The sequence below is a fragment of the Orcinus orca genome, chromosome 6 (assembly GCF_937001465.1).
Source record: "Orcinus orca chromosome 6, mOrcOrc1.1, whole genome shotgun sequence".
In the NCBI taxonomy this organism is placed as follows: Eukaryota; Metazoa; Chordata; class Mammalia; order Artiodactyla; family Delphinidae; genus Orcinus; species Orcinus orca.
In genome coordinates this window covers 7,907,654-8,051,832 of record NC_064564.1, presented here as the reverse complement: position 1 = coordinate 8,051,832, position 144,179 = coordinate 7,907,654, and the positions used below count along the sequence as shown (strand labels likewise).

Here is a 144,179-nt window from a genome sequence, read left to right as displayed (position 1 = left end):
CTTTGCCATAATGAAAGTGGCCAAGGGCTGTGGTTTGCTGCCGGTGACAGCGGGGCTCGTGGTGAGGCACCACTGGGTTCTGCATGTTTTGAAGGTGGCTCCCACAGTACCAGCTGTGGGTACAAACCACTGGGCATCACAGCCCGGTGCATATGTAATTGCACCCTATCCCCATCAAACTCTATTCCTCCCCAATCATAGCTCTTAATGCACCAGGGGAACTGTCACGTAGCATCGATGGAGTCCGCTCATGTTCAGCAAACTGGGGTAACTAATAACAACCACCTCCACGGATGTTCCCAACAGCAACATGCCAAAGGTCTCCTCACCCCCTTCTCCACCTTTCATTCACCCTCTGCGATCAATTACTTCCCACTTCACTTCTTTGGGATGACATTGGCCTCAGCGTTCTCCAAAGAGAACAGCCTCTGTTCCAGAAATTGCATGGCTAGCTGTCTTCCCAAGAAAGGTGGAACTTGCAAGTGACCCCTCATGGTTTGGGCAATAAAATTCCTGATCTATGCAACGCCTTTTTCCTATTTCTCAGAATGACATGTTAGCAAAAGGTCACAGGCTGGCTCTGTTCCCTATGTACTTTGCAAGGTAATACATTCTGAAAAGAAAAGCTTCACAGAAAGGCCAAGATACAGAATCTATGTTCCTGGCTGTAAAATACTGAACATTTGCTTAGATTCGTGGGCCCTGCTTCAGTCGCCGAGATGGCGTCACCCTCCCTTTAAACTAATGAGAATGTTTAAGTATCAAAAGTCGGAGAAAAAGAAACAAAGCAAAATACACAAAGGTCCTCGATCAGCTCAAACATCTGTGAAGTCACTTGCAGCCCTCACCCCGCCCTAGAACATACACGCAGACCACACGCATTTCACATGGCTTTGCTTAATAATGACACCGATTTAAGATTTTCAAGCAAAGTTGACTTTAAATTTGAATAAATTGAATTCTAGTATAAAAATGAATCCCATTTTAAAATCAAGAGTATGTTCCCTTAAGGAAAAACATCCCCAGGCACACCGAGATGAGCATTTTTAACAGGAGTGAGTTAGGATGACACGGCCGGCAGACACATTCTGGACACCAACTGGATCCCCGGCTCCCAGGGCAGCCCTCCAGGCTTCAGGCTACTCCCAGGGCTCTGCCACCCCGGAGGGAGCTCCCTCGGCCACTGACCTAAACTGGAAACCTCACTACTCCTGGAAATTCCCCAGCTTCTACCAGATTCTTCCCTTTTTCTCTTTTGTCAGGTGATTTCAGCAGCTCCTACAGTGGCCACAGCATCACATTTTTTCAACAAGTCATTGCTGTTTACCTCTCGGCAAATACCTTCCTTCCTTCATTAAGTATCTAAGTTAAAAATTAAGGATACGGTAAGTCCCCTACGTACGAACCTTCAAGTTGCAAACTTTCAAAGATGTGAACGTGTGTTCAGGTGGGAGTGAAACTGCAGCTTGCCCTCCGTCCCCTACTGCTGACGATCCTTCAGCTCTACCATCTCCCACCTCCTCTCCCCCCTCCAGTCAGTAACTCTTCTTGCCTGTTCCCTCGATGCCAGCCCCTGGATGCCAGCTGTTGTACTGGACTACTGTACTTTTCAAGGTAGTGTGACGTTAAAAACGTTTATTTTTTGTGTTTGTTTTGTATGTATTCTTTGTGTGAAGAGTATTATAAACCTATGACAGTACATACTATACAGCCGACTGTGTCAGTGGGGCACCTCGGCTAACTCTGTAGGACTTACGAACAAATTGCACTTACGAACGCACACTCAGAACGGAACTCATTTGCTGTAGGGCACTTACTGTGCTGCGTTTGCTTCCTGTGTTGATCTTTCAGAGACCTGTCAATAAGGCACCTTAGGGATGGAGGTTGAATCTTCTTTGTTAAGCTGTACCACTTGGGGGGAAATCATGACAAAGACGGCACCAGGAGCAATGTGCCTCATGGGAGCATAGCTGCTTTAGATGATGTGGCACCTTCTCTCTGGGGGAACAGAGCCCTCCCATATCTAAGTCCTCGCTTAGGAACGTAATTTCACAGGTTGGTTTTTTTGTTGTTGTTTGGCTTGTTTTGTTTTTACAAATATTGGGGATGCTGTAAGACTCCCCCGTCCTCAGTTCTCATAACCTTTCCAAAAAATGCTGGAAAAGCTAATAACATTTTTAAACTATCAATAGTTCCCCTTGCTTATTTTTACCTCTATATACTGAATGAAATGAATAATAAAACTTCTTTTTAAATTATATATTTTACATGTGAAGACACATCTCAGCTGTTTAAAAAATAACCATTTATCATAGAACCTAAATAAATAATTTTTCAAACTTTACTTTTCTACCATTCTAATTGAAATCGGTAAAATAAATAAAATATGTATTTTTTATTTTCTCTTAAAAAATAGTGCTTATCCAAGCCCTTAGAAAAGGAGTTCCTTGGCAATTTGATATCTTATATGTTAGAAAAATCAAATACATATTGAAACATGGCTTCAATCATGATACCAAATCTAGAACTCCTTTGTCACATCTATGGGGTGTCAACTGAAAAAATGCACAACCTAGAAGCTGAGAGTTATGTGTTATTTGGTGGACAAAACTGAGGACTTAAGCCCAGGACACAGCCTCTCAGACAGCTCTGAGGGACTGATCTGAAGAGGTAAGGGAGGAGTGAGGATATATAGGAGGTTTTGCAACAAAGACCAGGTGGTCGGAACATCAAAACATGACTGTTAGTTAAAGAAAACCAGACATCTCAAGTTAAGGAATTTAGCGCTTTTCTATGTATGGGAAGATGCAAGAGTCTGGGCTCACTGGAATCATTCCTTTGATCTGCACCTCAGCTCTCTGGGGCCAGTGTCCTATACTTTTCCATCCTGAGTCTCCTCGGGGTGCATCACTGGGGGGCTGCAGTGGCTGAGGGCTTGATGGCCGGCATCCTGTTTCCATCCTGAGTTCCCTCAGCGCTGTCAGGGCAGCTGCAATGTGATGGCTTGAAGGCTGCAACATCTTTTATTTACTGATATGGCCGGCAATATTTTTCATTCACAGGGGACAAGAATTTATTCACTTATTTATCCCCAGTAGAAAAAAAATGCCTAGCATTTATTAGGACCCAGTCAATATTGGTTTAATGAATACATCCATACTCTGAATTCACATTTCCCTTTACCAGGACTTGCCCAAAGCAGAGCCCAGGATGGTGGGTCCTTAACCACTCCTGCCACCAACTTGAACTTTGTAACCAAGTCCCGGCTCTGTCAATGCTTCTGATCCTTACCCAAATTGCAAGATGTTTTATACCCATTTGCTACAGTTTGGGTTTAAAAAGCAAACAACAGTGAAACAAGTCCTTTCTGGATTATTAATTATTTTAGGAATCTAGAATTTAAACTTGAACTTGGCCATGATAAAGGGATAACAGAAAATCAATAGAGCTAAATGAATTATTGGCAGAAATAAATGCTTCATTGATTATACAAACATAGACACACATTATTGCAGGAGAATTAAAAAAAAGAAAAAAAGTAACCAGTAACCTAGCTGGAAATGGAGACTGGAAGACCCCATTCACTTGGTGTGTATGTAAGTTTAAAAAAAAAAAAAAAACAGAAAAAAAACAAAACTAACCCAGAGGCTTTCATTTTGTGAGAAAGGAGGGAAGAAAGATTGAAAGGCAGGCAGGCAGGAAAACTGTTCATTATTTCTCTATTTTTCATCATTGCTACAACCAAAAATGGTACCCGGTGATAGCTTAGATACTACATGAGTCTAGTGGCCATTATAATAAATACTGTTTGTTTCGACAAACAGTTGATACATACAGTCATTAAGCTTCTAAGAACTCAAAGAAACCATGAAGCAGCAGTAGACTGAAACAGTGTTAACTTATGGAAGTACGAGGTGAAGAACTCACTGATAAACCAGTCCAGGTAATTCTCTGAGGCCAACATTAAACCACGTGGTTTTAAATTCTTCTTAATAATGAAATGCACATCTTTCTAAGAGGTAAATTTTTCCAGGAAGTATTTTTTTAATCAACAGATTTGAAAAATAAGAATTACTATTATTATAAAAAACAAGTTTAACTATGGAAGTTTTTATTCTAATATTTCACAAACATATGGTTACTTAAATTAACTTTCCAGAAAATAGTTGTCTTAGAAACTATTTCAGCAATAATCTGACAATGGTTATGTGTGTTCCATTACCTAGTTGAGATAGAGGGCTTCTATGCCCTTTGGAGATCTTTTAAGAGGAAGGTGGAATATTATAGCAACAAAAGAACTTAGAGACCAAAGTAAGAATTGCTTTCAAAAAGCTAACAGAAAAGTAATTGATTATGAAATGAAGAAAATACCATATCAGAAAGACTAGATGCTGTTTATTGCTTCTTTGAAAAACAGTCTAAAAAATGAGTGAGTCGGGGGATATGTCTTTAAAAATCAGTAAATCAACCACTCACTTTATTTTTACTGGGAAGATGTATACTTATAGTATCTGGAAGGCTTGACTGTTGATATAATAATATACATAATAATAGCAACATTGCAGTAAATAAAGAAAATAAAGAGGCTCTTTGGGCAAGGTGCATTGTTATGTTATAGAGCATAAATGAATTAAAGTTATATTAAACCATTGTTTTCAGCTGGGGAGGTGGTTTCAGGTTCTGTTTTAAGTGTTTTACACATGTTGTCTCTTGTGAGCACCACAATAGCATCATTCCATAGGTAATGTTACCTCTATGTTAAAAGAAGAATTGTTTGACGTTACACTTTTAAAAGAACTTGGCGAGTAGAACATTCCTAAAAGGTAATTTTCTAAGACTACAAAAAAAAAAAAAAATAGGCAAATCACAGAGGATTATTAATTTGTTCAATTTGTTAACTTGTACCCCTTCTCAAAAATAATTTGAAACAATATACAAAATATAGGTTTCAAAGGTTAACAAATTGCAGTCGTATTTCAGAACCATAAAAATAAAATGGAAGCAGATAACCCATGGTAAGTTCCCAGGATCAGAAAGAAGTTTAGCTGTGAGTACCTCAGGGGAGACAAGTTTTATTGTTTGTTTGTTTTCCTGGAACTAAATTCTAAAAGACTGTCTCATATGGGGATTTATATAGGGCACATTAAATAATGGAATAGGTGGTGTCGGAGTCAATGAAGAGGCAAATTTCATAAGCCTCTTGCTTGTTGCAACCTCCACAAAACCTGAGAACGGCCCACAACAGCGCAGCACATCTGGAAAGGACAAACTGACGGCCAAACACATTGCTTTTCAGCCACAGAGTCCGACTCAAGGACACAGCTTCAAGCCTGCTGAGGAGTCAGTGCCAATTATTGCCCTGGGATGGTCTTTTCTAATGATGCTTCTTTCAAATGGGGCATTTTTTAAAAGGTTGGAATAGGGCAATTTGGGTTTATAGTCTGGGATGAGAGCCTAGTAAACTCCTTGATTTGGGCTAAAGGTAAACTGCAGGCCATAGACACCACAGGAAGCTCAGCCAGTATCTTAACCCTGAAAGCACCCACCCCACCCCCGCATGTGACACGCAGTGGACCACTAGGAAGACAGGATTTTCTTCGGGTGGTCACTTCTGATCCACTCCTGGAGACATTACACGGTGCAAGGATAGAAACCAACGCTCATGAGAACTATGAAATGTTAGTTCAACAAAACGCTTCATTCTCAGCATTGCTTTGTATTCCAAAACACAATGCTTAATAAAGATGATTATAGTGACAGAAGTAAGAATCAATCTTTTCCTAGAGAGTATTCGGAAGATTGTGGTTTCCAAGGACAAAGCAGAGATTAGGATTATTTTAACATTATAGTCCAGTTTCTTTTCATTTATACTTTTATGTCTAAGATTTTTATTGATTTTGAATAAGCCATATCCTTTCCAACTCCATATTAAAGGATTCACCAGCATACAGAACTTTATAATAAATTCAAGCAAAAGGAGACTGGCATTTAAATAATTTAGATTGACGGCATTACCCTGTGATTTCATTTTCTACATTCTTGAGTAGAAAACAGACATTTCAACTCAACTGCATGAATTTTACAGGCTGGGGAAAGCAGAAGACAGCAAAACAGTAGACTCTTTGAAACCCCCAAAGCAGTAAAAGTATCGTGTCATGTGCTTAGCTACTGCCCTAGCCACGCCTCAAAGGAGGCTAAAGTCACTTTCTGAAAACTGCAGAGATGTGACTGAAGGTGTGGCAGGAGCCCCAGTGCATTGAGCAAGTTCTTCTTCTGCAACAAAACTCAATTTTGTCTTATACTTCTAAACTACACACAACTGCATTTACTTACTTCGGCAGAATCTTCCAAATACTAAGTCGTTTCTTCTCCTTGTCTTTAAAGTAAATAGAGTCAAGATAAGCTGGTTCTACAGCTCAGTATCAAGAAACAAACAACCCCATCAAAAAACAGACAGAAGACCTAAACAGACACTTAGGTCATCTTCCAAAGAAGATATACACATGGCCAATAAACCCATGAAAAGATGCTCAACATCACTAATTATCAGAGAAATGCAAATCAAAACAACAATGAGGTATCACCTCACACTGGTCAGAATGGCCATCAACAAAATATCTACAAACAATAAATGCTGGAGAGGGTGTGAAGAAAAGGGAACCCTCCTGCACTGGTGGTGGGAATGTAAATTGGTGCAGCCACTATGGAGAACAGTATGGAGGTTCCTTAAAAAACTAAAAATAGAACTACCATATGACCCAGCAATCCCATTCCTGGGCATATATCCAGAAAAGATGAAAACACTAATTTGAAAAGATACGTGCGCCCCTATGTTCATAGTAGAACTATTTACGATAGCCAAGACATGGAAGCAACCTAAATGTCCATTGACAGATGAGTGGATAAAGAAGATGTGGCCCATATATACAATGGAATATTACTCAGCCGTAAAAAGAATGAAATATTGCCATTTGCAACATGGATGGACCTAGAGATTATCGTACTAAGTGAAGTAAGCCAGACAGAGAAAGACAAATATCATGTGATATCACTTATATGTGGAATCTAAAAAAAAGATATAAATGAACTTATTTACAAAACAGAAATAGACTCACAGACAGAGAAAACAAACTTAGGGTTACCAAAGGGGAAAGGTGGGGGAGGGATAAATTAGGAGTTTGGGATTAACAGATACACACTACTGTATATAAACTAGGTAAACAACAAGGACCTACTGTGTAGCGCAGGGAACTATATTCAAAATCTTGTAATAACCTACAATGGAAAAGAATCTGAAAAAGAGTATGTACATATATAGAAAGATATAAAACTGAATCACTCTGCTGTACACCGGAAACTAACATAACATTGCAAATCAACCACACTTCAATAAAAAGTTGTTTATTTTGAAAAAAAACGAAATATATATTCATATAACCAAAAAAAAAAAAAAAGGATAAACTGCTTTTACCTACTTTGTGTGGCTTGATTTTTTTTTTTAACCAAGGCAGGTAACACCGCTAAGCTGAACATTCAAGACTCAGATGGCTAAATCAGGAAATAACCTCATTTTATGCAGTGCTGACCTTTAAACTCCCTCTGTGAGCCTAGGTCTTTACCTAACCCTGCCTGAAAGCTCTGAGAAGGTCCATAGTCTCTTCAAGCACCGTTAGATAGTAAGATGACCTCCATTCACTTTCAATCATAAGAATAGTCATAAATAGATCCAGCCTGGTGGGCTTTTCTAAAAGCCTGACTTCATTTAAAGTTAAAAGCTGCTGCCTCTCCTGGGTGAGACAAGCTTAGGAGGCTCTCATGGGGCTATATTCAACGTCTGTTCTATTTCCCCACCTCCCTGCCTCTCCGCCCACTGATTTTCTAACTCTGATTTGGGCAGGTTTGGAGCAGAGGCAGAAAGAAACGTCAAGAGCAGAACAAGTGTCATCGGGGCTGGTTTCTCCCGGCAGGTGGTGGCGCGGGGGGGGGGGGGGGGGGTGACCTTATCTCCCACGGGCGGGTGGCCACAGCTGGCTCCTGTCCTCGCACGGCATTCATGGGCTTCACTCCAGCCTGGGGACAACTGGTCCCCCTCACAGAGGCAGCAGCAGTAAATTCTCCGGCACGCACGGGGGTCCTTCTGTCCCTGTAGACCCCGGAGCTCACTCCCTGTTGTAGAGTCCTCTTGAACAGGATTTAAGGTGGCTCGAGAACAGCTCTCTCCCCTGGGAGACTCACTTCTGGTCGCTCATGCGTGCTTGCCTCACCACTGGCACCCGATCCACCTGGTCGGCTCTTCGGTCTCTTGCCTGTAGAGTCCTGGACACCACTGCTCGTTTCCCGCTCACACCTGTACTTCATAGACTGCTTGGTGTTCTTTCCCTGATCCTGCAGCGCCCTCTCCTGGACCCTCACTCTCCCAACACCTTAGCAATTGGGCAAGATGCCTGAATTCAGAGCATTCAGAGGGGCTCTGCTCTCCTGACTCAAAAGCAGCAGGGATGTGTCTGTTACGTCCTGTAATTTATCCCTGAAGTTAGATGCAAAGGAAGCAAGGTTTCCTACAGTATGTGCCCCTCACCCATCCAAAGACAGAGATGGATGGGCATCTAAGTTTTCTGCCATGACATCAAAATTAAAGGAAAATCCCAGCGACATCTCTCCCAGTATATTAGAAATATGGATCTAGAACACCAGGGGCTAGCTCCCTCCTCTCTTCTGTTCGAGGGAAAATATCCTCAATTTCTTTTTTAGAGTTCAGTAAACCTATCAGGTCAGCAGTCTTCCTGGGAAGCAGCAGCAGGTATACCTACAAAGACTCGGTGAACCGCTCCCTAAAGCAGTTGGTTCTCGCTGAAAGATCTCCTTCGAGGTGCATGACAGCTTGGTGCTTTCCGTTAACCCAAGGCATAAGCTTGTGCACGAGGGGTGAAGTTATTCATCATTACAAATGTATTTCCAAGATTCCATCTATGGGGTTCCAGTTATTTCTAGCAACTCCAGAGTTGTGTGCGTGTGTGCAGTCTCTAGCCTGGAAGCCGACCATTCCACCAGATTCGGGATCCACTAGATTCAGGAGGCCTGTGGCTCACAGATGGAATGGCATCTCCTGCTATTGGGCCGAGAGGAGCGTTACTATTCATCACCCACGGGAAGAAGATTCGCTGTTCTGTGCAGTGCACTGGGCGGGCCACCTGCTCCAGAACCATCTGCGGTGCCTGGTCAATATGCAGATTTCCAGGCTTAGCCCAAAGACACACACCAGAATTTTCTAGGGTCTGAATGCTAGAAACTGCAGCTTGAAGAACCACTGCAGGTAATTCTGTGCACACACAGCAAAGTGTGAGAGCCGTGAGACAAGACGCTCAAAGATGGAAATGCGAGAGAAAGGATGCTGCGTTTAGAAACCTGTGTGACCGCCTTACCTGAAGGCCTCCTCCTCCACTGCCCTTTTCCACCTGCCGTCAACCTGAGCAATCGAAAAGCAAAAGCACGGATGAAAAAGGCAGAAGAGGAAAAGAAGAGGCAAGAATCAGGATAACAACAGAAACACTCCCATTTATGAGACGGGTATTAAAGATGCCATTAGGGGTGTTGAAACAACAAATAAAAGCAAATGCCTTTTTTTTTTTTTTGGCGGTACGCGGGCCTCTCACTGCTGTGGCCTCTCCCGTTGCGGAGCACAGACTCCGGACGCGCAGGCTCAGCGGCCATGTCTCACGGGCCCAGCCGCTCCGCGGCATGTGGGATCCTCCCGGACCGGGGCACGAACCCGCGTCCCCTGCATCGGCAGGCGGACTCTCAACCACTGCGCCACCAGGGAAGCCCCAAATGCCTATTATTTAAAGAGACAAAGGTCATCGCAAAGATCTGAAAGCCGTGAGCAGAAGTGTGTGTTGTCAGGAATAGCAACAGGGTTAAGGAAGCTTAAGTCTACAGCATGAGTTTTTAATCACAGACATGGATTCTTTTAGAAGAGTGTTTAAATATGCTTTTTGAAGTAAATTTTACTGAGCACAAAGATATGCAATAAATTCTAACACTGAGTGTGGCTGCCGTGAAATCTTCCTCCCTCGGGGTCTACAGGGCTGGTTCCAGGCAGTCAGAAGCGCCCTCTGAACATTCTAGGTTCTTCTTTTCCTGCTAAGTCTGGAAGCTTTGACATGTCTGCTTTTGAGCTCTGATTATTAGCTACTTTATTGGTGAAATCAGCATGCTTGGCTGTCTAAAGGGAAGAGAGGAAGGAAATTTAACTTTTATTTCCGAAAGGAGATGAGAAGGAGCTCCCTGTTCCCACAGAGTGATGTCCCACCCACATCATGCCATTAAACACCCCTGCGGACAGTAGCCCAGAACTAACAGTTAAATCATCTCACGCCTGATACAGCAGGAGCTGTGTGTCCTGGAGCACTGATGGGGGGAAGGAAAGACCTGGCCACTGATGATGAACTTTTATTCCCACTCGATTCTTTGCAGTGTTGCCAACGATAGCTGCGTCATGGGAGCTCTGTCCCTGAAAGCCGTGTGCGAAGGATGGACAAGGGCCTTAATGTTGATGTAAAATGGGGAGAATGTAAGAGAGGAAACATGTACTGAATTCTGACAGAATGCTCAATATTTTAAATCACTTTATTTCATGTTCACCCTATGCAGTAGACATTATTAACTCCACTAATCTATTAGACAGGGGAGACTGGTATTCAGGGAAGTTAAGTATTTTGACTGACATGCATCTAGAAAGCAGTGAAGTCTTCAACCCTTGCATCTGTCGAAAAATCTGATTCGTTCAAGGATTAAGTATTAAGCAGTGAAGTCTTCAACCCTTGCATCTGTCGAAAAATCTGATTCGTTCAAGGATTAAGTATTACACAGTGAATCAGAATTCAGTAAATGTTAGTTCCCTTCTCCTTTAAAAATGAGGCCTCCAGAGTCTCATGGGGTGAAGTAGGATCAGATGGTCTAGTTACAGCTCCAGCTTCAACTCAGGCTCCTTACGGGCAGGAAACATATTCATCACGCTGTTCATACCCATGGTAGATGTTCACGATTTATCTGCCGAATATTAAGTGCTTCAACAAGATTTTAAAAGATAGCATTAAAGATTCAATTCCTCAGCCAAAAGACCCAAGAAATGACTGGAAAGTCAAAAAAGCAGCAAAAGGGACAAAGCTGAACATTTTAACATAACCAGGTCGAGGCACTCGTGTTGACACTGCCTAGTCAAAGAGCCACATCAAAATGAAATCACGGCTTTCTTCTTTTTTAACCAAGAAATCTCCCGCCTCTTTCTCTTCTTTTTGCTGGAGGCTGATCACAGATCCGTCACTTCCCGACCTCTGCCCTCCCCACCCTGTGCTCGGTGCTGGCCTCGTGTCTGAGACCCGCAGGGCAGCTCACGCTGTGCATCTGCACAGCCAGGGCACGTGTCCGTGACTATGAATTCCCAAATCCCTGTCACGACTGGAGCCACTATGAACAGCCATCAGTAGTGTGTGTGTGTGTGTGTGTGTGTGTGTGTGTGTGTGTGTGTGTGTGTGAAAGTCAAGGAATAGTCTGGGCTTTGAGTTCCGAATGATTCCTCGAGGACTCAGCCTGAGGCATACAGAGCTCTGGCCTGGCTCCGTGGCCTCCACCAAGAGCTCTGGCAGATAACTAACTGCAAAGCCCTCCCAGCCGACTAATACGGAGGTAGGTCCTTCGTATACCTAGGAGCACCGGTTAATCTGAAATTCATGTTCATGAATCCACGTCTTCTTTCCTTGAGCTCCAACACACAAGCGCACACACACAGCTACAAACGAGAGTGTCTGGTGAGTGAGGGAGGAGAGAAATACGAAAATCTATTAAATCTAAGATTACAGGTCCAAAATCAGTTATTTGAAATGGAATATTCCCTGGATGGTGAATATTCCTTCTGCCTTTCAGTCTTAAATCACATAAGACATTCTTCACCTTGGTTTTCTAAAAGTTTCAGTTAGCTATTTCTGATGCGTTTCTTATGCTAAAAATTAATCCGAAGTCTGTGCTACGACCAGCGACTTCCACTGTGACCAGCAGCATCTAACTGTGACGTAGTGCACCTTGGGGCCTTCCTAAAACCCCATCAGACTCACCTTGGGCCCACGTGGCTGAGTAATAGGATCGACTCCACTGCAGTCACAGCAGAATCCAGGGGCAATTTTACTTGTCATCTTGAAAAAGCTCAGACCTTGCTTCCAGATTCAACTTCCTCTTGAACTTGGATGTCTGTTTTGCCTGGTGTGCGCTTCAGCAAGTTGTCATTTCTCTTGCTTTCATGCAAACCCTGCAAAATGCCAACGTAGCTGGACTTTTTACGGACTACGTTTGAACAGTGGTCTGCTTTACTACCCTGTCGACTGGCTCAATTTGTCTTCACGACAGCGCATTAAATAAGAGCACTATTTTTATACGGAGAAGAGGGGGTTTTTTTAATGAAAAATGAGCAACGTTAAATCTACAAAGGGTTGTGGGAAACGAGTCCATTTTGTTTCTCTGAATTTTGGAGCCTGGGCACTGCGCTCTGTAAATCAGTGGGCACCCACATGGGTGTTTGGAGAGCACCCGGTGTACTCTCCGCGGCAGGCTGAACCACTAAAGTTGTAGAAGGTCTCCTGGACCACATGACCTAATCCCTGACTGCAGCAGATTTCTTTAAGTAACAGATGTTGCATTGGTTTGAGGCATCGGGACATTCATGCTAAAATAGATTCTATGATCTATGACTTCCCCTGAGGAAATGACAGTATAGGCACCTGACTATCATTTTCCCCTTAACTTCCACGTGACATATTAACAGATATCAACGCGCAAATGATCTGATCTAACCTCCTGCCTCACCTCCATACTCTGTCTCCCAGCTGACTTCTTTCTTACGACATGGAACATAATTTTCTCGTTATCGAAGAATAAACAAAGAATTACCTGCCTCCCTAAGGAAAGAAGCACTGTGATTAAGGAAGGAAAAGAAGGCAAATAAAGAGGAAGAGAACTCGGACGCCTTAACCACATCCACTCAAAGTTCCACCCTCAGGGCCACAGGACATCAGCGGACTGACCGACCCGTCTGTGCTCCATTTGTTTTGTGTATTTTAATGTCATTTATCTCCATACACAAGACAGTCCTTCCCCTAAAAATCAGAGTGAAAACGAGGAAGAGGACTAGCCACAATCTATAAAACCACTCACTGTTCTGCTTCTGCTCTGCTGGTCCGTAACCTGGGAAGAGAGTCCACGAACTTGGACTGGAAAGAAACGCCTCTTTATCATTTTAAATGCCTTTCGGTGAATTGAGTATCACATTCAATTGTCAATGTAGAAAAGAAGTGTTAGTGGTGTCCGTGTCATTTTGTCACAAATAGCACAGGCATGTTCACATCACGCTACAGTCGTCACACATATCTCAAATATTATTTATGCCCGTGCCTAATTTGAAATCTTGGTAGTTATTAAACCCACTTCCAGACTGCATCCAATTCTCCTGTTCGCCCGCTATTGGATCACCCCCATCCCATAGTTATGCAGTTAATAGTGAAATCACATACATGCAAATTGATGCTCAGAAAATGACTTTGTTCTCCAGTGTTCCACATCTACAATAGTTTGTTGACCAAAGTCAGAAGAGGATGAAAACTTAAAAGTTTCACACATCTGGACAGTTCAAATTTCCATTCTTAATCCTCTGTAGGACAGTACAACTTGTGAAACGTGAATAGTTCACAGTCCATAAGCAGTGAGCTTTCGCACTGATAAACATGGAAAAGATGACATTGAATTTTGACTTGTCTCTATTTTAAGTGGTTTGTCCTGTCAATTAACACATGAATACAGAGGCACGCACATCACTCTATCAAAAACCCATAAAGAGATTCATAGGTTTCACCAGATTGCTCAGAGGTGTCTGTGTTAGTTCCCTACTGCTGCTGTTAAAAGTACCACAAATTTAGAGGCTTACAACAACACAGGCTTATTATTTTACAGATCGGGAGATCAGAAGCCCAAAAAATGGGTATCATGAAGCTAAAATCAAGGTGTCAGCAGGGCGCCGCCCCTTCCTGCAGGGGAGAATCTGTTTCCAGCTCTGGAGATGACCACGTTTCTCGGCTCACGTCAGCGACCACATCACTCCAGTATCTGCTTCCATCATTCTATCTTCTCTCACCATCCAGCCCCCGTCTCTCACTTACAAGGAAACTAGCGATCCTACCGGGCTCACCCAGATAACCCAGGGTAATGTTAACTGAAGCTGCAGAGTCCCCTTTGCCACATAAGGTAACATTTTTCTCGGGTCCCAGGGATTAGGACATGGGTATCTGTGGGGGGCCACTGTTCTGCCTCTTACAGTGTCCATAAAACACACACACGCACGCACGCAAATTAAGAACCCCTCTTCTTTTTCCTACCACCATTTCTGATATTGCAGACATATCAGTAACACCCTCCACAACAAAAAATAATGCGCCATGCTCTTCAACTGTGTTAAAAATATAGTTTACCTAATCATTACTCTTGAGATTCACAGTCACCTGCTAGAGAATAGGGCAACACCGGAATCATAAGAACTCAATGGAACATGAGAATATACACAAGATCTAAGAAGTCAAAAAGGTCTAGAATTTATACAAAACTGGTACAATGTATTGAATAAAGCAAAATGATTTCAAAGAGCATATGCATCTTACATCCCGCTGAGATATCAACGTCAAAGCCCCAGTGCACAAATTCAGAAGTCTTTTTTTCCCTAGACAATTTGTCCTTAAATCGAGGTCAAAGCCGACTGGCAAGGGCAGCACTACGGAAAGCAGTCGCCAGAGTTAACTTCTATTTCTTTTTAATCTTATGAAATGTCTCTCAACTTGCCACGCGATGCTGGAAAATGTATGCAATGGTCATTTCCTGGCACTCACACCACACTCTCCCTCTCTCTCTTTGCCAGAGAAGTACTGATCAATTTATGCGACATTCTTAGATGTTTAAAAACCTAAAACAAAATGTGAAAGTACAGTATCAAGTGTTTGTAACTGATCAGTTCGAGCTACAGTTCAGTCCCTTCTGCTGCACTGCTCTCTTGTTCCCACCTACGAAAAGAGACTGGGGTCCGTGGGCTTCCCAGAGCCTGACGTGATGGCGGGGAAATAGCTCTTATTTCTTCAACCTGGAGCCCACGGCCTCTGTTGTATTCTTTCGTAAATACCTGACCTACAATGCGTTTACATCTGCAAGGTACCTCACATCCTCTTAGAGATTAGTGGTGACTACCTTCAAATAATAACCATTAACATGAAGTATTTTAACCATGTAATTTGTTTATATGATTTTAAAGCTCTAAAATTGCTTATTTACGTGAACTAGATCATAGTTTTCTCTTTTACAATAATAATATTTTTATTATCATATATGGACTTATATACACACACATCATATACATACACATCATGTCAAAAATTCAGGTGGTTTTTTTTTTTTTAAAAAAAGAACAGATTAGGGTATCCCTGGTGGTGCAGCGGTTGAGAGTCCGCCTGCCAATGCAGGGGACACGGGTTTGTGCCCCGGTCCGAGAAGATCCCACATGCCGCGGAGCGGCTGGGCCCGTGAGCTATGGCCGCTGAGCCTGCGCGTCCGGAGCCCGTGCTCCGCAACGGGAGAGGCCACAACAGTGAGAGGCCCGCGTACCGCAAAAAAAAAAAAAAAAAAAAGAACAGATTAGCAGAAATGTTTCTATTCCCGATATAAATGGTTGTAATGCTATAGCTCAGGCAGGCAAAGGTTTTGGCTACTTTTTACCTTGTTGCTTTTTTATTACAAACCTGCCGCAGAAAGCGTTTTACTCTAGAATAAAAATCACATTATAAGTCTCAAAATAAAATAATTTAATAGAAAAAAAATTCTCCAGATATTCTTAAACACTTTTGCAGAGTCGCGGTTTCCTAACCAAACTTGAAGCTTTCTTGAATCCAATGGACTTTAAGAGCCAATTTTTGTCCTTTCCCTCATTTACATACAAATTCTTTTCTCCTACTTAAATGCCATCAAGTTATCTTAAATTAGTGTTGAGGTGGGACAATGGGAAAAGTGGAATAGTCTAGGAGATAAAATAATTATTGTTTTTGCAGTCCAGTGCAGCTGACTGCCTTTGGGCCTGTGCTATTTAACAAAAGAAGCTTGGAAGGGACCCTTTGCCTGTCTGTCTGCATCCCTGGAGCACCACTGCCATCGCAAGCCGTTCCTTTCTGTGGTGAATCTCTCCTGAATAACCTTCTACACTTACAGTACTCTAGCACCGTATCGAGATTATTATTTTGTATAATTTTCTCCACCAGGTCAAATATGTGCAACTGAGAGATTGTTTATGTATTTGTTTACTTGCTTTTATTATTCATTACTAGGAGAAAAGTTAAAAGAAATTTGGGGAGGTGGTGTTGTACAATGGGGGTCAGGAAACCTGAGTCCTGGTCTCAGGTGAATGACAACCACTACTCACCTCTCATGGGACCTTAAGTGATGAATTACCTCTCGGGGCCTCAATCACCTCATCTTTTTGTTTTGGTTTTTTGGTTTTTTCAGAAACATTCTGGTTCCTCTGATATAATGATCTGAGAATCATGATTTTTACAGTTTATAAAACAGAGTGGGGCTTCCCTGGTGGCGCAGTGGTTGAGAGTCCGCCTGCCAGTGCAGGGGACACGGGTTCGTGCCCCGGTCCGGGAAGATCCCACATGCTGTGGAGCGGCTGGGCCCGTGAGCCATGGCCGCTGAGCCTGCGCGTCCGGAGCCTGTGCTCCGCAACGGGAGAGGCCATAGCAGTGAGAGGCCCACGTACTGCAAAAAACAAAACAAAAAAACCCACAAAAAACAGAGGGTAATCATTTAGTAAACATGAATGGACATTCATTATATGACCTTTCAGGCCAGGTTTGTGTACACTTTTCTTGGGTATCGGTGAAGATGTCTTTATTTCAACAATGGCAACGAATATTCATGAATTCTATCATTGCTATTATAAAGACACATCAGGATTTTAATGAACTGTCATCTTTTTATCCTTAAAAAGCCATTGGCACAACTACTTAAAATTTAGAATGATCCTGTGTCTTACTCTGATACAAAAATAGATGTCCCGGGCTTCCCCGGTGGCGCGGTGGTTAAGAATCCGCCTGCCGATGCAAGGGACACGGGTTCGAGCCCTGGTCCGGGAAGATCCCACATGCCGCGGAGCAACTAAGCCTGTGCGCCACAACTACTGAGCCTGCGCTCTAGAGCCCGCGAGCCACAACTACGGAGCCCGCACGCCCTAGAGCCCGTGCTCCGCAACAAGAGAAGCCACTGCAATGAGAAGCCCGTGCACCGCAACGGAGAATAGCCCGCGCCCAGCAATGAAGACCAAACACAGCCAAAAATAAATAAATAAAATAAATAAATTTATTAAAAAAAAAAATAGATGCCCCCATGTCCCACCCCATGCTGTGCTCCGTGGATCTCCGAAACCTTAATATACAGACTTCATTTGGGGCTCTAGTTATAGGATATACTGTTTTGCAAATATTTTAATAAACCTTAAAAATTAGAGTAAAGCAGCTGATATAGTACCAATGAAACACTGTTTTTTGCTTAAAGGTCATTTTAAAAATGTAGAGTAAAATGGGAAATGCAATTCTCTTAACAGCTAGAGCCACATCTCCTCATTGGGGTTGCCCTGAGTTTTGGGTGAAGCTGAGCTGTGGTAGATGAGGGAGATATCTGCTGGGTTCTGCAGACAGGGAGAGGGTCAGGTAGAGAGAGGAAGAGAAAAAACCGGGCTGTGTGAAAAGCAGGACTGCAGTGTGACCTCTGCACGAGTCATTTCAGTGATGGCTGCAATTATTCAAGCCTGGGCAGGAGGGAACTGAACACTGAGAGGCTGGTCTCTGCCTCTAGACCAGAGGCCAGCGAAAGTCCTTCCAAAAGGGCCAAAGAGCAAACCTTTCAGGCTCTGCGGGTCACGCGGTCTGTGGCGAAGCTACTCCACCCTGCCCTTGTGCATCAAGCCGCCCGGCATATGAATGAGGGGTGTGGCCCACGACTGTTCAAATAAAACTTTACTTTGGACACCAACGTTTCAATTTCGTATACTTTTCACGTTTCACAAAATATTGTTCTTCTTTTAACACTTTTCAACCACATAAAAGCGTAACACCATTCCCAGCACGAGGCCAGCCTGCGGGTCAGGGTCATGGTTTGCGAACTGTTGCTCTAGACTCAGGAAGGGGCAAAAGAAACAAAGGAGCATTTGCCTGGAGAGTCATGCAGTAGTTGTAAGGAGAGCCCTGGACTGTCACTGACTGGGAAGGACGCTTTGATTGATTTTTAACCAGATCGCTAAGAAGTAGCTGGGCCCCCAGGGACGTTGAGATTACAGGGAGAACAGATGGGAAGTGTTGGACAGGTGTATTAATTAGGAGCCTGCAAATAACTCAAAATAACTTGGACCAGTGTGAGGAAAAAAAAAAAAAAAGGGTCAGGTGGAATTAGTGTAAGGACACCATGTGTCTCAACGAACACAAGTATGAAGTAAATCTCTAAACTTGCAGAAGAGAAGTTCTTTGGAGTTAAGACGACAAAAGCCTTTAACGAAGAGTTGGATTTGAAAGTCCTAAGGGAAGGGACTCCCGGCAAGAGCAGCAGTTTGAGTGAAAGGTCAGAGGCAAGAATAAGTTAGCTGTGCTGTGAATTACCGCAGAGACGTCAGGCTACGGGAGCGAAAACGAAGCTTTGGTCCCAGCCGGTCTCCTGCCCATGGAGACCCAGTGTTCCCACCTGGCTTCCAGCAGGACCACATCTGAGGCCAGAATGGAGCAGGCAGGCCCAGGGGCACCTCAGCTGAAATGCATACCCTCCACCCCAGGAACCAAGAGCCTGGGGAGAGGCCTGAGGCCCCATCAGCTGAGGTCAGGGGACTGCAGTGAAAAAGGTGGCCAGGCTGTCAAGATGTGGAGCATGGACAGACACCCTCCTGACTGCATGACCAACTCCTGGGAGCGGGCGGGGCTTTTATTTGTCTTTCCCTATCCACCTCCTCCACCTGCAAGGAGGAAGAGAAACCCTAAACGGCAGTCAAGGTGGAAAGGGCTGCAAGGACCCCACTAGGGCACTGGGAGAGGAGGTGGACTAGCTTGGAATGCAGCGAAAATAAGGAGGAAGTTCTGGGTTGAGTCATCTTCCGGGCCCTGGCTCTTCTGCACCCTGTTGGCTGACTTCTGCTGGGAGCTGGTCCCTGCGTGGCAGGTGCCGGGGGCCCAGCGGAGATGCTCTAACACCTGCTGGACCACTTCTGGGTTCATCTGTCCCTGCCCTTTCCCATCTGCAGGGCGACAGGACAGCGCCACACCGGCTCTTAGGAGTGGAGGCTTAGATGAGGGTGCAGGAGGAACCCTGCCAGCTCTGGGCTCACAGGCTTACCAGGATGACCCCGAGGCTCTCCCTCCTTAGGGACCCACGGGGCGTGCGCTTCAGCTAGGTGACTGACGCATGACTCAGGGGTTCAGCACCTGAAAGGAATCTGTTTCCATCAGTCCGTGCTGGAGGGCACGCTGGCCTTGTGATGCCTGAGCTAGGCAGAGGGTGCAGGCGGGCCCAGTACACAGTGGGGCCAGGGAGGCAGCAGGGAAGCAAGTCCCAGAATAACGGGAAGGGGGGAAATGAGACAGGGAACAGAGTTCACCCTTTTCAAAAGAGGACATTTCCCTTTTAAGAGGTCCAGAGGTAATCTTGGTGCTGACCCTAAGGCCTGGAGAAGAAAGAAAAACTCCCCAGATGGGGCCTCAGAAAACAGTCTAAGTCTGAGGTCTGTTCCCATGGAGACACAGCTCTAGAACTGACCAGCGTGAAAGCAGCATCCGTGCTGGGACCAGGACATCAATCCTCCTTCTTAGATCACAAACTGACCATCAGCTGGAGGGAGGGAGGGCACGATTAGACACAGGCTGGAAGGTTTCCTGCTTTTCTCCGAGGTGGCCATGGGGTGAGGTGCTGAAGAATGAGAAAGACACGGGGACACAGCTCCCGGGCAACTGAAGCGTGTGGAATGCAGGACCCCGGGCCTCACTGGATACGCAGCCAGAGAGCAGAGATGCACCCCTTCTTCTTGGTCACATGGGGACATATTCTAAGGGGGTCAGAGCCCCAGAATGCGACAGCCGTCACCAGTATTCAAAAAAAAGCACTGAGTGAGGCTTATGGTCAACAAGGGAGACTGCCCCTGCTCCCTACTGCACATGAGATGATGGCTTGGAAAAGAAAAGAAGATGCAGAGAGAGAAGACAGTGTGAGTCTTCTGAACATTTGATTCACCCGCTAGAGACAAGAAGGAACCATCAGCTGGTGTTCTCTGCATCTCGTCTGCCCGTTTGGGTCCACCACTTTAGTCTCAGAATGAAAAGGTAGGATACGGGCTTTACCAACGGTGTCCTGTCCTTCTGAACAGGTTTGAAAGTCACTGGTTCAAGAGCTATATTAAGGAATAAAAAGATATCCTGACACCAGCTTAACGTAGTCCGTCTCTGAAAATATGCTGTATATAATCACTGTTCAATGACCACACATTTTCTCATCGCATTCGGTGTGTGTATTACCTACGTAATCCTCTGTTGGGCAAAAAACACTGTACCACATGCAGCCACATACACACACACATACAAAGACTCAGCTCTATTCTTCAAGGAATTTACAAGTGGTTGGTGATTACTGTCAATTACTATCATAATTTTTCAGTATCATATCAGATACCATTTCCAAAGGTTTTTTTTTTTTTCAGTCAAATCTCTTAAAAGCTAATTTTAGAGGTAAAAATTCCTTCTCGGAAAAAGAAAAGTCATTGGGGAATTTCTAAACACACAAAAAGGTAATATACGGATAACGAAAGGGAATCAAGAAGCAAGGGAAATTCTCAGAACTTCCCTACACCCTTCTCATCGCCTCCGCAAACCTTCAGAAGGTCAACGCGGGCTACGGAAGGATTTGACTAAATACCACGGTGGAGCCACACTTTTCCAACACATCATTTTAATTACGAAAAGAAAATTTTAAATCCAAAAATGTTTCTTTAACTATGCTACCAACAAAGAACTGCTTCTGTTTGTAACCTCACGTTTACTATCTTAACAATGTTCTCTATATCAGAAGGGCTACACGTTTTGTTGAAAAACACTCTTTTGCCTATATTTTGTAACTGAACACTTCTCTCTTTTCCGGTCTGTTGCTATGGCATTCAACAAAACAATAAAACCACTTTTAGTTGAAGGACCTGTGATAAGCTCTGAGCCTCTGCAGACCTGGTTAATCATAGTATGAAGAAAAACAAAGGCTAGCTTTAGAAACCCTGAAAACTGGAGATCTGGGATTCATTACCTTTGTGTTAGAAACGTGATCCAATCTCCCCTCCCTCCAGCATGCAAATTTATCTTCCAAATTAAGGAGGGAAGATACTAATGAAAAATTTAAAGTTTGTGTTTCTTTTCTTTGAAGTAATTGGTAGAGAACCAAGATGAAGAAATAAGGGCGGGGGGGGATGGTCAAATGACAGAACACTTCACTCAACACGTGTTCGACGCGATGCCCACGCCAATCACGATGCGGGGGCGGGGAGGGGGGAGGCCACGCCCATGAGCGAAGCGTGGACCCGCCTTCCGAGGAGAGAGCGTTTGCAACCGTTGGAGAAAACATTTCCTGGTGAGGAGATGACAGGCTCCTCTGCCTTTCATACCTGGCCACACCCTAAATCCTACAGGCTAAGTCGACATTAATTGACAGGAAAGTGACTCGCTAGTCCTTCCAGCTCAATGCATCCCGCCTCCACCACCCCGCTAACAAAGCCCATGCCCTCCAGCACCGCGCACCTCACCAAGCAGAGCCATCGCCCCTGGTCCCACAGACTAGGACACCCAGCTTCCTCCAGCTCCTCACGTTTTCTCTCTTAGCTCCATCACATGCCAAGCCCTGCCTGTTCTACCAGAAATAGCTCTTCAGTTCATCTTCTCTTCCATCTCACTGCCCTTTCCCTAATTTAAGTTCCCATGATCGTGGAGTCCAAATAATGGAAACGCTCAGAGCCTCTTCCCATCTCCTCCCTGTCCCTTAAGTCTTCTGCCTGACACAAGAGCTGTCTTCCTAAACCACGTGAAGATATGGTCCTGTCTCACTACCCTGCCAGAGAACCTTAACGGAGAAGTTTTGCCACGCTCCTTTGAGTGGCATCCAAGACCCTACAATCTGATGCAGCTTAACATGTAGACTCCACTGCACTGCGTGCATGCACACACGTCATGCATGCACACACGTCATGCTACGCTGGACTACATCCTGCTTTCCAAAATCCATCTAAATGCCAAGCATCCAAAGCTCCATCTCACCGGTCTGTGTACAGCGATGCTCTCGGGTTACCGCCACATCCCGCACTACACAGGTCTGAACTCTGGGAAGCCAGAGGAGCAGGGACTTGTGGGAAACTCATCCTTGAAGCAAAAGCAGGTGGGTGGTCATGATGTGGTCAGATGCTGGCACATTTTAAGACTGACAGATCTGAATGTGCAAGTGCCTTAACATCTGAAGGGGACAAATCCAAGTGCAGAGCTGGCAAAAGTTAATAAGCAAAAGGCATGCTTCCGATACCAGGTATTTAATCTATCTGTAACATGGTCCTGGACCATGAGAGATTCTTGGTTTGGTATTTCTTCGGAGGACCGAGGACTTCACTCTCACAGGTTTTCTTTTTTTTCTTTTGGAGGGGGGAGGGACGGGTAACTCACTGGTTTTCTCAGAAGTACAGACCTCTATAAGGCTAGAGTCCAACAGAAGGTAACATTACAGCCCATTCATAGTGGGAGAACATTAGGAAATGTCACTTGCTTAGAAAATAGGAAACTATTTCTCTTTGGTTGACTAACAGGTTGGTTTCAAATGTTTTGGGTAGCATTTGTTTCATAATGTTCTCTCTTTGGCACACTTCCTAACTCTAAGAGTTTTTTTAGTTAAAAAAAATATATGACTGCCACGCAAGGGAGGCTAAAAACACCGTCTGCAATATTATGTAACCAGGCTCATCCTGGCACACCTAATCCCCGGGAGAGGAAGCCCCGGGTGAGCTGCTGTGAAATCGCCATTCGTGACTGTCTCATTCCTCCAAGGTCCGAGGCATCTGTAGCCAAGAGCCGGTTACCACTATGGGCCATTCATCATCAGCACTGCTCAGCGCCCAGAACGAGAGGGAAGCTGCCTGCATCCTCTTACCTACGTTTCTCTACAAAAGGCACATCAGTGAATAGCTGGTCCTACAAGGGGAGGCCAGTCTTGCGTAGGCTCTGAATAAACTGCACATTTAGCCTCACAAAAGTTTCTCCCGGGCTTCCCTGGTGGCGCAGTGGTTGGGGGTCCGCCTGCCGATGCAGGGGACGCGGGTTCGTGCCCCGGTCCTGGAGGATCCCGCGTGCCGCGGGGCGGCTGGGCCCGTGGGCCATGGCCGCTGGGCCTGCGCGTCCGGAGCCTGTGCTCCGCGGCGGGAGAGGCCGCAAAAAGTTTCTCCCGACATAAATATGGTATTTCATATAGTTTATTTGTACCTTTGCTAAGTTTTAGCAGTAAAGCGTAAATTCAAATATCATATAAAACATTTTTATATTTCACAAAATACATCTTGGACTATTATAAACTATTCAAAGTTTTTACTATATCAAGAGATCAATTATGGAAGTGTTTTTAAAAAGTGGTGTGTATCAGAAACTTAGTAAGGTGGCCAAGAGCTTATATTGGAAGCCTAATCAATACACTTTTTCCAAAATAAATACAACTTCCCATGGAGGAATGTTTTTCTCTTTAAGAAAACTATGTTTCGTCAAGTACATCCACATCTGTGCACTTTCATAAAGCCCTAGATCTCGAGAGTGACCCTGGAAAAGGGATGCTATTTGTTCTAAGTGGAAATCACAGATTAGGAAAACTAATTTTATCCACAAATGGGTAAAATTGTATGAGATGGATTTTGACTCAAAATTGAAAGAAGGCACTGAAAATCCGATGTCCGAAAATAGAATGTGCCACCTTGGCAAAGAGAAAACAGCAGGACCAGGGAAATGGGGGGGAGGGGCTGGAGCTCGAGTAGATGAAACCACCCTAAGTTCCCAGTGCAGAAATGAATTACTTTTAAGAAAGCAGACACCTAAAATCTAAATTTAGGGGTTGCCCTGTAATTTCATTTTAGGTGTTGTCACCTGCTCCACTATTCCAAATCTGTAACAAAGACAGCTACACACAGGACCCTGGGGAGCAAAGGATGTGAACGGTGCCCCCCAGGGCAGTAGAATGCCAAGAAAGGACAGCACATGGGGAAAGCAGACGCGGAATGGAAGTGGAGAATTCAGAGGAAACAGCGATTCAGAGCCAGTGGAAACTAAAAAGAAATGTAAGTGTCCCAGAACTCAGCCGAGATGTTAGGAGCTAAACACAAAGTGGAAGGTTGAAGCCAATTTTTCTTTGGGTTTCAGAAGACAGTCTGAGCCCAGAACATATCTGGGTTACCATTTATTTATCCAAAATGTATTGAGCACCCCCTGTGTGCCAGTCCCTGTTCTAGGCTTTGGAGAGAAGGTGTAACAAGTGAACCAGGATGGCTGGAGTAGAGTGAGTTTGGGAAAGTAGTAGCAGGAGAGCTGCCAGGGCAGGTGACAGGGCGTGGTTGGAGGGATGGGGGTCTCAGTGAGACGAGAAGGCACTGAAGAGGACTTTTTAACTGAAGTATAGTTGCTGGGCAATATTATGTAAGTTACAAGTGTACAACATAGTGATTCACAATTTTAAAGGTTATACTCCATTTATAGTTATTATATAAAATATTGGCTATGCTTCCCATGTTGTACAATATATCCTACCATTAGAGTTGCTGGTTCTTAAAAAAAGAATATGTGTATATATATATATATATATATATATATATATATATATATATATATCTATCTGATTACCTAATCTATATATAATTATATATAAAATATATAAATGTCTGATGACCTAACATATATAATTATATATGAATTATATATATATCTTATTACTAAGTTACATATAATTATATATAAATTATATATATACACATATGTGTGTGTGTGTGTATATATATATATATAATTTCCTGACCTGTGTTCCATTTCTCACCAATTTTTTTTACAGAACTTGACAGAAGGCCTCTGTCTGCTGCGTTCAGGACAAAGGTAAAAGAAGATTCACATCCCCAGTCGACACCACAGGGTCTAATAAAATCCAGAAAGATTTTGGATTTCTAGGATCAGTAGGTTCAGAAATTTTATATTGCTCTCAGCTTTGTGGTCTGTCCGGTATACCCAGAACAAAGGAAAGGGACAGATCTCCAGTAGAGAAATGAAAATACCACAGAAATTAGGCTTCTCTGGTGGTGAATCCTAACTTCTGTAATTAAAGGGGGAACAAGAAATACCTTCCTTCCTGTGAATTGTGAAAATAAAACATCAGTTCTTTCCATGGGTGATCCAGGATGAATCTCTCCTCCTATGTCCATAATTATTAACCCTACCACTTAATGTATACATGAACCTAACCTAGAATTATCTAGAAATTTTGCTATTTTATAGTTCTTTTTCTAAAAAACTTTTAGAATTTTTTCTAAATTCTAAAACCCCAATCCTATCCCTTGAGATGGTTTTAATGTGCCCTCTAAAATTACAGGCAGGAAAATGATCTAAACTCTAGACCCAAAAGTAATTACTAAATTCCCTTCCAGTGTATGATTATATGGCTTCCTACTTTGTTTTTAAATAAAATATAACTGATTACCATCAGCTAAAATTTTATTATTAGACCTGCCCTGAAAGAAAAATTATTTTAAATTTTTTAAGGTTTCTCAATTTAAAAAAAAGAATGATAGAATTAAGAATTAGTTGGAATTAAGCTGGGAATTATTTTCTATTACTTTTCAATGAAAACAGTTTATTAAATATCAATTTACCCCCTTTCAAATTTTCTGATTAATACATATAAGTAACAGTCTGCTCCTTGAGTTGGATACTTTGCACTACAGTAATAGAAAATCTGACCCAGAGTGGCTCAAACACAGGCTACTCGCTGTTCATTCAGAGAGACTGGACGAGGCAGCCGTGGTTGGTCCACGATGACGGGCAGTGGAGGGGTCCCCTCCAGAGCTTGCATCCTCAGCCTTGGTTGTGCACCTCAGCTCTGCCCCAGACGGTCAGCACGTAACAAATTCCTACACCGGAGAGAACATTTCCTCTCCCCACTCTGTCCTTTCAGGGTGGACGGTCTCTCCCGGGAGCCCCAGAAGGCTGCCCATTACGTACCACTGGCCAACCCGGACTTCATGCTCCCAAATCAGTCAAGCAGGGTGATGGACAGTGAGGTTGCCACGATGGCACTGAAACCATCGGGCCTCGGCCCCTGGCCCGGCCACACCGGCACTCAGATGGCTGCCGGGTTCCTTTGTCAAGGAAAGGGTAAGGAAACCCTGCAGTGTCTGCCACGTAACGTGTGCTAGGTATTGTATCCATACTTTTTAAATCTTTGAAAGAAAACCCTAGGGCTTCCCTGGTGGCGCAGTGGTTGAGAGTCCGCCTGCCGATGTAGGGGACATGGGTTCGTGCGCGGGTCCGGGAGGATCCCACATGCCGCGGAGCGGCTGGGCCCGTGAGCCATGGCCGCTGAGCCTGCGCGTCCGGAGCCTGTGCTCCGCAACGGGAGAGGCCACAACAGTGAGAGGCCCGCGTACCGCAAAAAAAAAAAAAAGAAAACCCTAGTAGTTCTATCCTATCCTTATAGTTCATAAATGAAGAGACTGAGGCTTCAAGAAATCCAATGATCTGCCCAAGTCACCCTGCTCGTAGGGAGGCAACTCTGTATGGAGGCCCAGCTGGCCCCAAAGCCTCACTCCCAACCATGCCATCCTGATACAGCCACGCCACAAGGATAACAACGGCCGGTCCCTGTGGCCAGAGCACCAGTGAAGTGAGGCTCTGTTTGCCAAAATATGATTAGAGCTTCAGACTGCTTCTTGGGAAAAGATGCCAGTGTGTATCATGGGGAAAGATGCCTGTGTGTATCATCAGTACGTCCTCCAAACACTAATGTGTTTTTGCTCTTCCAAAGAAAAACTCTCTCTTAGTTGAGATGACAGGGACCTTCAGTTCCAGAGAAGAGAAAATATGACCCCTCTAGGCTCCCCGTCGATGGGCACCGGGCGTCTGGAGACCAGGACAGGTCATATGTCTCAGGTGGCATCTTTCTGATGATCTGAGAGCCTCATAATTGTTTATAGACTCATGCCCAGCTTCACTTCATTTCTGCTGTAGGAGAAACTGCTTTTCTGTAATTTAGTGGTAAATGATTTTTGAATAATGAGAACTTGGAGGGAGGAAAGAGGACGTTATATGAATCGAGACAAATGATTGAAGATGCTCATAATGCAAGTCATTTTTCTCCAGAAATAGCCCCTTGCCGAACTCCTTGTCTTTTTTTCTTGGGTGGTGGGGAAAAAACAACAAAAAACAAACTCTGTGTCATCATAAGATATGGATGCTTGGATATTAATTGGCACAGTGACTGCTATTCATAAAATTAGGCAGGAGTAGTATGTAGTGTTTTCAATAAGATGCTAATTATTTTTTTCTGTCACTCTATCCTTACTAAAATTTCCGATTATTGGTCTTATGTTCTGTCTGCAGTCTTCCATCAAGGAAAAGTATATAGCCATCTTTCTAAGTTTTTAAGGTAATGTTTTTAGGGTAAATGTTTAAGAAGACTTTTAATGCCAAATGCTAATGAAACTGTAATGATATTGATAAGTGAGTAGAAGCAGAAAAGAAATGGCACTGTGGGGCTGTATGCACAGCACTGCTTTGACTTTGCTCCTTGACACTGTTTCATGGTAGCTATCTCCAATTCCCTTTTTATAAATGAAACTTGTAAAAGCTGTTTTAAGAAAACAGTTCATTTTGGTATTGGGCCACAAGAGGTTAGCAGAGGAAATGAATTACATATATCTTATTTAAAATAATCATCATCAAAAGTCTACAAACAATAAATGCTGGAGAGGGTGTGGAGAAAAGGGAACCCTCCTGCCCTGTTGGTGGGAAAGTAAATTGGTGCAGCCACTATGGAGAACAGCAGGGAGGTTCCTCAAAAAACTAAAAATAGAGCTACCATATGATCCAGCAATCCCACTCCTGGGCAGGTATCCGGAGAAAACCATACTTTGAAAAGATACATGCACCCCAATGTTCATTGCAGCACTATTTACAATAGCCAGGATGTGGAAGCAACCTAAATGTCCATCAAGAGAGGAATGGATAAAGAAGATGTGGTCCATATATACAATGGAATACTACTCAGCCATTAAAAAGAATGAAATAATGCCATGTGCAGCAACATGGATGGACCTAGAGATTATCCTACTAAGTGAAGTAAGCCAGAGAAAGACAAATATCATATGATAGCACTTATATGTGGAATCTAAAAATATGATACAAATGACCTTATTTACAAAACAGAAATAGACCCACAGACATAGAAAACAAACTTATGGTTACCAAAGCGGAAAGGTGAGGAAGAGGGATAAACTGGGAGTTTGGGTTTAACACACACACACTACTATATGTAAAATAGACAACCAACAAGGACCTACTGTATAGTACAGGGAACTCTACTCAATATTTTGTAATAACCTATAAGGGAAAAGAGTCTAAAAAAGCATATATATATATATATGTATATGACTGAATCACTTGGCTGTACACCTGAAACTAACACAACATTGTAAGTCGATTCTACTTCAATAAAAAATAAAATATAGTAAAATAATCACACAGTCGGGCTGCCTCAGATGCCTTCAGGTCTGCTTTTGTGAACAAAACTACAAGGAGAGCCCCCAGAGGCAGAGTTAGGCATGTGGTGAACTTCAAGTGTGTGTGGGAGATGAAAGAAAAGAACTAACCAGTCTGCAGCCTGAAATCATGCAAACTGTGAGTGCAGTTTTTCTGTAATTTCTGTGCTCTATGCTTTTTCTAATATATGCCAAGGAAATCTTTCTCGAGTTTGATGTACTAAGGAAATTTGTCAGTTCTTCCCAATTTTATCTTTTTATTTGTGCCTATTAGCTTGGAAATGTGTTTGTAAGTGCTTTCCATAGCACTGGCCATCAATCACAGGTAGGTGTGCAAACAAAACTGTCTATCAGTACTCTGAGCATGTTAAGTATCCCTTAGACCATCTACCACGAGAACACGGTTCTACTGGCCTGTGTTAATGCCTTTCCCTTAGAGCTTGACAGCTCAGAGTACTGGGCCACCTACTCTCTCATCGTCCTTCCGGAAACCTGATCCTGGAAGTGGGTAGGGGGGTAATTACTCCTATTCTACAGGTGAAGGCGGGGCCCAAGATAGAGAGCGAGGTCCCAGGGATCGTGTGGACCCTGGAACAGGACAGGGGTCTTGGTATTCCTGCCATTACACATGGTGAAAGGTTAGGGGAAAAGGCTGGCAAAATGCCTTGCTAGAAATGCAAATGGGAAATCGAACAGCTTCATCTGGTTTGCTCACACCTAGGTCTACAAGGGCTGCTCCAGACCCATGCTGCCTACTGACTCAGCCATAAAAAGGAACACAGAGGTGCCTTCCTGATGCCAAGTCCTACCGAGCTGCTGCTCAGAGACCCTCAGTATGAAAACCAACACTGCCCTTCATTGGCGCCCTTCTTCTCTCTTGCTGATTCTCTTCTTTTCTTTTCTTTAATATCCTAACACCTTTATCAAAACCGTATTGCCATTGTCCATGTCTAGAAATGCCCCATGCAGGACCCCTCTGACAACATTAACTAGGCCACCTCTGTCTAACTGTGGATCGGAAGCCTCTTCTCTGTTAGCTGGTTTAAATGTAGCCCGTGCAAATTATTCGTGATGTGAAAAGAAAGGTTTTTGTCTTACACAGTCTAATTTTTAGCTATGAGAAATGTCTTGATTCCTTTCCACAATTTAACCGTGTATTAATATATACAGACTTGTGCATACGTAGTTATACATGTATTTTTAATTGACTAAAAGTTGCCCTGGATCATGGTAGTTGTTAACATAACATTTTGATGTTGTTATAAAAAACTAGTTGGGGGGAGGGATATATTAGGAGTTTAGGATCAACATATACACAGTACTGTATATAAAACAGATAACCAACAAGGACCTGCTGTATGGCACTGGGAACTGAACTCAGTATTTTCTAATAACCTATAAGGGAAAAAAATCTGAAAGAATAGATATATATGTATGTATAACTGAATCACTTTGCTGTACACCTGAAACTAACACAACGTTGTAAGTCAGCTAAACTTCAATTTTTAAAAACTCAGAAGAAAATAAATTAAAAACATAAAAACAAGCTAGTGGCAAACAGTTTGGCAGTTCCTCAGAAAATTAAACATAGAGTTACCAAACGACCCAACAATTCCACTGCTAGGTATATACCCATGAGAAATAAAAATACACATGCATGCAAAACTTGCCCACAATGTTCACAGTCACATCATTCAAAATACCCCAAAACTGGGAACCCCTAAATGCCATCAGCTAATGAACAGATAAACAAATGTGGGATGGCCAGACAATAGAATATTATTCTGCAATAAAAAATTATGAAGTACAGGCACCTGTTACAACATGGACCAACCTTGAACCATTATCCCACATGAAAGAAGTCGGTCACAAAGGACCACGTATTATAGTGATCCCACTTACCCAGGACAGGCACATTCATGAAGACAGAAAGTGGATTGGCTGTTGCTTAGGGGGACGGCTGGGGCCAGCTGGGGGGGATTGGGTAGCAACTGCTAATGGGGACAGATTTTCGTTCTGTAGTGCTAAAGTGTTCTAAAGTGTGGTGATGATCGCACTCTGAATATGTTAAAAAGCACATAACCGTACCCTTTAAATGGGTGTATTTTATGGTATATAAAATATATCTCAATAAAACCGTAAAAAAAAAAATACCTAGCGTCTTAGTCTGCTTGGGCTGCTATAACAATCTACCACAGATGGGGGCGCTTAAACAACAGACATTTACTCCTCACTGTTCTGGAGGCTGGAAGTCCAGGATCAAGGCACAGGCAGATTCAGTGTCTGGCGAGAACCTGCTTCCTGGTTTGTAGACGGCCATCTTCTCTCTGGGTGGAGGGGCGAGAGCTGGCTGGGGTCTCTATTACAAGGGTGACATCACCTTCCCAAGGCCCCACCTCCTAATTAGCAGCACACTGTGGGTTAAGTTTCAACATAGGAAAATCAGGGAAACACAAGCATTCAGTCTATAGCACCTGGAACACTCATGTCAAATATTCTGACTTAATATTCAAGATCGACTTAGTGCAAAGACCTGGGTTCAGATCTCAGCTTTGTCACTAAGCAGAGTGTGCCCTGGGCAATCACTTAATCTCTGTGTCTGCTGCTTCCTCCTTTTATAGAAAGGAAGATTGATTTCACTAGTGACTTGAGATCAAGTCCAACTCTACCACCTAGGATTCTGTGGGTATTGACTTTCACAAAAGCAGAATAAGAAAGATGTTGTGTGATACAGAGAAGATGGCAGCCAGGAATAAGACAGGAATAAAGACACAGACCTACTAGAGAATGGACTTGAGGACACGGGGAGGGGGAAGGGTAAGCTGGGACAAAGTGAGAGCGTGGCATGGACATATATACACTACCAAATGTAAAACAGATAGCTAATGGGAAGCAGCCGCATACCACAGGGAGATCAGCTAGGTGCTTTGTGACCACCTAGAGGGGTGGGATAGGGAGGGTGGGAGGGAGGGAGATGCAAGAGGGAAGAGATATGGGAACATATGTATATGTATAACTGATTCACTTTGTTATAAAGAAGAAACTAACACACCATTGTAAAGCAATTATACTCCAATAAAGATGTTAAAAAAAAAAAAAAGACAAAGCTGAAGGAGCTTTTTATTGTTTCCGAAAAAAGTTCCAAGCTGGGGACACCTACTTTCAGTTCCTGTGGGACGCAGCGGTTGTATGTTTACAGAACAAAATTGAGAAACCACCTTTGTATTGACGATGGCTGATAAAAAACAAAATCCAGGTGGACAGTTCAGGCAGGAGTAGGAAGTCAGTTGTCAAGGTTATCCTTGTGTCCAGCCTAAAAGTTCGTTAGTGGCAATGACATCTGGCTATTAAAATACTGTCCCAGGAGATTATTTCCTTCCTGTCTTTCCGGTCACACAGAATCTGCTGCTGGGTATAAATTATGGACAGAAGAACTCATTTGGAGAAATACTGACCCAGTCATACTTCACAGGTTTATTGCTACCCTGAGAGAAATGAACCTTGTGAAATTATAACCTCTGAACTACAACCAAGATCCTTCCAAAGGCAGACCTCTAGGGGACAGAGGAGAAGGTTAAGGGTAGGGGAGGCTAAGGAGATGCGGATTCAGTGAGCAGACCAGTGGCTCTGACATCAAGGGAATGACTGTCACGCTATTTCTCCAGCTCCATTCATCAAGCAGCTTTACTGTAGACAAGTCTTCAGGGTAAGTGATTCCACCAAAACTGCATATAAAATGAGGTGAGAGTACATTTTCTATAACCTTCATCGGATTCTCAGAAGACCCCAGAAACTAAAACAGCTAAGAACCACGGTGTGGAGGATTAAAGAAAGCTGCAAAGCCTTTGATCCTCTATCCATGGGGAAGTGGGTCCTAGCTCCCCTCCCCTTGAATCTAAACTGAACGAGGGCTGCTTTCACCACCGGGACACTAAGGACAATGGGCCTCTAGCTCCCAGCTCAGCCTAGACAAGCAGCTTCTGCACGGGGGTTCTGGAGCCCTGAGACCACTGTCCATGAGACGCTCAGGCCACATGCAGAAGGCCTGAGAGGATGAGATGCTGTAGAGAGAGAGAGGCCAGGAAGCCCCAAGACCCCAGAAATGCATGGAGAAACCATCTCTGAGTGTACCCTACAGCCCCAGCTGCTGCCATACTGATCAGAGATGAATCACCCAGCCTGGCCCTTCCAGGATTCCTGACCCACAAAATCAAGGACAAAATGAAATAGTGGTTCTTGGGACTTCCCTGGGGGCACGGTGGTTAAGAATCCGCCTGCCAATGCAGGGGACGCGGGTTCGAGCCCTGGTCTGGGAAGATCCCACATGCCGTGGCAACGAAGAGTGGCCCCTGCTCTCCACAACTAGAGAAAGCCTGCACGCAGCAAGGAAGACCCAACACAGCCATAAATAAATTTTAAAAAAATGAAATAGTGGTTCTAAATCATGGAATTCAGGGATAACTTGTTTTAGAGCAAGAGATAAACATAACACACGTTTAAAGAGACTTAAGAAGGTCGCACATCACTCAGAACTTCTGGACAGTCTATAAAATTATACACTGAAACGTAATTCTAAGATAAAACTTTTGTGCTCCTATACAGTTTCTGCCCTTTGTGTTGCTTACCAATGAAGCTCTTAACAATTCCTTATCGTTTAAAAAAAAAAAAAAACTTGCCAAACGAAAAACATTTTAAAAAATCAGAACTCAGGGGGCTTCCCTGGTGGCACAGTGGTTGAGAGTCTGCCTGCCGATGCAAGGGATGTGGGTTCGTGCTCCGGTCCGGGAAGATCCCACATGCCGCGGAGCGGCTGGGCCCGTGAGCCATGGCCGCTGAGCCTGCGCGTCCGGAGCCTGTGCTCCGCGACGGGAGAGGCCACAACAATGAGAGGCCCGCGCACCGCAAAAAAAAAATCAGAACTCAGCATTTTCAGTGCAAATGACCTTTGGTCTTACTTCATTTTCTTGACTTTCCATCCTGCCTGCTTTCTTTCCAGCTCTCCATGCAAATTCCTTGTATGTTCTGCTCAGCCTTGTTCTCTGCCCATCTTTCCCTTTGGTACCTCATTACCTTATTAGTTCATAGCCATGGTAAAATGGTTTTGTTCCCAAAGGACTTACAGATGAAGTTGTTTCCTGAATAACCTGTAGATGCTTCACTGCCTAATCGATTAGTTCTCATTTTATTTTTGCTAAAGATTGGTCCAGGTAACTTGCTCGACATAAAACGACAAAAATCCTGATAATTTTACCTGTTTAAGTTTAGATCCTATTACTTCTCTATAATTTCATATGATGCTTTCCCTTCCCATCCCTTGAGACAAAAGGAAATGTTAACTGTGTAAGTCTCAACCTGGTTAAAGTGAATTCATATAATTTCCTCTCCTCTCATTTACCTGGAATGAAAACTTAGGAATTCTCCTGACTTTGGGATCAACCTTAAGTACCATCCTACCAATTAAAACTCCAATCATGCTTCTATTTTAAACCGGATTTTCTAATTCTATGTAGCAATCAAAATGGGTTTCCCACCAATTTTTACCTTAGCCTACTGACTTTGGCATCGGCACCTTCCAGTTATTTTGAGGAGAGGAAGAGGAAGAGTCCTTACCTGACTGGTATTGTTGAATGTTTGCTTCATGCTCTCTGGATCTGGCAGGTTTTTACAGGTCATTCTTTCTTTTGCCAGGTTCTTCAGAAATTCCTCCATTTCTGCAATTCCCTTGGTGAAAGAAAATATTATTCCCTGTATGTTTAAGTCAAAAGGTGCTGATATTCAAAATCTTTATTCCAAACTCAGGAAAAAGTCCATTTATTTTCTTTCCAAGTTATTGTGGCAGTGGAAGTGTCCAAATATATTGAAATGGTTTGGTAAAATACCATACTTCAACATGAAGGAGTGTAAACATTGAAATCCTCTAGAGAATTCTGGAAAATGTTTATGTTGTGTTAAATTAAAAAACATAATGCAAAATATATATGCATAATTACTGAAACAGTTCAAATATAAAAAAAGAATTTCAAGGTAATATACAAAAATTAAAAAACAACCGTGTCAGTTGAATTTTGACAAGGGTGCTGAAACAGTTCAATGGGGAAAGAGCACCCTTTGCAGCAAATTGTAGTGAGACAACTGGACATGCGCATGTAAAGGATTGAAAATGGATTCCTACCTCTCATCAGACACAAAAATTAACTCAAAATGGACCCTAGGTAACAATGTAAGAGCCAGATCTATAAAACTCTTGGAAGAAAACATAGGAGCAAATCTTTGTGACCTGGACTTAGACAATGGTTTCTTGGTTTCTCGGGCAAAGCACAAGTGACAAGAGAAAAATAGATAAATCAGACTTCATCAAAATCAGAAACTTCTGTGCTGCAAACAGTACCATCGAGAAAGTGAAAAGACAGCCCACAGAATGGCAGAAAATATTTGCAACACAGGTATCTGATCAGGGATTTATGTTCAGAAAATATAAGGAATACTTACAAGTCACTAACAAAAAGACAAACAACCCGATTTAAAAATGGGTAAAGGACCTGAATAGATCCTCTTCCAAATGGTCAATAAGCAGGTGAAAAAAAGTGCTCAACCTCACCAATCATAAGGGAAACGCCAACGAAAACCACAGTGAGATGCTACCTCACATCCACTAGAATGGCTACACCAAAAGGACAAAAAATAACAAGCATACACAAGGATTAGGAGATATTGGAGCCTTCATACATTGCGGGCAGATTTGTAAAACGGCACGGCCACTTTGGAAAATAGTTGGACAGTTTCTCCGCCTGTTAAACATAGAGCTTCCGTAGATGCAGAATTCCACTCCTGCATAGAAACCCAAGAGAAATTAAAACATTCGTCCACACAAAAAAATTACTCCTAATGTTCACAACAGCACCGTTCGTAATAGCTAAAAAGTGAAAACTACCCACGTGTTCATCAACGGGTGAATGGATAAATAAAATAGGACGCATCCACTCCATGCAATATTATTCAGCAACAAAATAATATTAAATAACTGGTACACGCTACAACATGATAAGCCTTTAAATCATTCTGATAAATGAAGGAAGCCAGTGACAGACCACACATTGTATGCTTTCATTTTCATGTAATGTCCAGAATATGAAAATCTGTAGAGACAGAAAGTAGATCCGTGGTTGTCAAGGATGGGAGGGGGGGACAGGGGGAGAAATCAGGAGTGACTGCTAGTTTAAGAGTTAATAAAATGCTCCGAAATCAGACTGTGTGATAGTTGCCCAGTGTGAATATACTGTGATATATACTGTGAATACTAATATGCCATACTGTGAGCGCACTAAAAACCACTGGATTACACACTTTAAATGGGTGACGTTTATGGTACATGAAATAGATCTCAGTAAAGCTGTTTTTTACAAAGATGATGGATAGCTGCTTTTATAAAATGTTCTTTAAAATTTGTTTGTAAAATCGTACTTTTTTATTGAGGTAGAGGTGATTTACAATATTGTGTTAGTTTCAGGTGTAGAGCAAAGTGATCCAGTTATATACTTTTTTCAGATTATTTTCCATTATAGGTTATTACAAGATATTGAATATAGTTCCCTGGGCTATCTTTGCTGCTCGTCTATTTTATGTATAGTTGTTTGTATCTGTTAATCCCATGCTCCTAATTTATTCCTCTCCCCTTTTCCCCTTTGGTAACCATAAGTTTGTTTGCTATTTCTGTGAGTCTATTTCTGTTTTATAAACAAGTTCCTTTGTATTATTTTTTTCAGATTCTACATATGAGTAATATCCTACGATATTTATCTTTCTCTGACTTGCTTCACTTAGTATGATCACCTCTAGGTCCATCCATGTTGCTGCAAATGGCCTTATTTTATTCTTTTTTATGGCTGAGTAGTATTCCATCGTATATATGGACCACATCTGCTTCATCCATTCATCTGTTGATGGACATTTAGGTTGCTTCCATGTCTTGGCTATTGTAAATAGTGCTGCTATGAATACTGGGGTGCATGTATTTTTTGAATTAGAGTTTTCTCCAGATATGTGCCCAGGAGTGGGATTGTGGGATCATATGGTAATTCTATTTTTAGTTTTCTAAAGAACCTCCATACTGTTCTGCATAGTGGTTGTACCAATTTACATTCCCACCAACAGTGTAGGAGGGTTCCTTTTTCTCCACACCCTCTCCAGCACTTATTATTTCTAGACTTTTTGATGATGGCCATTCTGACTCATTTGTGGTGGTACCTCATTGTAGTTTTGATTTGATTTTCTCTAATAATTAGCAATGTTGAGCATCTTGTCATGTGCCTATTGGCCATCTGTATGTTGAGTGACAGTGTTGATGGTTTTGTGAGACCTCACATGCTATCACTCTTGAGCTCACAGGCATAACACTGCAGTTATTTAGAGAGAGGAGAGAGGCCCAGCATCTCATCACAGTAACCGTCACAGGTGGGCGGAGTGGCAGGATGGTCACGATGGGCAGCTGGGATGCACAGAATGATGGCATTTCTAAAGGAAATGGTCTACATGCAATTAAGGCCACCAGCAACTTTATCTATGACTTCGTTAGCTCTGAACCTCCTTTTGGATGATAGATCATAAACACACCTGTTTCAATATAATGAAATAATCCACTGGAAAAGTGTGGTCACGTGACAAGTCTGCGATTAGTACCAAGATAATAATTTTGCTTGGCCCCTTCAGCCAGCAGTAGACTTGCAGCCTATCACGGTTAACCTACTGGAGCTCTGCTCATTTTCTCTGTTTTTCCCTTTAGTTCTATGGTATCTGGTTTATATATCTCTGGTTCCTCCCTTATACCTTTTTCTTTGTTGCATCACAGCAGACAGCTCAGCACAGAAGGAAAATAAATAAAATCTCAGATTCTGAGGATTCTCAAAGCTTAACAACAGACTAAGGAAGGAAACCAGGGTCGGGGGCAGGAAGGGAGCTGCATGGTGTCCAGCCTGGTTGAACCACATACCCTGTCCTGACAGAAATGTCCAGGGACCAGAGGTACGTGACCAGAGGCCAAGGACCACCCACTCTCAGGCTAATAGAATAAGACCTTAGAGGTCAACTTTTCCAACTCCTACCCTTTATAGATGAGGAAACCAGGGTCCAGGAAGGTGTAGATGCTAGTTACATAGCTAATTAGTGACAGAGTTAGTACTAGAATCTGCTCTTTGCCTTACGTTGTGCTGTTACGGGGTGAAATTGTCTTTCCCTAAAAAGGGTCATGCTGAAGTTCCAAGCCCCCAGCACCTCAGAACATGACCTTGTTTGGAAACTGGGTGATCACAAGTGTACTTCGTTGAGGTCCTCCTGGACTAGGGTGGCCGCTAACTCAATGTAACTGGTCCTCCGGAAAAGACGAAGACACGGGGCGAGAACCACGTGAAGACGGGGGCGGGGACTGCAGTTAGGCAGGTGCAAGCCAGCGTCGGGGACTGCTGACAGGACTCTGGCAAGGTCCTCCAGAGCTGGGAAGAGGCAAGGAAGGGCTCTCGTGCAGCTTTCGGGGGAGCGTGGTCCTGCCAGCACTTTGATTTCAGACTTCCAGCCTCCAGAACCCGGAGACAATAAGTTTCTGGGGTTTGAAGCCCCCCTGTTTGTGGTGCTTTGTTACAGTAGCCCTGGGAAACTAACACACACGCCCTCAGGAAAATGTCTGTTCCCAGCACCTCGCTCACACGGAGCCCTGGCTGTGATGGGGAGCCTTACTCAGGGGCTGCTGCTGAGCAGCTAATCCTGTTTGATGGTCACAGAGATGGCAGGAATCCTACCCTACCTCCTCAGCCACCGTCCCCATAGCTGTACACTCACTTTCAGACACCGAGCGCAAAAGGCCACGTTTCCTCATTCCTTTGTGCCACGTTTCATGCTGCATCAGGACCAGAGGAAGAGGAGTCACCAGAGCGCCTGTTAAGGGATAAGAAAAATATTCTTGATGCCGAAACATCTCCCTTACCGTTCCCGACAGCATATCATCAGACAGCAAGCCCTGAAGGATCAGCACCAAGCTCCTCAGACTCTTCCCAACACAGATGGACCCGGGAAAGGCCATGTACACCGTCCCCAGCACCTCTGTGTGGAAGAGTCCAACTCAGATGGAAGAAATGCACACACAGGGCAGCTCAGAATGTGGGCAGCTGGGTGCGGCGGGAAGAGCCTAAGCCTTGGAGACACAGGAACTCCAGCTGGAATCGGGCTCTGCTGTGGCCCCTGGGAAAGACATCTTCCTTCTCTAAGTTTCATTATCTATACATAAAGGTACTAATACCCACCTTGCTGGGTTCATGTAATGCACATAGATAAAGTATTTAAAACAAGTAGGCTATTTAGATATACAATAAATGAATGTGGTTTTGTTGATATTTTCATTATTATTATTTTATTAAATCCCAGTCCTGGAGAAAGACCTTGATGGAAAATCTGTGTCTTCTTAACTCTTCTCCATCCTATACTGGAAGCAGGAGACAAAAAACAAGGGTCCCCATTTCACTCCGGCTTTATCTGTCCTAGTAGAGTGGACAGATTCACGGGGCCATTGGGACAGGGGCTCACACCCATCTGAATACCTGGCACTAAGCAGAGTGTTTGATGCAGAATAAACAGTCAAAAAATATTTGTTGCATGTTGAATGCATGTCACACGATCAATTTTCCTCGGGAACACAATCAAACAGTCATTTAAAATGCGCAAGTTAAAGATTCTTGTCCTAAAACACTGATTACTTTCGCTATTAACGAGCACCAAGTACAGACTTCATCTAAGTTCACCCGGACTCAATGCAAAAACTATGTGGTCTTTCACTAGAGCTTTCCATAACCAATGTTGCATTAACGACACTTGGCTTTAATCAAATTTTATAATAAGTCCAAGTTCTTTGGATGTGGGAGACGAGGTATGGAATACTCATGCTTTCTGAATTTTTCTCTTGCTCTAAATTTGCATTCACGGGCTTCCAGATGTTCATTCGCTCCCACAGAAGCTCAGCTGGCCTCAGTTTTTAAATCTGAGATCTTCAAAGAGGATGCTATGCACACACAAAAATGTGTGATAACTGGATCAAATGAGTCCAGGGGTCTTATTCCCCTTGAGTATCTTTCTTTCTTGTTTCAATGTGCAGCTTAAGACCATCTTTTGCTGTCTTCGTACTCTCATATGTCAGTCATGTCAACTTCCTGACTTTAACACGCTCATCACCGTTATTTGAGGACTGTGAGAAACAAAAAACCCTGCTGCGTTCTTCCTCTCGCTTTCCACAAGAGCGGCCTAAAAAACCCCGTGCCTTGACTGCCATCTAGAGAAGGCTGGAGATACTGAAATTAAACAAGCTAATCTAGTATCTTGATAGGTTTACTTTTCTCTAACCCTCTGACGAAAAACCATAAGGAAAAGTCTTTTAAACAAGACATGAAGAAAATATTTTAATGTTATATTGTGGCTTGGGATGGTGTCATTCACCTGTTTTTTACAAAAATATATGCAGCACCTGTATTGTTCCCAGGGAGAAATGATACTATTAGTGAGAGCCATCTGCTGGCCTTTGAATTTATTTTATGGAGTCCTTGTGGAAATATACATCAAGGTAATGCAATTATTGTATCTGCACATTTGTAATGCTGTAATTAAAACTGGGAGGTTGTTCTCATTAAGTTCTCCAGATTGTTGGTGGCTTCTTTCCTGCTGGCATATGAATTTTCATCTTAAAACAGACTCTAGACCTCTCTATGCTGTTCCTATCATATTAATACTGATATCACTAGACAAAAAAACTTATCCAGCTTTGTAAAATGTCTTTTGAGCAACTGTATCATGAAATGGCTTTAAGAAAACTTAAAGACATGGGGAATTTAAAAATGATTTTGCCAAAGTTTCCTCTGTTCATATACAACAAATCTGTTGATTTTCTGTGGGCTTCTATTACCTAGAAATCTAAAGGAATTGGTGGTGTTCCTTTTCTTTTACATTACCCTAGGAAACAGCTGTTATTCTAGTGCCAAGAAGTCAACACTTGAGCTCATCGAAATTCCCAACCATTTTCACAACAGGATTGTTATTTGTCACAGCCTGCAAATAATGGTGACGGGAGTGTTAACGTCAGGAAATTGGCAAACTGAAATGTAATATGATGAGTTACAGTGAATGACGCACACCTGAAGGCTACACAATGAAACAAGAAGGAAAGAAACACGAAGAGTCCACAGAGTATTAATTTAAAAACCACAGACTAAATTTTGATCCCATTCCACGTTGCCAGGTATCACCTTTTTGTGTGTACCGCATCCTCTTTGAAGATTTCAGATTTAAAAACTGAGACCAATTGAGTTTCTGTGAAAGAAAATGCAATTTGGAAGCCGATGGATGCAAATTCGGGGCAACAGAAAGTCCAGAGAGTATGACTACTCCATTCTTAGTCTTCTATATTCAAAGGACTTTGACTTATTTCAAAATATGACTAAAGTGTCATTAATGCAATATTGGTTTTGCAAAGCTCTAGTGCAATACAACGTATTTTAGGATTGCGTCCAGGTAAATATAGATGAAGGCTGGATGCTCCCAACCGGGGCCAGGAAACTTTTTCTTGAAGGTCAGGCAGTAAACATTTTTTTACTTTCCAGACCACAGAGTCACGATCTCCACTGTAGCATAAGAGCGGCCAGGGACAGTATGTCCACAAATGAGTGTGGCCGTGTCCCAGGAAAACTCTACTTATAAAAACAGGCCAGCCCCTGTGTCAGAACAGGATCTTGGGTTTGCCCGATGGAAACGACTCTCAGATGGCAGAGCCTGGAATCATCAGCCACTCAAGTGTCCAAGGGGTCAAAACTTCACGTAGGAGCCTAAGCCCAGCTGACACCAGCTCCAACCTCCTGGAACTAGTGCCTTGTTTTTTTTTTCCATATAACTGGTACATCTTCTACAATAGGGGTCCCCAACCCCTGGGCCACAGACCGGTACCGGTCCACAGCCTGTTAGGAACCGGGCTGCACAGCAAGAGGCGAGCGGCCAGCGAGTGAGCGAAGCTTCATCTGCCGCTCCCCATTGCTCCCTATCGCTCGCATTACCGCCTGAACTACCCACCCCGCACAAACCTCCCCCCGGTCCGCGGAGAGACTGTCTTCCACGAAACCAGTCCCTGGTGCCAGAAAGGTTGGGGACCACTGTTCTACAATATCAAACTTAAAATACTCTCAAGAATAATAACTTTTTCTCAGATAGCGAAGAATTCAACACACAAACTCAGGCAGACACACACACACGGTTTTCTCAGATTAATAATGGAAGCAGAAGGCGAAAGACAAGCAAACTGGGGGTAGATGAATTTTAATGTATTTTGTGTGTTTTGACGCCTGTTTTAGATTGCCACGTCACCCTAGGATGAGATTCCACAGGAGGTATCAGATGCATTTTCATTTTAAAATGTAGCTTCTGTTTCATGATTGGTATTCTCCTAAAAGTCATGCCTGTAAAAAGGACGGCGGGAAAGAATCTTCGCCGTAAAAATCTAAAACGTAGCTGTACTGCACGGGGAATTTCCATGTAATTCTGTGTCCTCGCATCTGAAGAGCTGTTGATATTAGATGGAGCACATTGGAAGAGGCGAGCTGTGGAGAACTAGAAATCCAGCAGAGTCTGAGATGTTCTAGTCAAGCATGAATGTTTTTCCACTTTTTTCAGTCTATTTCACCATCTCAAGGAGAATGTTTGATCTCCATTTTGATACATTATCATTTTCACCTTTAGTTTTCCGAGTACTCTTTTTGTAATGACTTCCTCGCCCACAAAGACACATGACCACGAACTCCCATAATCATTCACTGCCCTCGTGCTTTTTTTCCTTCTGCCTGTGAGTGGCCCATGCCGGGGACAGACAGAGCATGGGCTGGAAAGACGGACCTGAGTTGAAATCACTGCTTCTACTCACTCTGGCCCCGAGACCCTGGGGATGTTACTCAACCACTCTGAGACCCAGTCTCCTCCATATAAAATAGAGGTAACACCAGGTATATTGCAGTACTGTTGTCACGATTAAAAGAGGACATCTGTGCGGGGTCTTGCACGTCGCTCAGTAAATGTTAGTTCATCTCTTCTCTCTCTCCCCGCCCCTTCTCTAAGACGCAGACTGCGAAGTCGGGAACTGATTCATCCACATCCCTACAGTGCTTGCCGCTGGATTAGACACCGGGGCTGCATATGTGTTTCTGGAATGAGCAGTGGGTTCCCACGTTTTCCTTCGTTATTGACGATCTTACCTTTTTTTTTTTTTTTTTTTGCAATACACGGGTCTCACTGCTGCAGCCTCTCCCGCTGCGGAGCAGGACGCGCAGGCTCAGCGGCCATGGCTCACGGGCCCAGCCGCTCCGCGGCATAGTGAGATCTTCCCGGACCAGGGCACGAACCCGCGTCCCCTGCATCGGCAGGCGGACTCTCAACCACTGCGCCACCAGGGAAGCTCGAAGATCTTACCTTTTAAAATTGCTATGAGGATGAGCCAAACGTGTTCTCTGAGTCATGAAAAGAAAATGTTTCATAAATGAAAAAAACAGAAGAACCCACTCATGTTAACATATACACACTACTATGTACAGAATAGCTAACCAATAAGGAACTACTGCATAGCACAGGGAACTATAACTATTACCTTATAGGTTAATATCTTGTAATAACCTATAAGGGAAAAGAATCTGCAAAAGAATACATATATATATTCTTTTTGTGTGTATATATATATATACGTGTATATATGTATAGCTGAATCATTTTGCTGTATACCTGAAACTAACACAACACCGGAAATCAACTATACTTCAATAAAAAAATACAATTAAAAAAAGAAGGACCCACTCATGACATTGGAATGCTACACATCAAGAAAGCATTCAGGGCTTCCCTGGTGGCGCAGTGGTTGAGAGTCCGCCTGCCGATGCAGGGGACGCGGGTTCGCGCCCCGGTCCGGGAAGATCCCACATGCCGTGGAGCGGCTGGGCCCGTGAGCCATGGCCGCTGAGCCTGCGCGTCCGGAGCCTGTGCTCCGCAACGGCAGAGGCCACAACAGTGAGAGGACCGCGTACCACAAAAAAAAAAAAAAAAAGAAAGAAAGAAAGAAAGCACTCAAGTATCTGCTGGAAAATAAGGACCCACAAGTGTGTGAACCACATTCAAGAGATACGGTCACGATATTACACTCTGCTCTTGAGGGAGATGATTTGACTCACAATGATATTCAAATGGTGGAAAAACAAGGTGCTTTATCACAAGGTTTTATTACTATTGTTAAGTCCTGTGATTCTCATCACGATTCATCAGTCAGACTTAGACACTTCTTAGCACTGCCCAGGGAAGAATCTTGCTGTCAAAACAAGCTTCACATTTTAATGTTTTAAACCAAACAGAGCACTGCCTGCTGATAACCGCATGGAACTGTCATTCAGGGAATCATCAAGATTAGATGTGACTAATTCGGAGTCACCCAGGCAAAGGCGTTTTGATCAGAAGAGGAAATAAACTAACAAATCATCTGTAGGGGATAACAGTGGAAAGAGGACATGGCAGTTACTTAAGGGCTTTGAGGAAAAGAAACAGAGTTAGTGAGAATGCTAAAAAAAAAAAAAAAAAAAAAAAAATCACTAGCTATGGGGCACATAAACAGAGCAGATAAGTTGCCAGTAAAAACAAAATGGGATTCGTGAAATACCAAAAGGGTGCATAAAAAGAAGCCAGTTAGACAGGATGTCTCCTTTGTTGTTCTGTATCCGTTCTGGCTCTGAAGGGGTAGGCGCTACAGAGTCGTTTCCTCCCCTTTGTTCTATAAGACACAGGACAGGTAATTATGCTGAGATTTAAATTTTTATTAGTCACTTTCAAAACCAGAATTTTCCTCATGAAACATAACTACTGCCCATTCTGCCTATCATGGCACCTACGATGTCCTAGAATATATGAGCGTGACAAGAAGGCAAGCTGTCATATGTGTTCTGATTATATCACCAGACTTACAGAACTCGTATAATGCATGCTGTACAATGTCCCTGATAAGTTATCAGTCAGTCTGGCCGTAAAAGCCCGCAGATGTCTGCAAGAGTGATTTCACTTATCAACAAGTAAATATCATTGCATCGGTTTTAAAGATCAATATGTTTGTACGGATATTTATGTACACAGAAAGGAAGTCTCCACTCCAGCCAGGGAAAAATCCTAACTGTTCCTGCATCTCCTACCCAGCTATGAATCATTGTCGGTGAGAGCTGACCCACCCGGTAAAATCTCATCCTCTTCCATCATTTAAAAACTAACTAACACTGACAACTCTGCTTAGGAGTAGTGATTGTTCCAGAGAAGCAAAATTCCATTTATGCAGCCAAAGACAGTCATCCGACATTTGTTAATGGTACAAGATTCTTCTGAACAAACTTGATGCCTCTGCACAGTTCTCATCTAAGGTGATAAGAGCTAACACTTACAAGTGTGTACCATGTGTCAGGGCACTGTTGGCTTTTTGTTTTGGTTTTTGTTTTTTTGCGGTATGTGGGCCTCTCACTGTTGTGGCCCCTCCCGCTGCGGAGCACAGGCTCCGGACGCGCAGGCTCAGCGGCCATGGCTCACGGCCCAGCCGCTCCGCGGCATGTGGGATCTTCCCGGACCGGGGCACGAACCCGCGTCCCCTGCATCGGCATGCGGACCCTCAACCACTGCGCCACCAGGGAAGCCCAGGCACTGTTTTTAAACACTTTGCATATCATTAAATCATCCAGTCCTCGCAACAATGATGTTATAATGAAACAGGAGGGAAGGGGGCAGGGCACAACGTTTGAAAGAATGGACATAACCCGAGGACATGACATAAACTGATTAGAACCAAATGGGTCCAAGACGGAAGACAAGTCGACTTCCACTAGACCTTGAGCCTCGGTATAGGCTCATTGTAACACATCAGCTAAATGACACACCCACAGGTGCCATGACAGTTCCAAGGCTGACCCTAAAGGTCAAAAAGCAGGCGGTGGCTCAATTCCTGGAAATCCCCACCCCTCTCCCAGATAGCTGGAATACTCCTCCACTCATTAGCCTATGAAATTACCCACCCTATAAAAACTGACAACCCCATGCCCTGGTGCCGCTCTTGCCTTCTGAGATGGCCCACACTCTTATCTGTGGAGTGTGTTTCTCTCTAAATAAATCCACTTCTTACCTATCACTTTGTCTCTCACTGAATTCTTTCTGTGATAGGACGTCAAGAACCTGAGCTTCATTATTAGGTCCTGAAACCAGGTGTGTGATCTCAGTTGGAAGAGCATGGGTTTTGTCTGGGTCTGAGTCCCGGTCGCGTGGGATCAATTCCCAATCTGAGGTGCAACGGTTTCAGTATTACTATCCTCACTTTTGCACATGTGGAAATGGGGGCAAAATGGTTAAGCGGCTCATAGAAGGACACACAGCTGGTAACAGAGCCAGGTTCTAACCCTGGCCGCCTGGCTCCAAAGTTCACATTCTTAACACTATGGTCCCAGGCAGCCTGCTGGGGGGGATCTAAGACTTAGATTCTTAGAAAATGGTTTAGTATAACCTACTTATTATCTTAAAAAAAAAAAAAAAACAGCAAGTTAGCTAGATGGAACGTGTCTCTTACATGGTCCTATAGAGAAAGAGCTGTGAGTGGATGGAAGGGGCAAAGCCCTTATCACAAAGACCCTAAGAATACACACCCACACTTCCCCCAAAGCCTGTGCATATTTTCCTCCAAGGAAGCAAAGTCAAACGTCTGTGTTTCTTTAGGTTAATCCATGACTCAACATAATAGAAAACGGAACACAACTCAACGTCCTTAATAACAAAACATTAACCAAAAACACAGAAAGAGAAACTCTACATATGGCTTAAGCAATACAAGCAACGTTTGAACTGAGAGGGTTACAATTAACCAAAGGCCTTAACTCATGTCAGTTAATCAGCAACTGTAAAGCTTTTTTAAGTAAAGAATCATTAGTACAAAAGAGTAAATCACGGGGAATGATATATCTGCCATTCTCGGTCAGGCATGAAACCAGTGTTACATAAATTTTTTTCAACCAGTTCACCAAGAATTTAAAGAAAGAACTCAGGCAGGACAACAGAATTTATTTCCCAATTTCATCATTTTGAAGAGCTACACCTCACTCATAGGTTTTGTTTTTCATTTACGCCCTCTTCTTGTAACAGGTGATATCTTTTTAGGAAACGACTGCATGCAATGTTCCAACAATAATGATCTTGGATTACCTTGAAACCCTAAATCATATTTTTGGTCTTGTTCACTACCGTCTTCCAAGTGAATCGTATTCTGGGTGGTCACACAACGAGAAGGCAGGGCAGTTGACCCCATGGAAGCCACACAACCCCCGCGATGCCCTGACCCGGGGCTTGCTGTCAGATTGAACTCAGTACTAACTCAAGAAAACAATCCTTTGAGCAAAAAAACTTGCTGGATTTCCCCTTCCTGCAGAATGAAGTCAAACTCCTCCTCTTGGTCTTCATGGGATACCAGGATCCCTCATTCAAGTTCAATTTCCATCAATCCCTTCCTCGCTCCCTTCACGCCAATCAAAGGAAACAATAATTTTCTACACGCACCCTGTTTTTTTCACATTTCCATCCTTATTTTCACGCTGTGCCTTCCATTTCAAATATTCATACTCATCTCTTCCTTCAAAGCTCATCTCAAATACAATTTCTTACACACATACACACGTTTCTCTCAACTATTTTTATGTGTGACGGTTAATTTTCTATGTAAGCTTGTCTAGGCCATGGTATTCAGTGTTGTTAGGTCAAAGAGCAGTCAAGATATTGCTGCAAAAGTATTTTTAGATGAGATTAACATTTAGATCAACAGACTTCAAGTAAAGCAGATTACCTTCCATAATGTATGTGGGTCTCATCTAATCAGTTGAAGGAAGGCCTTAAGAGAAAAGACTGAGGTCTCCCGACTCAAGATGCAAAATCAGGTTTTCCTGAGTCTCCAAGCTATTGGCCTGTCCTGCAGACTTCAGACTTGCCAGCCCCCAGAATCATGTGAGCCAATTCCTTAAATTAAATCAGTAGATAGATAGATAGATATAGATTCTCCGGAGAACCCTAACTAGTACAGTATGATGTCTGATTTCCCTACTGGACTGTAAGCCCCTCAAAAGCAATCCTTGTCTTTCTAATCCTCAAAGAACAATGCTTTAAAAATGGAGTGTGTTTAATAAATATTAAATGAATGACTGAATTTTGGGTCCATGAATGAATAAATCTTTCATCAGATCCACCTGGGAAATAACTCAACTTATATTTTTATTCTCTCTTTCCTTTGTCAGTACTGTAGTTCACACACTTACCCCCTCTGTCTGCACTATTTCAGATTGCTAATGGGTGTCTCATGCTTCCAGACCCTTCCAATCCCTGCCCAAGTGCATCTTTCACATTGCCACGTGGATTTCTCCACAAACCGCACACACACACACACACACACACACACCCACTTCAGAGAACTGCACCGAAACCTGTAATGACTCCCGTTGCCCAGAGCCCCTTTACAGCCATCATCTGTATCCACTTTGCCCTTCGTGGCAAGTATTACCACACTAATCTCTCTTACAAAAATGCTCCTAAGAGGTTACTTGGTTAGAAACAAGTTTTCTGTGTGTATTACTTATCTTTTAACTATCAAAGGTAACTGAAGAAAAAAATGATTTTAAAGTTTCAAGCTATTTCTACTTTCCAGAAGATGGCCTTTATTATATAGGGTCAAGAGGCTGGGCATTTGGGCTGCGTGCCCTGGCATCTTGGGACCTCTATCTGCCTGACGACTGCTCACTTATCTTTGAGGCTCAGAGGTCACCTCCTCTGTACAAGCTTCCTCTCCCTCCCCAATCAGGCAGTCGTTCCTCCACCTCCCATACATATCTCCACGTATTTTGGGTGTGTTTGTCTGTATCATTAGAACTTGAGTTCCTCCCCGGCTGTGTTCTTATCTCATTCATCTCGTGCTCCCAGACACCTAACCGTTGCCTGAGATCCCCAGCCTCTCTCTAAAGTACACTTTTATGTTTTATAGGTAGGCATGCAGGACACTGTTGAAGTCAGCAGCAAAGCATAAATTATTGGCTTTTCTTTGGAAATTCTTTCCTAAAACCAGGGGGAAAAGAAAACAAAAAAAACAGGCACCATGAAGCAGAAACTGACGCTGTACTCTAACAGACACTGCTTTTCCTTTTTCATCTGGGCATTTCGGCATGGCACAGAGCCAGCTGGTCATTCTGAAATTACAACCTCTGGGCTGCCCAGGGTTACCCCTGCAAGAAGCCAAGTACTGCCTGGTTTGAACCTAAGACGAAGGGCTATTAGTCCTACACAAAGTTTCAGGAGTTGTCTGTGGTACCATCCAGGCAGTAGCCATGAGTCTGCCAAGTGACTAGTTTACATCACCATTCATTAGAAGCTCTGCATTGACTCTGTTGACGGCTGCCTAACTTGGAAGACAGCTGAGCACAAACAACGCTGGGGGGGGCTTCCCTGGTGGCGCAGTGGTTGAGAGTCCGCCTGCCGATGCAAGGGACGCAGGTTCGTGCCCCGGTCCGGGAGGATCCCACATGCTGCGTTGCGGCGAGAGGCCACAGCAGTGAGAGGCCCGTGTACCGCAAAAAAAAAAACAAAGCTGGGGCAAAGCTGAAACCTTTTGCTAAACGTTGAGCTGCCGTTAGAATGCTGTTCATAGACTGTAGGGTACAGACGTCATTGTTCTCACCAAAGAAGCAATTGCTTCCTCTGAACACACTGACAGGCCTGCATGCGTCCATAGACTATCACCGCCCTAGAACACTTTACCATGTTTTAAATCTGTTGAAGAATGAAAAAAAAAAATCAAATGTGCTTCACAAAACTGGATCATAAAAATGAACTTGGCTAGAGCTGGCTTTGATGGAAGATTTCAAATCATGCCCTAGACAAATCTAAGAAATAAAAAAAAAAAGATTGGGAAGTTAGCTGAGACATCATTTTTATTCTCTCTGATGTCTGATGAGACATCATCAGAAATGCTAAATACAGCAGGGTGTTAAGGGCAGGAAGACTTGACTTCCTGCCCTTAACAGGAAACTAATGCAAAATTAAACTTAAGGGAAGAAGAAGCTAATGCAAAATTAAACTTAACCTTTGGAAAAAAATTGCTGTACAACAATATCTGTGTAAATTAATACATATTTGAATATTATATACACTAAAGACAAATGATTGGGGCTTCCCTGGTGGTGCAGTGGTTGAGAGTCTGCCTGCCGATGCAGGGGACACGGGTTCGTGCACCAGTCCGGGAAGATCCCACATGCCGCGGAGTGGCTGGGCCCATGAGCCATGGCTGCTGAGCCTGTGCGTCCGGAGCCTGTGCTCCGCAACGGGAGAGGCCACAAAAGTGAGAGGCCCGCGTACAGCAAAAAAACAAACAAAAAAAAGACAAATGATTAATTACTTATTTTCGTTCCATATGCAAAAAGAGATCTCTTAACTGCCTGCTGCTTTACCTGCTCACTCAAATACCTGAGCTGTATTTTCTTCTTAGAGCAGGCTGACTGCCCGTGACACATGGGTGTTTCCCAACTGTATCCCCTAGACTTTTCCTTTCATCCACCACTGCTTACCCATTTCATTGGTTCACAAAATTATATGTGTCACTAGACCTTGTTATAACTAACATTTTATTAAACATTATGTGAACCAATAACATGAAAATGTAAAAGGAAAGGGTTTCTTCTCTCATTGAAAGCCAAGCTGAGCATAAGAAAAATCAGTAGAATTGAAGCCCTAAACATGCTATTATTTGATACCTGGCGGAGGCCACTGACAGGGGCTCCACTCCACTTCGCTGTACGGTAGAACGTAACACAACACTGTAAAACAACTCTACCCCAACAAAAATCAATTAATTAACTAATTTTTTAAAAAGCCAAACCAAACAAGCAGGCTGCCAAGGTGCAAAAAGGGCAGGACTGCAGCCCTGCCCAGTCGCAGTGCTGTGTTCAGGGTGTTAACTCTGCCCCCATCCTCCACCAGCTGAGCTGTTCATGACTAATCTTTCAACTGCTCCCTCAAAACTATGCAAAACCTGCTCTGAGGGCCTCCTCACCTAATTTCCCATCAAAGAAATAGAACTCCAGCCACTTGACTAACTTCTCAATCTATTGAATCTTGAGACATCAGAGTTGCTTCATGTATCTGCAATACTCAGGGAAATAAAACAGCTCACACTCGGTCATATTTGATGTTTCTATTAACAGCCCTTCTATTTTTAACATAATGCATGTCTTTGGTTGCTATTTGATTTCCTCTGGTCTTAATTCGGAGACCAGGATTTCTCTTTTTTTAACCTAAAAAATTAACCCACTATGACAATTCCAAGTATATCAAAGTGTAAAATTAATGCCAGCCTCATTTACTGGGGGGTGGGGGGAGGTGTATGTTTGTATATGTGTATTATGTTTCTGGTTCAAATTTGAATTTTGCTGGGTGTTGTTTTGACAGTTTTGGAATTTGTGGGGTTTCCCAGCGATTTCTGTATAATTATGCTTATGAAAAAAACCTTAAAACACTGCAGATTCACAATCATAGATCCTGTTATTTCTGAAATGGAAGAAACCTACTATCCTTACACTTGGGGAAAAGGAACCAAATGGGACTTGGTGAGTACACGTCACTTGATGACATGGCTGTGGGAAAGAGGAACCAGGGCAGGAAGGGAATCATGGTCGACGGGGTCCGCATCACACATCCACAGTATTGAAAGAAGAGAGTGTGGCTTCCTTAACTTGGGTCTACGAAGCAATAATGCATTTCTGATAACAGACTGGGCACATCTTATATAAATTGAAAGAGGTATTTGCCTAGAGACTCAATAATCTACTCAAGGAACTCAAGGTAGATTTTAAGATGAAAAAGGAGAAACAGAGACTGGGTCACAAAAGAGCTGGGATTTGTACTCAGACAACTCAGCTCCAGGGTCTGTGCCTGTAACCACGAAACTAAGCTGCACAGAAATATAGGGCCTGGTAAGTAACAAAGTAAGACCATAAGCGCCATTTCAGAAACCCCATAGTTCAAAGAGAAGAGGTATCAAGAATAACACCAGGAATCCAGACAGTCTTCCTTCCCCAGAGAAATTACAGGCAGACCTTGTCTTATTGTGCTTTTGCTTTACTGCACTTGGCAGATACCGTGTTTTTACAAACTGGAGGTTTGTGGCAACCCTGCATTGAGCAAGTCTATCTGCACCATTTTTCCAACAGCACTTGTTCACTTTCTGTCTCCAGGTCACACTTTGGTAATCCTTACAATATCTCCTACTTTACCATTATTATTATAAGTGTTATGGTATCTGTGATCAGTGATCTTTGATGTTACTACTACGACTCGCTGAAGGCTCAGATGATGGTTCGCATTTCTTAGCAAGAAAGTATAATTAAGGTCTATGTATTGTTTTTTGAGACATAATGCTGTTGCACACTTAGACTACGGTATAGTGTAAACGTGACTTTTATATGCATTGGGAAACCAACAACTGCATGTGACGCGCTTTATTGCGCTATTTGTTTTACTGCGGTGTCTGGCACTGAACCTGCAGTGTCTCTGAGGTCGGCCTGTACTAAGCCCACACCCACACCTGGCCCATCACAGAGCACTTACCTGGGCTCAGGAACATAAAGTAGCTGAACCCATGATGACTGCCATGGCTTGAGAAGAACGTTCAAAACCATAAATCCTGACGCCAGAATCTGGAGAGTTTTCAGGTAACAGTCCCCAGAAAGGTTGTACAGAACTTCTCTGACGTCACAGAGACCACACAGCAAGGCAGTTCCCAGCCGGAACCTGCAGTCCCGAGTGATCCCGGCACACAGCACACCGAGAAAAGGCTAAGGGTAGAAGTGGGAAAGCTCAGGCGCCCATTTCTTTGTTTCTCCAAACTCACGGAGAGAAGTGAGCATCACAGCCTGCCTGCAAGTCATAGCTGCACAGGTACGTTATTTACTCCCAGCCTGCTTACCTTTGTGGATTTTCTTTTATCACCCTTTGCAAATTCTCTACGGCCTGCAACGCTCACCTTAACTGAGACCCTTACCTCTGGGAATCTGCTCTGGACACCCTCACCTAAACTTCCTACTTATATTCGTCTGTCCAATTCCCACCCAGCCTTCAAGGAGAGTTTCAAATTCTCTCCCATCTCAAAGTCGTTTATGATAATTCTGGAAGTGAGTCTATGGACTTAGAATCAAATGGACTTAATCAAATTAGCGGTGGACCACATCTGACTCTATACGTGACTTATGATGTTTAATCACATACCTCATAGGGTAGTTGTAAAAATTAAATGTGTTGATTAAAATAATTCATGTAAACTGTTTAGCACAGTTTGTGGCATATAGCAAGTGTTCAGTGTTAGCTATTATTATGATTATTTCTGATTTTTTATCATTATTACATTATTTTATGCTATTATGAAACCATATTTTATTTAATTTCATTAAACGTATCCTTGGCCTTTCCAACAAGGATAAAGGCAATGTTATATCTAGTTCACCCCAAATTCCAGAAACTCCTAACCCTGTACTAAACATAGAATGTATTGCCAATAAATACTTAGATGATTAAAAACGGGGCCCTAAAATTGTTAACAAATACTGCCTTTTTACACTCTGCAGTTTCTGAATCACGTTCAGGTAGTAAAACAGGTGGGACCATTCTTACCAAAGATTTACAGGACAAATAGTTGTTAAAAATCTCTGTCAAGGCAATCTGTCACTCTAAGAAAAAAACGAGGTGGTCTTGACCCCAGGATCTCAGGTGAGCTGTAAATTCTCGGGAGAAGGTGGCTTATAGCCGACCATCAATGTGCAGACACGTTTCCACATACATTTCAGAAGCTCATGTCAGCTCACAGATCTCCTCGTCAGGTGCAGCCCAGAAGATTCCAAAACCCTAAGTCAGCAGATCCATTCGACAATGTATGTATTTGTGTTTTAGAAACATCACCCTGGAAGCAGCTGAAAAGGAACGAGTTGCATGTGACGGGTGAAACAAGGGTCGAATTAGAGGCTGCAACCAGGGCCAGAGGAGGAAACTGCAGACCTGATGGAAGCCACGCAGGGGAGGACCCAGAGGTCCGGTACAGCCGCCCGCCACGACTTCCCCAGGGCTAGCTTCTCTGTGCTCAGCCCCCTCCTGCATGAAGCCCTCCAGTCTCTGGATTCTTCAAATGCAGTGAATTCTACCACCATGGAGGTTGCATGCCTCCTATCACAGATCTCACAATTTTTCTCACAGCTTACAAATTAATTTCTCAAACCTAGAGTTCGTCGTTATTACTCAAAGCACAATTCAGCAGCCTGAGAATTTCCATTTGATCTCTTCTGTCTTTACATTTTCAGCCTAGATTTCTCTTTTATTTTCATTTATTCTTTCTCAGAAGACAAGATGAAATTAATTTATAAATAAACGTACGAGGAAAATATTCCATGCTGCTAGTAATCGAACAATTTGAGGTATCATTTAGGTGTGGAGCAAAAAGACAATTCTCTTCCAAATGACAACCAGTACTTCCAAAGGTGAAGTAAAGCTGCTAAGTTCACAGCGGCTGAAGGCACTGCAAGTTGATATAAACATTTTGGAAAACAGGTTAGAAAAAGCTATTAGGAGCTCGCCGCCCCCCCCCCAAAAAAAGAACTAAGCAGCATGTCCTTTGACCTTGTAACCCCACCTGTAGAAAATTATCCTTAAGAAATAATCAAAATGGAGGGAAAACATTCACAGAATATGTTCACTGCAACATCATTTAAAATAGGCAAATATTGGGAGAAATTTTAATGATTAGTTGAATTACCTGTTTCATGATAAAATAGCACCTGTGTTTTCCCTGACATCTCTAACTAAATATCTATATAAAATTTTCAAAGTAAAAATGATCAAGACAATGAAAAAATAAGTAAAAACAGATGTGTAGTGAACAAGACGCACGTGAACCCAAGTGTAATTGCTGTTGCTGAAGATGACATTGCACAATCAAAGATAAATTAATGGTACGTGTAGAACCCAGAGCTATGCCGCAGCTTGTCTGCTCCAGAGGCCGGGTGTTCAACCACTTCTTTCTACTGCCCACCCATTATATGCCCTTCAAATTGTTCCCTATTTTAAAACACGACAGCTCAGTGTGATTCTAGATGCCAGACAGAAATCCCCATATACTGAGGTGGAAGTACAAAGTTTAAAACGTTTCTAGAAAGTAATATTTATCAAGATCCATATTGTTCAAGCAGTGAACATTCGCCTCTAAAAATCTACTTTCTAAAAGAAGTATCACATACTGAGGAACTATGGCTAATTTTTTTAGGTGTGATATGATACAGTTGCCACAATTTTTAAAGAGTCCTTACTTTTCAGCAGCACCTCCTGGCGCGTTAATGATGTCTGGGATTTGTTTCAAAACAACCCAGGGACGAGAGTGTGCAGATAAAACAGGATGGGCCGTGAGTTTTTAATTGCTGAAGCTGGTGATGGGAGAAGAAGATTCCTGTAGTAAAATATTCTCCCCTCTGTTGTATCTATTTGACACTTTGCATAATAAAATGTTAAAAACTCATCAGAGATGCACTGATGGTGCAAGGATGAGAACTGCTGGGCTACGTGAAATAGTCACTGCTGCCAGTAACTAAAATACCCAGCCATAGGGAAATCATCATATGAATTATAGCATATCTATAGGTTCAAATATTATGCATCCGTTAAGAATTCCTGTTTCCAAGGGCAAATTCATGATATTACAAAAATGTTCATGATATACTAAGTGGGAAAATCTTGTATGAACACTAAAAACCAAGTACAATATGGTTTTTGTAGGGAGGACCCCTCAAAATCTGGGGGGAAGACCTTTTCCCAGAGAAGAAAGTTGGAAAGAAATTGTTATTAGAATATTAACAATGGTTATCCCTTTGTAGTCTTGGGTGGTTTTTATTTTCTTTAAAAATTTTTTTTCCTTTTCCAGTATTTCTACCATGACAATGAATTATTTTTATATTCAGCAAAAAGTCAGCGTTTTCAGGAATTTAAAAAGCAAAATGAAACCTGAGTTTGCGCAGAGAGTAAAAGACTCTTGACCGGTGACACCCCATCTTGGGTCACTGGTCAACCACTAGAGCCCTTGCGGTGGAGGCCCATGACCTCCCTGGCTGACGGGGCTGGTAGCCACTCACCCATGGGCATTCTGGAAGCCGGGGCTCAGAGGCACAAATTGGACCCTCATCTATATCCCTCCCACATGTGGGAAGACATGCACAGTGGAGTAATTATAAGAAGAAGAACTATAAAGAGAAATGAACAACTGAGCAAAGTCATGAAACACAGAGGGGTATTACATGTTGTGTACAGAGGTAACAGCAGAGGTAAGTCGTGCTGATTCCAGGTGTCCCCAGGTAAAATAGAAAAACAATTTGAAATGCACCCAAAACCCCCACAACTTAGGTAGAAGATTTAGTAATTGTCCAAGGGTCATTATGAATTTTCCATTAGTGTAAAAATTCTTAAAACAAACAAAATTAAAGAAGTCTCAAATAAATGGGAAGATATCTTGTGTTCATGGATCAGGAGAATTAATATTGTTAAAATATCCTTACTATCCGAAGCCACGTACAGAGACAATGCAATCCCTATCAAAATTCCATGGCATTTCTCATAGAAATGGAAAAAAAGCAATCCTAAAATTCACATGGAACCACAAAAGACCCTGAATAGACAAAGCAATCTTGAGAACAAAGCTGGAGGTACCACATGTCCTAATTACAAACTATGCTGCAGACTAATCCCTGTATTTACAGTCAACTAATATTTGATGCAGAAGCCAAGAATACTCAATGGGGAAAGAGTAGTCTCTTCAATAAATGGTCTTGGGAAAGCTGGATAATCGCATGCAAAAGAATGAAGCTGGACCCCCAAAAAATAACTTGAAATGGATTAAAGACTTTAAATGAAGAACCTGAAACTGTAAAACTCCTAGAAGAAAGCATAGGAAAACAAATCTTTCTTGACTTTTTTTGGATAGAACACCAAAAGCACAGGCAACAAAATCAAACATCAACAAGTAGAACTACATCAACAAAAAAGCTTCTTCACAGAAAAAGAAACAACCGACAAATGAAAAGGAAACCTGTGGAATGGGAGAAAATATTTGCAAACCATATATCTGATCAGGGATTAATATCTAAAATGTATAAGGAACTCGTTTAACTCAAGAGCAAAAGGACAAGCTAATTTAAAAATGGGCCGAGGACTTGAATAGATGTTTTCCTAAAAGAGACATTCAGATGGCCAACAGGTACATGAAAGCATGCTCAACCTCACTCATCACTAAGAAAATGCAAATCGAAACCACAATGAGACATCACCTCCCACCTGTCAGAATGGCTGTTATCAAAACAACAACAAATAACAAACGCTAGTGAGGGTGTGGAGAAAAGGGAACCCTTGTGCACTGCTGGTGGGAATGTAAATTGGTGCGGTCACTGTGGAGAACAATATGGAGGTTCCTCAAAAAAATTAAAAATAGAACTACTGTATGATCCAGCAATCCCATTTCTATATATATATATATATACCATATACAATGAAATATCATCCAGCCACGAGAAAGAAGGAAATCCTGCCATTTGTGGCAACACAGGTGGATCTTGAGGGCATTATGCTGAGTGGAGTAAGTCAGGCAGAAAAAGACAAATACTGAACGACTGAACGATCTCAGTTGTATGTGGAATCTAAACAAGCAGAACTCATAGAAACGGAGAATAGAGTGATGGTAACCAGGGGCTGGGGGTAGAAGAAATGGGGAGAGGCTGGTCAGAGGTTATGAACTTCCAGTTATAAGATGAATGAGTTCTGGGGATCTGATGTACCACATGGTGCCTCTAATCAATAATACTGCATTATCTACTTGACGGGGGCTAAGAGAGTAGATCTTAAAAGTTCTCACCATGAAAAATAATAATAATAATTATGTGAGTTATGGAGGTGTTAACTAACCCTCCCATAGTGATCATTTCACAATATATAAGTGTATCAACTTATCACATTGTATACCTTAAACTTATAAAATGTTGCATGTCAATTACATCTCAATAAAGCTGGGAAATAAGTAAATAAATAGGTCTCTAATGCCGGGGGAAAAAGACAGCTCAGGTTGAAGACAGTAACTGACACAAGAACAATGTCAGTTTCCTACTAGCTTAAAAATTCCCCGTCCAAAATCTTCGTCATTCATCTTCACTTACATTCATAAGCACATCAGATGGAAGCTCCTTGCCAGGGTCCAGGTGACGGGGCTCATCTGATTGTCGTGCTACCAGGAAGGACACCACGCACGGAGTTGTTCGCACGCACCCTTGCTTGGGCATTAACTCCCAGACAACGTGAGTATTTGCTAATGCTGGATGCATCCTTGGACTTAAAGTGCATGAAAAAGTCCTTGATCCAAATGATTCTCTGGCCTATGAACATGTGAACTCAGCCAAATGTTTTTCAAGTCTAATCTCAAAAAAGTAGCTTTCTTAAGAGCGTGGACTTCACAATCCGTCTCTTGCTAGGTGTTAAAAACTTCACAGTGTCCCCACCAAACAGGAACAGCTCCTCCTCGTATATCAGTGCCTCGGCCCCTTAGAACACACTCAAGGCACATCCACAAACCATCTGGAATCATGAGAGGTAAAAAGCATTCTTAGCTTTCCTGATTCCTCAGCTTACAATCTTGATGTCTTATCATCTTTCTTTGATTTTTTGGTCAAAAACATGTAACATCCCTATGCATTTTTCTCACGTGCTTTATAAAACTTCTAGTTAAATAAATTCTGATCTTCAAGGAACATTTCCATCTCCTATGCTCCTCAGGGAGCTACTGTCCAACGGTGCACATGATAATACAAGCGTGCACACTTCTGAAGAATGAAGCTTTAACTCCCCTATTGGCTGCTGTCTGTATGCATCTGTAGCAAATATAGCCCCAAAATATATTTATTTTTACCAAATGTCTTCAAATAGAATAATCTCAGTTTGCAGGTGATGTTTTTAATCTTGAAGGCTTTCTACGAGAAGAAAAAAGAGAGGAAAAAACCTACCTAATTATGGTTAACCTTTGAAGTAAAAATGAGAATTCTAGAATTCTAAAATAAACATCCTTCTTAGTCACATGTGTGAGTTCCAGGAAAATTTTTAAAAAGAAACAGATATCTGAATCAGTAAATAAGTCAGAAATGCCCAGAAATATGCTTCAGGTCATAATACCCAGCACCTTTGGAAATCATGAACACCTGTGCCACAGAAGATTTATATATTAAAGTTCACACTGTAACTAGAGTTTCCCTACAATATCAGTTTCAAATGACAGCCTGAGGTTTTTTGCAACAGCATTTGTCAGAAGAAGTCAGCTCATTTCTTATTATTAATTCCATTTGTACTATAGTGTATTCGCTGGAAACCTTATTGATCCTTGCTCCATCTAATTTTGGCTTTCACAACACAGGTGACAAAACTTTAGTTTGCAAGAGAAATCAGTATTATAACCTACTCACTGCTAACGGTGACGACATTGACAAAATCATGGCTGGAGAGCTGCAGAACTGAGGCCAGCTGGAAAGAATTCCTGTTTCAGAATTAAAATGTCATCTCTTAGGTACACATACTCACATCTCCATACGCAAGTGGGGCACTTGGGACACGTCAGTATACACGACTTGCAGGAGGCCCTGCCCTTGGTCAGCTTACAGTCTCCTGGACCTTTCTTTGGAGGTAACAACCTCCCAAAATTGCCCAAAACTTAACAGCCTTCTCCGTCCAAATGTGAGAATGGCAGCCCACCTTCTACACCTAACTAAACAGAATCTGTATTCTTTGGACAATCCCATTAGCCCATTCTGCCTCCTGGCACGTGGTGGCCGACACCCCTGGTCCCAGTTCCATGGATGGTGTTGCTACTGAGTCTGACTTTGATGCTGGTCAGCTGAGCTGATACGTATTCGGTTCCCGCACAGACCCAGGTGGCTCTTAAGGAGGATAACCCAACTCCCTCCAAATTAGAACGAGCCAGGACAGCCTATCCACTGCCTGGACTCCCACTGTTGCCAACCTCAGCTGGCCCCAAGGGGGCAAACCAGGAGTGCTAGGCTGAGGCTGAGGCCTCCTATAGACCTTGAGCCACCACCCCTCCGCCCTTCTAAGACATCCACATCCCCAGACACCAGGAAGCCGCTCCCTTTTCACCTGGGAACCCAGAGTCTGAGTATACCTCTCTACTTAGAAATCAGAAGGACCCTCTCCAATCTCCGGAAGGCATTACACTATTCATTCACTCTTTCATTCACTTTCCAAACACTCATGGACGACCTACTCTGTGTCAGGCTCTACCCTCAGCACCAACTGCCCCCAGGAAGGCTCTCTGTGGAGGAAGCTGCCTTCATACCTGCAAAGGGTGACAACATGACTTTCTGACAGTTCCCTCCCTAGAATAAAAGGGGGAAGAACCACCATAAATGGTACAGTCAGCTGGGCATCCTATTACATATCACACACACACACACACACACACATATATACACATATGTATTATAAATTTTTAAAAATCCAGGTGATAATGAACACAGTGATGATGGAAATTACCATCAATTCCTTTATAAGAAACATTTCCACTAAAATTATTTTAGAAAGAAAATACACCTGAATTCTGAAACAAGCCAGTTCTGCAGCTGTTTTGTTTTGTTATTTTCTTTTCTAAAATCCTAGGTAAATAATTTTCTACTGACATGATCTAATCAGGTATGTATGTCTTAAGAAAACTTTCTGCTTAGGACAAATCATTGACTCAGAAGGTTAGAAGAGTCCACCTCATTCTCAGCCCTCGACCCCATGTCTCCCAAGTGGCCATCAGCCTATGAAGATGCCTCCAAGTTCACGGCACTCCCTCTTGAGTCGCCCTTACCCGGGTCTCAGCAGCTCTGGCAGGAACGAGCATGCAGGCTGCATCAGGCTATCTGTCTCCCTCTAGCTTCAAGCTGTTGGTACTGTTATATTTTTGAGTCATATAATTCCTCTTCTCTTTGTGACAGACCCTGAAATATGTGAAGCTTTGAATCCCCATTTTTTTTCCTCTTGCAATGATTTTCAATTATTCTCTTGCAACTGTTCTCAAATGGCATTGTTTCTAGTCCCTTCAAGAAATAGTCACTCTCTTCTGAACACACTTCATTTGTCTGTGTACCTCTTAAAGAATGATAGCAAAACCCCTGTTATCTGGTATTTACACTTCTAAGAGTTTTCTTGAAGGAAATGATCAGGTATATGAACAAATATTTGTCTGTCATAATGTTCATCACAGCATTACTTACAGTTTTCAAAAATTAGAGTATGTATAGTATACCTATATGATAAAATTTGAAAGTACGTTGAAGAAGTAACTGAATGGCATTCAAATGTTTACTATGTTGTCCAGTAGAAGGAAAAGGAGATTACCAAAAATCGTGTCATGAGATCATTTGTGTATACATTATCTGTGTATGTTCATAAACCAGGAAGAATATATGATGAAATATTAACTGTAGCTCCTTCCAGCCGATGGGATCAGAGATGACTTTTACTTGATGTATTTTTCTGTACTTTCCAGATTTTCTGCAGTGAAAATATACTACTTTTTAATAAAAGCAAATAATAAATGTTATTTTTAAAAGAAGGTTGTATTGCTGAAAACTAAAATCAAAAAACTGAAAGGCGTGAACTGATCAACTCACAGGATATGGATTCCAACTCCCTCACTCTGATCCACTTCCATTAAAACCACGGGACACACAGGTGGGTCTGCAGCCACATTACACAGTCGATTTGTTGAGAAGATTCTTCTTGATAACCTGTGAAACATTTTCGCAAATATTATTGCTCTCTCATTTTGTAGTTAAACATTAGCTTGTTTTTTGTTTTCTTTTGTTGCAATTCATTAAAATTTTTATTCTTAAAATAAGTGACCTCCATTCCCACCGCCTTGTGCCCCACCTGTCCCATGGCCTCCACCAAGCCCAGCACAGCTCAGCTCAGCAGCAGCTAAGCCAGGATCTGTCCCAGAAACTGGTGAAGAGGTGGGTCTGGGTCTGGGTCTGAGCAAGGTGACCACCAAGGAGTTCAGCAACCAGGTTGCCAGTGTAGAGACTGTGAAAGTGTAAGTGTAAGTGTAAGTAGCTGTGTGTGTCTGATGGAGTGACTATGAGGAAATGAGGATGACTCAGGGGAACCTCTCATCATAATCGACACTTCCAAAACTGCAAATATTTTCTCCCATTCAACAGAGGTTAACATCCAAAATATATAAACATCCAATACAGCTCAATATCAAAAAAAAACCCGATTAAAAAATGGGCGGAAGACTTGAATAAACATTTTTCCAAACAAGATATACAGATGCTCAACATCACTACTCATCAGGGAAATGCAAATCAAAACCACAGTGAGATAACACCTCACACCTATCAGAAAGACCATCCTCAAAAGAACACAAATAGCGAAAGTTGGAGAGGGTGTGGAGGAAAGGAAACCCTCATATACTACTGGTGGGAAGGTAAACTGATACAGCCACCACGGAAGACAGTGTGGAGGTTCCTCAAGAAACTAAAAATAGAACTACCACTGTCTGAGTGGAAATGAAATAAAGGAAAACACTAACTCAAAAAGATATAGGCACCCTCATGTTCATTGCAGCACTATTTACTATAACCAAGATATGGAAGCAACCTAAGTGTCCATCAACAGATGAATGGATAAGGAAGATGTGGTGTACATACACACAAACACACACACACACACATATATACACACACATAGATATATACACACACACATATATACACACACATATATATACACACATACATATATACACACACACATACACACACACACATACAGACACATATACACACATACATATATACACACACATATATACACACACATATACACACACATACACACACATATATACACACACACATATATACACATACACACACATATATACACACATACATGTATACACACAGAGACATATATACACACACATATATACACATACATACATATACATATACACACACATACATATACACACACACATATATATATACACACATATACATGTACACACACACACACACATATATATATATATATATACACACGATGGAATGCTACTCAGACAAAAAAGAGAATGAAATAATGCCATTTGCAACAACGTGGTCGGACCTAAAGCTATTATGCTTAGTAAAATAACTGAGACAGAAAAAGACAAATACTCTGTTATCACTTATATATGGAATCTAAAAAATACAACAAACCTGTGAATGTAACTAAACAGAAGCAGACTCATAGATGTAGAGAACAAACTAGTGGTTACCAGCGGTGAGAGAGAAGGGGGAAGGGACAATGTAGAGGAAGGAGATTAAGAGATACAAACTACTATGTACAAGATAAATAAGCAGCAAAAATATATTGTACAGCACAGGGAAATATAATGATTATTCTGTGATAACTTTAAATGGAGTATAATCTATAAAAATGTTGAATCACTATGTTGTACACCTGAAACTAATACCATATTGCAAATCAACCACACTTCAATTAAAAAGAAAAAAGAACAAAGAAACAAACACCAAAACATGACCCATGCTCTAATTTCTACAAAACTCGTAACCAGTATGATTTCAGTGACTGGGGCAGATACACACTTCTCAGATACAGGTATTTTTAAAATGTTCCTGTGGAGAGTTTACATGCAGAACCCACAGTCTCCAGTGGATTTGAGAAACTACTGCACAGTGGAAGAAATGTATCATTGCATCCTCTCAGGCAAGTGGTTCCAAAAGTGTTACCTAACTGCAGATGGATTCAATGCTGAAGTTACTTTGATTCACAAAGAGAGAAAGAAAGTCAATGGCAGGGGCAAGGCAGTTTTGTTTGGTGATGTTTACAAGTGTGTGACTGTCCTCGTGAATGACAAGACTGACATTTGCAACTGTCATGCTGCTGCAGACAAGCTACTCCAGGCTGGAAGCAGGGAAGTTTAAGATATTCTTACTCATGCAGGCTTCCCTGGCCAGCTATTTTCAGAACAAATAAGGCTGGTTTTGAGGCTGTCGTCACCAAAACACAATTCTCAAAGAGGACAAAATCCAATAGTCCTCCAAGATTCAGGCCGTTGCTATTTGAATGACTGGTGACCTAGAACACACAAAGGAGAATCAGTGTCTCATCTATTTAGCCATGTCCCTCTGCAAAATATTGTGTTCTGAACTATAATATTAATATAATTATACAATTATATGTGTTTTAATAGTATAGCTATATGTGTTCATAAATATATGTGTTTGAACTATTATGTCCTGGTATTTTTTTGCTTGTTTTTGTTTTATTATGCTTCTAAAGTTAGGATTCAACAATACTAAAGCAAAAAAAAAAAAATCACATAGCACTTGGTATTTATTCCTATCAAACTTCTGTAAAAGTTTGCTTCATCTCTCTGTCATATTAAGACCTCTTTCATCATCTGATTCTGTCATTTCGTTTCTTTATTAAGCCTTTTAACTCTGCATCATGATAAGTGTGTCCCCCATATCTTTATCCAAATCCCTGATGAATGTATCCAACAGAATATGATCCAGGATAAAGCCAGGATACTTACCAGCAGAAAGCTGTCATCAGATTAATACCTTCTGGGTGCAGGTGTTCAACTAGAAACCCATCAAGCTAGCAGCCCATAATTCTCCCTCTGTGTAATATCATATGATATCAACAAAAGACTTTACAGAGGATATTTGACTTTTCCAAGAAATTTAGAAAATGACCTTTTTGTTTCACACATATCCCAAGAGCTCAGACAGGTCAAAAATGTATTAAAACAGAGTTGAGCCCTATCTGAAGAGGGAAGAGACCTGCAAAATCTTAGTTGCAACGATTGTCTCAAGCAGTGCATCCACTCCCTGACCTGACACTGCACTGTGAACCCAGCCTATTTCTTCTGCCCCATAAACAGGAGTCAAACAGAAGGGTCAAGTCTTATTCCTCTCCTTTTATTCCACAGTGCCGAGCACACAGCTCACACATGATACTGTGGTGTCTGCTCCCGGCAAAACAGAAGCTCTTGTCGCCGTTCATCCCATAAGTCGAGGGGTCACACGACCTTCCTATCTCCCCCGGTGTTGTAGAGAGAAGCATGTGTAGAGGTTAGTCAAAATATGTGTCACACTCAAGGCGTGGGGCATAACACTGACTCCCCGCTAAACAGATGATGGAGTAATTGGCTCAAAATCTCTCTAGGTGTACGCAGGGCGATGAAGCTCCAACATGCAGTCACCATCTTAGTTGTGGTCATTAGCTGTAGAGGGCTTGGGATGAAGCATAATAATGCCTCCATTTAGTTACTACAGTGACCCCTTCCCTGACAGCTGCCCAGCCAGGTCAGCCCAGAGCCACAGGTCTTGGACTCACGAATGGGATGTCCATTCCCGGTGACGGATCCCTCGGGGGAAGGACCCGGCACTGCCTAGCCAAGCCCATCCTTTGCTGACTTCTGTTCTCCTGCAGTGGTCTCTTGCTGCTCTGGCCACCCTCCCATTCTCCCACACAAAAGTCCTCATTCTCCTTCTTTTTCTCTCTCAATAGATGTCAATGTGTCCCCACTCCCCAGAGCACTAGCAACACAGAATGCAGTTATCCTTTCCGAAGGTAGAGAATGTATATTTTTTTAACTGTCCAGCATACACACTCTGGTGGGTAAAGAGATCCTTTCCTATGTCCTGGGGAATTTCCATTTTCTCCAGAGTCTTCTAAACGCACCAGGAATAAAACCTTGTGTTTTCCCACCAAAGCGTCAGAATGAGCCTTAGCCACACACAGAACACAAACTCGAGAAACGTTCGCTCAGTGAATGAATCAGCGACTCAATGTGCATCCTACGAGATATTCTGGATGGAGCGGGTTAAGAGGACTGGGTGGACATCAAGGAACGAGACAGTGCAGGACGCTTCTTAGAAAAGAAGAGCAAAAGTGTGGGAACCTGGAAAGCAGTGACCTGGAGAGAACCGGGGGGGTTGAGGCAGGAAGGAGGTTGGAGCAGAGTCACGGGTCAGTGGGAGGCGGGCACAGACATCAGAGAAGAACGTTTCAGTGCAGGGGACAGACTCAGAAGAATCAGACATCAAGTGCAGGTCGCAGCCCAAAGCAGCCTGGTGAGTCCGCGCTGAAAGCCAGCGCGGGAGAGACGCCTCGTGGCCAGCGCTCAGCACGCACACCTCCATCACCACGCAGGGGTCTGGGGAAGTTACCACGGCACTTTCACCCACACCTCCGTGAACCGGGGCCAGTCAACTCACCCCCCCACAGCAACACGGACCAGGGGGCCTGGAGAAGGTGAGACGCCCCCAGGGAAAGCCCTAGTGCCGCAGACTGCACAGGACGGAGTAGAAAGCAGATCTGCCGGTCACTGAGTCCTTTGGACATGATGCACACTCCACCCAGGACCCTTACAGAAGCCCTGAAATTCAGACGTTATTATAGATACATAAATTCTGTGAAAGGAAACCTCAAAGCACGTGAGTCACTCACACAGACGCATGGCTAAATGGCAGACTGGAACCCAGGTTTGTCTCCCCAAAGCTCAGGGGCCTCCAGCTGTGCCCTACGGCCTGCCCCTCTGCCCTATTTCAGTGCAAGGGTGAAACTGGTGTAAAAGAAACATTTCACGACGAACACTGCATTATCTCTTTATACGAGAGGCGTGTTTGCCTCTGACTCACTGCACTTATTTTTTTATTCTCCAAATCGGTATATATCAAACATCATTTTAACAAATTGTTACAATTTTACGAGCATTTATTTTGATACTCACTTTCAGATAAAATACTCAGTATTTCTTCTCAATGAAGACTCCCTAATTTTCCGAAGAGGAATTAATTCATTCACACCACCTGAAGTCACAAAGCCTGTAAGGTACGTGACCAGGCCAAAAATACAATTCACCCCGCACGCTGCTGCCCACATTTTTCCACGGACCGTGACTTGGGTGACTTTTCTGTCTAAGGCTCTACTTTTCTCTTTGATGGGGTCTGCCCTACCTATGTGACCCAGTTGTTATTTTACAGCGTAAAATAGTTATTCATTTATTCCAGAAGTGGTTATGTATTACTCAGAGGCCCCAAGCACCAAGGAAGCAGTCCGTTCTGGAAACAACAGGAAAGGAATAAGAAAAGGGTGGCTACCTTCAAGGAATTTCCCAGCTGCGGGAGCGAGGCAGACCTACAAGTAATGTAACAGACTCTGTGATAAACCTGCAAAGGTGAAGGGTAGGAGGTGGTAACTTCAACCCAGGAAGGACAGGAGGATAAGCTTCAAAGAGGTAGGTGAACTGTGAGATAAGTCATTATGCACGTGTCCTTTGCTCCAGTAAGCCATCTTTCCGGGTCACCTCCCCACACGTACTTCTCGTCCACCTCCTTACACAAGCATCTCCCTCCTCTCCTCCGGCTCACACACATCCTGCCCATCTGTGTGCAATGAACTGCCGCCGTCATACTGGATAGTCTAAGACATTCCCCAGCACCTCTGACCTCCATCTTCAACCCCACACTACTGAGGGAGAACCTGTCCCCATGGATGAACGCCACGCTCGCACCACCCGTTTTAATCTCCACTGTTGCTTACACACAAACTCACTGAGGAGATGCACAATATACAAATAGGTCATCCTGCCTTTTTTTAATTTTATGATAATAAAATTCACAATATGCACTTCTGTCCTGCTTCTCACAGATGTTCTTAAAGCATTACCTTTTTAAAATATTTTATTCCAGGTTTTAGCATTTTTTTTCCTACATTAGCTAAGCAAGCTGTTTTTCAGCATCGAACCTGAAAATTCAGCCAAACACTACAAATCCAAGTGACCAAGTCTGATATCTCGTAAAATAACAGAACTGTAAATGGTTAACTCAGATGTTGGCCAACCCTCTCCTAATCAGCACACAGCGTTTTCTTCTGCTAAAAAAAAGGGGGCATGCCTCATAAATATCTTTTGCACACATAATTCTATTTCTTCCCAACTTTATTTCGATAAAATTGGCACATGACATTGTATAAGTTTAAGGTGTACAGTGTCATTAATTGATATACATATATATTGCAGAATGATTACCACAGTAAGGTTAGTTATATCCGTCACCTCATGTAGTTACCTTTTGGGTTTTTTGTTTAGGTTTTGGGGTCTTTTTTGTTTTGGGGTTTTTTTTTTTTTGATGAGAACTTTAAAGATCTATTCTCTTAGCAACTTTTAAGTATACAATACAGTATTGTTAACTGTAGTCACCCTGCTGTACACTACATCCCCAGATCTTATTCATTTAATAACTAGAAGTTGGTACATTTTAACCACTTCCACCCATCTCCACCAGCTCCACCCCTGGCAACCACCAATCTAATCTGTTCCCAGGAGCTCAATGATTTTAGACTCTGCATGTAAATCATACAGTATTTGTCTTTCTCAGTCTGACTTATTTCACTGAGCATAAAACCCACAAGTTTCATCCATGTTGTCACAAACAGCAGGATTTTCCTCTTTCTGTGGCTGAATAATATTCCATTGTGTACATATACCATGTTTTCTTTATCGATTCATCCATCAGTGGATAATTAGGTTGTTTCTGTATCTTGACCATATAAATAATGCTGCAATGAACATGGGGATACAGGTATAATTTTTGTGTCCTTCAGATAAATACCAAGAAGTGGGACTGCTGGATCACATGATAGCTCTACTTTTAATTTTTTGAGGAACCTCAATCGTGTTTTCCATAGGGGCATTCCCACCAACAGTGCACAAGGGTTTCCTTTTCTTCACATCCTTGCCAACACTTTCCTTCTCTTGTCTTTTTGATAAGAGCAGGTGTGAGGTGATATCTCATTGTGGTTTTGACTTGCATTTCCCTGACAATTAGTGATACTGAACATGTTTTCATGTACCTGTTGGCCATCTGAATGTCTTTTTTGGGAAAATGTCTATTCAAGTCCTTGACTTGTTTTTCTTTTTGTTTTTTTTAACGTCTTTATTGGAGTGTGATTGCTTTACAATGGTGTGTTAGCTTCTGCTGTATAACAAAGTGAATCAGCTATACAAATACATATGTCCCCATATCTCTTCCCTCTTGTGTCTCCTCCCACCCTCCCTATCCCACCCCTCTAGGTGGACACAAAGCCCTGAGCTGATCTCCCTGTGCTATGCAGCTGCTTCCCACCAGCTATCTATTTTACATTTGGTGGTGTATATATGTCCATGCCACTCTCTCATTTCATCCCAGCTTACCCTTCCCCCTCCCTGTGTCCTCAAGTCCATTCTCTACGTCTGCATCTTTATTCCTCTACTGCCCCTAGGTTCTTCAGAACCTTTTTTTTTAGATTCCATATATATGTGTTAGCATACGGTATTTGTCTTTCTCTTTCTGACTTACTTCACTCTGTATGACAGACTCTAGGCCCATCCACCTCACAACAAATAACTCAATTTTGTTCCTTTTTATGGCTGAGTAATATTCCATTGTATATATGTGCCACATCTTCTTTATCCATTCATCTGCCTTGACCAGTTTTTTAATTGGCTTGTTCTTTTACTCCTGAGTTGCTTGAGTTCCTTATATATTTTGGATATTAATCCCTTATCAAACATATGGTTTACAAATATTTTATCCCATTATGTAGGTCTTCTTTTCATTTTGTTGATTCTTTCTTTTTCTGTGCTGAAGCTTTTTCGTCGATGTAGTTCCACTTGCTGATTTTTGGTTTTGTTGCTTGTGCTTTTGTTGCCATATCTAAAGACTTGCTGCCAAGAGCAAGTCAAGGAGCATTTTCACTTGTTTCCTTCTAGGAGTTTTAAAGTTTCAGGCCTTACAATCAGGTCTTTAATCCATTTCAAGTTAATTTTTGTGGGTGATATAAGACAGGGGTCCAGCTTCATTCTTCTGCATGTGATTATCCAGTTTTCCCAGCACCATTTATGGAAGAGACTATTCTTTCCCCATTGAGGGCAGTTGCCTCCCTTGTCTAATATCGGTTGACTGTTAATGCAGGGCCTTATTTCTGGGCTCTCTGTTCTGTTCCATTGGTCTATGTGTTTTTAAGCCAGTATACTATTTTGATTACTATAGCTTTGTAATATAGTTTGAAATCAGGACATGTGATGCCTCCAGCTTTGTTCTTCTTTCTCATGATTGCTTTGGTTGCTCAGCGTCTTCTGTGGTTCCATACAAATTTTAGGATTGTTTTTCTGTTTTTGTGAAAAATGCCATTGGAATTTTGAAAGGGATTGCATTGACTCTATTGACAGCTTTGGGAAACTTGGGCATTTAAACAATATTAATTCTTCTGATCTATGAACACAGGATGTCTTTCCATTTATCTGTGTCTTCTTCAACTTCTTTCATCAGTGGCTTATAGTTTTCAGTGGAGAGATATTTCACTTCCTTGGTTAAATTTATTCTTAAGTATTTCCTTGTTATTGATGCTATTGTGAATGAGACTGTTTTCTTTATTTCTTTGTCAGATGTTTCACTGTTAACATATAGGTAGACAATTGATTTCTGTATGTTTACTTTGTATCCTGCAGATATACTGAATGCATTTTTAGGTGTAAGAGTTTTTGGTGGAGTCTTTAGGGTTTTCTACAAGTAACACTTTGTCATCTGCAAATGGGAACAATTTATTTCACTTCTTTCATTATTTTGGATGCCTCCTATTTCTTCTTCTCGCCTGATTGCTCTGGCTTGGAATTCCAGTACTATGTTGTGGTTACCCTCACTTACATAAAATACCTTATAGTTATAACATCCAATTGTAAGTTGATAACTACTTAACTTCAATAGCATACAGAAACCTTATGCTTTTACTTCTCCCCCTTCCTCACATTTTACGTTATTGATGTTACACTTTACATCTTGTTTACATTGTGTATCCAATAACGAACTATTATTATTATATTTTTTAATCCATTTGTTTTTTAACTTTTAAGCTAGAGTTGTAAGTGAATTATGAACCACCATTGCAATATTAAAGAATCTGACTTTGATTATATTTTATCATTACCAATGTGTTTTACACATTCATACATTTTTACAATGTTAATTAACTTTATTTCCACTTGAAGAAAACCCTTAGCATTTCCTGTAAGGTAGGTCTAGTGGTGAGGAGCTCCCTTAGCTTTTGTTTGCACAAGTATCTCTCACTCATTTCTGAAGGACAGCTTTGCTGGGTAGAGTATTCTCCATTGATGATGGTTACTCTATGGCCCTTTCTGTCTTTACCAGAGATTGATGGCTATTTTGTGCCCCCAAGTTAAATTCTGAGGTCTCTAATATATGTGCTTCTTCTGGTATCTATTGCCCACGGGCAGGGCTGTCCACATTAACTCAAAGAATTTTTCCTGGAACAGATGCCATTTAAAGATAGAAATTTTTCAAGTTACTAAGTATGTCATCTCATGATTATTCCCAGGTGAGGTGTGGGCTAGCATTAGAACTCAAATAGTCTGAACAGCAATTGGGATTGACTCTTACTGGTTAGTGGGAAAATGACTTAATATGTTCCCATCCATCATCCCACCCCAGAAACGTAATGATGATGGTAGAGTCTTTGATTTTATCTGGGCTCCTGGCCACACCATCTCTCTCTTTGGTTACTCATCAAAGTAGAAAATTTACCCTGAACAGACATTTCATCTCTACCCAGCCATCATCTGCTCCACGCTCATCATGATATCGACATATTGTGCTAGATACAGCAGCAACTCAGATTGATATCTTTGTGCAAGCTTACATACTGGAAAGTTTGCATTTGCCTAGACAAACACAACAAATAATATGACAAAAGGTATCTGCCAGGGTGGTTAAGCACAGGCTCTGAATCAGACTGTCTGGATTCAAATCTCAGCTCTGTTACATGTGAGCTTCTATGTCCCAATTTCCCAGTTTATGAAATGATTAATAATTGTACCTACCTCACAGAGTTGAGGCTTCAACCCTGATTTTTAACTGGGTCTAAATATTTCCGTCATCTAAACCATGTTCCTAGGAGCACCTCAACACATAAGGCAACTGCTAACAGCTATAAAAGAGGAAATCGACAGTAACACAATAATAGTGGGGGACTTTAACACCTCACTTACACCAATGGACAGATCATCCAAAATGAAAATAAATAAGGAAACAGAAGCTTTAAATGACACAATAGACCAGATAGATTTAATTGATATCTATAGGACATTCCATCCCAAAACAGCAGATTACACTTTCTTCTCAAGTGCACACAGAACATTTTCCAGGATAGACCACATCTTGGGCCACAAATCAAGCCTCAGTAAATTTAAGAAAATTGAAATCATATCAAGCATCTTTTTGGACCACAACGCTATGAGATTATAAATGAATTACAGGGAAAAAAACGTAAAAAACACAAACACATGGAGGCTAAACAATACGTTACTAAGTAACCAAGAGATCACTGAAGAAATTAAAGCGGAAATCAAGAAATACCTAGAGACAAATGACAATGAAAACACGATGATCCAAAACCTATGGGATGCAGCAAAAGCAGTCCTAAGAGGGAAGTTTATAGCTATACAAGCCTACCTCAAGAAACAAGAAAAATCTCAAGTAAACAATCTAACCTTACACCTAAAGGAACTAGAGAAAGAAGAACAAGCAAAACCCAAAGTTAGCAGAAGGAAAGAAATCATAAAGATCAGACCAGAAATAAATGAAATAGAAACAAAGAAAACAATAACAAAGCTCAAAACTATAAGCTGGTTCTTTGAGAAGATAAACAAAACTGATAAACCATTAGACAGACTTATCAAGAAAAAGAGGGAGAGGACTCAAATCAATAAAATTAGAAGTGAAAAAGGAGAAGTTACAACAGATACCGCGGAAATACAAAGCATCCTAAGAGACTACTACAAGCAACTCTATGCCAATAAAATGGACAACTTGGAAGAAATGGACAAATTCTTAGAAAGGTATAACCTTCCAAGACTGAACCAGGAAGAAACAGAAAATATGAACAGACCAATCACAAGTAATGAAATTGAAACTGTGATTAAAAATCTTGCAACAAGGGCTTCCCTGGTGGCACAGTGGTTGAGAGTCTGCCTGCCGATGCAGGGGACACGGGTTCGTGCCCCAGTCCGGGAGGATCCCACGTGCCGCAGAGCGGCTGAGCCCATGAGCCATGGCCGCTGAGCCTGCGCGTCCGGAGCTTGTGCTCCGCAATGGGAGAGGCCACAACAGTGAGAGACCCGCGTACCGAAAAAAAAAAAAAAAAATCTTCCAACAAACAAAAGTCCAGGACCAGATGGCTTCACAGGTGAATTCTATCAAACAGTTAGAGAAGAGCTAACACCCACCCTTCCCAAACTCTTCCAAAAAATTGCAGAGGAAGGAACACCCCCAACCTCATTCTATGAGGCCACCATCACCCTCATACCAAAACCAGACAAAGATACTACAAAAAAGAAAATTACAGGCCAATATCACTGATGAACATAGATGCGAAAATCCTCAACAAAATACTGGCAAACTGAATCCAACAACACATTAAAAGGATCATACACCATGATCAAGTGGGATTTATCCCAGGGATGCAAGGATTCTTCAATATCCACAATGCAATCAGTGTGATAAACCACATCAACAAATTAAAGAATAAAAACCATATGATCATTTCAATAGATGCAGAAAAAGCTTTTGACAAGGATGCCACCACCACAGAAGCTGGGGGGAGTAAGGAAAGCTTCTGCCTAAGCCTTTGGAGGGGGCGCAGCCCTGCTCACATCCGGATTTTGACCTCAAGCCTCCGGAACTGTGAGAGGATAAATTTCCGTTGTTTCTGCCCAGTTTGTGGTAATCTGTTATAGCAGCAACAGGAAATTAACACACTGATTCACCCGCCGTGGCTGCCCCCCTGCATGCCCATCCGTCACAAACCCTGGTTGTACCCTCTGAGTGCCCCTCACACCTATGTTTCCTCCCTTCCCCTCCCGTCTCCCATATCCTCACTGTGCGAGCACCTAACTGGCTCCCCCGTTGATTTTTGCTCTTCTCCCATGCATTCCTACTCAGTAGCAAGGGTGACCGTTAAAGACACATATCTGAAGGGGCCACTTCCTTGAACAAAGCACAGCCACCACAAAGAGGATAAAGTCCAACAGCTTCAGCATGGGTGACAATCCCTTCAGGGACCTCCTGCCACCTTCCTCACTGCTCTCTCTGCCCCATGGTGGCTTCATCAGGTTCCTCCGCCCCGCCATGCTGCCCCCTCTCTGTACTCCCCTTCTGGTGCCCCACATGCTTAGTCATGTCTCTAACACGTAAATCCCTCCATCACATCCACCAGCACGTGTCCAGCACCAGATGTGTTCCTGGAAGATACCAAGTGCTCAGTAAACACTCTTTGAAATAATGATACAATGTAATCAAATTTCCTCAAGTCACATCAGACCAAATGTGATCAGATACATCTTTTCAGGAATCCAAGTTTCCACTCAGAATCCATTTTAAGAGAAATAATGTTTGAAACATCCAGTCACCATTCAGAACATTGTTTCCAGGGGGACAAAATGTTGTTTCGTTCAATCAGCCAAAAGATGAACTCCGGCCCACCATCTCTTTAAAATTAGGAACTTGCTCACCTCAAAGCTTGTTCGTTAATTGCCACTTGCCTTTCCTCAAGCCAAATCTTCAAGCAAAACATGCACCCACATGTGCTCTGGGGATGCCAGGGGGAACCACAGGTCCTAACCCTTCCTGAGAGAGGCTGCCACACCCAGAGAGAGTAATGACAGGAAGGACAAGGGAAAGAAAATCAATATTCTCTGCCTGCCCGGGGACCCCTCTACTCCATCTCCCCTTCCTCCCATTCAGCCGGGAGCTGCGCACAAGCCCAATGCCCGCTGGTAGCTTCGAGGACAAGTTCATCTCTGCAGTTGAATGTGGTCACACTCCTCCTCTTCTTTACCACCCCCATTCTAGGACTTGCCCAAATTAGCAACAAAAACCAATGGAAATCCACTTCTACCTTCTCCCCCAATCCATTCAATACATTTGTGATTGCAGTGTCCACCACCATTCTTTCCTCTGGGACACTGATTTATGTAAAACTAATAGGAGTCCTGTCATTCCTTCTAGACCCACAATCGTCCCACCTGAATCTAAGCCTCTTCCCATGATCCCTACCTCAGTAAACAGCACCACTGTCCACCTACCTCTGCCAACCAGAAACCTAGGAATCACTTTTGTCACTTCCTTCTCGCTGGAACCCATTTCCAATCCATCAAGTACTGTCAGTTTTACCTCCTAGTTTGTCCATTTCTCTCAATTTCCACCATCATAATTAATTCTCATCTAGATTATTATCGTAACCTCCTAATTGGTCTCCCTTCACCCACTTTTGCTTCTTCTAATTCATCCTGCGTGTCAAAGGCAAAAGGCACTTTCTGCAGCCCCACCCCACCGCCATCCTAACCTGTATCCTTCAACTTGAACCTTTCAATAGCTCCCTTATTCTTGGGATAAGAATGAAGATGTTGTCTGTAGCCAACAAGGACAGTATTATTTGGCCTCTGCTCTTTCCTAGTTTCATCTCTTCTCACTCAGCTCTTCAGCCTCTAGCCTCCCTTCCCCTCCGTGAATTCACCGTGTTTCCTTCATCTGGGAAATCTCTGCACATTCTGTTCCTGCTGCTGGGAGTGCTCTCCCCTCATCCACTCTGTCTGCACCGACTTCTACTCAGCCTTTCGACCTCAGTGGAAAGATATCTTCCTCGGAGGACTATACCCCCCAAGACTGCACCCCTGTGTCATCCTATATCCTCAGGCACTGAGTGCCTTTCTGCTCAGCTCTCACCACTGCATCTCAAAGCACCAAACATAGGAATCGTAAAACAAACCTTGTCCAATTCAGTCTTTGCCCTGGAGGCTTCAACTTGCCAAGAAGAATAATACCTTGCTGCCCATCTTGAATCTTGTTTCCACTGCCACCTGCATACTTCTTCTTGCCTTTTCAACCCCCCACCCCCCCCCCAAAAAAAGGCACGGTAGGTGAGATAGTATCACATACCGCACTTTACTACAGATTTTAAGCCCAGAATGCTCACCAATAAGCTTGGTTGTCTAAAACTTAAATCTCTCTCAGATCATGGATAGATTCTGGGATAAACATGTTGGTGAGAAACAAGGATCTCTTTTAAAATTAAGCACTTGATCTTTGTGCTTTATATGTGCACTATGCTCAGACAATTTATACATTTCACTTTGTTCTCTCATTATTTTTTGACTTTTGGAAACCACACATATATTTACTCATCAATAATAGGAACTGTGTGTTATTTGTCTTAGTAAAATCAGTCCACAGTTTGCACTCGGTAAACATTTAATTATCATTTTTAATATAATGGATTTAGTCCCCTTAAGCTTGAGGGAAGAATTTGAGATACATCCTTCTTAAGTAGGATTTCTCAGAATATTCTGAGTTTCCCCTTTTATCATTATTAATATTGCTGATAAGAATGAAAACACCTGACATTTATTAGCATTTATATATCAGACACTGCAAAGCATATTATGCATTTAATATTCATAATAAGCCTATGAAATAGGTAACATTTTTCACCTATTTTACAGCCTAGGTGATATAAAGAGGTTAAGTAATTTGTCCAAGGACACACAGAGTGTAAGTGATAAAGCTAAGATTTGAAACCAGGCAGTCTGATTCCAAAGCTGTGATCACTCACCACACCACACTGCCTTCTATCACTTTAAAAAGGCCACCACCATAGTTTTCCACTTTGGATAAAACCAGCTATGCTCTTAGCTGACCCAAACTTCCTACAGATAACAAATATGAGTACTGTCCAAAGTACAAAAGAGAAAGAAGGAAGGAAGGAAGGGAGGGAGGGAGGTGAATTCTACCAAACATTTAGAGAAGAGTTAACACTTATCCTTCTGAAATTATTCCAAAAACTGCAGAGGAAGAAGCACTTTCAAACTCATTCTATGAGGCCACCATCACCCTGACCCCAAAATCAAACAAAGATATGAAAAAAAGAAGAAAACTACAGGCTAATATCACTGATGAACACAGATGCAAAAATTCTCAACAAAATACTAGCAAATCAACTCCAACAATACATTAAAAAGATTGTACACCATGATCAAGTGGATTTATCCCAGGGATCCTAGGATTTTCAATATCTGGAAATCAATCAATGTGATATATCACATTAACAAATTGAAGAATAAAAACCATATGATCACCTCAATAAATGCAGAAAAAGTTTTTGATAAAATTCAATATACATTTATGAGAAACACTCTTCAGAAAATGGACATAGAGTGAACACACCTCAACATAATAAAGGCCATTTAGGACAAACCCACAGCTAACATCATACTCAATGCTGAAAAGCTGAAAGCATTTCCTCTAAGATCAGGAACAAGACAAGGATGCCCACTCTTGCCACATTTATTCAACATAGTTTTGGAAGTTTTAGCCACAGCAATCAGAGAAGAAAAAGAAATAAAAGGAATCCAAATTGGAAAAGAAGAAATAAACCTGTCACTCCTTGCAGCTGACATGTTACTATAAGTAGAAAATCCAAAAGATGCTACCAGAAAACTACTACAGTTCATCAATTAATTCAGCAAAGTTGATGGATACAAAATTAATATACAAAAATCTGCTTAATTTCTATACACTAACAACAAAATATTGGAAAGAGTAATTAAGAAAACAATCCCATTTACCACTCCATCAAAAAGATTAAGATACCTATGAATAAACCTACTAAGGAGACAAAAACCTCTACTCTGAACACTTTAAGATGCTGATGAAAGAAACTGAAGATGACACAAACAGATGGAAAGATACACCAGATTCTTGTTTTGGAAGCATCAATATTATTAAAATGATCATACCATCCGAGGCAATCTACAGATTCAATGCAATCTCTATCAAATTACCAATGGCATTTTCACAGAACCAGAACAAAAAAATTTTTAATTTATATGGAAACACAAAAGACCTCAAATAGCCAAAAGAATCTTGAGAAAGAAGAATGAAGCTGAAGGACTCAAGCTCCCTGACTTCAAACTACATTACAAAGCTACAGTCATCAAAAAAGTATGGTACTGGCAGAAAAACAGACATATAGATCAATGGAACAGAATAGAAAACCAGAAATAAACCCACTCACTTATGGTCAATTAATCTATGACAAAGGAAGCAAGAATATACAATGGAGAAAAGATAGTCTCTTCAACATGTGGTGCTGGGAAACCTGGACAGCTACATGTAAAAGAATGAAATTAGAGCATTCTCTAACACCATATACAGAAATAAACTCAAAGGCACATGAAAAGATGCTCAACATAGCTAATTATTAGAGAAATGCAAACCAAAACTACAATGAGGTATCACCTCACAACAGTCAGACTGGCCACCATAAAATGTCTACAAATAATAAATGCTGGAGAGGGTGTGGAGAAAAGGAAATCCTCCTACACTGTTGGTGGGAATGTGAATTGGTGCAGCCACTATGGAGAACAGTATGGAGGTTCCTTAAGAAACTAAAAGTAGAGCTACCATATGATCAAGCAATCCCACTACTGGACATATATCCAGAGAAAACCTAATTTGGAAAGATACATGCATCCCAATTTTCACAACAACACAATTTCCAATAGCCAAAACATGGAGGCAACCTATGTGTCCATTGATGGATGAATGGATAAAGAAGATATGAGATATATATACACAATGGAATATTACTCGGCCATAAAAAAGAATGGGATAATTCCATCTGCAGTAACACGGATGGACCTGGAGATTATCATACTAAGTGAAATAAGTCAGACAGTGGATGACAAATATTATATGATATCACTTTATGTGGCATCTTTAAAAATTACACAAATGAACTTATTTACAAAACTGAAATAGACTCAGAGACATGGAAAACAAACTTATGCTTACCAAAGCAGATAGCAGGGGCATAGATTAGGAGTTTGGGATTAAAATATATACACTACTATATATAAAATAAGTTCCTACTGTATAGCACAAGGATCTATACTCAATATTTTTTAAAACCTATAATGGAAAAGAATCTGAAAAGAATATATATGTTTCACTGAATCACTTTGCTGCACACTCGAAACTACCCCAAATTGCAAATTAACTATACTTCAATTTTAAAAGAAGATACTTTGGAGTCTTAACTCCCAGTACCTAGGAATGTGACCTTATTTGAAGATAGAGTCCTTGCAGAGGTAACCGAGTTAACATGAGGCAATGAAGGTGAGCCCTAGCCTAATGTGACTGGTGTTCTTATAAAAAAACAGAAGTTTGAAAACAGGGACCTGCACACAACAGGGAGATGCCAAGTGAAGATGAAGACAGAGATCAGGGTGATGCAACACAAGCCAAGGAACACTAAAAATTACCAATGGGCTTCCCTGGTGGTGCAGTGGTTAAGAATCCGCCTGCCAATGCTTCTTGAGCTAATTTCTAGGAAAATTCAGAGGCAACACTTTTAAAAATAGATAAACTCACAAAGATTCTTAATTGTGTACACGAATTAACTAAGGACATAATTTGCCTTAAAAATTTCCATTTGGAGGCTGAGTCCTTAAGTTTTGCTAAGAACATTGTTACTATTTGTAACAACAGCTAACAGTCACTGAATGCTTTCACAGTGAGCAGGTCACTGTGCTGAGAAGCTTCAGAGATCCTCTGATTTAATCCTGCCCACGGCCCTGTAAGCAAACGGATGCCCAGAAAGTTTAAGTACCTTGTGCAAAATACCCAGCTGGCAAATCATTAAGCGGGATTTAAAACAGCGGTCCCCAACCTTTTTGGCACCAGAGACAGGTTTCGTGGAAGACAGTTTTTCCACAGAGTGTGGAGTGGGGTGGGAATTGTTTGGGGATGAATCAAGTGCAGTACATTTATTGTGCACTTTATTTCTACTATTATTACATTGTAATATATAATGAAATAATTATACAACTCACCATAATGCAGAATCAGTGGGAGCCCTGAGCTTGTTTTCCTGCAACTAGATGGTCCCACCTGGGGCTGATGGGAGACAGTGACACCCGAAGTGTGCTGTTTATGTCCAGTCTACTCCATGATCTCATTTTGGTTGCTGTCACTGCAGAAAACCCCGCTTCTCAAGGATAGGGTGCTGGAAATGGAAGCAGGCTTTTCAGTGCCTTTGTGGCCATCTCAGGATACCCCACCTTGACTTTAATCCAGAACATATGGAGATGTGACATTGTCTCAAACATACTTTTAAGGCCACCGTCACTTGCGATCTCAAGCAGTTGATCCTCTTCTAGCACGGACAAAGTCGATTTACCTGGCTTATTCACAAATGGGTCGCGGATCCAGTCCTTCCCAGTTCAGGGGTCTTTTGTGGTTGGGAGGTAATGCTCAAACTCTTCTGAAAGCTGAGATAGGTGATCACGCACCAGCTGGGGGGAAGAAGGCCCTGGCTCAGTCTCTTTCAAAATCTCTGCTAATGTTTGAAACATGTCAAAAATCCCAGTGTTCACTCGCCGCCCCCATAATTCCAGCTGGGCTTTGAATGCAGCCACTTTATCTGCTGACTTGAACACAGTTGTCGTTCTCCCCTGAAGTGACAGATTGATGTCGTTGAGCAGGTGGAATATGTCACACGAGTAAGCAAGTTTTGTGACCCATTCTGTGTCACTGAAATGTGCTGCCAGTGGTGACTGTTCTTCTAAAAGAAATCTCTGGAGTGGCTCTCGTAACTCAGAAACTCTGGCCAGTGATCTACCTTTAGAAACCATCTCACTTCTGTGTATAAGAGAAGACGTGCGTGTTCTGTGTTCAAATCCTCACAGAGCTGCGTGAACAGACGTGAGTTAAGGGCATGTACTTTAACGTGGTTGATAATTTTAATCACATCCTGCAAAACGTTGTTAAATTAAGGTGACATTTTTTAGCTAGCCGGCATTTCTCTACGATGACATGGTGTGTAGACTCACATTCAGAAGTGACCTCTTTGACCCGAGTAGTGAAACCAGAAAGCTGTCCACTCATGGCAGCCGCTCTGTCCATACATATACCAATGCAAAATGACCCAATCAGTTTTCCTGATATGTAATCATTCAAAGACTTGACTAGTTCTGCAGCTGTGCTGTGGTGTTGTTTGGCAACAAAAGCACACATAACACATCCTCAGGCACATCCTCCTGAAAAATATATCACACAAAAGCAAGCACTGTTGCCTTGTCATCAACAGCGGTAGACTCGTCAACCTGGATTGCGTACCACGGTGACTCACTGATCCTCTCTAACAATTGTGCCTCAGTACCCTCTGCTGTTTCATCAATTCGTCTAGTTACGGTGCTAGCCGAAAGAGGAACACGTGCCACCTTTTGAACTGCAGCCTCTCCTAAAAGTTCACGACAAATGCCCTTAGCAGCAGGCAGGATCGACTCTTCACCAACAGTAAGGGGCTTCTTAGCTTTAGCAATGTGGTTAGCCACTAAGAATGATGCTCTCAGGGCAGACACACGTGATGAAGGGGTGGCCTTCAGTAATTGCTTCTGTTCTTCGTGTTCATGTTTTTTTCTTTTGAAAAACTCCAAAGCCTTGTCTGTTAAAGCAGGGTGCTTGGTCTCCATGTGGTGAACCAGTTTTGAAGGTTTCATGGCTTCATTGGATAGCAGGTCACCACATAATATATAAGCAGGCTTGGAGAATGTGAATCACCTGTTGCGATGAACCCGTAATGTAAGTAGGACTCTTGGTATTTTCTTTTAAATGCAGCTTTCTCTTTGTTGGCAGCCAGAGTCTTCTGCTGTCTCATCATCGGTTCTTTCCCCCTTTTCAAAGAAGCTCTCCCGCAACGTTTGTTTTTTACTCATTTTGGCTAGGATTAGCTTGTGGGCTTACCAAAACTGTGACTGAGACAAGTGCGCAGTGCAGGAAAGAGGCACGGATGGAAGTGGTAAATAAAATAATGGGCGGGCCACACACGGACTCAAATAAGTGTCGGATTCTGGCTTAAAGCCTGCCACCAGATGCAGCTGAACTGAAGTACATCAACTCACCTGCCACTATAAAGCCTGCCACCAGATGCAGCTTGTCACTTGCCACACTAATAGGGTTGTGACCGGAGTCTGCAGTTGATTTATGATGGTCTCTGTGCCGTCAGACCTCTCTGCTAAGGATAATCTGTATTTGCAGCTGCTCCCCAGCGCTAGCATCACCGCCTCAGCTCCACCTCAGATCATCAGGCATTAGATTCTCATAAGGAGCGCGCAACCTACATCCCCCGCATGCGCAGTTCACAGAAGGGTTCGCGCTCCTGTGAGAATCTAGTGCCACCACTGATCTGACAGGAGGCGGAGCTCAGGCGGCAATGAGAGCAATGGGGAGCGGCTGTAAATACCGATGGAGCTTCACTCACTGGCCCGCCGCTCACCTCCTGCTGTTCCTAACAGTCCATGGACCGGTACTGGCCCGTGGCCTGGGAGTTGGGGACCCCTGATTTAAACCACTTGAAGTCTCTGAATCCAGAACTCCATCCCCGCTTGGGTTTCTAGTAGCTTTCCTAATGATATTCCCTGTGTTCCTCAGCTGGGGGCAGAAAGATTTCCCTGGGTTATCTTATCCTGTGCTTGCCAGGACCTGCTAAGGGCAGAAGTGTCTCCAAGACCAAATTATTTATGTCTAAGAAAGCCCTTGGCCGAGGGTCAATACTCACTCGTGCAGGACCGAACGAATGAATCCAGGGTGGAATTTGGTGAAAAGAAATGATTCTTTAATACCCATTTAAGAATTAAAAAAGAGAGACTGTCTCCAAATCTTCTCTCATTCAGGGCTCACGTGGAACGCTGTGCATTCCATTTGGATTCAGGAAGGAGAAATCACGGCTAAAACTGGTGGGAGTCTGAGGAAAAGGATTATTCTGTGAGAAACGGGGACGAGGCGCTATTAGCCCCAAAGACAGGCAACTTTTTGGATGGACACTTGCAACCTAAATCTACACTGAGTGGTCAAAAAAAACCAAGCGGAGGAAAGACGCTAAAATGTGAGGAGAGCCTCAGAGTGATTCTCCCAAAATTTCTATCAGCACTCCATCCTCACTCTAAAACGCTCAGATCTTGAAAACAGGGGCGCTGGAAATCACCCGCGACGCTTTGGTGACTCCCCAGGAGACTGTCTATAATTATCCTTCTTGAGAGGAGAGTTTTGCGCCCTGTTGCTCAGGCACCCAGGCCGTGCGGCTGGCCCTCGAGGACCTGGGCACAGAGGACTCAGGCCCCCCCACCAGCTCCTCAGGGAGATCCCCGCCGGCGCCCCGGCCAACCCGACGCTTTCCTGCGGCGACTCCAGCTGCAGGGTCAGGAGTCAGACCGGGTTTTGAATTGCCTCAGGCCCTGGTTCAGGCAGGCGGCCAGCCTCCCCGCACCTCCTGTGCCAAGACGCATGGCCAGGTTGGAGGCTCGTGGCCAGGTCTCCAGGCGGATCCGAGGCCTGGGGCGGAGACCAGTCTGCAGGCGTGGAGGGCGGGGCGCGCCGTGAGGCGCTGCTGGGGGCGGGGACGCGCTGGATGCCAGGCCGGGGGTGGGGATCGGGCAGGAGGGCCGAGGCCAGTGGGTGTGCTGAAGGGCCTTGGAGGCGTGGTCACAGGGCTGGAAACCCGCCGGAGGGGAGGCCGGTGGCCTTAGGCCGCGTCGCGCAGGACGGGAGGGGCACGCATCCTAACCTGCCAGTGGACTTTGCCAGTCCTGCTACGCGCCAGGCCGGATCCTAACCAGGCTCTCGCGCAGCCAATATCCGGGCCTTCGGCGGCCTCTCCTGGCTCCGCGCGCCAGACCACACGCGGGGGACAGCAGAGGTGGCCTTTCCAGGGCAGGGATTAGGGGGCAGGATTGACGCGGATCCTTGGTTTTCCCAGGCTTCAACCACCTAAGGCGGGGCTTGCCACTTGGAATCCGAGAATGAATTACACACGGTTCATCACGGCTGCGAGCGCGGCCAGAAAGCCTTCTGCCATTCGAGTCATGAGTGAGTGCGGGCCCTGCTCTCCCACTGGAGGGGGCGGTCCCCGCAGAGCTGCTCCGGGCGGCCTGAGCCCGGCTCTGCGCAGACCTGGCACAGAAGGCGCGCTGGAACGGGCACGTGTGGGCCATCAGCAGTAGAGAGAGGGCAGGCCGCCGTGGACACGTCCTGCTTAGGCTCCAGAGGGCTCTTCCGGCCACAGGAGTCGGGGTTCGGCTCAGCGTGCGGGCGCGTGCGGAGTGGGGAGGGCGGGTTCGCCGGAGAGAGAGGGGTGCGCGCGGAGCCGGGCACGGACGGGCCGAGTGGGAGCCCGTCTTCTCTTACTGTGACCCTTGGCTTGTCTGCCTGATCACTCCGCCTTCTTAGATGCACGTGTCTATTCCTCAGTTCCTCCACCGGTGAGGTCGGCCCACAAAAAAAGGCATCTTCTGTGTTTCTTTCGGACTAGCATTCTATCACTAGAAATCGTTACACTTTAAAGTTTTACTGACTTTAACGCAGCATGCTGAACCATCTCTGTTTAGGAAGGTCTTCACTGAAAGTGTTTCTTCTCCTCCTTATTTGTTGTAGCTGAGATATTGGGCAAGTCATCGAAATCTGTCCTCTCCCTGGCGACTGGAGCACCAAACCCCAACACGTTCCCTTTCAAGACTGCGGTTATCACCACAGACAACGGAGAGACCATCCAATTTGATGAAAAGATGATGAAGAGAGCACTGCAGTATTCTCAGAGTGCTGGGTACTGATCAGTAGATAATGTAACCTTGTTGGTTCATTTTCATGAGCAATATTCTACAGCCCGCTGATAGAGTGACGTGTGTGTTTTTTAACTGGGTATTCAGCAGTGAGGAAGGTTTGGGGAAGAGCTTTAGAAGAAAAAATAATTGCAGCATGATACTGAATGCCTAAGAAGAAAAAATAATTGCAGCATGATACTGAATGCCTAAGATGCCAGGGACTGCTTCTCAACCTTACACGACTAGGAGAGGGAGAGAAGGCTTTTGAAAGTAGGTACCATTTGAGCTGAGACTGGAATAAAAGAGAGAGAGAGAATATAGCTAGGTGAAGAAGCAGGGTAGGAGAAAGGAGGAAAAGGATGACCCAGGAAGCAGCCAGTTTAGGTCCTGGGGAATTTTTTTAATGATTATGTTCCCTTTCTAAACAGGCAGCTATGTAAGTGTGTTGCCCTCAGTTCAGATGTATTTAATTTCATAAAGGCAACTGGAACACATATTCTAAGGCTTTCCTCAGCTGGTCTTCTTCCAGTGATAAAGGGTAACTTGCACAGTGTCTATGAATTATACTTTATTAAAGCCTGTTTGCTCTGTGATTGAAGAATAATGCATGTTGGGTGCATAAAAATTGTATTGTATATAATGTATACCTAGGCTTTTCTTTCCATGATGCAAAGAACTTACTGAACCTGCACTTCTAGGTATCCTACAGAAATCTCCCTAAGGGAAACAAAAAATGAATTACGCAGTGAGAGCTCTAATGTAAAAGAAAAAATACAGGCTTTGGAATGAGAAAGCTCTTTTAATCACCAACTGATTAACTTATGTGGATTTCTTAATCTCTAAGTCTGTTGCCTTGTCTTTTAAGTAAAGATATTAATATTGGCAAAAAGCATTTGAGGACCTTTGAAGTGCCTGCTATAAAGCCACCATCTAGTTCCTGTCTACTATTATTATGACTTTCACTACTGTCAATTTTTACGTGCATTTTATGCTTTAGGCTCCCAGAGCTGTTATCCTGGCTAAAACAGTTACAAGTAAAATTGCATAATCCTCCCACCATCCATTATCCACCCAGCCAAGGACAAATGGACATGTGTGTCACCTGTGGCAGCCAAGAAGGTCTCTGTAAGGTAAGACTGGAAGGAAGGGCACCCGCGGGAAGCATCCAATACTACGTTCACCCATACAGCCATCTCTCCCTTAGCCACAGAGCATCATGTTCTGTGGGTTATGAAGGCTTCCTTGTCTTCACCTAGAATCATAAGTGGAACTTAAAGACATTCACCAACCTGATTTCTCTTAAACAGAGATCCCATCATCATTGACCCGGAGCTCTGAGTCATTAGGACAAGATTCCCATTCAGGAAGAACTCAACCCCTACCTGCAGCTTAGTGAGCACTGCTTAGTTTCATCTAGCTCGGAGATTCAGGCTACATTTCAGTTATGTTTGTGGTTATGACATTTCAACGCATGACTTTTAAATTCTTTGAGGGTGTATCCTGATACTCCTGAGATGAAACGTCATTCCTTTGTGTGTCTGCTGGTGTCATCGTCTGTGCCGGCTGCCCCTTGTGCCCTGACTCCCTCTTGGCTGTGCTTCTCCAGGTCTACGTATATGTCTGTGTCTGTGGCTGACTTCTCCTCTGGGTTACTTTCTCTCTCTATTTCCCTCTCTCTCTCTCTCTGCCTCTCTCCTGGGTTCCAGGAACTCCACTGAGGTAACCACCACTGGGGGGGTCCCCCGATAAAGAGACTGCATATATGGTTCTCAGTTTCATCTATTTGTTTCTTTTCTTTTTCATGAATAATTAGTCCTGGATAAGGAGGCTCTACATTCAGTCCTCACACCTAGATGAAAGTATGACTCTTGTTTATCTCAAACCAGAGTAGCTTTCTTGCTCTTCTTTTTTATGTAAATGTGAAAGCTGGTTAGTTTTCATGAATTTCCATTAAATTATTATTACATAATAATGTATTAAAGTAATAAGACTATAATTTTCCTCCCTCTATTTGGACTTAATTAGGAAAAACAAAAGGATTAGCTGCTGTTTCAGTTTTATTGTTGAAGAGAAATATTTGTGATGCCCCAGACAAGTAGGGAAAAAAAAGGACTTCAGTGAATTTCTTTGCTTAGGTGCCTTTTTTTTTTCCCAGAAAGATGCACAAGAAAGTTTCTTCTTTGTCTCTTGCAACATCAGTCATATCAAAGAGGAAGAGAGCATAGATGGCCAAATGCATCAGTCACTCACTGGCTTATAGCCATGCTTGTTCCAGAGGCCTCCTGGGAATCCGGTTTACTATTTCTCCCACTTTGTTCCCCAGGATGGATATGATTTTAGGTGTCCGTGTCTCAGATAATAAACAGCCCTCCCTCCTCATTTAGGATATTTGACTTCCTCATGTCCCCTAATTGACATGGGAAATGAATGTGATGAGGTTTTCATCTGATCCACAGATGATACACAAGCCACCTCAGTGATCTGTTTGGTCCTAGGATGTCCTGTAAATCCTGAACCAATGAACTTGTCAGAGGAAGATACTGGTTGTCATAAAAGGCCAAAAGCCCATAAGGAAAAGTAAATCGAACATCCTAGTCCAAAATGGAAAAAGATGTCACATCTTCTGTCTCAGTGGATAATGGCCGTGCTGTGTGTCAAGAGCTCTAGTTTGTTAAATGATATAGGGAGGAGAGGCTTGACCTGGGGACTGTGAAGTGTCACAGGGTGGGAAAGGATTATTCTCTGACTCGTGTAAGATTTAGTCAGAATGGACCCCTCTGACTTAGGCTGGAAAAATCTCTTGTGTGGCTCTACTGATGTCACGAGGCATCATACTGTCCTCAAGCTCCCCCGAGACTTGTGGGCCTTGTCCTCCCTGACCTCTGAGTCTCCTTTACCCTTGCTGAGCCCCCCTCCTTTCTGGAATGCTCCCCTTCCTCCTTGCCCTGCCCCACTTGCAGTGTCCCTTATGTATGGGAGCCCCGTGAGGCTGGGCCCCCAAACCTCTTTCCCCTTCACACACACACCCCTTCCCTGGGCATCACACCTGGGCGATCACGTCCATGCCATTAACTCCAGGCTCCCTGCACATCCACGCGTCCACCAATCCACCTGATCCATCCCAGGCTGTTTCAAAGGCCCCTCACACCAAAACACACTCATCTGCTTCTCCCTGAGAACAGACAGCGTTGGGGGTGTTTTTCAGTCAGTGGCACTCCTCCCACCACCTCCCCACCTGCACAGCCAGAAATCCAGGGGTCCCTCCTGACACCTCTCCTTCCTCGCGCCCCCTCAGTCCACAGTTAGGTCTGCTGGTTCTGATTTCCTAAATGCCGCTCAGTTCTCTCCAGCCCCACCACCATCAACCCATCCAGACCACCCTTACCTTTCCCAAGGACCGCAGCAAATACCTCCCACATGAGCCTGAAAACTTCCCAGACTCCACCTGTACTCTCATTCCTTTTTGATACTTTGAGTTTGCAGCCAGAATGACTTTCTCAAATGCCTGTCTGGTCACCTGACTCCCCGGTCCCGCCCTCTACTTAAAATTCTCCCTGGGCTCACTTGGCCCAAAGGCCTCCCTGGGATGCTCTCTGCCCACTTCCCTCTGAGCTCCTTCCACTCTCCCCTTCACACTCCACCTCAAGCCACAGGATTCTTTCAGTTTCTCAAATTGTGTACGTATTGTCACCCCTCCTCCTACTCGTCACTTCCTCAGGGAAGCCCTCCCTGAATGCTCTAAGTTCCCTGAGTGCCCAAGTCCTCCTACAATGAGCACGTAGAGCCTTGGCATCTATACGTAATAGCGCTTATCACCGATTTTACATATGCATTTATCTGAGTAGTTATTTGATTAGAATCTAGCTTTCAATGAACTAGCACCTCCACGAGGATAAAAACCATCCCACTATACTCATCAGTTTGTCTCCACAGGTCCTGGCTTATAGCAAAGATTTTTAAATTATTCAAAGAAGGAATACATGAATTTTAGGAGCCAAACCAGTTATGTGTATATATATATATTTTTTAAACCTAGAACGGAGGTTTGCAAACTGTGGGTTGAGAGCCAAGCCAGCCCTTGTCTGATTCTGTAAATAGAGTTTTATTGGAACTCAGCCACACCATCGGCTGACGTATTGTCTACAGCTTTCTCACCATAGAGGCAGAGATGAGTAGTTGCAATGGAGACACCAGGGCTCACAACATACGTCCCATCTGGCATTTACGGAAAACTTGCCAACTCCTTCTCTAGAATCCTAGTGAGCCCAAACTAAAAAAAAAAAAAGGGGGGGGGAGGTGTTTTCTAAGAATGGAAACCAGACTAATGAAGCTAACCTATGCTTCTTTTGTTAGGTATTTGAAATGATCGTTAATCCTGGAGATAATATCCTCGTAAATGAACCTATTTATTCAGGAACAATTCATGCTGTGAGTACACATGTCTACAAAAGGCAACTCTCTTTCTTATAACAAATAAGAAACCACTGCACCTTGAGAATTCTCTGTCCACTGAAACATAAAATAGCATCTTTCTTCTTAAACAGGAGAATCATTAATATATGCAAAATATGTGAAATGTACCCCCTGCTTGATACATTTCTCCTTACAAAGTCTAAATGTAGAGGTGCTAAAATTGGGTTGTGCAAAATCATGTCCAGATTTGTTAATATTCCACCTGAAATGTGACTTAATTTATAAAGACATGTTTTCACTACCACCTATATGACCACATGCGTAAGGATGGCCATATGTCAGTGTAGGATAACTGTACAGTAACATGGTACGATCAGGACTTTCCTCTCCAGTGTTAATTAACAGGACTCTAATATCCAGAATGAGGAGTCGCATCACCTGCTCTGCTGTGCCCTGGTCAGAACACACCACTGTCGGGGGCACAATACTTTTGGGTCGATGTGAATACAGGCTGGAGCACAGTCGGAGAAAAGCGACCAGAGTGAACAAAGAAATGGAAATAATACCATAGGTTGAATTGTTTTAGGAACTATGCTCTTTTCCGCAGAGAGACAAGACTCCACAGGGGCATGAGAATTGTCCTCAGGTACATTAAAGCTAGCCATGTGACAGAGGAGTTAGGTTTGTCTGTGCGTGTCCTCAGGTTCATAGAACTTGAACCAAAGGGTAGAAACTACAGGAAACAATTTCAACTCAATGTAACAACTGTCTAACCATCAGCCTTCCCAGCTCTCTGAGGAGTAAAGCACTGCCCATCACTGCAGGGGCTCAAAGAAAGAAGCCAGACACAAAAGGACAAATATTGTATGATTCCACTTGTACTAAATACCAAAAATAGGCAAATTCATAGAGACAGGAAGTTGATGAGAGGTTACCAGGGCCTGGGGGAGGGGGAAATGGGGAGTTGTTGCTTAATGACTACAGGGTTTCTGTTTAGAGTGATGAAAAGGTTTTGGAAATTGATAGTGAGAGATGCACACATTATGAACGTAATTAATGCCACTGAATCCCACACGTTAAAATGGCAGATTTTTTGTTATATATATTTTACCACAATTTTAAAAACTAAAGTAAAATAATGGCCTTAATCATTGGATACTAATTATGCATTATTTTCCTGAACTCCAAAGATGTAAGATTACGCAATGCCTGTAAATGTGAAACTTGTATCTATGTAAATAGCACGATTAACACACGTTTTCACATGCCCAAACAGAAACCAGTGCCACGCTGTGAGGGAATACGCCGACGGTCTTGGGTGTTTATCTCGTGGCCCAAGATGAACTTGCTTTATTCATGTACATGTGTTTTTAAAGTCTAAGGCCTTTTAAATTTGCCACAAGTAGGGTCTGGATTATTCTCACTTAGTGCATAAGTCTACGTTTGATGACTAATATGAGTGTTTGCATATTCTTTGAAAAATTTTTTTCTGAGAACTTCACTCAATTATTGGGGTTTTTTTTCTTAATTTTTATTGAAATATAGTTTACTTACAATGTCGTGTTAGTTTCAGGTATACAGCAAAGTGATTCAGATATATATATATATCTGTTCTTTTTCACATTCTTTTCCATGATAGGTTATTACAGGATATTGAGTATACACTTCCCTGTGCTATACAGTAGGAACGTGCTGTTTATTTATTTTATATATTGTAGTGTGTACATGTTAATCCCAAACTCCTAATTTATCCCTCCCCACCTTTCCCCTTTAGTAACCGTAAGTTTGTTTTCTATGTCTGTGAGTTTGTTTGTTTTGTAAATAAGTTCATTTGTATCCTTGTCTTAGACTCCACATATAAGTGCTATCATATGATGTTTGTCTTTGTCTGAGTTACCTCACTTAGTATGATAATCTCTAGGTCCATCCATGTTGCTGCAAATGGCATTATTTCATTCTTTTTTATGTCTGAGTAATATTCCATTGTATATATGGACCATATTTTCTTTATCCATTCATCTGTTGATGGACATTTTAAGTTGCTTCCATGTCTTAACTATTGTCAATAGTGCTGCTATGAACATTAGGGTGCATGTATCTTTTTGAATTATACTTTTCTCCATATATATGCCCAGGAGTGGGATCACTGAATCATATGGTAACTCCACTTCTGGTCTTTTAAGAACCTCCATACTGTCTGTTCTCCATAGTGGCTATACCAATTTACATTCCCACCAACAATGTCAGAGGCCCTTTCCTCCACACCCTCTCCAGCATTTATTATTTGTAGACTTTCTGATGATGGGCATTCTGACTCATCTGAGGTGGTACCTCATTGTAGTTTTCATTTGCATTTCTCTAATAATTAGGGATGTTGAACATCTTGTCATGTGCCTGTTGGCCATCTGTATGTCTTCTTTGGAGAAATGTCTACTTCAGTCTTCTGTCCATTTTTTGATGGGGTTGTTTTTTTTTTGTTTTTTGATATTGAGCTGTATGAGCTGTTTGTATACTTTGGAAATTAATCCCTTGTCAGTTGCACTGTTGGCAAATATTTTCTCCCAGTCTGTAGGTTGTCTTTTCATTTTGTTGATGGTTTCCTTTGCTTGTTATTAATAAGTCCCAATTTTTTCTTTATGAACATAAAACATAAAAATACAAGACTTTTATAAAACTATGTCTATAAGCAAGGCCACTACTTTCAGCTTCAGCCTCTGCAATTGGTACAGTACTGAAACACTTCCACATGCCTTGATGAGCCACTGCCACTATGCTCCCTGGCTCCCCTGGCTCCTCTCCTAAGACCACCCTGAACCCCCCATGGTACAGAGCTAATGCTGACCTGGCATGGGGCCTACAGGATGTACCTGAAGTGCCCGTGCTACACCACTTGTCCAATATTTTGAATATCACCTCTGCTTATAACTATTTTATGTATTAGCGTCACAGATGCTGTATGTGATGAATTTACTTTGTAAAAAAATTCCTTAATAAACTCCTATTTTATGAAGCAGTCCCAACCATAATTATAAAGATGATACAGTCAGAAGAGGCTGGGTTATGCTGTGGAATAGCTGACCCCTTATCTCGCTGGCCTATGGCTGCAAAGTCCTGTCTTTCTCTCACACGCCGTGTCCACGGTCAGGCCACCAAGCTCTGTGCCATGCCATCTTCATCCCAGGCCCCAGAGTGACAGAAGCAGCCTCATCTGGACCGCTGCCAGTCTTAGAGCAGAGGGAACAGGGAACGAGAGACCCAAGCTGGGATTTAAAGCTTCTGCTTGGAAGGAACACCCATCACTTCTGCACGCAATTTATTGACCAAAGCCAGACCCCTGGCCAAGCCTGACATATATGAGCAGGGGTGTCTACCCTTCCTCTAGGAATTGACAGGGAATATTTTTGAACCATAATGGAAGCTTAACCGGGGCAACAGTGGAATCAGAAAATACCACCTCAGCCCTTGGGTGTAGGGCTGAGTGCAGGTTTGTGTTTAAGGGTATAAATGGTAACATTTTCGTTACTGTAAGAACCAGTGACTATGATATTTGGTATCATGTCTGAGTCTTGGGTTTTCTTTTCTCCTGTCCTCCACAGGTGCAACCACTGGGCTGCAACATTATTAACATTTCCAGTGATGAGCACGGGATTATTCCAGACTCCCTCAGAGAAATACTTTCCAAATGGAAACCAGAAGATTCAAAGAACCCCAAGAAAAACACCCCCAAATTTCTTTATACTGTCCCAAATGGCAACAACCCTGCCGGGAACTCATTAACAACTAACCGCAAAAAGGAAATCTACGAGGTATTTTCAAAGATTGTGTTCCGTGGCTGTGTTCTTGTTTCTTTCTGACCCTTTAGAAGAGTGCTCTCAAGTTCCTTCTCTGATTAGCCTCTTGCTCTCAAGGAAGATGATTTTTTTATTTTATTTTATTTTTTGCGGTACGCGGGCGTCTCACTGTTGTGGCCTCTCCCGTTGCGGAGCACAGGCTCCGGACGCGCAGGCCCAGCAGCCATGGCTCACGGGCCCAGCCGCTCTGTGGCATGTGGGATCTTCCCGGACCGGGACACGAACCCGTGTCCCCTGCATCGGCAGGCAGACTCCCAACCATTCGCTACCAGGGAAGCCCAAGGAAGATGATTTTTAATAAAAGGGTCCCCATAAATTTAAACTCAAGAAACTATTACGCTCTTGCTATGAGGTTTTCCTTTCCCTTTAATTGATATTTTGGTTGAAAGAGACGTTACTGTTGGTGTAGTGTTAAACTCACCTCTTCCTCCCCTCTCTTCCTTCTGTCTTCCCCTCACCCCCACCTCCAATGCATCCCGTGGCTCCCACCACCAACGTTATCCAAACCCACCGTCTCCTTGGCCGCCCGCCCGCCCTCCCGGACCCCGTGACTGCCCCCCTCCTCACAGCTCCCGCCCCCGGCTCGTGGCGTCCTTCCTGCTCAAGTGTAGATCTACAACCCCTCCTCCAGCTGCTTCCCTGCACTTAAAACAAGATCAGAGTCCTTCACCTGCCACGCACAGTTATGCGACCTGGGCCTCGGTTCTCAGGTCTCTCACATCCTTCTTGTTGCAGCTACAGAGCCTTCCTTCTGTCCCTGACACACCTATGCCTTCTATAAACGTCTATCCCTTAAACATGCCAAGTATTTTCTCACCCCCAGGGCCTTTGCTCCTGGTCCCTCAGTCTAAAGTCTTCTGCCCTGTCATCTGCACGCCTGGTCCTTCCTGCCGGCCTGAGCTCTCCTGGAGCTTCCATGTCACTCTCTCTCTCTCAGACATCCACCCTCTTTAACCTTCTGCCCAGCCCTCTAAACCTCCCTCCTGACCCTCTGTTCACTATCCACTGGCTCACGTTCCTTCTGTCTTTCCCACCAGATCGTAAGTTCCCTGAGGACAGAGCTTTTAGGGCTGGCTCCTGTCCTCCTAGGACACGGAGCCCTCAGTAGCTTCTTGGATGAATGAATGAATGAGTACAAAGAACTGTGGTTCCAAGTGATTTTCATCTTCGAGCGCTCTGAAGAAATAAATATGCTCCTTTAACCTTTTTTAGCTCGCAAGAAAATACGACTTCCTCATCATAGAAGACGATCCTTACTATTTTATGCAGTTCAACAAGGTAAGTGCAGTGTCAGCTCAGCCCACAATCAGTAGACAAGTGGCTGTAAGTTACTGTGCTGATGTGAGTTTAGCCGGGCTGCCGAGCATTTTCATCTCTGGTATTACTGCTCTTTCCAGAAATTCCTTTCCTTTAGAATAGCGGTTGGCTCTCTGTGCCAGGCACGTGGAGGGTCGAGTGAGTCAAGGGTGAGGGTCGTCTGGACTCCAAATCCAGGTCGTGGCTCCTTAGACATCGTGCCAGGGTTACGGAGTGGGTGTCTCCTTGGGTGTCAACCTCAGTCTCTCGGGGGTGGCTGACGGCCGGAGGACTTGGGAGGCGTGTCCAGGCGGAAGGAGAAGGACGGCCGCGCTCCGTCATGAGGCGGTGGTGGGCAGAGGAGGGGCGTGCCTAGCATCATGCTGCCCGCTCGCCATCCCTGTCGCTTAGGGTCGGGGACTTTCCTGCAGAATCATGGGCTTTTAGATCCTTTCCCACTATATATGTACACCACTGTCCACGAGCACGGTTTCCTAGCAGACAACAGTAGTGGTACAGACTCCCAATGCCCAATTCCGCAAAATCCAACACTGTATTTGCTCTCAGGGCTGCACAGAACAAACACATGCACTCAGTCCCCACTCTATATCTACGGAGAAGAAACAGAACTCTTGGCTTTTTATCTAGTTTGCCTGAATACCATGTCTGCCTGCCGCCCACCTTCAACACGACCATGGCCCCCTTTCTTGTTGGCATTTACGTTTGAAGTAAATATGGAAGTTTCAGCATTGCAGACCGACTACTCTGCTCGTCTTCCCTTGCACCTTTGTTGTGTTTCTAGTTGGTCTAAGGCTCAGCATCTCTTCCTAAACAGCCCTGAATGCTGACGGCCCTCTTCGCTTTGGTCTTTTCCAAACTAGTTTTTCTTGAATCCTTCCTCGAAATCTGTTCATCCTGGATCTCAAGCCTTGGGATGAGGAGGTCCTGTGTGAGGTTCCTCTAAACTCATGGGAGTGGCAGCGTGAGCAAGTGCGAGGACGTGTGTGTGTATTTGGCAGAAAAGCCGTGAAGATCGGCAGATACGAATAGAAGAACGTGCATCTCTGGTTCTTACTCCATTTCAAAGGGCTGAGATGAAGACAAGGAAAAGGATGTTTGTCCTACTGTTCTCCAAATCCATTCCTCCCCAGTCTCTGCACAAAGTAGGGATACGGTCTCTAACAGACTTCCCAAACCAACAGTATTTTTCTTCCATTTCAAGCCCTGGGCACCGACTTTTCTCTCCATGGACGTTGATGGGCGTGTCATCCGAGCTGACTCTTTTTCCAAAGTCCTGTCCTCTGGGTAAGGCCCTGGCTGTGCCTGCAGGCTGCAGCTAAAGGTGACAGAGGCTGCACCTCAGCAAACAGTTCTCATTTAAGATACCTGTATTCCCGTTTGATTTCATCTATTAATACCAGGCTTTTCTCCCAACCTGTCCCCAGTGGTCAAAGATAGTTGGCCATTAAATTTATAGCTGTAGGGGCACTGGTCAGGTTCTTGGTTACATATATGAAAGAGCACATTTAGAAATACGTGGTCTATTTTAAGTGTACAATTAAGTTTAAATGTGTATTTTAAATAAGTAGTTTTATTAGAATGTGTTAACTAAGTGTGTTTGTCCCCCGGTCACAACTTTCTTCCCCATGAAATCACTAACAAGGTATTAATTGTTAATGCAGGGTTGGTACTGTGCCTTTTCTCTCTTTGTGCAGGTTGCGAATAGGGTTTATAACTGGTCCAAAGCCCTTGATCGAGAGAATTGTTTTACACATACAAGTTTCAACGATGCACCCCAGCACTTTTGCCCAGGTATGGACAACTTAGGAAATAGGAATTTTTTTGAATCAGATCATAAAATAAAACAGATGTTGGCAAATATGACTGAGTGAACATGGCAGAGAGAGAAATCACTGATTGCATCTCTAGATCCGCATGGACTGAATTAGGAGACCACGCACGGCAGATGTTTGCTCTAAATAGCAAAAGAGATTGGAATGGACCTGGTGCTGTTTCACAGTGTAGACCAAACTCCTTGAGGGTCAGAGATCTTATTCAGCTGTGTCCTGGCATCTAGCCCAGGAATCCCATGAAAACTGTGTTGGACTCGACAGGACAGAAGAGTTTTGGTGAAGTAACACACCGTTAGCTTCGCTGTCCTGGAATCTGAGAGCAAGGGTTCCAAACCCACATCGTGGCCCGATCTCTCCCTTCACTGCCCATGTGCTAAGCTCCCTACAAACAGAGGCTGGAATGTATTTTAATTAAATACAGTAAAATTATTTGTGGCAAATGTATAAATTTCTTCACAAGCTTTGAGAAATGATTGGAGCCATCCCTAAGGCAATCTTGAGAACCAACCATAAGGACAGGACTGCTACCTAACAACTCAAAAGGTGTAGTTTATGTAGAATGGACATTTCTTTGACATTATACATTCCACAAAGTGCACGTGTCCCCGTGTTTTATCAAGTTGGGGACTTTTCCATATTTTCTGTATCTGTTATCAAATTTCACTATCCATTTACATTTAGAACTTCCATTTTGGATAGAAAATCTCTGAATATATTGTATAACTTCATGTATCGACTGCACAAGGGGGGGTTGTTTATTTTTTTGTCAATTTATCTCTTTATTTTGATCATAACATTTGTTCAATTTCTGGAACTAATTTTTTTTTTAATATCTTTATTAGAGTATACTTGCTTTACAATGTTGTATTAGTTTCTGCTGTATAGCAAAGTGAATCGGCTATATGCATACGTATATCCCCATATCCCCTTGCTCTTATATCTCCCTCCCACCCTCCCTATCCCACCCCTCTAGATGGACACAAAGCACCGAGCTGATCTTCCTGTGCTATGCGGCTGCTTCCCATTAGCTATCTATTTTACATTTGGTAGTGTATATATGTCCATGCCTCTCTCTCACTTTGTCCCAGCTTACCCTTCCCCCTCCCCACGTCCTCATCTCCATTCTCTATGTCTCCATCTTTATTCCTGTCTTGCCCCAAGGTTCTTCAGAGCCTTTTTTTTTTTTTAGATTCCATATATATGCGTTAGCATACGATATTTGTTTTTCTGTTTCTGACTTACTTCACTCTATATGACAGACGCTAGGTCCATCCATCTCACTACAAACAACTCAATTTCATTTCTTTTCATGGCTGAGTAATATTCCATTGTATATATGTGCCACGTCTTCTTTATCCAGTCATCTGTCGATGGACACTTAGGTTGCTTCCATGTCCTGGCTATTGTAAATAGAGCTGCAATGAACATTGTGGTACATGTCTTTTTGAGTTATGGTTTTCTCAGGGTATATGCCCAGTAGTGAGATTGCTGGGTCATATGGTAGTTCTATTTTTAGTTTTTTAAAGAACCTCCCTACTGTTCTCCATAGTGGCTGTATCAATTCACATTCCCACCAACAGTGCAAGAGGGTTCCCTTTTCTCCACACCTTCTCCGGCATTTATTGTTTGTAGATTTTTTGATGATGGCCATTCTGACTTGTGTGAGATGATACCTCATTGTAGTTTTGATTTGCATTTCTCTAATGATTAGTGATGTTGAACATACTTTCATGTGTTTGTTGGCAATCTGTATATCTTCTTTGGAGAAATGTCTATTTAGGTCTTCAGCCCATTTTTGGATTGGGTTGTTTGTGGGGTTTTTTTGATATTGAGCTGCATTAGCTGCTTGTATATTTGGAGATTAATCCTTTGTCATTTGCTTCATTTGCCAATATTTTCTCCCATTCTGAGGGTTGTCTTTTTGTCTTGTTTATGATTTCCTTTGCTGTGCAAAAGCTTTAAGTTTCATTAGGTCCCATTTGTTTATTTTTGGTTTTATTTCCATTCCTCTAGGAGGTGGGTCAAAAAGGATCTTGCTGTGATTTATGTCAGTGTTCTTCCTATGTTTTCCTCTAAGAGTTTTATAGTGTCTGGCCTTACGTTTAGGTCTTTAATCCATTTTGAGTGTATTTTTGTGTATGGTGTTAGGGAGTGTTCTAATTTCATTCTTTTACATGTAGCTGTCCAGTTTTCCCAGCACCACTTATTGAAGAGGCTGTCTTTTCTCCATTGTATACTCTTGCCTCCTTTGTCAAAGATAAGGTGTCATATGTGCATAGGTTTATCTCTGGGCTTTCTATCCTGGTCCATTGATCTATATTTCTGTTTTTGTGCCAGTAATATACTATCTTCATTACTGTAGTTTTGTAGTAGAGTCTGAAGTCAGGGAGCCTGATTCCTCCAGCTCCGTTTTTCGTTCTCAAGATTGCTTTGGCTATTCAGGGTCTTTTGTATTTCCATACACATTGTGAAATTTTTTGTTCTAGTTCTGTGAAAAATGCCATTGGTAGTTTGATAGGGATTGCATTGAATCTGTAGATTGCTTTGGGTAGTGTAGTCACTTTCACAATGTTGATTCTTCCAATCCAAGAACATGGTATATCTCTCCATCTGTTTGTATCATCTTTAATTTCTTTCATCACTGTCTTATAGCTTTCTGCATACAGGTCTTTTGTCTCCTTAGGTTGGTTTATTCCTAGGAGTGTAAATTGGAGTGTTTCTTTAATTTCTCTTTCAAATTTTTCATCATTAGTGCATAGGAATGCAAGAGATTTCTGTGCATTAACTTTTTATCCTGCTACTTTACCAAATTCATTGATTAGCTCTGGTAGTTTTTTGGTAGCATCTTTAGGATTCTCTATGTATAGTATCATGTCATCTGCAAACAGTGACAGCTTTACTTCTTCTTTTCTGATTTGGATTCCTTTTATTTCTTTTTCTTCTCTGATTGCTGTGGCTAAAACTTTCAAAACTATGTTGAATAAGAGTGGTGAGAGTGGGCATCCTTGTCTTGTTCCTGATTTTAGAGGAAATGGTTTCAGTTTTTCACCATTGAGAATGATGTTGGCTGTGGATTTGTCATATATGGCCTTTATTGAGGAAAGTTCCCTCTATGCCTACTTTCTGGAGAGTTTTTATCATAAATGGGTGTTGAATTTTGTCAAAAGCTTTTTCTGCATCTATTGAGATGATCATATGGTTTTTCTCCTTCAGTTTGTTAATATGGTGTATCACATTGATTGATTTGCATATATTGAAGAATCCTTGCATTCCTGGTATAAACCCCACTTGATCATGGTGTATGATCATTTTAATGTGCTGTTGGGTTCTGTTTGCTAGTATTTTGTTGAGGATTTTTGCATCTATGTTCATCAGTGATATTGACCTTTAGTTTTCTTTCTTTGTGACATCCTTGTCTTGTTTTGGTATCAGGGTGATGGTGGCCTCGTAGAATGAGTTTAGGAGTGTTCCTCCCTCTGCTATATTTTGGAAGAGTTTGAGAAGGATAGGTGTTAGCTCTTCTCTAAATGTTTGAAAGAAGTCGCCTGTGAAGCCATATGGTCCTGGGCTTTTGTTAGTTGGAAGATTTTTAATCACAGTTTCAATTTCAGTGCTTGCGATTGGTCTGTTTATATTTTCTATTCATTCCTGGTTCAGTCTCAGAAGGTGGTGCTTTTCTAAGAATTTGTCCATTTCTTCCAGGTTGTCCATTTTATTGGCATAGAGTTGCTTGTAGTAGTCTGTTAGGATGCTTGTATTTCTGCGCTGTCTGTTGTAACTTCTCCTTTTTCATTTCTAATTTTATTGAGTCCTCTCCCTCTTCTCCTTGATAAGTCTGGCTAATGGTTTATCAATTTTGTTTATCTTCTCAAAGAACCAGCTTTTAGTTTTATTGATCTTTGCTATTCTTTTCTTCTTGTTTACTTGAGATTTTTCTTGTTTCTTGAGGTGAGATTGAACTTAGTATGATTTTAGGCAGCCTCTCTGCTAATGGGAGGGGTTGTGCCCCTGTCTTTCTAGTTGTTTGGCATGGGGCATCCAGCACTAGAGCTTGTTGGCCATTGGGTAGAGGTGGGTCTTAGCATTGAGACAGAGATCTCTGAGAGAGGTCTTGCCAATTGATATTACGTGCAGCCAGGACGTCTCTGCTGGTCCAATGACCTGAACTTGACTCTCCCACCTCAGAGGCTCAGGCCTGACAACAGGCCGGAGCACCAAGACCCTGTCAGCCACACAGCTTAGGGAAGCCTTCAGGCAAACAGAAACATGGTGAACGGAGCACATGCCTGTAGAAACCCTCTGCGACTGTATGTGTTTTATATTTAGAGACCATCCAGGGCGGCAGTTATTGGGTGGATCTCGGACTGGACAGTCTGACTTAAGTCCAGGCTCTTTGAGGAGCAGTGACCTCAGGAAAGTTAACTTCATCTCATGCCTCAGTCTCTTCCTCAGTATATTAGAAATCATGACCTGCCTAATAAGGGTATTACGAAGATCAACTTAGCTTAAATACGTTCATATGGTACAGCAGTTTCCGGCACATAGCAAGGACCACATAAATACTTTGTTATTTTTACTATTATTCTTGTCATTGTTAATAATCAATCTTATTATAAATCGCTGGCTCTACAAAGCTTGGTACAGCCTGTAGCATCCTCTTAGGGTGGTTTGCACATGATCAAGAGTGGTTTGCTTTTATGTTTGGGCAAAAAACACATTTCAGAGGATGAATGATGACCTTATTACTGTCTCATCCCGTTTAGCTCCTGGTATCACAGATTCTGTACCAATGGGGAGAAGAGGGCTTCCTGGCTCATGTAGACAGGTATTGTATTTTAGGTTCCATACTTTACATAGAAATGGACTTCACTCTATTAATTTTCATTTTTGAATTATTCCAAAATAATGGAAAAACCACAATGGTAAAAAGTTTACCACCCAACAGGTCAAATAAATATGCTCTATTCCCTCATCAAGAATTCAACATTTTCATCAAGATAGAAAATAGATTCTTACAGAATGGACTCCAGAGGCTTTTAGTGTCTGCAATCAATGTAGCAAACACATCCTTTTCATTGTTTTCTTCTTCTAGGGTTACTGATTTCTATAGGAAGCAGAGGGATGCATTATTGGCAGCTGCAGACAAGTGGTTAAGTGGTGAGTGGAACTTACATCCTGTCCTGGGATGAACAGTAGCCCTTATATGAGTGAATGATACACACCACAGAGTATTGTTAATAATCCTGGGGAAGGAAACAGGGTCCAGGAGTATTCTTGTCAAGAAAATGTTACCTTATAAATAACCTCAGAAGTAACAGCACAAACCCTGGCACAACTCTACGCATTTCTACTATACTTGACTGCTACAAAGAATCTGTGGTTTAAAGAAAAATGGCCAATTAGTCTAACACCAGCAATAATCTACTTAAAGCTAAATAATACCTGTACTCTAAAGGTTTTCAAAATTTTGCTCCAAATAGAAGAGGAATTGTGACATAACATATTCCTTTTCTAACTAGACTCTATAAAGACAAAACAGTACAATAGTACAAACTAAGTACAGTCTAAGGTGGATTTCTCATTACAGATGATTTGCCTTTTAATCATTAACCTCATTAATCAGTAGTATTTCTATTGCTAATTTGATTTCAAAATGCTTTAGATTTTTTTTTTGCTATTTGTTTTTTTAATTTTTAAATTACTCTTTTTTTTGTTAGTTTCTGCTTTATAACAAAGTGAATCAGTTATACATATACATATGTTCCCATATCTCCTCCCTCTTGTGTCTCCCTCCCTCTCATCCTCCCTATCCCACCCCTCCAGGCGGTCACAAAGCACCGAGCTGATCTCCCTGTGCTATGTGGCTGCTTCCCACTAGCTATCTACCTTACGTTTGGTAGTGTATATATGTCCATGCCTCTCTCTCGCTTTGTCACAGCTTACCCTTCTATTAAGGAAGAAAGTAAAATGAATTACCCGGCTTTAATTACACCACTAAAAATGCCTTTTGTAGGAATAATAGTAAATACAAAGTATTCACTTATTTCCCTCATATCTTGTTCCCTATGTAGTCCTGGTAAAAACACAATTACTATCTTTTTGATAAGAGTACTATTCTACCATTTCCTATAGTGAAGTTGAAAAAAAGGTTTTAATCAACATCAAGGTTTTTTTTTAAAGGTAAAAATCAAAATAACTCTTGTTCCTTCTTGGTTTCTCTATCCTTATGTTCAATGAAATATAAAGCCTACAAATACACCAGGAATTCCTGAATTTTAAGTACTTCTTAACTACATTGCAATAAAAACTTCAATTCATTGGACTTCTGAACGATTATGTAAACGATAGGATTTATTGAAACACTAGAAGGCTCTAGAAAGGGTGGAGGAATCCTCTTCTAAAACTGAAAGAGCCACATTTGGCTTAGGGACAGTTCTAAGAAAGGGAGGTGGGCATGGCACTGGATTTCCTGCACTGCCCTGAGACCCACTAAAATCAGAAATATACACGAGTCCCCTCTCTCCCTTTCAAACCCTCTCCTCACTTTTTAAAATAAAACTCAGAACACCAATTTTCAGGACTCCTAAAACTATATTTTTAAAAAATTCTATCACCAAAGGAACTTTTTTGGAAATACTAGTTTACAGTTACTGCAATTTGTCATTTCAGCGATATAGCTGACATCATCAAAAATGGTCTCGGGAAACATTTCTTCTCTTCTTTTGTTTGTAGGTTTGGCAGAATGGCATGTTCCTACTGCTGGAATGTTTTTATGGATTAAAATTAAGGGCCTTCATGATGTAAGAAAACTGATTGAAGAGAAAGCCTTTAAGAAAGAGGTAAAACAGGAAGAAAAGCTATATTTTTTCTTTAAAGTAATAATAAAAATGGCGAGAGATGTTTATCACTGCCCGCCAACCCAAGGCATAATGTTTGCCTATCAGATACATGAACTCCTTACTAAGAACATAATAGATTTTGGGTTACGGAATTAGTCTCCTGGTCTAAACCAGGGGAAATGCAGTCATTCAGCTCAGCTACTGATTAGCTTAGTGGCTAAGAGCACAGTCTCTGGAGCCACGTCCTTGGGTGTGAATCCCAGCTCCAGCCCTGCCCCGATATGTGGCACTGGATGAGCTGCCCTTCCTGAGTTTCATCTGGAAAATGCAGATAATAAGAATCCCTCCCTCTTAGGGTTGGTATGATGAAAGCAGTCAATATGGATAAAGCACTTAGACTAATACCTGGCACATAGTAAATGCTTGATAAATATAAGCCATTAGTATTTACAATAGAAGGATTTTTTTTCCTGATTATGAAAGTAAAGCATACTCATGATAGCATTATACTTCATTAAAGCATAATGAAAAAATGTTAAATAGCCCATAATTTTACCACCCAGATTTTATGACCACTTGTGATACATTTTCTTGAAGAGGTTGTATACATCTAGTATTTTGGCTATGAAATTATTTTTTTATTAAAGCATAGTTGATTTACAATATTACATTAGTTTCAGGTATATAACATAGTGATTCAGTATTTTTAAAGATTAGACTCCATTTAAAGTTATTATAAAATATTGGCTGTATTTCCTGTGCTATATAATAAATCCTGTATCTTCTTTATTTTATACATAATAGTTTGTACCTCTTAATCCTCTATGCTTATTTTGTCCTTCCTCCCTTCCCTCTTCCCACTGGTAACAACTAGTTTGTTCTGTATTATCTGTGAGCCTGTTTCTTTTTGTTGTATTTATTCATTTTATTTTTTTAGATTTTGCATATATGTGATAACATGTTATTTCTCTTTTTCTGACTTATTTCACGAGGCATAATACCCCTCAAGTCCATTCATGTCACAAATGGCAGGACTTCATTCTTTTTTATGGCTGAGTAGTATTCCATTGTGTGTGTGTGTGTGTGTGTGTGTGTGTGTGTGTGTGTGTGTGTGTGTATACACACATATCACATCTTCTTTATCCATTCATCTGTTGATGGACACTTCGGTTGTTTCTATATCTTGGCTATTATAACTAATGCTGAAATGCATATTGGGGTGCATGCATCTGTTCAAATTAGTGTTTTCTTTTTTCCGGATATATACCCAGGAGTGGATTGCTGCATCATATGGTAGCTCTATTTTTAGATTTTTAGGAACCTCAATATTGTTTTCAATAGTGGCTGCACCAATTTGCACTCCCACCAACAGCGGAGGAGGGTTCCCTATTCTCCACATCCTCGCCAACACTTGCTATTTGTGTTCTTTTTGTTAATATCCATACTTACAGGTAAGAGGTGATATCTCTTTGTTTTGATTTGCATTTCCCTGTTGATTAGTGATGTTTAGCATCTTTTCATGTACCTGTTGTTCATCTGCATTTCTTCTCTGGAAAAACATCTATTCAGGTCTTCTGCCCATTTTTTAGTCTGGGTTTTTTTTAAATAATGCTCTGCAATTATGTTACATGATTAAAATTACACAGAAAAGTTTATATTCTGTTTTTTTCACTTAAAATTAATCCGCAAGGATTTCTTCTAGGTTTTTTTTCTCCTTTTGTACTTAAATCATGTCTACTTAGATTTCATTCAGAGGCACTAATTAAGCTGAGACGTCTAAATATGCTTCTGTGTCGCTTTCCAATTTAGCAAATCAATCAACCGTTCTCCATTAATTAATTCCTTTATCATGTTCGTCACTCTTTTGTAAACACCAAGTTCTGTTTCTAGTATCACTTTTGTCTTGAGGCAGTGAGTACAAAGAACAGATCGTGTTGTTGTTGGCAAACTCCTGTGCTAGAGCATAAGAGACAGTCTAGAGGTCAGAACTGGGAACTGGCTGCCTGGACCCAAGAGCCAATCCACTCCCCTGGGAAAGTCACTCATTCCCTGTAATCATCATACTTGACCGCAGGACTCATGCTTTATTAATTGTTTTAATGCTAATAACAGCACATAGAAAGTGCTTAATAAATACTTAAATGACTTAACTCATATAAGTGCATTTTAGTACAATAAATCAATTTTATTACTTTTTTTTTTTTTGCTTTCTTATCAATGCCATTATTCTCCAGAACATTTGATGTGTGTATCCCTGAACTAGGAGCTAAGGATACAGACTTCATATTTATTGTCATTTTTTTTCAGTCCCTTTCTTTTATTCCATATACCCTGTTGCACATACCTTTCTTTACCTTTTCTAAGTAATCTCTAACACTGCTGCCTTAGCCCAAATTTTGGTTATCTTGCCAGGAGATTATTACCATCCCCTCCTTCTCTACAGAAACTTGCTTCTGGCACATCCCTAAACTGTTCCACAATATTGGTAGAAATTATGGTTTTCATTTCATTGGTAATCAGGACAAAAAAAAAAAAACACTCATCTTCGGCCTTGAAATTTTCTCCCCAGAATGCCCCCAAATCATTTCATTCCCAGTTCATCTAACTTCAACAACCAGGGGCCAGATCTACACCATGAAAAAACAAGCAGTTTCTTAAAGTTCTGAATGTCATGATTTTACTAGACAACAATCTCGAAGACTTAACACAACCCAACTTAGTTCTGACTCATGCACAGTTTTCAAAGACGTGGTCTATAACCTCTTCTGCCCCTGCCGTGAGTCAGAGACCCAAGTTCCATTTTAGTATCATTGATCTTTTCTATTGTCTTCTTAGTCTCTATTTATTTCTGCTCTGATCTTTATGATTTCTTTCCTTCTACTAACTATGGGTTTGGTTTGTTCTTCTTTCTCTATTTGCTTTAGGTGTAAGGTTAGGTTATTTATTTGAGATTTTTTGTTTCCCAAGGTATGACTGTATTACTATAAACTTCCCTCTTAGAACTACTTTTGCTGCATCCCATAGGTTTTGGATCATCATGTTTTCATTTTCATTTCTCTCTAGGTATTTTTTGATTTTCTCTTTAATTTCTTCCACGATTCATTGGTTGTTTAGTAGCATATTGTTTAGCCTCCACATGTTTGTATTTTTTGCAGTTTTTTTCAATATCCACAAATCAATCTGTGTGACACACCACGTTAACAAATTGAAGAATAAAAACCATATGATCATCTCAATAGAGACAAAAAAGCTTTTGATAAAATTCAACATCCATTTATGATAAAAACTCTCCAGATAGCGGGTATAGAGGGAATACACCTTAACATAATAATGGCTATATATGAAAAACCCACAGCTAACATCATACTCAACAGCGAAAATCTGAAAGTATTTCCTCTAAGACTGGGAGCAAGACAAGGATGCCCACACTCACCACTTTTATTCAACAAAGTTTTGGAAGACCTAGACACAGCAATCACAGAAGAAAAAGAAATAGAAGGAATCAAAAGTGGAAAAGAAGAAGTAAAACTGTCACTGTTTGCAGATGATGCTATACATAGAAAATCCTAAAGATACTACCAGAAAACTACTAGAGCTCATCAATGAATTCAGTAAAGTTGAATGATACAAAATAAATACACAGAAATTTGTTGCATTTCTATATACTAACAACAAAAGATCAGAAAGAGAAATTAAGGAAAAAATCCCATTTACCATCACATCTAAAAGAATAAAATACCTAGGAATAAACCTACCTAAAAAGGCAAAAGACCTGTAATCGGAAACCTATAAAATGCCGATGAAAGAAACTGAAGACAACACAAACTGATGGAAAGATACACCATGTTCTTGGATTGGAAGAATCAATTTTGTCAAAATGACTTTACTATCCAAGGCCAATTACAGGTTCAGTGCAATCCCTATCAAATTACCAAGGTCATTTTTCACAGAACTAGAACAAATAATTTTAAAATTTGTATGGAAACACGAAAGTCCCCTAACAGCCAAAGCAGTCTTGAGAAAGAAGAACGGAGCTGGAGGAGTCACATTCCCTGACTTCAGACTACACTACAAAGCTGCAGTAATCCAAACAGTATTGTAGTGGCACAAAAACAGAAATATAGATCAATGGAACAGTATAGAGAGCCCAGAAATAAACCCACACACCTATGGTCAATTAATCTATGACAAAGGAGCAAGAATATACCATGGAGAAAAGACAGTCTCTACAATAAAGGATGCTAGGAAAACAGTACAGCTACATGTCAAAGAATGAAATTAGAACATTCTCAAAGATCATATACAACAATAAACTCAAATGGTTTACAGACCTAAATATAAGACTGGATATTATAAAACTCTTAGAGTAGAACAGTCAGAACACTCTTTGACATAAATCATAGCAATATCGTTTTTGCTCTGTCTCCTAGAATGGAAATAAAAACAAAAATAAAGAAATGGGACCTAGTTAAACTTAAAAGCTTTTGCACAGGAAATGAAACCATAAAGAAAACAAAAAGGCAACCTACGGAATGGGAACAAATATTTGCAAATGATGTGACAGACAAAGGATTAATTTCCAAAGTATAGAAACAGCTCATACAGCGCAATATAAAGAAAAAAACCACAAATAACCCAATCCAAAATTGGGCAGAAGACCTAAAAAGACATTTCTCCAAAGAAGACATACAGATGGTCAACAGGTGCATGAAAGGATTTTCAATATCGCTAATTATTAGAGAAAATCAAATCAAAACTACAACGAGGTATCACCTCATAGCAGACAGAATGCCCATCATCAAAAAGTCTACAAATAATAAATGCTGGAGAGGGTGTGGAGAAAAGTGAACCCTCGTACACTACTGGTGGGAATTTTAATTGGTGCAACCAGTATGGAGGTTCATTAAGAAACTAAAAATAGAGTTACCATATGATCCAGGGATCCCAATCCTGGGAATATATATATGGAGAAAGGTGCAATTCAAAAAGATACATGCACCCCAATGTTTCATTGCAGCACTATTTACAATAGCCAAGACATGGAAGCAACCTAAATGTTCATCGAAAAATGAATAGATAAAGAAGATGTGGTACATATATCCAATGGAATATTATTCAGCCATAAACAAAGAATGAAATAATACCATTTGCAGCAACATGGATAGACCTAGAGATTATCACACAAAGTGAAGTCAGACAGAAAAAAAACAAATATCATATGATATCACTATATGTGGAATCTAAAAAAATTATACAAATGAACTTATTGACAAAATGGAAATAGACCCACAGACATAGAAAACAAACTTATGGTTACCAAAGGGGAAAGGGGAGAAGGGATATATTAGGAGTTTGGGATTAACATGTATACACTACTATGTATAACATAGATAACCAACAAGGTCCTACTGTATAGCACAGGGAACTATACTCAATATTTTATAATAACCTATAAGGGAAAAGAATATGAAAAAGAAAAGATAGATAGATTGATATACATATACATATACACATATGTATAACTGAATCACTATTCTGTATACCCAAAACTAACACAACATAGTAAATCAGCTATAGTTTAACTTAAAAAAATGAAATAAATTTTTTTAATGATATTTCATTGTTTGGATTTATATTACTTTTCTAGTTATGTTAAACATTTATTCATGTTTATTACCATTTCTATTTATTGAATAAGCTGTCCTTGTCCATTTTAAAGTTTTTCCTCTGTTTCTGTGCATTCTTTATAATATATGGAGAAGAGGTAGAATTCCTGTATTTATGTAAACACTGGTTTCTATGCTTTTAGTTTTATTGTACGACATGCAGTAATTTTATATAAATTGATTTTTCTCTTGTGATTTCTTTCATTGCTTTTTAAGTTTAAAAGTCATCCTCCACTCTGAGATTAGATTCACCTATATTTTCTTTTCGTTTTCTTTAATGGTACATCACCTGTTTTCCATAAACTCTCTTAGATATTCATGCTTCCTGGATATCATTTCTACCTTGATAGTTCAGCTCCTTGCCCCTACTTCAGAGCATCCTTCTCTTTAGCTTCTCCAGAGCAGATGGACATGGTGAGTACAATATTCTCTTTAGAGTAAAAGTAGATATCCATTTATTTTTTGTGTTCATTCTGTGAGTTACAACACTATTTGATATCTTCTTGGGTTTCTGCAAAATGGGTATTGGTTGGAAAGTCACAAACTACCATTCAGAGAAGTTGCCAGGCTTCTATAGACAAATGATGCGACCAAATTGGAGTTGAATTTTATTGCTTTCATGAATACATGACAGACCTGTTCAACAGTGTTGGCAAATTATCAACACGTTAAAAAGAGAAACTCTTTCATTTCTTCATAGAATTAACATGAGCCATAGTACAAATTCATGAAGCCATCCATCTCTATCTCTGGTGGAAGGGTCAAATAGAATAATATGAATGATTGGAGTTAAGTAATTGCTTAATCACAAAGTCCAGCTTTAACCAGGATTACAGGAAACCAAGAAGCAAGTTCCTAAGAACTGTATGTCGGGAACCCACAGAAGAGCCATAAACTGAAGAGTCCAGGAAGTGTAAGAAGAGTGTATACTTATCCTTGGAGATGGGCTGTCTCCGGCTGTGTTCTTGATTGACTTGCTTTCTCATGTCATTAAATATGCTTTTCATAAGTTATATATGCATAGAGCTGGACAACTGAAACTATACAGAAGGCATGTGCAGGTGAGAGAGTATATGAAAAAAATAATTCGTGTTCTGGGAGAAGATGATGATCTTGAGGGAATAAGGATTTGAAAAATTTCCTGGGCCTCTGATGTGCTTCCGTCTACGTATATTAGTGGACATGACGGCCTCTGACCCAGATAAAACTGAGGTTAATCCTGACTTTTCACTGTCTGATCTCAACCTAAGATGGATACTCTTTGTTTAAATTTCTCAAGTTATGACAGACTTTTCCTAAACGGCATCCTAACTTTATTAATTCTTCTCTCTGTTCGCTTTTAGGCCTTCCAGGGATTAGCCCAACTTATAAAGGAATCTTTATGAAGAAATCGAACTCTTCATAGCACTCACGGTTTTCAGATAAATTATTTCTATGTTTTAGCAGGAAGAAATGATTGTTGGTGTCAGACTTACAGATTGGGTTTCACCAAATACGTCATATCTGTAGTAATTTAACTAGACAACTTTTAAAGTGCCCTTGAATGCATCAGATTGCCAAAATATATTTATAATCCACATATACATATTGATAAATTTTCAATCCACAAAAAAATATTTTTATCCTGGATTTTATTATAAAGATTTTTGTAGTTGCTTTATCATTTCCCATAAGTTTTCTTTGAAAATAACATTTTTACAGTAAATTATTTGTAAGCAAACAATCATGTTCAAAATGGTATATAATGTGAACTTCTCCTATTTTGAAGAAAATGTAATGAGAGCTTGTTGCAAAAATTGTTAGAATTTGACCGTTATACATAATTTTTAGTAAGAGTATCACAGACATTATGTTATGGCACAGAAATCTATTTAAAATAAAATTCTGAATCTAAACATACCTAAACGTCTGCCTATTAATTCTAAGTAAGGAGGAGAGATTAAGGACAGTGAAAAAGGTACTACGTTGTATTTTTATGAAACTACACAACTTTCAAAAGCACGTTCTTATCAGTTACGTAATTTCAATCTACTAGACTCCTTTGAGGTACTTAGGATATACTTTTAATGCTCACCTTTAAGATCTTTATTTTCCCTATCTGATTATTAAATATATGCTCACTTAATTTTTTTCAAACAACCCAGTAAGTATAAGGAATAAAGTAAAAGCCACTGGGTGTCTCACCCCCAACATTCATATCCATTCTTTTAGATGTTTCCTATGCATGTACATGTAATATGTACAAGAATGGGATCTCATTAGGACAGTATCATAAACACCCTGTATACATTTTCCATTGCTGTATAACAATTTACCAGCATTCCAAGCCCCATCCTTGTAAGGTCATCACGTCCTTTAAGGAACTAGGAAGTTTATGTCACTGTCATTCTCGCCATCCTTGTGTATGTAAACATTTCCATCACAGTTAGTATTTTCCCAGCATATGAATGAGCTGCAGCGTTTGGTCCTGGTGGGAATCAATATGGCTCTTTCAAGTTGACCTAAAATGAACAGTTGTCAGGAAGCACAGAGAGTCCCAGGCTGTATAAATCCAGGGAGGAACACGCCAAGACACACAGTAATCAAACTGACAAAAATTAAGGACAAAGAAAAAATATTAAAAGCAACAAGGGAAAAGCAACAAATAACATGCAAGGGAATTCCCATAAGGGTACCAGCTGATTTCTCAACAGAAACTTTGCAGGCCAGAAAAGAGTGGCATGATATCTTTAACGTGATGAAAGGTAAGAACCTACAACCCAGAATACTCTAGCCAGCAGAGGCTCTTATGCAGATTCAATGGAGAAATCAAAAGTTTACAGACAAGCAAAAGCTAAGAGAATTCAGCACCACCAGACCAGCTTTGCAACAATGCTAAAGGAACTTCTCTAGGCAGAAACGAAAAGGCCACAAGTAGAAACAAGAAAATGATGAATGGAAAGGCTCACTGGTAAAGGCAAACATACAGTAAACATAGGAAATCATCCACAGACAAGTATGATAGCAAAACCAGCAATCATGAGAAGAAAAGAGCACAAATGCAGGATATTGGAATGCATTTGAAATTAAAAGACCAGCAACTTAAAACAATCTTGTTTATATACAGACTGCTATATCAAAACCTATGGTAACCTCAAACCAAAAATCTACAATAGATACACACACAAAAACGAAAAAGGAATCCAACCACAGCACTAAACTTAGTCATCGAATCAGAAGAGATGAGAAAAAGAGGAAGGGAAGAAAAATGACCTACAAAAACAAACCTCAAACAATTAATAAAATGGCAATAAGAACATACATATCCATAATTACCTTAAGCATAAACAGAATAAATGCTCCAACCAAAAGTCACTGACTGACTGAATGGAAACGAAAACAAGACCCTTATATACACTGTGTACAAGAGACCCGCTTCGGATATAGGGACACACACAGACTGAAAGTGAGACGTTGAAAAAAGGTATTTCATGCAAATGGAAATCAAAAGAAAGCTGGAGTAGCAATACTCATATCAGACAAATAGACTTTAAAATAAAGACTGTTACAGAACACAAAGAAGACACTACATAACGATCAAGGGATCAATCCAAGAAGAAGATATCACAATTGTAAATATATATATGCACCCAACATAGGTGCACCTCAATATATAAGGCAAATAGGAACAGCCATAAAAAGAAAACAGCTGTCATTTGGCATGGTTTCCTTCTGAATTAAATTTAAATACTGACTTGTCCACTTTAGGAAACTGCCCCCCCCCCCACCGCCCAGGTAAGAAAGTCGTTAATGCTTCCCTATTGATCAATGAAACTAAAAGCTGGTTCTTTGAAAAGATAAACAAAATTGACAAACTGTTAGCCAGACTCATCAAGAAAAAAAAGGGAGAGGACTCAAATCAATAAACTTAGAAATAAAAAAGGAGAAGTTACAACTGACACCAGAGAAATACAAAGGACCATAAGAGACTACTACAAGCAACTATACACCAATAAAATGGACAAAGAAACGGACAAATTCTTAGGAAGGTACCAAGCCTGTACCAGGAGGAAATAGAAAATATGAACAGACCAATTACCAGTACTGAAACTGAATCAGAAACTTTAAAGTCCAGGACCAGACGGCCTCACAGGTGAATTCTACCAAACATTTAGAGAAGGGTTAACACCCATTCTCTGAAACTATTCCAGAAAAAAATGCAGGGGAAGGAACACTTCCAAACTCATTCTATGGGGCCACCATCACCCTGACACCAAAACCAGATAAAGATATCATTAAAAAAAAAAAAGAAGAAATTTACACGCCAATATCACTTAAGAACATAGATGCAAAATTCCTCAACAAAATACTATCAAATCAACCCCAACAATACATTAAAATGATCATACACCATGATCAAGGGGATTTATCCCAGGGATGCTAGGATTTTTCAATATTCGGAAATCAGTCAATGTGATACGTCACATTAACAAACTGAAGAATAAAAACCATATGATCAGCTCAATAGATGCAGAAAAAGCTTTTCATAAAATTCAACATCGATTTATGATAAAAACTCTTCAGAAAGTGGGCATAGAGGGACCATATCTCAACATAATAAAGCCATATATGACAAACTCACAGCTAACATCATTCTCAACAGTGAAAAGCTGAAAGCATTTCCACTAAGTTCAGAAACAAGACAAGAATGCCCACTCTCACCACTTTTATTCAACATAGTTTTGGAAGTCCTAGCCACACCAACCAGACAGGAAAAAGAAACTAAAGGAATCCAAATTGGAAAAGAAGATGTAAAACCCTCACTGTTTGCAGATGACATGAAGTATACATAGAAAATCCTAAAGACACCACCAGAAAGCTACTAGAGTTCATTAATGAATTCCATAAATTTGCAGGGTACAAAATTACTTTACAGAAATCTGTTGCATTTCTATACATGAACAAGGAAATATCAGAAGAGAAATTAAAGAAACAATTCCATTAACTACAGCACCAAAAAGAATAAACTACCTAAGAATAAACCTACCTAAGGAGGCAAAGACCTGTGCTCTGAAAACTATAAGATGCTGATAAAAGATATAGAAGACAACACAAACAGATGGAAAGATATACTGTGTTTTGGACTGGAAGAATCTATATTGTTAAGATGACCATACTATGCAAGACAATCTACAGATTCAACACAATACCTATCGAATTACCAATGGCATTTTTCACAGAACTAGAACAAATAATTTTAAAATTTGTATGGAAACACAAAAGACCCCTAAGAGGCAAAGCAATCTTGAGAAATAAGAACAGAGGCAGAGGAATCACGCTACCTGACTTCAGGTTTTACTACAGAGCTACAGTCAAAACAGTATGGTATTGGCACAAAAACAGAAATATAGATCAATGGAACAGGATAGAAAGCCCAGAAATAAACACACAAACTTATGGTCAATTAATCTACGACAAACAAGGCAAGAATATACAATGGAGAAAAGACGGTCTCTTCGGTAAGTGGTGCTTGGAAAACTGGACAGCTACATATAAAAGAATGAAATCAGAACACTCTCTAAACCATAAACAAAAATAAATTGAAAATGGCATACAGACCTAAATGTAATACTGGATACTATTAAACACCTAGAGGAAAACATAGGCAGAACATTCTTTGACATAAACGGCAGCAATATCATTTTGGATCCTCTCCTAGAGTAATGGAAATAAAAACAAAAATAGACAGGTGGGACCTAATTAAACTTAAAAGATTTTGCAGAGCAAAGGAAACCATGAACAAAACAAAAAGACAACCTACGGAATGGGAGAAAATATTTGCAGAAGATGCTACTGACAAGGGATTAATTTCCAAAATATACAAAGAGCTCATACAGCTTAATATCAACAAAACAAACAAGCCAATCAAAAAATGGACAGAAGACCTAAATAGATACTGCTCCAAAGAAGACCTACAGATGGCCAACAGGCACATGAAAAGATGCTCGACATCGCTAATGATTACAGAGGTGCAAATCAAAACTACAATGAGGTACCATGTCACACCAATAAGAAAGGCCATCATTAAAAAGTCTACAAATAATAAATTTTGGAGAGGGTGTGGAGAAAAATCAACCCTCCTACACTTTGGTGGGAATGTAAACTGGTGCAGCCACTAAGGAGAGCAGTATGGAGGTTACTTTAAACACTAAAATGGAGTTAATATATGGTCATGCAACCCCACTCCTGGGTATATATCTGGAGAAAACTCTAATTCAAATAGACACATGAACCCCAATGTTCATACCAACACTATTTACAATAGTCAAGACATGGAAGCAACCTAGCTATCCCATGACAGATGACTGGATAAAGAAGATGTGGTACCTATTACTCAGTCATAAAAAAAAGAATGAAATAACACCATTTGCAGCAACATGGGGAGACCTAGAGATTATCATATTAAGTGAAGTAAGTCAGACAGAGAAAGACAAATATCATATGATATCACTTATATGCGGTATCTTAAAAAAGAAAAAAAGATACAAATGAACTTATTTACAAAACAGAAACAGACTCACAGACATAGAACACACACTTATGGCTACCAAAGGGGATCCCGAGGGGTGGCGGCAGAGGGAGGGGGAGGATACATTAGGAGTTTGGGATTAAAATGTACACACTACTATATCTAAAATAGATAAACAATAAGGTCCTACTGTATAGCACAGGGAACTATATTTGAAATCTTGTAATAACCTATCATGGAAAAGAATCTGAAAAAGAATAGATACATATGTATAACTGACTCACTTTGTTGTACACTTGAAACTAACAGAACATTGCAAATTAACTATACTGCAATTTAAAAAAAAAAAAAAAGATACTTTGGAGTCTTAACCCCTAGTAACCAGAAATGTGACCTTCTTTGAAGATACAGTCCTTACAGAGGTAACCAAGTTAACGTGAGGTGATGAAGGTGAGCCCTCGTCTAATGTGACTGGTGTTCTTATAAAACAGGGAAGTTTGAACACAGACATGCACACAGCAGGGAGACACCACGTGAAGAAGAAGATGCAACCAGAAGCCAAGGAACATTAAAAATTACCAGCAAACCACCAGTATCTAGCCGAGAGGCCTGGAACAGGTTCCTGGTCACAGGTCTCAGGGAGAACCACCCCTGCTGACACCTTCATCCTGCACTTCCAACCTCCAGACCTGTGGCTGGTCTCCACCATCTCTTTAGACGTGTTACAGCCCCCAGCACAGAGGAAGCACTCAACAATTGTTTAGAGGATGACTGGGTCCACAAGCCCTGGCCCTTTCATACATGCTGTCCCCAGGAGTCCTAAGCCAAGTCTTTAAAAGGCAGCCTGAGCTGTGACCTTGCTCACTCACCCCACACCCGGGAAACAACTCCTTCTGCGGTTGCTCCTGACAATTTCAAAGTCTGGTCTGTTGGATTTATCTGGCAATCAACTATCTCTTCAGTTTTCAGCTTCTGTCAGGTAAGCTGTCCCCAACTCAGCCCTTGCCTACCCTTTCCCACCACTGTGGTCATCCTCTGCCTGCATTTTCTAAGCACAACCCTCAGGTCCCCTGCGTTCCAGTAGCCGCCCTGATGGGCCACTTCTCTGCCTCCCTACCTGACCTAAATCATCACCACCTCATAATGAATCAGCACCCTCAGCCTCTCACCTGTCCAACTCCAGCAGCCAAGTAGAAAATTCAGCAAACCCATGAAGCTTGAGAGCCTGCACCTTATGATGAGCTGGCCTGAAATCTCTTTAGTTTTTGATCCTTTAGTTTTATTGCTATTGATTGGAAATATGGGCGGATATTAGTTCCGTACTTAAAAAAAAAAAGTCTCTATGTAATAAATATTATAAGCAGCATAGACCCGAGAACACGAAAGACCTTTCACAAACAGGTTCCTACAACCAAAGGGAAGAAGTTTAAGTTTGTGTATCCAAGGTATCTAAGTATCCAAGGGAACCACACTAAGGGGGTGGGAGGGGAATCCTGAATCTCCAGTAACATCAAAATCTCCACTTTTATTTAATAATTAACTATGGTTTATAATTTAGAGGTTAGTTAGAGCTTCTTGAGCTAATTTCTAGAAAAATGCAGAGACAACACTTCTTTAAATAGGTAACCTCACAAAGACCCTTAATTGCCTGCATGAATGAACTAAGGACATAATCTGCCTTAAAAGTTGCCAGTTTCTCCAGCAAAAACCATTAGGAAACTGAGTCCTTAGTTTTGCTAAGAACGTTGTTACTAGTCATAATAATAGCTAACAGTTACTGAAGGCTTTTGTAAGATCAAGTCACTGTGCTGAGGAGTGTCTGAGATTCCCTGATTTCATCCTGCCCACAGCCCTGTGAGCAAACTGATGCCCAGAAAGATTAAGTACCTTGTGCAAAACACCCAGTGGTAAATCATTAAATGCGGCCTCCCGCACTGCCTGCGCCAACAAAGAGAGCAGGCTGCAGGCGCGTGGTTAGGTCCCCAGCAGGACAGGCGGTCACGAGCTGGACGGGCTAAAGGCACACGAGGGCGGGGGCGGGATGGAGGGGCGTGTCAGGGGCGTGGCCGGAATCGAGGGGCGGGGCGGGCGGGGCTGGGATGGAGGGGCTCGGCACGGGGAGGTACCAAAGAGAGTGGGGCGGGAGGGGCACGCAAGCTAACTTGCCAGTGGACTTTGCCAGTCCTGCTACGCGCCAGGCCGGATCCTAACCAGGCTCTCGCGCGGCCACCAGCCGGGCCTTCGGCGGCCTCTCCTGGCTCCGCGCGCCAGACCACACGCGGGGGACAGCAGAGGTGGCCTTTCCAGGGCAGGGATTAGGGGGCGGGATTGACGCGGATCCTTGGTTTTCCCAGGCTTCAACCACATAAGGCGGGGCTTGCCGCTTGGAATCCGAGAATGAATTACACACGGTTCATCACGGCTGCGAGCGCGGCCAGAAAGCCTTCCGCCCTTCGAGTCATGGGTGAGTCCGGGCCCTGCTCTCCCACTGGAGGGGGCGGTCCCCGCAGAGCTGCTCCGGGCGGCCTGAGCCCAGCTCTGCGCAGACCTGGCACAGAAGGCGCGCTGGAACGGGCACGAGTGTGGGCCATCAGCAGTAGAGAGAGGGCAGGCCGCCGTGGACACGTCCTGCTTAGGCTCCAGAGGGCTCTTCCGGCCACAGGAGTCGGGGTTCGGCTCAGCGTGCGGGCGCGTGCGGAGTGAGGAGGGCGGGTTCGCCGGAGAGAGAGGGGTGCGCGCGGAGCCGGGCACGGACAGGCCGAGTGGAAGCCCGTCTTCTCCTACTGTGACCCTTGGCTTGTCTGCCTGATCACTCCGCCTTCTTAGATGCACGTGTCTATTCCTCAGTTCCTCCACCGGTGAGGTCGGCCCACAAAAAAGGCATCTTCTGTGTTTCTTTCGGACTAGCATTCTATCACTAGAAATCGTTACACTTTAAATAAAGTTTTACTGACTTTAATGCAGCATGCTGAACCATCTCTGTTTAGGAAGGTCTTCACTGAAAGTGTTTCTTCTCCTCCTTATTTGTTGTAGCTGAGATATTGGGCAAGTCATCGAAATCTGTCCTCTCCCTGGCGACTGGAGCACCAAACCCCAACACGTTCCCTTTCAAGTCTGCGGTTATCACCATAGACAATGGAGAGACCATCCAATTTGATGAAGAGATGATGAAGAGAGCACTGCAGTATTCTCAGAGTGCTGGGTACTGATCAGTAGATAATGTAACCTTGTTGGTTCATTTTCATGAGCAATATTCTACAGCCCGCTGATAGAGTGACGTGTGCGTTTTTTAACTGGGTATTCAGCAGTGAGGAAGGTTTGGGGAAGAGTTTTAGAAGAAAAAATAATTGCAGCAATGATACTGAATGCCTAAGAGGCCAGGGACTGTTCTCAACCTTATACGACTAGGGGAGGGAGAGGTTTTAGGAAGGTGGTTCCATTTGATCTGAGACTGGGAAAAGAAAGAGAATATAGCTTGGTGAAGCAGCAGGGTAGGAGAAAGGAGGAAAAGGATGACCCAGCAAGCAGCCAGTTTAGGTCCTGGGGAAATTTTTTTTTTTTTTTGTGGTACGCGGGCCTCTCACTGCTGTGACCTCTCCCGCCGCGGAGCACAGGCTCCGGACGCGCAGGCTCAGCAGCCGTGGCTCACAGGCCCAGCCGCTCCGCGGCACGTGGGATCTTCCCGGACCGGGGCACGAACCCGTGTCCCCTGCATCGGCAGGCGGACTCTCAACCACTGCGCCACCAGGGAAGCCCCTGGGGAAATTTTTTAATGATTATGTTCCCTTTCTAAACAGGCAGCTATGTAAGCATGTTGCCCTCAGTTCAGATGTATTTAATTTCATAAAGGCAAACTGGAACACGTATTCTAAGGCTTTCCTTAGCTGGTCTTCCAGTGATAAAGGGTAACTTGCAGAGTGTCTATGAATTATACTTTATTAAAGCCTGTTTGCTCTGTGATTGAAGAATAATGCATGTTGGGTGCATAAAAATTGTATTGTATATAATGTATACCTAGGCTTTTCTTTCCATGATGCAAAGAACTTACTGAACCTGCACTTCTAGGTATCCTACAGAAATCTCCCTAAGGGAAACAAAAAATGAATTACGCAGTGAGAGCTCTAATGTAAAAGAAGAAGTACAGGGCTTTGGAATGAGAAAGCTCTTTTAATCACCAACTGATTAACTTATGTGGATTTCTTAATCTCTAAGTCTGTTGCCTTGTCTTTTAAGTAAAGATATTAATATTGGCAAAAAGCATTTGAGGACCTTTAAAGTGCCTGCTATAAAGCCACCATTTAGTTCCTGTCTACTATTATCATGACTTTCACTACTGTCAATTTTTACGTGCATTTTATGCTTTAGGCTCCCAGAGCTGTTATCCTGGCTAAAACAGTTACAAGTAAAATTGCATAATCCTCCCACCATCCATTATCTACCCAGCCAAGGACAAATGGACATGTGTGTCACCTGTGGCAGCCAAGAAGGTCTCTGTAAGGTAAGACTGGAAGGAAGGGCACCCGCGGGAAGCATCAAATACTACGTTCACCCATACAGCCATCTCTCCCTTAGCCACAGAGCATCATGTTCTGTGGGTTATGAAGGCTTCCTTGTCTTCACCTAGAATCATAAATGGAACGTAAAGACATTCACCAACCTGATTTCTCTCTTTCTTTTTTTCACATCTTTATTGGAGTATAATTGCTTTACAATGTTGTGTTAGTTTCTGCTGTAGAACAGTCAATCAGCCATATGCATACATATATCCCCATATCCCCTCCCTCTTGAGCCTCCCTCCCACCCTCCCTATCCCACCCCTCTAGGTGGTCACAAAGCACCGAGCTGATCTCCCTGTGCTATGCAGCAGCTTCCTACTAGCTATTTATTTTACATTTGGTAGTGTGTATATGTCCATAACACTTTCTCACCTCATCCCAGCTTCCCCTTCCCCACTCTGGGTCTTCAAGTCTGTTCTCTACATCTGCATCTTTATTCCTGCCCTGCCACTAGGTTCATCAGTACCGGTTTTTTTAGATTCCATATACATGCATTAGCATACGGTACTTATTTTTCTCTTTCTGACTTACTTCACTCTATATGACAGACTCTAGGTCCACCCATCTCACTACAAATAACTCAATTTTGTTCCTCTTTATGGCTGAGTAATATTCCATTGTATATATGTGCCACATCTTCTTCATCCATTCCTTTGTCGATGGACATTTAGGTTGCTTCCATATTCTGGCTATTGTAAACAGTGCTGCAGTGAACATTGTGGTACATGTTCCTTTTTGAATTACAGTTTTCTCAGGTTATATTCCCAGTAGTGGGATTGCTGGGTCGTATGGTAGTTCTATTTCTAGTTTTTTAAGGAACCTCCATACTGTTCTCCATAGTGACTGTATCAATTTACATTCCCACCAACAGTGCAAGAGGGTTCCCTTTTCTCCACACCCTCTCTGACGTTTATTATTTGTAGATTTTTTAATGATGGCCATTCTGAATGGTGTGAGGTGATAACTCACTGTGGTTTTGATTTGCATTTCTCTAATGATTAGTGACGTTGAGCATCTCTTCATGTGCTTCTTGGCCATCTGTATGTGTTCTTTGGAAAAATGTCTATTTAGGTCTTCTGCCCATTTTTGGATTGTTTGTTTTTTTGATATTGAGCTGCTTGTATATTTTGGAGATTAATCCTTTGTCAGTTGCTTCATTTGCAACCTGATTTCTCTTAAACAGAGATCCCATCATCATTGACCCGGAGCTCTGAGTCATTAGGACAAGATTCCCATTCAGGGAGAACTCAACCCCTACCTGCAGCTTAGTGAGCGCTGCTTACTTTCATCTGACTCAGAGATTCAGGCTAAATTTCAGTTTTGCTTGTGGCTATAACATTTCAGTGTATGACTTTTAAATCCTTTGAGGGTGTATCCTGATACTCCTGAGATGAAACGTCATTCCTTTGTGTGTCTGCTGGTGTCATCGTCTGTGCCGGCTGCCCCTTGTGCCCTGACTCCCTCTTGGCTGTGCTTCTCCAGGTCTACATATATGTCTGTGTCTGTGGCTGACTTCTCCTCTGGGTTACTTTCTCTCTCTCCTTCTCTCTGTCTCTCTCTCTCTCTCTGCCTCTCTCCTGGGTTCCAGGAACTCCACAGAGGTAACCACCACTGGGGGGTCCCCAGATAAAGAGACTGCATATATGGTTCTCAGTTTCATCTATTTGTTTCTTTTCTTTTTCATGAATAATTAGTCCTGGATAAGGAAGCGCTACATTCAGTTCTCACATCTAGATGAAAGTATGACTCTTGCTTATCTCAAACCAGAGTAGCTTTCTTGCTCTTCTTTCTTATGTAAATGTGAATGTTATAATCCGGTTAGTTTTAATGAATTTCAATTAAATTATTTTTACAGAATAAGGTATTAAAGTAAGACTTTATAATTTTCCTCCCCCTTCTTGGACTGAATTAGGAAAAATAAAAGGATTAGCTGCTGTTTGATTTTTTTTCTTGAAGAGAAACATTTGTGATGCTCCAGACTAGTAGGACAAAAAGGTTCTTTTCAGTGAAATTCTTTTCTTAGGAAGGGACATTATGTGCATTTTTTTTCCAGAAAGATGCACAAGAAAGTTTTTTCTTTGTCTGTTGCAACATCAGTCATATCAAAGAGGAAGAGAGCATAGATGGCCAAATGCATCAGTAACTCACTGGCTTATAGCCATGCTTGTTCCAGAGGCCTCCTGGGAATCCAGTTTACTATTTCTCCCACTTTGTTCTCCAGGATGGATATTATTTTAGGTGTCCATGTCTTAGATAATAAAAGCCCTCCCTCCTCATTTAGGATATATGACTTTCTCATGTCCCAATGTATATGATGAGGTTTTCATCTGATCCATGGATAATAATACACAAGCCACCCAGTGATTTGTTTGGTCCTAGGAGGTCCTGTAAATCCTGAATCAATTAGAAACTTGTCAGAGGATGACACTGTCATAAAATGCAAAAAGCTCATAAGGAAAAGTAAATGGAATATCCTAGACCAAATCAGGAAACAAAAGTCCAATCTTCTGTCCCAATGTATAATGGCCATGCTGTTTATCAAGAGCTCTAGGTTGTTAAAATAATAGGGAGGAGAGGCTTGACCTGGGGATTGTGAAACATCACAGGGCAGGAAAGAATGATTCTGTGACTCGTATAAGATTAATCAGAATGGTGGACTAGTATCTCCGTGAGGGTAAAAACCATGCCTTTAGGCTCATCATTTATCTCCATCCTTTACACAGGCCTGGCTTATAGCAAATATTTTAAAATTTTTCAGAAAAGGAATAAAAGGAATAAATAAATTTTAGGAGCCAAAGCAGTTATGTTTTTTTTTCCCAACCTAGAACGGAGGTTTGCAAACTGTGGCTTGAGAGCCAAGCCAGCCCTTGTCTGATTCTGTAAATAGAGTTTTATTGGAACTCAGCCACACCATCGGCTGACGTATTGTCTACAGCTTTCTCACCATAGAGGCAGAGATGAGTAGTTGCAATGGAGACACCAGGGCTCACATCCCATCTGGCAAGTTACAGAAAACTTGCCAACTCCTTCTCTAGAATCCTAGTGAGCCCAAACTAAAAAAAAAAAGGGGGGGGGTGTTTTCTAAGACTGGAAACCAGACTAACGAAGCTAACCTATGCTTCTTTTGTTAGGTATTTGAGATGATCATTAATCCTGGAGATAATATCCTCGTAAATGAACCTATTTATTCAGGAACAATTCATGCTGTGAGTACACATGTCTACAAAAGGCAACTCTCTTTCTTATAACAAATAAGAAACCACTGCACCTTGAGAATTCTCTGTCCACTGAAACATAAAATAGCATCTTTCTTCTTAAACAGGAGAATCATTAATATATGCAAAATATGTGAAATGTACCCTCTGCTTTATACATTTCTCCTTACAAGGTCTAAATGTAGAGGTGCTAAAATTGGGTCTTGCAAAATCATGTCCAGATTTGTTAATATTCCACCTGAAATGTGACTTAATTTACAAAGACATGTTTTCACTACCACCTATATGACCACATGCGTAAGGATGGCCATATGTCAGTGTAGGATAACTGTACAGTAACATGGTACGATCAGGACTTTCCTCTCCAGTGTTAATTAACGGGACTCTAATATCCAGAATGAGGAGTCGCATCACCTGCTCTGCTGTGCCCTGGTCAGAACACACCACTGTCGGGGGCACAATACTTTTGGGTCGATGTGTATACAGGCTGGAGCACGGTCGGAGAAAAGCGACCAGAGTGAACAAAGAAATGGAAATAATACCATAGGTTGAATTGTTTTAGGAACTATGCTCTTTTCCGCAGAGAGAGAAGACTCCACGGGGGCATGAGAATTGTCCTCAAGTACATTAAAGCTAGCCATGTGACAGAGAAGTTAGATTTGTCTGTGCATGTCCTCAGGTTCATAGAACTTGAACCAAAGGGGGGAAACTACAGGGAAACAGTTTCAACTCAATGTAACAACTGTCTAACCATCAGCCTTCCCAGCTCTCTGAGGAGTAAAGCACTGGCCATCACTGCAGGGGCTCAGAGTAACTCTCAATGGCCACCTGACATAAATGCTAGCAAAGTAATTCTAGCTTAGAGTAGGGGATTTAATGAGATGACCGCTATGCTCTACTGAATCTAACTTCATGGATTATCTTTTTTTTTAATTTAATATTATCTTTGTGAAAAATGTATATAGAAAGCAATTAGCTAGTCTTGATGAAAGGCATATTCCCTCAACACTCCCAAGTAGGGGTAAAAATATATTATAAACATTGCTTTTCTAATGAACAATCTGAAAAGGAAATTAAGAAAATTCCATTTGTAATAGCATCCAATAGAATAAAATATCTGGGAATAAATCTAACAAAATGGGTGAAAGACTTCCTCATTAAAAACTAAAAAACATTGCTGGAAGAAATTAAAGAAGATGCCAAAAAACCGAAAGGCATCACCTTCTCCTGGGTTGGAAGACTTAATACTGTTCAGGTGTCAATACTACCACAGCAATTTACAGATTCCATGCAATCCCTACCAAAATTCCAATAGCCTTTTTTACAGAAATATAAAAGCCAATCCTCAAATTCATTTGGGATTGGAAAGGGTCCAAATAGGCAAACCAATCTTGAAAAACTGCAAAGTTAGAAGATTCTCAGTTCCCAATTTCAAAACCAACTGCCTTAATCTGCAGTAATCAAAACCGGCTGGTACTGGCATTAAGGATAGATACATATCCCAATGGGATAGAATTGAGCGTTCAGAAATAAACCATACAGCTGTGACCAACTGATTTTGACAAGGGTACCAAAACCATTCAACAGGAAAAAAAAAAAGTCTCTTCCAAATTTCGCTGGGATAACTGTGTTTCCACGTGCAAAAGAAAGAAATTGGACCCTCACCTCATGCCATATAAAGATGTAACTCAAAATGGATCAAACGTTTAAATTAAGAGCTAAAACTATAAACTCTTAGAAGAAAACATAAGGCAAATAAATCTTCTTGACCTTGGATTTGGCACTATTCTTAGATATAACAACAAAAATACAAGCAACAACAAAAATACAGATAAACTGGACTTCATCAAAAATTAAACTCTTTTGAGCGTCAAAGGACATTATGAAGAAAGTGAAAAAACAGCCTACAGAGTGGGAGAAAATACATGCAAATCATATATATATGGTAAGAGTTCAATATCCAGAGTATATAAAGACCTCCTACAATTAAAATACAAAGAAATTAATTTAAAAATAGACAAGGGGACTTCCCTGGTGGTGCAGTGGTTGAGAGTCCGCCTGCCGATGCAGGGGACGCGGGTTTGTGCCCCGGTCCAGGAAGATCCCACATGCCGCGGAGCGGCTGGGCCCGTGAGCCATGGCCGCTGAGCCTGCGCGTCCGGAGCCTGTGCTCCGCAACGGGAGAGGCCACAACAGTGAGAGGCCCGCGTACCGCAAAAAATAATAATAATAATAATAAAAATAGACAAAGGACTTGAATAGACATTTCTGCAAAGAAGATATATAAATGGCCAGTAAGTATATGAAAAGCTGCACAACATCACTAGTCATTAGAGAAATGAAAGTCAAAACCATAGTGAGATACTACTTCACACCTACTAGGATGACTATTATTTTTTTAATGGAATAGAGCAAGTAATGGTGAATATGTAGAGAAATTGGAACCGCAGTACATTGCTGGTGGAAATGTAAAATGGTGCAGCCCCTGTGGAAAACAGTTTATCAGTGCCTCAAAAAATTAAACATAGAATTACTGTGGACACACAAATTCCACTCCTAGTATGTACCCAAAAAGATTTGAAAACTGGGGCTCAAACAGAAACATAAACGTTCATAGCAGCATTATTCACAGTAGCCAAAACATGGAGCAGCCCAAGTGTACATCAATGCATGAATAAAATGTGGCCCATTCACACAATGGAATATTATTCAGCCAGAAGAAGGAAGGAAGTTCTGACACCTGCTACAACATGGATGAACCTTGAAAGCACTATGTCAAGTGAAAGAAGCCAGACACAAAAGGACACGTATTGTATGATTCCACTTGTACAAAATATCTGAAATAGGCAAACTCATAAAGACGGAAAGTTGCTTAGTGGTTACCAGGGGCTGAGGGAGGGGGAAGTGGGGAGTTACTGCTTAATGGCACAGGGGGTCTGTTTGGAGTGATGAAAAGATTCTGGAAATTAATAGTGACGATGGATGCACACATTGTGAATAATTAATGCCACTGAGTCTCACACTTTAAAATGGCGAATTTTTGTTATTTTGCCGTAATTTAAAAAACTAAAATAAAGTAATTACCTTTTCTTAGTGACTGGATACTAATTGTTAATTATTTTCCTAAACTCCCAAGTCATAAGATTACACAATGCCTATAAATATAAAATTTTTGTCTATGTAAACAGCACACATACACACACGTTTTCACACACCCAAACAGAGACCAATGCCAGGCTGTGAGGGAATATGCCGACAGTTCATGTGTGTTTATCTCATGGTCCAATATTGACTTCTTTTATTGCATGTTTATGTGATTTCTAAGTCTAAGACCTTTTAAATTTACCATAAGTGGGGTCTGGATTATTCTCAGTGCATAATTCTACATTTGACTGCTAAGAAAAGTGTTTGCTTATCCTTTGAAAATATTTTTTCTGAGAACTTCACTCACTGCTATTTTTTTTTAATTTTTATTGAAATATATTGTACTTGATTTACAATGTTGTGTTCATTTCAGATGTACACCAAAGTGATTCAGTTATACATATATATGTATAACTTTCAGATTCTTTTCCATTATAGGTTATTACAAGATACTGAGTATAGTTCCCTGTGCTATACAATAGGTTCTTGTTGATTACCTATTTTATATATAGTACTGTGTATATGTTAATCCCTAATGCCTAATTTATCCCTCCACTCCTCTTTCCCTTTATAGCCAGAAGTTTGTTTTCTATGTCTGTGTGTGTCTATTTGTTTTGTAAATAGGTTCATTTGTATCATTTTATTAGATTCCATATATAGGCAATATTATATGATATTTGTATTTCTCCATCTGACTTACTTCACTTACTATGATAATCTCTAGATCCATCCATGTTGCAGAAAATGGCATTATTTCAATCATTTTATGGCTAATATTCCATTGTGTATATGTGTGTGTGTATATATATATATGTATATACATACATACATATACATACCACATCTTTATGCATTCATCTGTCAATGGACACTTAGGCTGCTTCCATGTCTTTGCTATTGTAAATGCTGCTGCAATGAACATTGGGGTGCATGTGTCTTTTAGAAGTATGGTTTTCTCCAGGAAGGGGACTGCTGGATCATAAGGTGAACCTCCATACTGTTCTCCATAGTGGCTGCACCAATTTACATTCCCACCAACAGTGTAGGAGAGTTCCCTTTCCTCCACACCCTCTCCAGCATTTATTATTTGTAGACTTTTTGATGATGGCCATTCTGACCGGTGTGAAGTGGTACATCATTGCAGTTTTCATTTGCGTTTCTCTAATAATTAGTAACATTCAGCATCTTTTCATGTGCCTGTTGGCCATCGCATGTCTTCTTTGGAGAAATGTCTATTTAGATCTTCTGCCCAATTTTGGACTGGGTTGTTTGGTTTTTTTTTTGATATTGAGCTGTATGAGCTGTCTGTATATTTTGGAAATTACTCCCTTGTCGGTTCCATTGTTTGCAAATAGCTTCACCATTCTGTAGGTTGTCTTTCCATTCGTTGATGATTTCCTTTGCTTGTTACTTATTAAGTTCCGATTTTTTTCTTTGTTTGTCCACAGACATAAAACATAAAAACACAAACCTTTCATAAAACAGTGTCTATAAACAAGGCCACTATCTGTGACTTAAGCCTTTGCAATAGGTACAGTATACTATCCACATGCCTTGGTGAGCCACTGCCCTGACGCTCCTTGGTGCCCCAGCACCACCCTGGCTCCCCTGGTCCCTCTCCTAAGACCAACCTGAACACCCCATAGTACAGAGCCAATGCCAGCATGGTAGGGGGCCTCCAGGACCCCATTCCAGCCTGCTCTGTATCTGATGTGCCCATGCTACACCACCTGTCCAATATTTTGAGTATCACCTCTGCTTATAACTATTTTATGTATTAGAACCATAGATGCTTTATAAGATTAATTTACTTTGTCAAAAAACATTCCTTAATAAACACCTATTTTATGAACCAGTTCTAACCATAATTATAAAGATAACGCACTGTGGGCGTAGAGCTGGGTGCAGGTTTGTGTTTAAGGGTATAAATGGTAACAGCTTTGTGTTTAAGGGTATAAATGATAACATTCTCCTTAGTGTAAGAAACAGTGACGCTGATATTTTGTATCAAGTCTGAGTCTCTGGCTTTCTTTTCTCTTTGTACTGGACAGCTGCAACCCCTGGGCTGCAACATGATTAATGTTTCCAGTGATGAGCACGGGATTATTCCAGACTCCCTCAGAGAAATACTCTCCAAATGGAAACCAGAAGATTCAAAGAACCCCGAGAAAAACACCCCCAAATTTCTTTATACTGTCCCAAATGGCAACAACCCTGCTGGGAACTCATTAACAACTAACCGCAAAAAGGAAATCTATGAGGTATTTTCAAAGAATGTGCTATGTGGCTGTGTTCTTGTTTTGTTCTGACCCTTTAGAAGAGTGCTCTGCAAGTTCCTTCTCATTACCCCTTGCTCTCAAGGAAGATGATTTTTAGTAAAAGGAAGTCATCTATGCCAGGGTCGCCATGAATTTAAATTCAAGAAACTATTACACTCTTGTTGACTATGAGATTTTTCTTTCCCTTTAATTGATATTTTCATTGAAGGAAATGTTACTCTTGGTGTGATGTTAAACTCTATGAGGCTATTTAATAATTGGCCCCAAGTTTGATTTTCATTATTTTATGTTTGTATTTTCAACCTGTCCCTTCCCTTTCCTACTTCTTGTCATTTCAGGTTACAAAGACATTCCTTTAAAATAGGAGGCAGGCTCCTTTTGTAAAGTCTCCTCTAGGTAGCTGAACATGATGCCTAAGATTTTCACTATAAACACTGTTCTAAAATCACATATTAAGCTACACAGAAACAAGTACAAAGAACTATGATTCCAAGTGATTTTCATCTTCGAGCGCTCTTAAGAAATAAATATGCTCCTTTAACCTTTTTTAGCTCGCAAGAAAATACGACTTCCTCATCATAGAAGACGATCCTTACTATTTTATGCAGTTCAACAAGGTAAGTGCAGTGTCAACTCAGCCCACAATCAGTAGACAAGTGGCTGTAAGTTACTGTGCTGATGTGAGTTTAGCCGGGCTGCCGAGCATTTTCATCTCTGGTATTACTGCTCTTTCCAGAAATTCCTTTCCTTTAGAATAGCGGCTGGCTCTCTGTGCCAGGCACGTGGAGGGTCGAGTGAGTCAAGGGTGAGGGTCGTCTGGACTCCAAATCCAGGTCGTGGCTCCTTAGACATCGTGCCAGGGTTACGGAGTGGGTGTCTCCTTGGGTGTCAACCTCAGTCTCTCGGGGGTGGCTGACGGCCGGAGGACTTGGGAGGCGTGTCCAGGCGGAAGGAGAAGGACGGCCGCGCTCCGTCATGAGGCGGTGGTGGGCAGAGGAGGGGCGTGCCTAGCATCATGCTTCCCGCTCGCCATCCCTGTCACTTAGGGTCGGGGACTTTCCTGCAGAATCATGGGCTTTTAGATCCTTTCCCACTATATATGTACACCACTGTCCACGAGCACGGTTTCCTAGGAGACAACAGTAGTGGTACAGACTCCCAATGCCCAATTCCACAAAATCCAACACTGTATTTGCTCTCAGGGCTGCACAGAACAAACACATGCACTCAGTCCCCACTCTATATCTACGGAGAAGAAACAGAACTCTTGGCTTTTTATCTAGTTTGCCTGAATACCATGTCTGCCTGCCGCCCACCTTCAACACGACCATGGCCCCCTTTCTTGTTGGCATTTACGTTTGAAGTACATATGGAAGTTTCAGCATTGCAGACCGACTACACTGCTCGTCTTCCCTTGCACCTTTGTTGTGTTTCTAGTTGGTCTAAGGCTCAGCATCTCTTCCTAAACAGCCCTGAATGCTGACGGCCCTCTTCGCTTTGGTCTTTTCCAAACTAGTTTTTCTTGAATCCTTCCTCGAAATCTGTTCATCCTGGATCTCAAGCCTTGGGACGAGGAGGTCCTGTGTGAGGTTCCTCTAAACTCACGGGAGTGGCAGCGTGAGCAAGTGCGAGGACATGTGTGTGTGTTTGGCAGAAAAGCCATGAAGATCGGCAGATACGAATAGAAGAACGTGCATCTCTGGTTCTTACTCCATTTCAAAGGGCTGAGATGAAGACAAGGAAAAGGATGTTTGTCCTACTGTTCTCCAAATCCATTCCTCCCCAGTCTCTGCACAAAGTAGGGATACGGTCTCTAACAGACTTCCCAAACCAACAGTATTTTTCTTCCATTTCAAGCCCTGGGCACCGACTTTTCTCTCCATGGACGTTGATGGGCGTGTCATCCGAGCTGACTCTTTTTCCAAAGTCCTGTCCTCTGGGTAAGGCCCTGGCTGTGCCTGCAGGCTGCATCTAAAGGTGACAGAGGCTGCACCTCAGCAAACAGTTCTCATTTAAGATACCTGTATTCCCATTTGATTTTATTTATTAATAACAGGCTTTTCTACCAATCCTTCCGAGTGGTCAAAGATACTTGGCCATTAAGCTATAGCTTAATGGGGACTGGTCAGGTTTTTGGTTACATATACGAAAGAGCACATTTAGAAATACCTGGTCAGATATGCATTCTAACTATACAATTTAATTTAAATGTGTATTTTAAATAAGAATTTGATTTATTAGAATGGATTAACTGTCTAGGTCCATTTGTCCCCAGGTCGCAACTTTCTTCCCCATGAAATCACTAACAAGGTATTAATTGTTAATGCAGGGTTGGTACTGTGCCTTTTCTCTCTTTGTGCAGGTTGTGAATAGGGTTTATAACTGGTCCAAAGCCCTTGATCGAGAGAATTGTTTTACACACAGAAGTTTCAACAATGCACACCAGCACTTTCACTCAGGTAGGAATTTTTTGAATCAGATCATAAAATAAAACAGATGTTGGCAAATATGACTGAGTGAACATGGCAGAGAGAGAAATCACTGATTGCATCTCTAGATCCTCATGGACTGAATTAGGAGACCACGCACAGCAGATGTTTGCTCTAAATAGCAAAAGAGATTGGAATGGACCTGGTGCTGTTTCACAGTGTAGACCAAACTCCTTGAGGGTCAGAGATCTTCTTATTCCACTGTGTCCTGGCATCTAGCCCAGGAATCCCATAAAAACTGCGTTGGACTCAACAGGGCGGAAGAGGTTTGGTGAAGTAATGCACTGTTAGCTTCGTTGTCCTGGAATCTGAGAGCAAGGGTTCAAACCCGTGTGGTGGCCCGATGTCTGCCTTCACTGCCCATGTGCTAAGCTCCCTACAGACACCAGCTGGAATGTATTTTAACTAAAATACAGTAAAATTATTTTTGGAGAATGTATAAATTTCTTTACAAGCTTTGAGAAATTATTGGACCCATCTCTAAGGCAATCTTGAGAATCAGACCGTAAGGACAGAACTGCTACCTAAGAACGCAAAAGGGGTAGTTTATGTAGAATGGACATTTCTTTGACATTATACATTCCACGAAGTGCAGATATCCCATGTTTTATCAAGTTGGGGGCTTTTTCTATATTATCTGTTATCAACCAAATTTCACTATCCATTTAGAACATTTAGGACTTTCATTCTAGATACAAAAATCTCTAAATATATTGTATAACTTCATATATAGACTGTACGTGTTTTATATTTAGAGAGGCCATCTAGGGCGGCAGTTAGTGGGTGGATCTGGGGCTGGACAGTCTGACCTAAGTCCAGGCTCTGTGATGAGCAGTGACTGCAGGAAAGTTAATTTCACCTTGTGCCTCATTCTCTTTATCAGAAGAGTGGAAATAATGACCTGCCTCATAAGGGTATTACGAAGATCAACTTAGCTGAAATATATTCATATGGTACAGCAGTTTCCAGCACATAGCAAGCACCATATAAATATTTGTTATTTTTACTATTATTGTTGTCATTGTTATTAATCAACGTTGTTATAAGTCGCTGACCCTATAAGGCTTCGTGCAGGTTGTTGCATCTTCTTAGGGTCGTTTGCACATAATCAAGAGTGATTTGCTGTTATGTTTGGCAGAAAAACACATTTTAAAGGATGAACCTTATAACTGTCTCATCCCTTTTAGCTGCTGGTATCACAGCTTCTACACCAATGGGGAGAAGAGGGCTTCCTGGCTCATGTAGAGAGGTACTGTATTTTAGGTTCCATACTTTATATAGAAATGGACTTTGCTCTATTAATTTTCACTTTTGAATTATTCCAAAATAATGGAAAAACCACAATGGTAAAAATGTTTACCATCAGACAGGTCAAATAAATACGCTCTATTTCCTCATCAAGGACTCAACATTTTCATCAAGATAGAAAATAGATTCTTACAGAATGGACTCCAGAGCCTTTTAGTGTCTGCAATCAATGTAGCAAACACATCCTTTTCATTGTTTTCTTCTTCTAGGGTTATTGATTTCTATAGGAAGCAGAGGGATGCATTATTAGCAGCTGCAGACAAGTGGTTAAGTGGTGAGTGGAACTTACATCCTGTCCTGGGATGAACAGTAGCCGTTATATGAGTGAGTGATACACACCACAGAGTATTGTTAATAACCCTGGGGAAGGAAACAGGGTCCAGGAGTATTCTTGTCAAGAAAATGTTACCCTGTGAATGATCTCAGAAGTAAGAGCACAAACCCTGGCACGATTCTACGCATTTCTACTATAACTGACTGCTGCAAAGTAACTGTGGTTTGAAGAAAAACGACCAATTACTCTAACAATCAACCAGCAATAACCTACTTAAAGTTAAATAATATCTGTACTCAAAAGGTTTTCAAAATTTTGCTCCAAATAGAAGAGGAATTGTGAAATCAACAACATACTCCTTTACTGACTCTATAAAGACAAAACAGTACAATCTAAGGCAGGTTTCTCATTACAGACAATTTGCCTTTTAATCATTAACCTCATTTATCTAGTATTTTCTATTGCTAATTTGATTTCAGAATGGTTTAGATTTAATTTTCTATTAAGGAAGAAAGTAAAATGAATTGCATGGCTTTAATTACACCACTAAAAATGCCTTTGGCAAGAATAACAGTAAATACAAAGTATTCACTTCTTATTTCCCTCATATCTTTTTCCCTACGTAGTCCTGGTAAAAACACAATTACTATCTTTTTGATAAGAGTACTATTCTACCACTTCCTATAGTGAAGTTGAAAAAAAGGCTTTAATCAACATCAAGGTTTTTTTTTTAAAGGTAATAATCAAAATCAAAATAATTATTCTTGGTTTCTCTATCCTTATGTGCAATGAAGCATAAAGCCTTCCAATGACCAGAATGTCTTAATTTTATGTACTCCTTTCATAATTAACTACATTCTGATAAAAACTTCAATTCATTAGACTTATGAACAGTTACATAAATGATAGGATTTATTGAAACACTAGAAGCCTCTAGAAAGAGGTGAGGAATCCGCTTCTAAAACTGAAAGAGCCATGTTCGGCTTAGGGGCAATTCTAAGGAAGGGAGGTGGGCATGGCACTGGATTTCCCGCACTGCCCTGAGACCCACTAAAATCATAAATAAACACACGAGTCTCCTCTCTCCCTTTCAAACCCTCACCTTACTTTTTAAAATAAAACTCAGAGCATCAATTTTCAGAACTCATAAAACTGTATTTTTAAAAATGCTATCACTGAAGGAACTTTTTTGGAAACACTAGTTTATAGTTACTGCAATTTGTCATTTCAGCGATATAGCTGACATCATCAAAAATGGTCTCGGGAAATATTTCTTCTCTTTTGTTTGTAGGTTTGGCAGAATGGCAAGTTCCTACTGCTGGAATGTTTTTATGGATTAAAATTAAGGGCCTTCATGATGTAAGAAAACTGATTGAAGAGAAAGCCTTTAAGAAAGAGGTAAAACAGGAAGAAAAGCTACATTTTTTCTTTAAAGTAATATCTTAATAAAATGGCAAGAGATATCTATCGTTGCCCACCAACCCAAGGCATAATGTTTGCCTATCAGATACATTAACTCCTTACTAAGAACGTAATAGATTTTGGGTTACGGAATTAGTCTCCTGGTCTAAACCAGGGGAAATACAGTCATTCAGCTCAGCTACTGATTAGCTTAGTGGCTAAGAGCACAGTCTCTGGAGCCACGTCCTTGGGTGTGAATCCCAGCTCCAGCCCTGCCCTTATATGTGGTGTTGGGTAAAATGCAGATAATAAGAACCTCTCCCTCTTAGGGTTGCTATGATGATGAAAGCAATAAATATGGATAAAGTACTTAGACCAATACCTGGCACATAGTAAATGCTTGATGAGTATTAGCCAGTAATATTTTTTATTATTTTTAAAAAAATTTTATTGGAGTATAGTTGATTTACAATGTTGTGTTAGTTTCAGGTGTACAGCAAAGAGATTCAGTTATACATATACATATATCCACTCTTTTTTAGATTCTTTTCCCACATAGGCCATTACAGAGTATGGAGTAGAGTTCCCTGTGCTATACAGTAGGGCCTTATTAGTTATCTGTTTTATATATAGTAGTTGTATATGTCAATCCCAAACTCCCAATTTAACCCTCCTCCCCTTACCCACTGGTAACCATAAGCCATTAGTATTAAAATAAAAGGATTTTTTCCTGATTAGGAAAGTAAAGCATACTCATCGTAACATAATTCTTCATTAAAGCATATTGAAAATTTTTTAAATAGCCCATAATTTTACCACCCAGATTTTATGACCATTTGTGAAATATTTTCTTGAACACCTTGTATATATCTAGTAGTTTGTCTATGAAATTGTTTTTTATGAAAGTATAATGCTTTACAATATTACATTAGTTTCAGGTGCACAACATAGTGATTCAATATTTTTAACAATTAGACTCCACTTAAAGTTGTTATAAAAAATTGGTTATATTCCCTGTGCTGTACAATATATCATTGGATCTTCTTTATTTTATACATAATAGTTTGTACCTCTTAATCCTCTACCCCTGTCGTGCCCTTCCCCCTTCCCTCTTCCCACTGGTAAGCACCAGTTTGTCTCTATTATGTGTGTCTCTTTCTTTTTGTTTATTCATTTTATTTTTTTAGATTCTGCATATAAGTGCATATCTGTCTTTCTCTGACTTATTTCACTAAGCATAATACCCTCCAAGTCCATCCATGTTGTCACAAATGGCATTATTTCATTCATTTTATAACTTTGTGTATCACATCACTATGTATATATATATATATCTCACATATTCTTTATCCATTCATCTGTTGATGGGCACTTAGGTTGTTTCCATATCTTGGCAATTATAAATAATGCTGAAATGAACACTGGGGTGCATGTATCTTTTTTTTTTTTTTTTTTTTTTTGTGGTACGCGGCCTCTCACTGTTGTGGCCTCTCCCGTTGTGGAGCACAGGCTCCAGATGCGCAGGCTCAGCGGCCGTGGCTCACGGGCCCAGCCGCTCCGCGGCATGTGGGATCTTCCCAGACCAGGGCACGAACCCGTGTCCCCTACATTGGCAGGCGGACTCTCAACCACTGCGCCACCAGGGAAGCCCCAAGCATGTATCTTTTTTAATTAGTGTTTTCATTTTCTTTGGACATATACCCACAAGTGGAATTGCTGGGTCATATGGTAGTTCTATTTTTCGTTTTTTGAGGAACCTCCATACTATGTTCCATAACGCTTCACCAATTTACATTCCCACCAACAGTTTACAAGTGTTCCCTTTTCTCTGCATCCTCGCCAGCATTTGTTATTTGTTGTCCATTTGCTGGTTGCTATTTTAATAAGTGTGACGTGATATCTCATTGTGGTTTTGATTTGCATTGATGATTAATGGTTCATGATTGGCATTAACCTGATGATTAATGATGTAGAGCATCTTTTCATGTGGTTTTTAGCCATCTGTATGTCTTCTCTGGAAAAACGTACATTCAGGTTTGTGCCCATTTTTTAATCGGGTGGTTTGTTTGATATGGCTGTGCAATTATTTTACAGGATTAAAATTACACAGAAAAGTTTATATCCTGTTTTTTTCACTTAAAATTAATCCGCAAGGATTTCTAGGTTTTTTTTCTCCTTTTGTACTTAAATCATGTCTACTTAGATTTCATTCAGAGGCACTAATTAAGCTGAGACGTCTAAATATGCTTCTGTGTCGCTTTCCAATTTAGCAAATCAATCAACCGTTCGCCATTAATTAATTCCTTTAGCATGTTCGTCACTCTTTTGTAAACACCAAGTTCTGTTTCTAGTATCACTTCTGTCTTGAGGCAGTGAGTACAAAGAACAGATCGTGTTGTTGTTGGCAAACTCCTGTGCTAGAGCATAAGAGACAGTCTAGAGGTCAGAGCTGAGAACTGGCTGCCTGGACCCAAGAGCCAATCCACTCCCCTGGGAAAGTCACTCATTCCCTGTAATCATCATACTTGACCGCAGGACTCATGCTTTATTAATTGTTTTAATGTTAATAACAGCACATAAAAAGTGCTTAATAAATACTTAAATGACTTAACTCATATAAGTGCATTTTAGTACAATAAATCAATTTTATTACATTTTCTTTGCTTTGTTATCACTGCCATTATTATTCACAATATTTGATAAGTGGCAATTTTTTGTATCCCTGAGCTAGGAGATAAGGATACAGGCTTCATATTTTATTATAGTTTTTTCAGTTCCTTTTATTTATTCCATATACCCTGTTGCATGGACCTTCAACTTTTCTAAATAACCTCTATCTTTAACACAACTCTCTTAACCCAGATTTTGGTCACCTTGCAAGATTCTTACCACTCCCTCCTTCTCCACAGAAACTTGCTTCTGGCACATCCCTAAACTGTTCCCCAATATTGGTAGAAATGACAGTTTTCATTTCACTGTTAATCAGGAAAAAAAACAAAAACCTCATCTTCAGCCTTGAAATTTTCTCCCCAGAATGCCCCCAAATCATTTCATTCCCAGCTCACCTAACTTCAACAACCAGGGGCCAGATTTACACCATGAAAAAACAAGCAGTTTCTTAAAGTTCTGAATGTCATGATTTTACTAGACAACAATCTCAAAGACTTAACACAACCCAGTCACAACCCAGTTCTGACTCACGCACAGTTTTCAAAGATGTGGTCTACAGGCTCCTCTGCTCCTGCCGTGAGTCAGAGACCCAGGTTCCTACCACCTTCTTGCTCTGAGTTTTTCAACACACGGATCCATGATGACCGCAGCATTGAGGGCATGGTGGGTCACACAGGGAGATGTTCAGGGCCAGGCCGAGAAGTAGCACCACAACTTCCCCTCTCCTGGCTGGGATTCAATCACGCAGCCACAGGCATCTAGAAAGAGGCTGCGGACAGTGTGTTTTCATGCACAGGAAGCAGAAGACACATGCTCTGGGGCAGCGAGCTGTTGGCCACAGAAGTCACCAAGAAGAGCAGGTGTCCCACCATTCTGACACCATTACCTATCATTTTTATTCCTTCACTCTATGTATTAAGTGTTTCCACCTCTATGAGTGACCAATTTTCTTTGCACCTCGGGGACACTACACTCTGTATCTTCTCCCTGACAGACTCTTCCCCTACTTTTTGCTTGGCCTATGCCTACTTATCTTTCAACTCCAGGCTGAAAGGTCACCCCCAAATTTGATAACTCTAAAAGGGTATTTAACACTGATTGATTTGCAGATGTTGAAAAATCCTTGCATCCCTGGGATAAATCCCACTTGATCATGGTGTATGATCTTTTTGATGTGTTATTGGATTCGGTTTGCTAGTATTTTGTTAAGGATCTTTTCATCTATGTTCATTAGTTATATTGGCCTGTAATTTTCTTTTCTTATGGCGTCTTTGTCTGATTTTGGTGTAGGGTGATAGTGGCCTCATAGAATGAGTTAGGAAGTGTCCCTTTCTCTGCAAATTTTTGGAATAGTTTCAGAAGGATAGGTGTTAACTCTTCTCTAAATGTTTGATAGAATTTACCTGTGAAGCCATCTGGTCCTGGACTTTTGCTTGTTGGAAGTTTTTAACTCACTGGTTCAATTTCAGTGCTGGTAACTTCTCTGTTCATATTTTCTCTTTCTTCCTGCTTCAGGTTTGGAAGGTTGTACCTTTCCCAGAATTTGGCCATTTCTTCTAGGTTGTCCATTTTATTAGTATATACTTGCTTGTAGTAGTCCCTTATGGTCCTTTATATTTCTGTGGTGTTGGTTGTAACTTCTTCTTTTCATTTCTGATTTTACTGAGTTGGGCCATCTCCCTTTTTTTCTTTTTTTTTCTTTTTTTTTTTTATGGTACGTGGGCCTCTCACTGTTGTGGCCTCTCCCGCTGCTGAGCACAGGCTCCAGACACACAGGCTCAGAGACCATGGCTCACGGGCCCAGCCGCTCTGCGGCATGTGGGATCTTCCCGGACCGGAGCACGAACCCGTGTCCCCTGCAACGGCAGGCAGACTCTCAACCACTGCGCCACCAGGGAAGCCCTCCCTTTTTTTCTTGATGAGTCTGCCTCAAGGTTTATCAATTTTGTTTATCTTTCCAAAGAACCAGCTTTTAGTTTCATTGATCTTTTCTACTGTCTTCTTAGTCTCTATTTAATTTATTTCTGCTCTGATCTTTATGATTTCTTTCCTTCTGCTAACTATGGGTTTGGTTTGTTCTTCTTTCTCTAGTTGCTTTAGGTGTAAGGTTAGGTTGTTTATTTGGGATTTTTGTTGTTTCCTGAGGTATGATTGTATTGATATAAACTTCCCTCGTGGAACTGCTTTTGCTGCATCCCACAGGTTTTAGATACTTGTGTTTTCATTTTCATTTATCTCTAGGTATTTTTGATTTTCTCTTTAATTTCTTCAGTGATCCATTGGTTGTTTAGTAGCATATTGTTTAGCCTCCACATGTTTGTGTTTTTTGAGTTTTTTTCAATATCCACAAATCAATCCATGTGATATACCACATTAACAAATTGAAGAATAAAAACCATATGATCATTTCAATAGAGGCAAGAAAAGCTTCTGATAAAATGCAACATTCATTTATGATAAAAACTCTCCAGAAACTGGGTATAGAGGAAACACACCTTAACATAATAAAGGCTGTATATGAAAAACCCACAGCTAACATCATACTCAATGGTGAAAACCTGAAAGGATTTCTTCTAAGGTGAGGAACAAGACAAGGATGCCCCACTCGCCACTTTTATTCAACAAAGTTTTGGAAGACCTAGACACAGCAATCAGAGAAGAAAAAGAAATACAAGGAATCCAAAGTGGAAAAGAAGAAATAAAACTGTAACTGTTTGCAGATGAGATGATGCTATACATAGAAAAATCCTAAAGATACTACCAGAAAACTACTAGAGCTCATCAATGAATTTGGTAAAGTTGCATGATACAAAATAAATACACAGAAATTTGTTGCATTTCTATACACTAACAACAAAAGAGCAGAAAGAGAAATTAAGGGAAAAAAATCCCATTTACCTAGGTATTTACCCAATACCTAGGAATAAACCTACCTAAAAAGGCAAAAGACCTGTAATTGGAAACCTATAAAATGCTGATGATTGGGCTTCCCTGGTGGCGCAGTGGTTGACAGTCCGCCTGCCGATGCAGGGGACACGGGTTCGTGCCCTGGTCCGGGAAGATCCCACGTGCCGCGGAGCGGTTGGGCCTGTGAGCCATGGCCGCTGAGCCTGCGCGTCCGGAGCCTGTTGCTCCGCAACGGGAGAGGCCACAATAGTAAGAGGCCTGCTTACCGCAAAAAAAAAAAAAAAAAAAAAAATGCTGATGAAAGAAATTGAAGGCAACACAAACTGATGGAAAGATACACCACCTTCTTGGATTGGAAGAATCAATTTTGTCAAAATGACTTTACTATCCAGGGCCAATTACAGGTTCAGTGCAATCCCTATCAAATTACCAAGGTCATTTTTCACAGAACTAGAACAAATAATTTTAAAATTTGTATGGAAACACAAAAGTCCCCTAACAGCCAAAGCAGTCTTGAGAAAGAGGAATGGAACTGGACGAGTCACATTCCCTGACTTCAGACTATACTACAAAGCTGCAGTAATCAAAACAGTATGGTACTGGAACAAAAACAGAAATATAGACCACTGGAACCGGAGAGAAAGCCCAGAAATAAACCCATGCACCTATGGCAAATTAATCTACAACAAAGGAAGCAAGAAAATACAGTGGAGAAAAGACAGTCTCTTCAGTAAGTGTTGCTGGGAGAACTGGACAGGTACATGTAAAAGAATGAAATTAGAACATTCTCTAACACCATAAACAAAAATAAATTGAAAATGGCATACAGACCTAAATGTAAGACTGGATAATACAAAACTACAGCAAAACAGGAAGAACACTCTTTGACATAAATCAAAGCAATATCTTTTTCATTCTGTCTCCTAGATTAATGGAAATAAAAACAAAAATAAAAAAATGGGACCTACTTAAAAGCTTTTGCACAGCAAAGGAAAGCATAAAAAAACAAAAAGGCAACCTACAGAATGAGGACAAATATTTGCAAATGATGCAATTGACAAGAGATTAATTTCCAAAGTATACAAACAGCTCATACAGCGCAATATCAAAAAAAAAAAAAAACCAATCCAAAATTGGGCAGAAGACCTAAAAAGACATTTCTCCAAAGAATACATACAGATGGCCAACAGGCACATGAAAAGATGCTCAATATCACTAATTATTAGAGAAATGCAAATCAAAACTACAATGAAGTATCACTTCATACCGGTCAGAATGCCCATCGTCAAATTGTCTACAAATAATAAAGGATGAAGAGGGTGTGGAGAAAACATGACCCTCCTACACTGTTGGTGGGAATGTACAATAGTGCAGCCACTATGGAGAAAAGTATTGAGGTTCATAAGGAACCTAAAAGTAGAGTTACCATATGATCCAGTTATCCCACTCTTGGGAATATATATGGAGAAAAGTATAATTCAAAGAGATACATGCACCCCAATGTTCCTTGCAGCACTATTTACAATAGCCAGGACATGGAAGCAACTTAAATGTCCATCAACAGAGGAACAGATAAAGAAGATGTGGTACATATATACAATGGAATATTACTCAGCCAGAATTACTCAGAATGAAATAATGCCATTTGCAGCAACATGGATCAACCTAGAGATGATCATACTAAGTAAGTCAGACAGAGAAAGACAAATATCATATGATATCACTTACGTGGAATCTAAAAAAATGATACAAATGAATTTATTTACAAAATGGAAATAGACCCACAAACATAGAAAGCAAACTTATGGTTACCAAACGGGAAAGTGGGGAAGGGATAAATTAGGAGTTTGGGATTAACATACATACACTATTATGTATAAAATAGATAACCAACAAGGACCTACTATATAGCACAGGGAACTATACTCAGTATTTTATAATAACCTATAAGGGAAAAGAATATGAAAAAGGATAGATCGATAGATATACATATACACATACGTATAACTGAATCACTATGCTGTATACCTGAAACTAACACAACATTGTAAATCAACTATAGTTTAACTTAAAAAAAAATGAAATATTTTTAAAAATGATATTTCATTGGATTTATTTTACTTTTCTAGTTATGTTAAACATTTATTCATGTTTATTACCATTTCTATTTCTTGAATAAGCTGTCCTTGTCCATTTTAAAGTTTTTCCTCTGTTTCTGTGCATTTTTTATAATATATGGAGAAGTAGAATTCCTGTATTTATGTAAACACTGGTTTCTATGATTTTAGTTTTATTGTACGACATGCAGTAATTTTATATAAATTGATTTTTCTCTTGTGATTTCTTTCATTGCTTTTTAAGTTTAAAAGTCATCCTCCACTCTGAGATTAGATTCACCTATATTTTCTTTTCGTTTTCTTTAATGGTACATCACCTGTTTTCCATAAACTCTCTTAGATATTCATGCTTCCTGGATATCATTTCTACCTTGATAGTTCAGCTCCTTGCCCCTACTTCAGAGCATCCTTCTCTTTAGCTTCTCCAGAGCAGATGGACATGGTGAGTACAATATTCTCTTTAGAGTAAAAGTAGATATCCATTTATTTTTTGTGTTCATTCTGTGAGTTACAACACTATTTGATATCTTCTTGGGTTTCTGCAAAATGGGTATTGGTTGGAAAGTCACAAACTACCATTCAGAGAAGTTGCCAGGCTTCTATAGACAAATGATGTGACCAAGTTGGAGTCGAATAGATTTCAGACCTGCTCAACAGTGTTGGCAGATTATCAACAAGTTACAAAGAGAACCTCTTTCGCTCCTTCTTGGAATTAACATGAGCCTTAGTACAAATTCATGAAGCCACCCATCTCTATCTCTGGTGGAAGGGTCAAATAGAATAATATGAATGATTAGAGTTAAGTAATTGCTTAATCACAAAGTCCAGCTTTAACCAGGATTACAGGAAACCAAGAAGCAAGTTCCTAAGAACTGTATGTCGGGAACCCACAGAAGAGCCATAAACTGAAGAGTCCAGGAAGTGTAAGAAGAGTGTATACTTATCCTTGGAGATGGGTTGTCTCCGGCTGTGTTCTTGATTGACTTGCTTTCTCATGTCACTAAATATGCTTTTCATAATTTATATATGAAAAGGACCCATGTCACTAAATATGCTTTTCATAAGTTATATATGCATAGAGCTGGACAACTGAAACTATACAGAAGGCATGTGCAGGTGAGAGAGTATATGAAAAAAATAATTCAAGTTCTGAGAGAAAATGATGATCTTGAGGGAATAAGGATTTGAAAAATTTCCTGGGCCTCTGATGTGCTTCTGTCTACGTATATTAGTGGACATGACGGCCTCTGACCCAGATAAAACTGAGGTTAATCCTGACTTTTCACTGTCTGATCTCAACCTAAGATGGATACTCTGTTTAAATTTCTCAAGTTATGACAGACTTTTCCTAAACAGCATCCTAACTTTATTAATTCTTCTCTCTGTTCATTTTTAGGCCTTCCAGGGATTAGCCCAACTTATAAAGGAATCTTTATGAAGAAATCGAACTCTTCATAGCACTCCATTTTCAGATAAATTATTTCTATGTTTTAGCAGGAAGAAATGATTGTTGGTGTCAGACTTACAGATTGGGTTTCACCAAACATGTCATATCTGTAGTAATTTAACTAGACAACTTTTAAAGTGCCCTTGAATGCATCAGATTGCCAAAATATATTTATAATCCACATATACATGTTGATAAATTTTCAACCCCCCAAAAGTATTTTTATCCTGGATTTTATGTAAAGATTTTTGTAGTTGCTTTATCATTTCCCATAAATTTTCTTTGAAAATAACATTTTTACAGTAAATTATTTGTAAGCAAACAATCATGTTCAAAATGGTATGTAATGTGAACTTCTCCTATTTTGAAGAAAATGTAATGAGAGCTTGTTGCAAAAATTGTTAGAATTTGACCATTATACATAATTTTTAGTAAGAGTATCACAGACATTATGTTATGGCACAGAAATCTATTTAAAATAAAATTCTGAATCTAAACATACATAAAGGTGTGCCTATTAATTCTAAGTAAGGAGGAGAGATTAAGGACTGAGAAAAAGGTACTACATTGTATTTTTATGAAACTACACAACTTTCAAAATTGCATTATGTTACGTAATTTCAATCTACTAGACTCCTTTGAGGTACTTAGGATATACTTTTAATGATTTCCTTGCTCATCTTTAAGATCTTTATTTTCCCTATCTGATTATTAAATATATGCTCACTTAATTTTTTTCAAACAACTCAGTAAGTATAAGGAATAGAGTAAAAGCCACTGGGTGTCTCACCCCCAACGTTCATATCCATCGTTTTAGATGTTTTCTATGCATGTACAGGTAATATGTACAAGAATGGGATCTCATTAGCACAGTATCGTAAACACCCTGTATACATTTTCTATTGCTGTAGAACAGTTTACCAGCATTCCAAGACCCAGTCCTTGTAAAGTTATGTGGTCCTCTGAGGAATTAGGAAGTTTACCTCTTTATCATTCCCACCATCCTTGTGTATATAAACATCTCCATCATGGTTATTATTTTCCCAGCATCTGAATGACATGTTATACCTCTGGCAGCTAAAGTTCTTGAACAAAAACCTTACC

At 41.4% G+C, this 144,179-nt stretch overlaps 2 protein-coding genes and 1 long non-coding RNA gene across 6 annotated transcripts; 2 read left to right on the top strand and 1 right to left on the bottom strand.

Moving 5' to 3' along the window:
* Window positions 1-83,657: 83,657 nt before the first annotated feature.
* On the top strand, window positions 83,658-110,659 carry LOC101279329 (kynurenine/alpha-aminoadipate aminotransferase, mitochondrial). Of its 4 annotated transcripts, none has more exons than XM_004278675.3 (13): window positions 83,660-84,111; window positions 84,676-84,844; window positions 85,840-85,972; window positions 89,196-89,270; window positions 92,852-93,061; window positions 94,319-94,384; window positions 95,625-95,707; window positions 96,118-96,214; window positions 101,019-101,080; window positions 101,348-101,412; window positions 102,988-103,094; window positions 109,073-109,174; window positions 110,104-110,659. In XM_004278675.3, the coding sequence occupies exons 1-13, from the start codon at window positions 84,045-84,047 to the stop codon at window positions 110,143-110,145; spliced, it is 1,278 nt and encodes a 425-aa protein (XP_004278723.1). In that variant the 5' UTR covers window positions 83,660-84,044; the 3' UTR covers window positions 110,146-110,659. The 4 variants fall into 4 exon arrangements, with proteins under 4 accessions (XP_049567316.1, XP_004278723.1, XP_049567317.1 ...); XM_033403581.2 differs by lacking the exon at window positions 83,660-84,111 and adding an exon at window positions 84,215-84,315; XM_049711359.1 differs by lacking the exons at window positions 109,073-109,174; window positions 110,104-110,659 and adding an exon at window positions 104,436-104,672 and having other exon boundaries at window positions 83,658-84,111.
* LOC125964778 (uncharacterized) lies at window positions 109,215-142,703 on the bottom strand. Its single transcript, XR_007478054.1, has 2 exons — window positions 142,320-142,703; window positions 109,215-109,441 (listed from the first exon to the last, which is right to left on the bottom strand). It is a non-coding gene; the product is annotated as an uncharacterized LOC125964778 (long non-coding RNA).
* Window positions 117,384-143,582, top strand: LOC101279076 (kynurenine/alpha-aminoadipate aminotransferase, mitochondrial). The gene is given in 13 exon segments (XM_004286960.4): window positions 117,384-117,732; window positions 118,302-118,470; window positions 119,634-119,766; window positions 122,956-123,030; window positions 128,235-128,444; window positions 129,014-129,079; window positions 130,320-130,402; window positions 130,825-130,921; window positions 132,139-132,200; window positions 132,469-132,533; window positions 133,825-133,931; window positions 141,969-142,070; window positions 143,025-143,582. Coding segments are annotated over 13 exon segments (1,278 nt in total). The 5' UTR covers window positions 117,384-117,665; the 3' UTR covers window positions 143,067-143,582.
* The last annotated feature ends 597 nt before the right edge of the window (window positions 143,583-144,179 follow it).

Bases quoted from the DNA above. Each gene is read 5' to 3' on its own strand.
- LOC101279329 (XM_004278675.3), top strand. From the start codon at position 84,045: ATGAATTACACACGGTTCATCACGGCTGCGAGCGCGGCCAGAAAGCCT. The intron at 95,708-96,117 runs GTAAGGCCCTGG...CTCTTTGTGCAG, and splicing joins TCCAAAGTCCTGTCCTCTGG to GTTGCGAATAGGGTTTATAA. The intron at 109,175-110,103 runs GTGAGTACAATA...GTTCGCTTTTAG, and splicing joins CTCCAGAGCAGATGGACATG to GCCTTCCAGGGATTAGCCCA.